The sequence below is a fragment of the Anarhichas minor genome, unplaced genomic scaffold (genome assembly GCF_050575085.1).
Source record: "Anarhichas minor isolate MPS153535 unplaced genomic scaffold, ASM5057508v1 ptg000010l, whole genome shotgun sequence".
Lineage (NCBI taxonomy): Eukaryota > Metazoa > Chordata > Actinopteri > Perciformes > Anarhichadidae > Anarhichas > Anarhichas minor.
In genome coordinates, this window is record NW_027466456.1 from 19,099,000 (window position 1) to 19,208,785 (window position 109,786).

At 41.9% G+C, this 109,786-nt stretch overlaps 4 protein-coding genes across 5 annotated transcripts; 2 read left to right on the forward strand and 2 right to left on the reverse strand.

Annotated features, from left to right (window-relative positions):
* The first annotated feature begins 28,660 nt into the window (after nucleotides 1–28,660).
* On the forward strand, nucleotides 28,661–38,280 carry adcyap1r1b (adenylate cyclase activating polypeptide 1b (pituitary) receptor type I). Of its 2 annotated transcripts, none has more exons than XM_076088705.1 (13): nucleotides 28,661–28,720; nucleotides 32,322–32,424; nucleotides 33,909–34,019; nucleotides 34,168–34,271; nucleotides 34,356–34,453; nucleotides 35,259–35,391; nucleotides 35,520–35,673; nucleotides 35,762–35,822; nucleotides 35,914–35,983; nucleotides 36,077–36,168; nucleotides 37,006–37,135; nucleotides 37,496–37,537; nucleotides 38,092–38,280. In XM_076088705.1, the coding sequence occupies exons 1-13, from the start codon at nucleotides 28,661–28,663 to the stop codon at nucleotides 38,278–38,280; spliced, it is 1,347 nt and encodes a 448-aa protein (XP_075944820.1). The 2 variants fall into 2 exon arrangements, with proteins under 2 accessions (XP_075944820.1, XP_075944821.1); XM_076088706.1 differs by having other exon boundaries at nucleotides 32,337–32,424.
* Nucleotides 38,281–45,329: 7,049 nt separating this feature from the next.
* Nucleotides 45,330–77,164, reverse strand: ghrhrb (growth hormone releasing hormone receptor b). The gene is made up of 13 exons (XM_076088707.1): nucleotides 76,734–77,164; nucleotides 69,501–69,609; nucleotides 60,932–61,039; nucleotides 54,023–54,123; nucleotides 52,874–52,971; nucleotides 52,236–52,368; nucleotides 51,172–51,325; nucleotides 50,980–51,040; nucleotides 50,394–50,463; nucleotides 49,263–49,354; nucleotides 49,037–49,166; nucleotides 48,337–48,378; nucleotides 45,330–45,908 (listed from the first exon to the last, which is right to left on the reverse strand). Exons 1-13 carry the CDS (start codon nucleotides 76,833–76,835, stop codon nucleotides 45,714–45,716), a joined length of 1,395 nt encoding a protein of 464 aa, XP_075944822.1. The 5' UTR covers nucleotides 76,836–77,164; the 3' UTR covers nucleotides 45,330–45,713.
* Nucleotides 77,165–89,050: 11,886 nt separating this feature from the next.
* On the reverse strand, nucleotides 89,051–96,193 carry cyldl (cylindromatosis (turban tumor syndrome), like). The gene is made up of 15 exons (XM_076088513.1): nucleotides 95,882–96,193; nucleotides 95,165–95,618; nucleotides 94,703–94,972; nucleotides 94,275–94,353; nucleotides 94,023–94,189; nucleotides 93,756–93,921; nucleotides 93,219–93,360; nucleotides 92,775–92,885; nucleotides 92,589–92,680; nucleotides 92,438–92,501; nucleotides 92,183–92,315; nucleotides 91,847–91,955; nucleotides 91,488–91,606; nucleotides 90,812–91,025; nucleotides 89,051–90,728 (listed from the first exon to the last, which is right to left on the reverse strand). Exons 2-15 carry the CDS (start codon nucleotides 95,600–95,602, stop codon nucleotides 90,544–90,546), a joined length of 2,289 nt encoding a protein of 762 aa, XP_075944628.1. The 5' UTR covers nucleotides 95,603–95,618; nucleotides 95,882–96,193; the 3' UTR covers nucleotides 89,051–90,543.
* A 1,211-nt stretch (nucleotides 96,194–97,404) lies between these two features.
* Nucleotides 97,405–100,427, forward strand: LOC142947060 (uncharacterized). The gene is made up of 3 exons (XM_076088708.1): nucleotides 97,405–97,541; nucleotides 98,034–99,489; nucleotides 99,628–100,427. Exons 1-3 carry the CDS (start codon nucleotides 97,496–97,498, stop codon nucleotides 99,875–99,877), a joined length of 1,752 nt encoding a protein of 583 aa, XP_075944823.1. The 5' UTR covers nucleotides 97,405–97,495; the 3' UTR covers nucleotides 99,878–100,427.
* The last annotated feature ends 9,359 nt before the right edge of the window (nucleotides 100,428–109,786 follow it).

The window sequence follows — 109,786 nt, forward strand, 5'->3', positions numbered from 1 at the left end:
CAGACTCCTGGGATGTTGCAGCCCAGAATTCTTGTTTTACCTTCCTTCGACTCCCACCCTGTTGATTATTTTTCCCTCTGCAGCTCTAAGCTGGCAGTGCAATCACATCAAGAATCAGAATTACATTCACTTAATCGCCTTGATAATTTGTAGGGGCTGTAGCTGACGAATAAATGGCTGATTCGACTCCCGTGCGAGGAGCTAATTTTGTGAACAGGGAAGCACGACATTGGAAGTGATCTTCAAGAGCATCTAATGTCCTCTGTGGCACACGTGGTACATGGACAAAGTCCTCCTGCTGCTGTCATGGGAACAAAAGCTCAGTTTAAATTGCTGAGGGAGTCTAGTTGTTCATTTTGCTCTGTCCTTAAATGGGTTTAGCGACCACGGTTCCTCTCAGTTCAAGAGGTATTCGAATAAGAGGTGCAGCTCGGAGGTGTGTCATTCATGGGATTTCTTTTCGGCAGTACAAGTGATTTTATTCCTGGTGGGAAGTCTGAAAAGGACGCAGCTTAAAACTTGAAAAGAGGTCTAAGCTCATTTCCGTCCCTGTGGTACAGATAACAGCAGATTAGTTTAAATAGGTTCAAGCCTCCATATTTGTAAATGCTATATTTACTGTAGCAACGGGTAAAGATAAACTTTCACATAGAAAGTGTTCGTATTGTATTAAAAGTATTTATACATCTTTGATCTTAATTATTTTTCTTGTTTTGAGCTTTTTGTTTTTATTCTTCCGTACGTTTTTTGGATTGCTGCAACTTGCACGTGCAAATAGCCACATCATTCCCAATTTCACATATATTCGAAGCATATGTGCCTCACACAGGCACATATTACGTTGGTTCAGGCCTAAAACTGCTTTATGTGTAAGTTCAGCCATGCAGAGCTACGTTGCTCACGGCAAGTTAGGACATTCCAACAGAAAACATTACAATCAAACAGATGTTGTCGCTGCCGCTCGCTCACATTTTATTCAGTTGGGGCGTGGTGTAATGTGTACACACAGCATGCCAAGTGCCAACACACTAGACCCCTGTGTTTTAATATATAGGCTATGCTATGATTAGAAACCACGGGGGAAGGTCTATCAACTTGCTTGCAAGGCTCATTGCTGGTGAAATATTAATAGCTGGGATTTGTATCCGGTTTACTGTTGGGGGGGGGGGGGTTCTGCGATTTGCACGAGTTTGGTTTCAATGGTTGGCCTAATACTTCCATCACTTCATTGGACATATTAGTCGCGATATGAAAATTCACCTGCTGGTATCTGGATTATTAATTAGTAAACAAAGGCTCTGTTGTACACATTACATTAATGTACACATTACATTTATGTGTACAACGGTGTTTAGAAGTCCTTAAAGTATCTGTCCATATAAAACCCATGTGAACTGACAACAGAACGAACAGTTCAAATTTTTTCTTAATTACAAAGGAGACTGAATGACATTCCCCTTGGCTTTCATGGATATCTTTATATGTTTGCAGACAGATCAGGGATACGTTGGATCATCACACTGGATTTAAACTCCTAACCTTAAACCTTGGACTGAGACTATACCACATGTTTAAGACATCACAAACATTACTAGAAAAAATATTATGGATAATAAATCCCCCCCCCCCCCCCACCCCAAATAGTGCAGGTAAAGTTTAATTAAATGATTACTACTCTCCAGTAGTAATAGTACTATATATATATATACAGTATATGTCCCTGTCATCGTGAGCTATGTTGATATTCATGACAAGCTGGGAGTCTTGCCTACATTTGTGTTTTTTCTGTCTGATGATGTTCAGTGTTGCAGGAAACATGCGTGGACAGCATTGAAGAGGTAATTATGTAGCTCTTGGTGTGAGTGCACTGCAAAAAAGAAGAAGAAACACCTCCTCCCCAATTGTGAGAGGAGCTCCTTTTTCTGCTGCTGTTATAGTTGCCCCTGCAGGTTGAACAAGCCCCACAGAGACACATAATATAGCAGCAGCAGCAGCAGCAGTAGCAGTCGACTGCACTGTAGCCCGAGGCTGGACAGTCACATCATCTTCTGGAATGGGATCATGGAGCATCGGTTACACGTCTCCACTGGGGTGTGAAATGGAAGAGAGGTGATTTTATTCTGCGAAACAACTTCCCAACGCTGCTCGTTATATTCAAGGAGGATGTCTTTGAGAGGTGAGTGTGTGTGTGTGTGTGTGTGTGTGTGTGTGTGTGTGTGTTTGTGTGTGTGTGTGTGTGTGTGTGTGTGTGTGTATAAGGTGTTTAGTAATTGACTTGAGTTTTTAAGGACATATTTCTTGGATCGAAGATGCCTGTGCCATTATATTTTACAAATGAACCAGCACTAATTTGACTACTTTATTTAGAAACATAACCATTCTATTCAGAATTAGCTTTTGCCATGCTGATGGATCCAGATTTGCAAAATACTCATACAGTATACGATCAAATTGATAGTTTTGGGGATTCAAACCATTTTGCCTATCAAGTATGATGACTGTTGGAACTTGAAAGTCCCCATGCATACAGATCAGTGTGTCCTCTTGCTTTGGTTCCTCTCCTAATCATTATGCTCATTATGCTCGCATCATGTGATCAACCTCTTTAGACTCATGCCACACGGATTTCTGTCTTTCATAGCAGAAGCCCACTTGGACTTCCTGTTAACTGTTGATCTCTTTCTTTTATTCTCACTCTTTATTCAGATGGAACAGAGTATAATCATCTATTCCATCTGCGAGGGCCACTTTTAATATTGCATACTCATACAACGGTTCGTTTGACATCTCACACGAAAGGTTACTCCTCCTTTTTCATGCCTTTTCCTACAAAGTAGTCCAGCAAAATGTGTCAAGTTTTGATCAGTACCTGCATACGGTCTTTTCAAAATCTTCACAAGAAAACAACTTAGTTAGGTTTAGGCAACAAAACTACTTGGTTAGGGCTAGGAGAAGATTGTGGTTTGGGTCAAAGTAACTACAGGAGTGACGTTACTTAAGTACGTCAGTTACGTTACAAATAAATCATCGTTGACTTCTCGTATTACACAGCTGTCTCCTTTGTTTGACCCCTCCCCAACTGCCCACCCTGTGTTTTTTGTTTACGATCTTTATTCTTCCTGGGTTGTGATTATGTGGACCTTCGAATAGATTTCGTGGGATATGTACGAACTACGGCGCATTCATTGTCATACGAACGCTGGATGAGAACAGATTGAATATTGTCACCTTTGTTTTTTTCTTATGATTGTTTGACTTCTTCGCCCCTCTGTTGTTGGGAGATGTGTTATCAAATGTCTCCTAGCCACCTTACTTTATATCAACAAAATGCCTCGTCAATGCAGCATCTTCTTGATTTAATTTCCGCTTGTCCCCGCCGTCTCAGCTTTCGTTCACCTCTCAATACCTTCAACAAAGTCAGTTTACGTTGGAGCTTCATGTCTGCACTCCATGTTCTGAGCCTCGAGGCTTTGATCTTTGTCTGTCACTGCCGACAGACAGTGCGGCCAATTTAATTAGTCAAACAATGTGACAGAAAATGACACCGGCCGAGAAGGTGCCTGGTTGAGAGGAGATATCTCAGTTCCACAGAGGAATTCAGCATAAAACGATTTAACCACCTGACTAGACGTAATGCCGGCCTCCTCTTATGTAACAATGCTAATTAGAATCATCCAATTCTCTAATCATTATTAGTCCATGCTACATGCTCTCTCATCTACAAATTACACCCTTTGCTTCAATGCATGCTCACACACATTATCATCATTACGAATGTCATTATAAGTGGTTTCACAGTGCATATGAGTGGTGTTTTGGAGGACCCCCCTAGACGCTGCAATTATGATTATCATTTCACTACATACTGCGTGGTGCACGTTTTAAGGACGTAGAACATGATGAGCCACGGTCATCCTCCGACCTGTTGGCAAGTTAACATGCATCACCTGACATTTCCACCAGCCAGGTCATCAGTTCAACAGAGTGTGCGGGGGAGGAGGCGACAGTGGTGTTGTCTTTCACATGAAGCGGCTTCGGTGACACCGGAATAAAAGATCCCGGATTTACAGCCTCGGTGCTCAGAGCTGAGAGAGTTCACCCTCCATCTGCGTCCGGGCGCGACTCTCGAGAATGTCGACCGATGTTAGAGCCCAAATTAAACTCTGTCTTTAGTCTCCTCATGAACAGCATTCAGTGTCTTGTTCAATCAGTTCATCCTGTTTACACCTTTTTGCACGTTTAATCCCATTGATAGTGATCCATAACCATGATGTAAAACAAATCTCTTTCTTACCGAGTTATGGGGTTGAGAATAGACTGAAAGTATTCTGCACAGTCCATTATCCCAATGAGATTATAGAATGAACAAAGTCAATATATGACAGTACAGGCAGCAACCATGCAGAGTCCGTAATGTACTTCCTTTGATTTAAAAGGAAGCGGTACAACACTGCAGCAGTACCAGAAAGTGGTATGTTGCTTGGAATTCTGACCAAGCGTCTATGACAAGTTGGGAATGATAACTGGTTGTTTATGCCTCATTATCCATCCAAAAAATGAGATGGTAGGCCACACGAAGCTATGAAACCATGACATGTTTTACTTGACAGTACTTAATGTGCCAAAAGTGGTCAAAAACTCCACAGGGGACCAAGCATCAAAGACTAACATGTGATAGAAGTAGTCCAAGTGACTAACTGTTGCCAAAGACGGGCAGTTTACATGTATTTGCTATGTTTTGAATTGTTGATTAGTTAGGAAAACTCAAATGAATCTTGGACGTTTAACCTTGAGAGCAGCGTGTCTGTACGAGAGCGTCGGGTCTAGTCGACAAGCAAACATCTTTTCACAGATTTGTACCGCTGTAGCAGGATGTTGTGCTTCTATTTTCTTTCCGCTTACCATTTCCATTTCTTCAATGTCTAGTGGCCAGGCTGTGGCTATTTCCTGGAAGCAGTATACAAATCCAGACTACAGCTCACTCCCTCTCAAGTCTCAGGAGAAAAGATTTCATCGTCCATTTTTTCCTGGCACCACACGGCAGCACAGTCCAGATCCTCGGTGCTGATACTGAGGGATGAAGACTACATGTATCTGACTGTGAAGATGGTAAAGACAGCTGTGTCTATATTGTGAAGGAAGAAGGAGGCATAAATCGAACAGTGGACTGAACTGGCCATTAATCTTTGAGGGGGCCAAGGGCAATGCTCACTTTAGCCTTGGACCAATGGTTCCCATGGCAACCATGACTGGAATATATAGGGATTCCCTGTAATACACTTAACAGTATAAACACCCTGCTCTTGAACCTGAACACACACACACACACACACACACACACACACACACACACATACAGAACTGTACAGGTGTGCCATTGGTATGCAGTGCGTTTGGTGAGATGCGTTCACTTTAGCCCATTACAGAGGGAAATGAGACCGCCCTCAACCATCATTACTGTAATTGGTTAAATTGCAGCTACATGTATCTTTCTCGCCTGCTGCCAATTTAGCAATGACAGCATCCAGTGGAAGATTAAAAAAAAAACACAAATAAATATGGTGCTGAAATAAAGATGACAGGTGAGTTTTCTCCTGGGAGGAGAAGATAAGCAGTTATATTTTTATTTTCCTCCTACGCTGACACACTGTGACAGTTTTTGCACGAGCAACACACTTAAGGAACAATATTGCAAGTTTTGGATGTTATTTGTCGACGTTTTCCATAGAAAACGACACAGAAAGAGTAGAAACTACAAAATATCATTATTGCTGTATGGTAACGACCCAGTCAGCAGAGAGAATGGTGGCCTATCTATACTTTCAATAACGGTTGCTCAATATACGGCGTCCCTTGCTCTGCACGTCATGCACACGGGATAACTTTGCACTTTCTGCCAGAAATCTCCTACGGTTCAGGTCAAACCTACTTGGTTAGATTAAGGAAAATGTCATGATTTGGGTTAAGATGAAGCCTCTGTGGCAGAAAGCCCTGAAGGCAAAGTACTCCTATGTTCGCGCATCGCTCGTTGTACTACAACACTTGCTACGACCGAATGAAAAAACATAGATATACCCATGGTTTGCAGAAACGTACAAAGCCAAATTTTCCTGCCTGGTATTACTGATGCTGCAAAGTGTACGTCCATTTGTCAGGCATTCTTTGACTTTGTGAACTGCTAAAAAGCGTTGCCTTGATGAGCTACAGTGCCAGAAACCAGAAAACAGCAGCATTTTCCTCACAAGCAACTACTTACTGTCACAAGAGTCTCTATGAAACATCATGAAACATCATGAAACATCGGGTGATTGGCAGGAAATCGAGGGGAATGATTGGATCAAGGAAGCGTACGACTTTTACATTGGAGAGGTTGGACCATGATCCTCCTCTGAGGCTAGTGGCGGTAGTTTGTCTCTTCTGGCTATAAACAATGTAGGCAGTTGAAAGAATAATTTCATGGTTAAAAAGTTACAAAACATTGCATACTCCAAAGGAACAAATGAAACCATTTGCCCCTTTGGGATTGTTGTGACATCGCGCAACATCTTCGTCTTTGCTCTCTGGGTCTCCCCCAGATGTGGTGTATGAAGCTAATAGCAGGTCAGGACCATGATGTCAGCTCTTAACCTCCAATCTCTTTTTGCAAATGCATTAATTTAAATGATTTAGCATAACACTTAACCATGAACACAATCCTACCCTAAAGTAAAAAGTTTAGTAAATTGTTCACTGTTATCAGTGGTGGAAATTGACTTAGTATTATTATAATATTTCCATTTTATGTTACGTTAGACTTGTACTAAACTTCACGTCTGAGGTTAATATTTTACTTTTTAGTCCACTACATTTATTTGATCAATTTAGTGACTGGTTACTTTGCAGATTGAGATGATTAATACTAAATAGTATTCAGAATTATCTCCACCTTTACCAGCTGCAACATTAAAGTGATACATGCATCGATCTATCAATCATTATAATCCAATTATATATTATTCTGATGTGAACCATCCCACATAATGAGAACTTCTAGTTGTGGTACTTTAAGTATATTTATTTTTAATGCTAACACTTGTGTACTTTTACTTAAATAATATTTTGAATTCAGAATACTCGTCAAAGAGGCTGCCTGATTAAATGAAGAATTCAGGTAGACATTACTCCACTATATCTTTACATGGCAAATATATGTTTGCTTATAAACAGCTGCCTGCAAGATAGAAAATCATGCAGTTAATGCGTTAAATGAAAACCACCAGAGTAGTGCTTCATATGCACACACACACACACACACACACACACACACACACACACACACACACACACACACACACACTATCCTCTGCACCTCTCCTCCCACTTGTAGGGCCTCTTCTCACCCATTGTGAAGAGAGAAGAAGAATCTGTAGTGTTCTCACCCCTCCCCTGCCCCGGATTGATTTTATGTAGCGCTCCACAAGGAGAGCAGGATAATGAGATCACAGCATGCATTTTTCATGCACAGGATGAAAGCGCTACAGACACGGCACAGAATCTACGTTTCAAATAAACCGCAGCCCACGTCCATCCCAAAAGGAGCTTTGCCTCCAGTGTTCTGTCTCTGAAGTGAATACAATAACCTTGAGCAATGGCAGGACCAACGGGGACAGAAACCGTACAGAGAAACCCAAACGCAGTTTGCGGTTCCTTATTTTACAGGTCTGATTTGCAAATGAATGACAGCGAGGAACACAGCTCAGGATGAAAAGCTGGAGGGCCACTGCTTGCATTAAACGTGCAGATCTGACAATGTTATTTATTCACACCACACTGATTGCAAGGGTCTGAATCCATTCCAAGCAAGAGACTGTGTGGCAGTGCAAGGTCCTCGATTGCTTTCCTGTGAGGGTTCTACACTTTTTTGTTGAAGATGGTTTCTGCTAAGTGCATCTTAGTCAACCCATTAACTCCAGATCACTAACCAATACCACAGCTAATCAGCTTCAACTGTAGAGTTCATGAACCTTCGAGGCTCTGGAAATCTTTTTTCTTAGTCAGAATCTTATTATAAGTGATGAGGTTTTAAATGAGCTCACTGTTATCTACCAAACTCAGAACAAACACTGGTTAGTTCACTTGAAAGATTTGCAACAAGACCTCCAAACTAAATGACAAATTAAACAGTTTTGTGATCTAGCGCTCATATTAGCACCGTGAAATCTTTCGTCACTGCCTTCCAAAATGTATTTGGCTGTTACAAAAATGACTCACGTGAGTGCTGCTGACATATTTGCCACCGCAATGGCTGAGGTTTGGTTAGGTTTAACTGCAAAAAACAGGTTGTTGGGGTTGGTAAAAGAGTGTGGCCCCATGTTGACTGTCAGTAGGGAATGGAATGCCACTGTAACAGGGCCAAGAATGACACGAAGCTCACTCTGGTGCAACACATTTCATTTCTGTTGGAAAATTAAAATGGAGGTTAGGTCAGAAGCGGTCAGAGCGGACTCACTCATCACGTACTGAATTAAAAAAAAGAAATAGGGGGGGGGGGGAGTTGCGTCTGAGAGGCAGCAGTCATAATTCACACAACAATAGGTTTATCATCATCAAAGCGTATACAGGTCATTCATATTTCAACAAACGACCAATGCTGTCTTTATTTCATGAGATCTCTGTATTTGTCTGTGCTCATTTGTCTGAAGTGAATCGAACTGGGCTGAAAAAAAGGCACCAATTTCATTATTGGTTATTGCTTATTTTGTATTAATTTCTATTTTTCTGATTAAAGGTACAGCAAAGTATAAGATATATGAAGGTCAATACAGTCAGATAATGTAGGCATACACACACACACACACACTTACATCTACATACACGCAAACTCAACGTGGCTTGCTAATGTTCAGCAGGTATAATGTTCACCATGCCAGTCTAGCCTGTTAGCATGCTAACAGCACTAAACACAAGGTACACCTGATGATGCCGCTGGAGGGGAAAGTCAGAGGATCTCCAAAGTCACTAGAATTCCTCCTCTCAGGACTATGAATGTCTGGAACAAAATTGAATCCATCCAATAGTTGTAGGAGTATTTTTAGTCTGGACCTAAGCAGTGGACCAACTTGTGAACAGATCAACATTGCCATCCCTAGAGCCATACTACTAGTGTGGGTTAAAAAGCTCAAAGAAATGACATTACTTATGAGTAATAAAAGTTGGATATAACAAAAAGAAGAAATGGGGTAAAGACCCATGGAATGGGTAGAAACAGGAGGTGATTCCATTCACTGGACTGTGGGAATGTTGTTGCTCTACTGTAACTTGTGAAAAGTTGAGGAGGAGAATACATTCCACATCACTAAAAGTAATTGGTTTTTAAGAGACTGTGGTCTGAGCTCTGGGAATCCTCTGAGGTTTATTTACCCCCACAGCTCGATGGGCTGGCATAATCTCTGCAGTTTCTCATTTGCTTAGGTTATTTCTGGGGGTCTATTTCTACTGAGGCCTGGATTTTCCTGACTGAGAGACAGTTGACGCATATTTCATGCAGTGCGACGCAATGGCATACTGACAGGAAAAAAACAAACTTTTAAGAGCTAGGGGTTTGTGACAGCTCTAACCTCCAGCCTCCATCCTCAGAGAATTAGCAAATTACTCTGTCGTCGGAAGAAAAAGCAGGCACACACACACACACACACACACACACACACACACACACACACACACACACACACACACACACACACACACACACACAGTGCATGCAGACAATGAGAAATGTATTCGTCATTTCCTGGCTCGTCGAGCCCTCTGTAGATCAGCATTAATGGAAAAGCGGAATGTTTTATTTATCAAGAGAGAGCTGTTCCTCGTATTGTTTGGACTGCTAATGTTTAACTCTGTGATCAGCTCGTCTCTGAAGATGGATGTCAATGTATTTTTTCTTGCCTTTTTCCCCCTCTTTCTCCAGTAAAGACGGAGCTTTCACCGTTCACTGCATCGCGTCGCAGCAAAACGTTGGGGGGAATGTTCATGCTGTAGATTCACCAGTTAACGCTGGGTAGATGCTCTCTTCTGTCTGCTGGATGCCTGGGTCACAGAGCTCTGAGTAACTAGCTGTCACAACAAATTTGTGCGCCACACACACCACGCTGTCATGTTGGGGGCTTGGTGTGTCTTACAAGAGATAATTGGTCACCAAGGCAAGGGCAAAAGAGGCACAGATTGCAGCACGCCTATAATGAAGGGGCACACAGTGTCTGCTAACGAGCAGTTTTGCTGATTGATTCCTCAACCAATGTCTGAACTATATTTTGTTACAATAGATCTGATAGTTGTCGAGAAGTCAGGGGAAAACCAAAGTCAGTAAGATTCATCTTCTGGGGGTCATGAATATCTGTACAAAATGTTACGGTAAAAAATCCAATAGCTGTTGAGTTTCAACATCCTCAAAGCCAAGCATCTTATTTACTATGCACCACAGAGCTGTGACAAAGACAAACAGAAGTTACACAGTGGGACTTTGACTGCCTTTAAACCCAGGTTAAAAACTATTAGCTAATCTCTTAACTTAAAGTTTTGATTTAAGGTTTGGTTAAACCTTAAATCAACACTTTCTCTTGAGAGAAAAACAGACGCAGACAAGCTAACCAATCCCAGTTTTTGAAGTCTCCACATGGTTTACTACAAAGCATGTGTCACCTGCAGCTATTAACTATAGAGACCATCTTGCAATGGGATCCCACCAGCCGCAACGTCAAATCCCGCCTACTTCTGAACACACCCATCTTCAAACTCGGCCTTCATTTTGTTCTCAGTTGTTCTCACCTGTGAAGTTTTGTGACTGCATCTGTAATGCTCTCACAGCAACAAAATCTGTCCACAGAAATATAAACACCTGGCAAAATACTCAAAATGGGGGCATTGTGATGTTGAAAGAGGAACTGGCCAACGCAAACGGTTGCCTCTAAAGTGTAAATCTATGCTTTAGAATCAAGATTTCCCTTCATTGAAACTGACCAAGCCATGAAGACAGCCCCAGACCAAATGTACACTGCTTTGTCCACAAACTTTTGGCCATGTAAAGTTTGTCGGTAGTTCCAGCTGGTTGATCATGAGACCTGTTTGACCTCGCATGCTTTTTTGTTGCGTTTACTGACTTGCCGTCTGCTGAAATTCGTTGTATTCACTTCCCCTCAATGATAATTGTCTCCATTCTGTTCAATTTTGTTACCCTTCATAATTGAATTTCAAGAGGCTACAATAGTTGCAATAGAGCGCCTTCACAACAGAGCAATAATTATTACTGCCCGACCTTTGAATTACTCAGTTTGCTTGTGTTATTTCCCCAGTGCCTCGTCGCATTTACTTATTATTGTGGTCGGCTTGTTCTATGTGTGCAACCATCCCGGTCCTCTATTCCCCTCTAGACTTCACTGTCACTGTGCAAACTTGTCTAAAACCTGTTACCCAGCAGACACTGGGGAAATCTAAAGCCGTCTGTAACGCGGGGGCCTCTCAGAAAGCCGAGAAAATAAATGTTGGACCGCAAAAGGGTGAGCAACTGGGTGAAAGGAGCGGTGGCAAAGAGCTGTACAGTCGAGGAGTAGCATAATCTATTTCTTTCATCTCCTTGAAGAACTGTCAGTGTATGTATCCATGTGTGCCTGCGGGACCACTAGGAAGCGTTGCGTGTCTCCGACAAGTCCCGCCGCGCAGCGAGGCCGCTGCCGCTGGAGTCTCCATGGCAATGGCAGAGCGAGGAGGAAGAGCGGGGAGGTTTTCGAGGACCCATGTGGAGAACTCCATTGATCTGGATGAGACTCTAGCTGAAGAGGATGATTCGCTCACTCAACAAAGACAACAAGAGGTGCAGGCTGGTGAGAGAACATGAGGACAGTTCAGAGCGAGGAGCTGTTTAAAAGACAGCCATGACTTGTTGAATTCACCCTATTTGTCAGCGGGGGCCTGAATAAGATATAGCCTGATAATCAGACTGAAGGGCCATTTTGTTAACACTCAGCAATCACTCAACCGAGAGCAATCGCTCACTTGTGAGCCATTTTCTGTGCAGTGCGGATTTCATTGTCTAAATCCACTGACATAACATCAGTTGACTCCAGGCCTGTGTTGCAGTCAAGTTAGCGTGAGTAATAATTTAGAATGGCAATTGATGTTGACAAATAGAAAAACAATTGCCAAAGATACCAGTTATGCCCTGAATAAAACAGTGGCCTTTACATTCCTCCAGGCTGTGATCAGATTCAACCCTCTTTAGCTTTTTAAACAAGTCCGGTTTCATTGCTTGTGAGCTGCTGGTCCTGTGGGAAGGAAACGTATGGTTGGCGTAAGGAACTGGGATTAGGGTGAGGCATGGTCATTTATTGACATTATCAGATAAAAAAAGGAATAAATTCCTATTGAATAAGGCCAATATATAACATGTCTTTTGTCACAGGGACCAGTTTGTTTGCAGCAGGGCAACCGAGAAGAGGAAACGTTTTATACATTTTTACAATAAGGGGGAAAAAAAGAAATTGGGTTAAAGAGAAGAAGAAAGAGGGGGCGAAGAGAGAGTATGAATCCTGCTGAATGGCTTCCTGGCCTTTAATGCCTCAGATCCTTTTCTTTCAGTGTGTGAAGTGGACGTGTTGTAAATGTTCCCTCCCAGACCTTCATAAATCACGCTCTGTTATGAGGGGCCCCGGCCCTCTTTCTAATTCTCTTTCCCTCTGACTCTCCAACCCTCCTCCTCCTCCTCCAGCTTCTCCGCAGCCTTGCTTGCAGGTAGAAATTCTGTTGCCATGGTGATTCCAATCGCTGTTATTGCTACAGCGTGATGAGGAGGACCTGCTGGCGAGAGAGGGAGAGATGCTTTGTGTTTACATTCCGAACATTCACAGTGGCCATCCAGCATTCATCTCCCTGATAGCACGACTAGCCCTAACCTCATTCAATCCTGCCCTAATGTGCAGCATTACAGATCAGATATGAACAGCGTGGGATAAGCTGAATTCATGCTCCTAATTGATCAACAGTGTGGCTGTTGGACAATTAAATGGATGTCTAATGTCGAAATAAAATAGAGTCAAAGCATTGTCTTGTTGTCTTGTCAACATGTCTTGCAGTTTGAGCAGTTTCATGATCTAATTTTTCCAATAGCTGCTGTCCAAAGATCTGTTACGAATTATAGTGTGCTTGTTCGAGATGAATCCAAGGAACCCATTCTCATTCCTAACTTGTCAAATGCTAGCGGCCTGTCCCGTGCAAAACTAAATGTAAACCTTTGACATTTTGTCACCTGAGTTGGTAGTCACGTGAGTCGATACGTGACTCCTTTGTCACTGGGTAGTGACTTGAGTCAACATCAACCGCTCTCTTTGCCTAAACCTAATAGTTTTTGTCGCCGAAATCTAACTCTCCATGAAGATGGAAGTTTAATTTGAAAAGACACTATACATGTTAAAAGCGTATGTTGAAACGCCGTCCTGACTAACTAACGCTAACTAACACTAAAGGGGTGCCTATTGCGTTGATCTCCGATGCCAAGGGGCACTGACCAAGAGTTGGTGTTTGTCGGGTTGGGAGTGAGAACGTGTTGCTCCAGGAATGGAAATAGTTTTTTAAAATGTATTGAACATTGACAGATTGCCATGCAATTTGGGACAGCTATCCATAATACCCATGAGGATAAATCCTTTTGACATTGGTGATCCATCATTGGTCACATTTGACTTTGTCCGATTATTTGTTTTTCGATCAAATATCTGCAAAACTTATGACATTACCATCAGCCTTAGGCAAGCTAATTAGCAAGTGTTAGCATGCTAAGATGACCAACATGGTAAACACTATACCCGCTTTAATAGTTAGTTATATTTTTCACGTGGTGGCTAATCTTGATCGAGAAGGTGCTGTGATTTGAATGAAACTGAATCTCACTACAAAACAGACAGGACATATTGTGTACTATATATTGTCTGCATCTTGCAGCCATCTTTGTGGTTCATGATCTTTTTTTTCCTTTCTATTTACCCTTCATAGTTGAATTACGCAAAGCACCACTGCCTTTGTCTTTTTTTTGTCAACATTGTTGTGGCGTCCCCATGTTTTGGCCGTGTAGAAAGGTTGATCAGAAGGCAAAGAAAAAGCTTTAAAAAACCATGAGCGTCTGTCCAGCTTAAAGAAGATGAATTAAATTGAGCTGAGAAGAACTGAGCTGCAGACAAAGCGTGGAAGTGGAATTGAGATCTATGAATAGCACTTGTATGCATCTTCGCTCTAGGACATTGAATTATTTAGCATTTTTGAGCCTTTGGGTAGCCGTGTTTTAATATGATAAGCTACTAAATACCTCCCTAATGATACGTAGTTTGTAAATCTGCCAGAGTGTCTAACGGCGGGGTTACAGGCTTCAGGACACGGAGACGGTGTTGATTTATGCTTCTCTGTTGGTATAACAGTGAGTGTTGATTTAGAGGGTTGGGTCTGCAGCTCACAAGAACTAGACGTCAATCAATCAGGTACTCAAGGTGTTTCTTCTTCTCTGCTGGAGAAGTATCTGTGAACTATGGATCTGAGCAGAGGTACCGGTGTCAATAGCTTGCAGTTGAGGTGAGATTGATCCAAGTCTTAATAGCTCAGTCCCTTTAATTCCAGCGTCAGCATGATTATGAGTTGAAAATAGATTTGTTTTCTTGTGCAAATCCGAGCTCCAACCCTCGGCTCTTCATGTTTTGATGGATTGAGGGTTTTTTTTGTCGCCGCCAGTGTGCTTGACGGGTGTTTTTTTGTCTGAATGCTCTGAATGCATTGAGACCATTTTCTTTCTCTTAACTCTTTCTTTCCTTTCAGGCAGCTCACAACCCCCCTTCTCCACACACATCCTTACCAACCAACCCCCCATTGCCACCAAAACATCCCCAATTACCCCCCCCCCTTTCTTCAAGCAGCACTCCACATCGCCCTGCATTGAAATGGGCCAGTTGCTATGGCAACGCCATACAGCAGCATATTATTCCACTGTCAGAATTAAAAAAGAGGATCAATTAGTGATGATGCTCAATTCCCCATCACGATTTCTTCAGATTGGCCAGCCTGTGTGTGTGTGTGTGTTGTACTATTTATGAGACATATAGTGATCTCGGGGTGGAAGATGAAGGCAGACTTGAGGTGCCTGAGTCACCACTACACACTGTGTGGGAGGGCTGAACGACGGCAGGATGGGCAATACAAGTAGAATGAAATCCACTGACTTTTAGCATGAGGGTGAGATAAAAACGAGAAATCAGCTCAGATGTTTGGTGGTGGTGAGGATCTTCTTAAAAAAATTGGAAGTCGACAAAAACAAGTTAAATCCGGTGCACTTTGTGGAAAAAAATGTGCCGCACATCAAATACAGAGCCCATTTCTCCGACAGTGCAAATATATATGACGGCACACCTCCGACTTTTGTAACCCTGCGGCAACTTCCTTCCATCTTCTAGCAGAAGAACACGGAGCTCCCTTGGTTTCTGACTGGAAGGACATAGTTCATCAAATAGATACAGAATGGAAATGTTTACATATTCCCACAGAATACACCAAGCTAATTTATCAATACATGGTCAAGGTGGATTGACTTTTTTTTGTCCTCCCAGCTATCTTGTGGTGTTCATAGTTCTGTTTGGTACTAGTAATTGATGCCTGCAAAATATGCCATATAGGGAATGAACCTATTGTTTTTCATGTCTGCAGACACTGTAAAGGTGAGAATTGTTGGATAAATCAAGTAAAGTAACATTACAACTATAATTTGTCATACTTCCAGTGTTATATTCTTTAATTGTTAAATTTGATCTTTAACAGTTGTATTGTATTATAGAGTAGTATTAGTATTAGTATTACCCTTTATCGTTTGTATGAGATGCAACAGGCTTTCAAGTAGCTACAGGGTAAACCCATAGGTGTCATCATGAGATGATCAGAGAATATCATCCGGGAGTGTGATGTAGTATAAAGAAAAAAAAACACACACACACAGGGTGGGAGGGTCCAACAAACACAGGACTTTCAACCAGGACACCGGTGTTCGTGTTCGTTTTCCATACTTTTGTTACGTTGTTTACATTTTACTTTATAGCGTACGTTCAGTCAGGAAGACTACGCTCTTGTATGCTTAGTTTATCTCTCATACATCTGCCATTCACTCCTCAAGCATGCTCACTCATTATTTCCTTGCTGTCATTGTTTGGGGCTGTCAATCATGATATCAGCTGTTTAGATCAGCTGGTCTCCTCTATCCAATAGCACAGCAAAAATAATGACATCGTTGAGCCTATCATGTTGCTGCTGTCTCATTTAAATATGATTGTCTCTGTACCTTCAGTATGTTCATGCTGCTGTCACTCGCCCCTCTACCTCTCCATCTCCGGCCCGTCTTCTCAGATTCATCATAGTCATCATATTCATCAACTCATCATTCAGCCTCATCAGCCACCACCACCAGTGTGTAGACTCCACAATGGGATTTCTGTTGCTGCTGCTCAGAGCAGACGCCCCTCGATGACAAATGTCCCTGTAGAGTCCAAGTGCCAAAGACTCTGTCAAGACATATCATCTGTTAATAATAAACTATTATCTTTTCTTCTTCTGACTTGTCTCTCCTGATTAAAGTGGTTTTGTTGCTCAAGTGCTGTTGTTTGAATTCACAACGTTAACTGCGTGTTTTCTGTGACCGTAGTGGAGCGTCATAGTTTGTTGTGCTGGGCTAACCTGCACGTTAGGAAAGTGACGCCCAGCAGGTTGGGATGAAAAAGTGTTTAACATGATTAATCTAATGGGAATTTATTTGAACTTGTTTTTCTTTCATTGTTTTGTAGTTTCTTGTTTTTTATTACTTTTTTGGTGTATAATTGTCCAAACAGGTGTGACATCAAATATTTGTAATTATCTCTTGTAAATGATCTGGCAGCTAATAAAAAACAACAATGATAAATTTAAAAAAGGACATAGAGCACCGAGAATAAGCAGGTTTACAAAGACGAAAACAGACAATTTTACCAGAGTATTAGTAATATTCGCTGACCACTGCTTGAGTTGATTATAATAGTGTTTTTTATTTACGGTGGGGAATGCTAGATGTGTGTTTAGTCTCTATTCCCAAAGGAGTTACATCTCTGTTTGCTTTTTATTTTCAAATGTAGATGAGAAGAGTCATACATCAATCACAAAGAGCAAGCGAGTAAGATAGAGAGAATATATTTTTAGAGCCACTCTTCTAAAGGCCTATTCTTCCTCCTCCTCCTCCTCCTCCTCCTCCTCCTCCTCCTCCTCCTCCTCCTACCACCTCTGTTCATGCATCATCATAACTGTTAGTAGTATAAAGATTTAGATTCCCAAAAAGCGTTCACAAGCATTGTGAATCACATCGATTGTGATTTATAAATATGTGACAAATTACAGTAGAAAGCAACATTAGGTGTTGTCAATAGATTCTCCACAGAACTCTACTGATGGGATGAACACCATCTTCCAACATTCCATCTTTGGGTGTATTGATGATGGCGGTGGAGAGCGCTGTCTAAAGGGTGCCGGAAGCTTTGCATGTTGCACTACATGTTGCTTGATCATGCCTCAAGACATAATGCTTGTTCAGAAATGACCAAAGTCGAAGTGAAAAGCATGCCATCGTGGCCTCGGCCTGGCTGCATCCCACTGCCTCCCCGATCCCTCTCCAAGAGCAGCGTTTGCAGTACAGTGGTTATTGTTGCAACACCAGAAAGCATACAAATGGAGATAACGGCGCACACTTTTGGACAGCCTCTCTTCAAAGGAATTCGTGGCGTTTGCTGTTGCAGAAACTGTCCCCATTTCCCCTTCTCACCGGCCGAAAAGAGGGTTCAGCCGCTGTCACATGATTCAATGAGCATTTGGTTTAAGGATACAGGAGGCTTTGAAGGTAAATTCACCCATTCATACCGTGGTGGCAGAGGCTTCCACACAAGAGGCCGCCTGCTCATCAGGAGCGCTAAACATTCACACACACTGATAGCAGAGACACGTAGACCGCAGGGGTCAAACTTCTGATTAATGGACGCCCGCTCTAACCCCTGAGCCAGCCTCTGCAAACAATGTCAGAGAGAAACATTACAGAGATCTTGCAGGTTCATATCACGCCACACTGTGCGCGAGGGGGTCAAATAAGATCTTGTTCTTAATCCGTGTCAGACAGCAGACATCCCATTATGAATTTTGAGGCATTCACACTGTGCGATGGATGGTCCTGTGAATCGCAGAGCAATGAGTCAAGGCGCATCCTCCATCTGCTGCTCTCGACATCTTTCACAACCGACAAACACGCTCGCTTCACGCTGCAATTGGCTGAGCTGTGCGATGTCGACCCTCCCTATGACAGAAGACTCTTCACCCGATACAAACTTTCTCCTTCAGACACCTTGTGACAACGCTCAGTACAAACTCGCTTGTTTGAAGCAAAGTGAAGCCTTCGACACATCAGTCCAGAATCTCACATAGGTGGTAACATGTGGTTCACATCATGTCCATGCTCCACTCCCTTTGATAAGCCTCCTGCATTGCAGATGCTGGAGGCACTCCCATCAGGGTGTGTATCTTATTCCTTCTTAGAACTTAACAATAGGAAAGATGAATTTCCCAGGTCGCTTGAAGCCTCATTCCAGTTTTGCTGAATCCTTCACAGATGCCAGTGAGGACCCAATACAGAATGTCTTGATTTAAGATGATTTTATATATATATATATATATATATATATATATATATATATAGTATACATATTTTATTTTTTCATTTCTGGTAGTGAATACAATTATGATGGTCGCTGTCCTTGGTCCTGATCTGTGGTTGAATCTGGTGACCCATTACACCTCACACACTAACACATACACTTACACATACACATACACACACGCACGCACGCACACCGTGCATGATGTTGCACCACAGCACATCCATATCATTTTCTGCATTGTATCTGGTGTGACCGGATTATTTAGGCTAACATAAACTGTTTGTGTCTCACATCTATCGTACAAAATTGGATTTGGGCTTCCTCACGCGCATGTGTCAGTGTGTTTGTGTGTAGCAGAGAGAGAGAGAGAGAGAGAGAGAGAGAGAGAGAGTGAGAGAGAGTGAGGGAGAGGGAGTGTGTGTGTGAGAGAGAGAGAGAGAGAGAGAGAGAGAGAGAGAGAGAGAGAGAGAGAGAGAGAGTGAGAGAGAGTGAGGGAGAGGGAGTGTGTGTGTGTGAGAGAGAGAGAGAGAGAGAGAGAGAGTTAGTTGTAATGCGCGGTGCATTCTTCTGTGGAGGGCGAAGCGAGCAGCCATCCGCAGGGCAGCAAGAATTGCTCGAAATATCTACAATCTCTTAACCCACATCGCACACTGATAGGGAAATCGGAATTTTCATGCAAAAAGAAACTCGTGGCGTTTTTGACCCGGTTGGAAGTCCCCAACCTTTCGTCCAAACTGCCTTTCGGGTGGAAGTTGCGCTGCCTGGAGCCACCGGGGATTCTGGTCCCTCCGCAGCCCTGTGAGGGTTGATTTGTCCCCTGCTGAGAGCGCAGCCTTTCATCGGCCCGGAGGTATCCACAGAGCAGGAGTTGCATTTTGGAGGAATATCGATACAATGGTAAGATTCTGCAAAAATGCATGAATTAGAATTGTACCGTGTCGAATTCAACGTCACGATTTTGCGCGGACGTGGATGTGTTGACGGGTGTCTGGGAGGAGGATGGAAATAAAGCGTGCCGGGATCTTGCGGCATGTATCGCCCGTGGGCTCAGTGAGGAGGTGCCTTCTTCCCTTCAGCGGCTCCTCGCAGCGCGCAGTTTGCGCAATTACTGCAACCGCACAATGTGCATCCAATGTGAGATAACAGAAACACATTGTATGGGGCTAATAGAGGAAAGGAGCCCGTTCACATCCACAACATGCTCTCCAACAAATTGACAAATAGCCCATGTGTCCATATGCAGGAGGAGGCTCAGCCTTTCTTAAGCCTGTTTGGGTGGTTACTGAATAATAATGAACTGCAAGCCTGGACACTAATAATGTTAGACTCAGTGTTACATTGCGCTTTAACGGTGATAGGCTGCCAATATCCTTTTGTGTCTAGTCTATGTCATTCATAATAATGCATGCATTGAAACAGGCTTGGATCAACACACAGCAGGCCTGTAACACAGGGTTCCAATTACCCGACAATAACGTAGATGTGACCCTTTTCTTCATGCATTTAAGGATGTAGTATTTGGGCTCTTGCATTCACGAAGATCTATGAAATCCAGGCCTTAAGGTGAAAACTGTGAGTGACCTTGTGACGCATCCTGCTGTTACTGAATCACAACCTCTGCTTTCTCTTCTCTGCTGCTTGTGTTTGGACAGTTTGGAGGGTTAAAACAGCCGGCCAATCACAGCCGTTCTTATTCAGTTATCTGCTCTTGTTTGACAGAGGTGAGTTTTCCCTTAGCTCCCTCACTACGTAATGCTTACTGTTCATGTCTGGCCCAAGAAGTGTCTACTTATTCCTGACGTTTTTTTTTTTCGGGTAACCCATATCTCAGGATCGACTGCTGCAGATTGGTGGACAAAAAGGCTCATGTTGAGCTATTTGTTTACATTTCTGAATGCTCAGCTGCAGCCTCATTCATAAAGAGCGATGAATGAGCAACACATCCGCCCTGAATCCATATTTGAGGCTAAACAAGTGCTGGTTTAAAAAATGGCTTTGTAAAAGAACAACACTGAGATCCATGCTTGCACTGAGCATCTGTGAGAGCTGTTTGAATGATTGAGCTGATTAAGCGAAAAAGACAACACCGTGTTTGTAATTCTTCTTTGTTTAAATTTGCAGTTCACATCTGGGTCGGTATGAGGCAAACCACAGAATCCTGTTTAGATGTGCTTGACTTATGGAGGACGAACATGTCATTAACAAGCTGCTGCTAAAATCTTGGTAAAAACATTCGCAGCTTACGTATGAGGGAAGAGCTCCCCTTTAGATGTCTGTGATGCTGACATTTAAATGTCCCTATTAGCCTTGTTGTGTTGGCTGGCCTGAGCAGCCGAGGAGGGAGAGAGTGAGGGAGGAGAGGACATTAGGCGTCGGGCCCAGTCTCAGCACGGCAACCTTGTAACACAACCAGTATCACGCATGGGCCGAGTGTCATTTAGTCACATCAAGTTATGGATGCTGATGCAAAAGGCGGCACGTTATTAGACTAACAATATATTTTTCTACTTACATTGCCTTCATCAGACTTTAAAATTAACTAATGAATCAAAATGTAATTTAAACTAAAATATGAACAATGTTCAACAAAATGGATAAAGGTGGACCGAGCAGCAGAGTGTGTTTCCTCAAATTCTCACGGCTAATGAAAACGCCTTTTTTTGTTTGTTTTCAACATTCAGCTTGAGTCTTATTTGCATTTCAGAGCATGATATAACATCATTAATAGCTGAGCTCTGGGAACATGGTGACATTGCTACAAAGAAGTCTATCATGACGGGAAACAAGAGCAGCTAGAGGATCCGGAAATCAAAATCTATTTCCTCTTGAGAATTAAAATGTTCTTTTTTTCTGTTTATATGTGTTGCTTACATGCATTCACGTCTCACATTCGCAGCAGTGGCATTGTGTGCATGAGAACATACACACACTCTCCTTTGTTGCTTAATAAGAAAACTAAAACTCTCTCATCGCCTATTGTTATGCATGAAATGTGCCTGCCACATAAATTCAGGTTGCAAAAGGACATTGACTGCATATTTGGAGCAATATATATATATATATATATATATATATATTAATATTTGGCCTGATGTAAAAATGTGTTGAGGGACGTGGCGGTGCAAAGTATCAGCAGTGTTTAAATAATTAATGAACAATTACACCTGTGGTTTCCTTGCTTTTATAAGTCAAAATGTGTGCTTTAAAAAGGTCTGATGGCCATTATTAAAGCTCAGATTCAGTGATCTAATAATGCATTCATCATCTCTTTTACTTTGAACCTCACTGTGCCAAGATACTGCCATAATAACCACATCAAATAATAAATCAAAACTCTAACCCTTTAACTCGTATGTTACTAAGGAGCTTTAGTTTTCAATAAAGAACTTACCTTTAAAAAATGGTTCTCTCTCTCTCTCTCTCTCTCTCTCTCTCTCTCTTGTTGCCTGCCCAACCAGTAATGTTGATGGGAGGTCACAGTTTTACCAACAGTCAGAGCAACAATATTGCTGGTCAGCGCGGTTGCTAAATGGAAAGTGTGCTGTACAGAGGAAAAGGGCTTACATTGTTTACCTAATGTCTGTGGCCAAACTGACCTACAAACAAAGAAAAAAAAGACGTGTATTCTGCATAAATTTACATTGAAATCCAGTTACCAGAAAAATAAAAACCTGCTGCGGTTGATCTTTGACTTGTACAGCAGTCTGAATGCTCAGCAGGCAGTCGGCTCTAAAGAGATCATTCGGTCAGTTGGTGCTGATGTTAAGCAGCGCGGTGCAGCCATGCAGGAGACAGCGCTGTCTGACTGGCTCAAGTTGGGAACCAGAGCAGTCCTGCGTACTGACTCAGAGGCATCTTCAGCTGCGCATTGGAAGACGTGTTTAAATATTTTTTTAAATGCACAAATAACACACTAACAGCATTCCTACATCAACATTCAAAACGTGTACTTCACATGTCAATATTTGGCCATTATGAGCGGGAAAAAAAACATCAAACAAAAGATACCACATTATTTGCTGACATGTCTAACATGTTACTAAGTTGCCTTCTTCCACACCCAGCAGACACAGAGCAACATTATCACCGCATTGGAGCATTTGTGACCACTTGAATATAAGTCCAACATGGATGCCAGATGTTTGACCTTCTCCAACTTTGTCAGTCTGCCACCTGCCATGTGGTAGGTGATAGACAGTGTTTTGTCAAAACATAGCTGTGGCAGATGAGAGTGTCTAAAACTCAAGCGTACACTGAATAGTAAAATAAATGATGGAATGAGCCGCAGATAACATATTAAATGTTAATACATATAATTATACGCAGGTAGAAAGAAACAAGTATTAGCTGTAAAATGTACCCAAAGTAAGTAAGTAAGTGCGAACACTTTCTGTCTCCATTTTCTTGGATTTCCAACCAGTTGAGGAAGTAAAGGAAGGGCAGAAAGAAGAACATTAGGACGCCACACTAAGGAAGAAGGAAATAATAGGAAAGACAGGAGGAGAGGAAGTGGAGGAAGGAAAGGAGTACAGGAAAAGGACAGAATTCAGCTTCATGGCTGTGCGGACTGAGTCGAGCAGCGGGCCTCTACAGGACACAGCTGCAGTTCACTTTTGCTGCTGGATGCTGGACATACTGACGTTGATTAGCAGCGTTTCCTCATTAAGTTGTTAGAGAACATAATCCACCCAGGATTATATTTATAGTAAAACATTATTACTGGATCAAAACTTCTTCTATGACACAGGGCTGCCCCACTAAAACTTAATTTACATCAGTACCACTGGATATCAATAGATGATTATTGCAGTATAGCATAAACCTAAAATAATTTTAGGAAAATTGACTGATTATTATATCAAGGATACGTTAAACCATTTTATGAGCTTCAATCAGGTTACCGGTATGTAACGGTATGTATCTTGATCAAGTTCATCAAGCGTTACCATATTGACTGTTTCCCAGGCTCTTACACAAGTTCCCTAGTAAAACATTAATTCTGTACTTACTTGAGTAAACACTTGGTTAGTTAATTCCCGGTTTGTTGTGGAGGGAATCCGGCAGGATCTGGTATGTAAGTCTCTGAGGATGATGTGTGACGTTATTTATACCTTTGTTTTTGTTTCAAATTGGCTTTGCCTCAGTCTCGTGATTATGTAGCCCCCCCCCCCCCCCCCGTGAATTGTGGGAAAAATGGGACATGAGAGGAAGAAACCAGGCTAGTTTTAATATTCTCTCCATCTCTCTCGTCCTTCTCTCCCTCTCTCTCTTTCTCTCTCTCTCTCTCTGCAATAAGTGCACCTCTCTCTCCCACCCCAAAATAATGAAGACTAAGTCATGTCGGTGTATATTAATTCCTCCCATAATTCCTTGGGCTAAATATAGAGTCGGAGACATGAGTGACTCTTCCCTACACGATTCTCTGGGAATTAGACAGTCCAGTAACACGTTCGATGATGATTCTTGGAGCAGCAGAGAGAAGAATTCCTTCTGCTTTCTGCATTTCTTCTGAAGAAACAAAGCAGGTGGTGTTGATGTGAAGATGAGCGGTAGAAAGAGAAGAAGAGTTTGGGGTTAAGGGTCTGCTAGTGAGTCGAGGGGGATAAGCCAGAGCATGCCTTCATGCTCCAGGCCACAACAGCTGTCAAAGCCTGACCAGATCAAAACCGCTCCTAGTGTCCCACCAAAAGCAAACACGAAGACTTTTCTCTGGTCAGTGCTGCAGCATTGTAGGTGAGCGGTCATTAAAAAAGGCCCCCGCTCCTCTTTTCCCACTTATTCCTGAGAGAAATAATTCCTCTTCTCCCAAGGGGGATTGTTTCTCTCAACACAAACACTCCACACCTTCCCGAGGAACCCCTCTTCTTCTCTCAGCCTCCGCTTTTTTTTCTTTTTCATATCCTTCATCGTTTATCTTCCGCCCTCTCTTGGGTGCAACTTTGCAATGCGCATCTATTAGTGCTATCATGAAGCTAGAATGTTTAGTTTGGAGAGTGAACATGCTCGTGTGTGCATGTGTGCTCTTTAGACGGAGCATCAAACATTACACACACTCGAGCTGACAGTGTTGAACATGAAAGCCGCTGAGAATCATTAAGCCACTGATTACAGCTCGGGGAGGAGAGTCCTGAGCAGCTGCTGTGCACACACACACACACACACGCACATACTCACAAAGACACACTCACACAGACCAACACATTCCTGTATTTCTGTCTTTGTGAGGACCCTCCCTAACATAATGCTTTCCCGAGCCCCTTACCCAAACCTTAACTTAATGCCTGACCCCAGCCCTTACCCTAACCTAAACCAAAACCTAATTTTAACCTGAATCATCTTAAGACCAAATCTTAACCCTCAAACAGGCCTTTGAAGAAGTGAGGATTGGCCAAAATGTCCTCACTTAGTCAAAGCTTCGGTCCTCACTATGTAACAAGTAACACACACACACACTTCCTGAAGTATTTTAAACTTCAACTTGTGGTTTACTATAAACATATTTATATATTAACATAACCTACATATATGTGTACATTCTAAACAGAGCAGATATTGCGAATCCTGTGGGCGATAGTTTTCACAGCTTTTTTGGACAACATGTGTGTGTGTGTATGTGTCCGTGTATATTTTCATGATGATTATTTAAACAGAAAATCTCAAAACGTATTGATGTTTCGATATCAAAAATGCTATTTTCAGTGGAACCATCACTTTATGTTACCAGAAGTTGTCTGTATTGCAATTAATTTACTGTGAATTTGACTAAACACGACTTTAGGAATATTTACCATGTGAGCACAATATCAATGAGTATATAGATTATGAAACTAGATTTCAAGATTTGTGTTGATATACTTAAGTTGTGCTCATTCACTTTGATTAAATGACCCAAAAAAACTGATATGCAGCAAGACTTTTGAGCCTATTAGGGTCTTGGGCCCTTGGGCCTTGGCCTTGGATAAAGGCAGAATTAGAAGGACTTGTCGGTTACGGTCTGTGAACACAATGGCTTGGCGTTTCGCCTTGCTATATTTGCATATTTCCGACATTGTGTCCATTATTTTCTTAGCTTCCGCTTGGATCTGGGCTTACAATCTGGTACCATGCTCTTTACATTTTCATAGAGGTTGATGCCCAGAAATGTCCTGAACACAGCAAAATAAGAAAATACAGGCAGAGGAGAGGGTCCCTAGAATATTTGTTTGAGTCTATACATTATTTCTTAAGGAAATCCTTCTCATTCTGCCTTTAGACACTCAAATCAGATGCATCTCTTTCATTAATTTGTTGTGAGCCTGTAAACCTACAACATGTTGAAGCAGCAGTAAACTGCATTCGATGGATTCCCACAGGTGCTGGAGTGTGGGAGGTGTTAGAGCTTCGTCACTCGAGCACCGATCTCTGTGAATATACGCTCCATCTCCCATTCCCTTCAATTGAAGCCTGTGTCACTGACGAGTACCACACATTAATCCTGTGTAATCTTGTTTACTTATTCTTTGATCAGCTAGTTTGCCATTTATTTCAAAAAATTCTTCTTTTATTGAAAGAAAAATGTCACTGTAGAAAAAAAAGTTTAAATTCCCAGCGTCAACTTTACTCTTTTTAACTTTGTCCGATCGCTGTACTGTTCACACTACACAACTTGTTGTTTTTAAATGGGAATTCTTGAAGGTTTTCACACTACATGACTGACTGGCAACAGTCCACTACAAGTTCTTTCACCAGAGGAACCCCGGACGAGCCCTCCACACTACGCTTTGTCACGGAAAAAACAAACACGCGAGACACTTTGGACACTAACGTCACATCCCTTATTGCTGCACAATGTGGGGCAGATGTACATAAAGGGTGCATGTACTTAAAGGGTGCAATTGTAAGTGTAAGCAGCGGGCTTTAAGTTCTGGAGAGAAAGACAATGTTAAATCACTGGGATTATTTATAAAATGAGCAATGATTTTATCGTTTGGACGTTTTATAGTGCAGTGGGAGGTTAACAAATAATGCAATCTTTCCACTTTGAGTTCCAAAAGTGCTTCACTTATAGTTTAGCTTTCTCCTTGCTTTTCTTCTTGTTTTTTAAACACGCGCACACACATACACACACACACACACACACACACACACACACACACACACACACACACACACACTGAGACAATTCCATTTGTAGCAGGGTGAGACACCATCAGTGTCTTGGTGGTTTGTAACATGCGAGCGTCTTTTCTTTTCCTTGGAAGTGAATTAACGGAAGTTTGTGCTCGAGCACTCCCTATGAAAGCTTTTCTATTGAAGAGCATCAGCAGCCATTATGGTGGCCTTGGCAAAGCTGCAGACTCCCATTCATGTTGTGTCTTGTTATTTTTATGTTGTTTTGTGTATGTGTGTGTCTGTGTGTCCTTCTGTGACTCACTCTAGCAAAAATATGAATGAAGGTTCTGTCTGTGTGGGGCTGTAAGGCATTAATATTCAGCGTGCAGGACTCAAAGCAAATGTGGAATACTGAAAGGTTGAGTTTATTTCCCATGAAGGTTCAATGTCTGCCATCATTTAAAAACCGAAGTACATCATGAAATGGGATGGAACCTATTTACAGCAGAGCAGAAGACGGAGCAGAAGGAAGTTCCAGGTCCACGTGGTTCAGTTCAGATCCAAACTCAGCAGCTCTCTCAGCTGTTGCTCCTGACAACGGCAGGAGGAGGGGCTTGCTGCTGGCAGGGTTTTGGTAAAGTAGGAATGCTAAGCTGCCAAGCTCTCCCTGTGGGACGCGGCCCGACTGCTCAGTCCTGCTACTTGGCTTTGCTCATGCGAGCCCCCCCGGGCCTGCAGAGTCAGGCTGCATCGATGAGATACATGCACACGGGCTCATCGAAGAGACGCGACTTGACATGCTTTGCGTTGAACATGTACCATTTGAAAAGCCAATCGTTTGATAGGCTGACAACATCTTTGCAATAGAATGCTTGCAGTTGTAAGTGAATATTTAGCAAAAGGGAATCACAACATTAGTCGTATTATTTGTTGGGTTTTCAAGCTGCATTTCAGTGTAAACTCAATGGAAAAGTCAGAGTGACAAATGTATGGCTGCAACTAATTATTTCCATAATCTGCTGTTTTAGTCTCTAAGATGTCAAACATGTCTCCTAAAAAACCCAACCAAGTGTCCAAAATGCAAAGATATTTAGTTTAGATATTTAACAGCAAATCCTCATGTTTGACAAGCTGGAATTAGGAAATGTTTATATATATATATATTTTTTAAAGACTTTGAGTATGAAACTAAACTAACAACTAAACGAACTTAGTTGAGATCACACACAGTGTTTTTCTGGTGCCGAGTAACAAGGGATTCATTTTTTGATGTTGATCCAGGAATTTTGAAAGGAATTCCAAACGCTGAGAGATAGGGCATGCTTTGTTATCATGTTCAACTCTTCTTCTCACAAACTATAAGTATCTAATATTTCTACACTTTTTCTGAGATTAAGGTAAAACTGCATTTCCTATCACCTCTTCAACAGTGTTCTGTTTGCATCAGAAGCAATTTAAAACAGTTCAGATACAACTGAATGCGATCAGTAAAGAGTAAAATAAGGCTGATATCTCTAAGGAGACGTGCAGGAGTTAAACTAAAGAGCTGAACACAGACGGATCCAGGTATAAATGGAGATTTTAAAGAACATTTTCTCCTGTTCAAATCTTCTCCGAGTGCTCTCAAGTTTGGTGAGATGTACACAAACACTTAAAGAGAGCTTTTATGAAAGATACTCTGTGATGTTATGTCCTGGTCCAATATAATGTGGACGAAATGTGGACAAAGTGTCTTGATGTCCCACACTCTTGTGTTTTTCAGGTGGGAAGGTGAGCTGACCTGTCCTGTTGTGTCCGTCTGTCCGGCTTTCAGAGCTCCATGTTGAGAGGAAACTGGGAAACACAACATGTCTGCTGCTAACGTCAGCCCGCTGATCCTCACCCTCCTCCTCCTCCTCTTACCCTCGGTGAGCTTCTTTGAATTGTCTTTTTTCTACCGTTAAAAGATACAATGTATGATCTGCCTGCAGTTTCTGTGTGTGAGTCAGCGTGCAAACCGACTCGGCAACAGGTGGAGCTTTACATGAATAAATTCAGCAAACAGGTGTCAAGGCCTGATGTTCGTGCACTTGTGAAGTCGTTCAAATATAGTTGAAGTAAGCATATGGAGTGTCTGCATCAATAATTCAATGATCAGTGTGTGGCAGGAACGATGGATAAGGATGCGCTCTCATTATTTATTCATTGTTTATTCAGCATTATTCCTGTCTGTTAAATCTTTGACGAAGGAGAAGGTCCTCCATGCTCCCCTTCCCTCCCCTTCCCTCCCCTCTCCTCTCCTCTCCTCCCCTCTCCTCTCCTCTCCTCTCCTCTCCTCTCCTCTCCTCTCCTCCCCTCCCCTCCCCTCTCCTCTCCTCTCCTCTCCTCTCCTCTCCTCAAAAAGCTGTGAGGAAAGCGATCTTTTATTACTGTTGTTAAATGTGAGTCATCACTCTTGAGCTGAAGGGTTGTCTGAGAAACTGAGGGATGAGATCAAGGGAAGATGGTGGACGACAGCTGCAAGTTGTACGAAAACTATCAGAGAGCTGTTCGGATGGACAAAGTGTTGAAATGAAAAAGGACATACACTAACTACTAATATACTGGATGAGTTATGCTTTGTGCTCCCAGTCAAACTGAGCATATTTTCATATAATACAGATGTTTGGGTTAACCATAGCAGTACGAATATGAATGTGGAAGTCTTAAAACCCTAGTGGGAAATTAGTCCTTACAGAGAATTGCGGGGGCGACAAACATTAATATACTGCTTTTGACCATTTAAAAAAAACACATGAAAACTGTAACAAACTGCCAAAACACATGTGCAGAGTTAAGCCAGATATCAAGAGATCTGCAGGCTGATGATTCACCCCCCCTTGAGTCCTCTGTCAGCATAACACAAAGCTCATAACACCAGCTAAGTTTTGAACAGAACATTTCTGATTTAATGGAGATGAGCTTAAGTTCAATTTATTGTCATAGATTTAGCTTTCTTTGCTTTCAAATGTCTTTCCCCCATATTTGATGTTTTCTGTCGGAGCAGTTGATGACGGCACAGCCGAGACAGGAGGTCTAACCTTCATGAATATGAATTTCAAAGCAGAAAGTGAAAGATTCATGGTCCGGTTGAATATAAGTAACCACGTCTTTTTTCATGTCGCCTCTTTTTGATATATTTAACCAAGTCCTCACTAGAAAGCTGTTCGATGAAAGCTACAAACAGCAGCAGCAATCAATTTATTCTAGCTTCAAGTAGACAAAACATTTCCTCAGTCAGGGTTGGATATGCCACAGACATTTTCATTAGATTTCCACGAGTGTGTATATAGGATTTGATAATATCTAGTGTTACAGTTGCAGATTGCATCCAAATGAACATCTCTCACATCCCTCCATTTCCAAGCCTGTAAGTGCACTACGGTGGCCTTCAGGTATTGCGTACAAACGTGACAGGCTCTCTCTAGGGCCAGTGTTTGTCCGTTCTGGGCTACTGTAGAAACATGGCGGTGCAACATGGTGGACTCTGTGAAGAGGACCCGCTCCCTTTGTAGATATGGACACATTCTATGCAAACAAAGACACCACAATTCTTCATTTCAGGTGATTATACACTAATGAAAAGATATATATTATTTCATTTCTGCTAATAGAGCCCCTTAAATGCTACACACTGCAACTTTAACACCCAAAACTAATGAATCGCATTGATGACAATTTGTATAATATTGATTGTGTCAGTGAACACTATCGCATAATATAATGTAGTTAAGCATCCGGACAGGTTTTAAATATTATGTGAAACAGACACACACACACACACACACACACTCATGTACATGTAGTGTGAAGCTGAGCATCCTGGCTGTACACAGTTTGACCTAATTAGATATTGTGAAGTGATATAGGGCAGAAAGATACAAAATAACAAGTCGCAGGAGATTAAACATTAGAGGAATAAACACATAAACTGCTCTTTATACTTTCCAAGATGCACACAGTGCGTTAGGCTTTCCTGCTGCTGCTCCCACCCATCAATCAGTAACCCTTACAAATTAAGTTTGATGTTCGCTAGCAGCATTCAGTGCCAAAGAATGAAGGAGAGGCTTTAACATAAAGCCATGAAAAGGGAGGATAATGACCCTTTAACATTGGAGGGCTCATGATCTCGTGCTGCTGGTCACTGTTAATATTTTTTATTACCTAAATTATGAGTAATGAATGCGGCTCAACTCTTTTTAGTTAAAATCTCAAAAACTCAAACATTTATCAGCACAATACCACTTTACAATTCTGATCTATCAACACATTGATGTTTGCAAATGTATAACCATGACCCAACTGTTTCACTCCATGACACGTCTACAGGTGTTTAAACCTATCTCACCTGATTAGGCCTAATCACGTAATACAGAATGCAGTTCAGTTTTATGGGAATTTAATTTTGTTCAGGACACAGGGTTGTTTTATTGCACATCCAGAAGTAATTTCAACTATTGATATTGATTATTTATTTGTATTTTTTCTTCCCAACACAATAATATGAGTGACTAGTGTCTCCAATGTCTTACTAATTGACGAATGATTTAAGATAGAATATCATCCACATTCAGATCCAGAGAATGTCATCACCTGTGCTTTTACTGCCAGCGTACTCGATTCAAACTGTACCACTGCCGACGTGCTGCTGTTGCTACAGAGTGCAGCACATACATCTTCGGGCAGACTCGTGGATACAGAGAGTGTGTCGACACTTGTTCCACACGGTGCCCCCGAAACGACTGCGTCTCTATTACTCTGCTAAATCCTCAGTGTGTGAATCCCAAGCGGGTGCTGTTGACGTCAGCGGATGAATGCTCGACTGCTCCTCGGCTCTACCTCGTAAAGCCGTGACGTGGCCTCTCCCGGACCGACGCCAACACAGAGACACAAGATCATCTTCTTACCAGACACAGCCCACCATCAGCCCCCCGACGTCAGACCTGCATTGTGCAGCTGCCAGGGGGGGGGGCTGTGAAGGAAGCGGCTCTGGACGTGACCTCCATGTCTTGAGTCGCAGCTCTGGGACTCTGGCTAAATCTCTGGCCTCGAATTGTGTTGAAGCCACTGGAGCGGTACAAGTTTGAACAGTCACCTCTGTGTGTCTGCTTCAAAAACAGATGAGTGTAAAGCCTGGCACGGTCCAGTGTGAAAAGTGCCCGTCTAAAAAGCCTTCCCGGCCTTGTTTTCATGACAATGATGCCCCTACTCTGGGCCAGTTAGCATGGGGAGATTGCCAACAGCTCTGAAATGGTTTGTTTAATTGGTTGAGTGTTTAAACAGATCCCAGAGCTCAGACCTCTCCCACACTGTGGCGTGAACTGCATGGTGAAGCTAATGAAGCAGCCTCGTCCATTTTACCTTTGGGTCCTTCCTCTGTGCTCTGATGTAATCTCCAGCCACTTGACTCTCTCTTTCTCTCTCTCTCTCTCTTTCTCTCTCTCTCTCTCTCTCTCTCTGTGTGTGCGTGTGTGTTAATGTTGTTTTCAGGGTTCGAATCAACAGGTGCCCTCTAACTGTGTGATCAAGAGGGAGCAGGAGAAATGCATGGAAATGATCGCCTCGGACGATCCTGGGAATGATCCAGAATTTGGTAGGCTTTTTGGCAGTGTTTGTATAGCCTTTAATCCCTTCCCCTCATGCTAACAACTACTTTGTTGATGCTGTAACAACTTTCAACATGGCCCAATTAAAATTCAAAAAAATGATAAACACAGAGATAAATAACAAGAACATCTTCAGGGCTGGCATACTGATGAGTGGGAGATAGTTCTACATATTGTGGCTTGACTCTGACCTGCTTGTCTGCAAAGAGAGATCATTTGAAAGACTTGATGATTGAGCATAACTAACTAATGCAGGGCCAACAGAGACATTCGGCAAAGCAAATACATTCATGTATTTCAATCCACAGCGAGGGAGGAGCCAAAGCTTTAATTGGCAGCATCTCATGATGATGATCCTTCAAATGAGAGTTGATTAGAGAGACAGTAAGTGACAGGCGTCTCTCTGTATGACGGATGAAGGGAAGATCAAACTGAGGGAGAGGCTTCGTGCCAATTCTCCTACCTAAACTTGTTTAGAAGTCTCTTTTGGTTTGGAGTGGTCCTCCAAAAAGAGACCTACAAGGTTTAAAAGGATTCATCCACTGCTGTATGCAATTTGAAGCAGAAACTATATATAAAAACTGTTGCATTTTCAGTTTAAAGATCTCAGGAAGCTTGACTTTTCCAGTCCCAAAGAGGGCATGGAAGGATGGCTGATTACACGATGAAACTGTCCCAAGAGTACCAGACATTGTTAGTGTGTTAAACTGGGGGCTGGTTGTGTTATTATACAAGCACAGCAAACTAGCGCTGTCTTTTTTAAGATGTGATTTTTGTTGCAGTTACACACACTACTGAAGTTAGTGGAGTATTGGCTACAAAGCAGAGCTGGTTAACCAAGTCACATACTACATTTGGGAATCAGACCGTATTCTTTTAGCTTCTGCATTGCAGGCACAGTCATTACTGCAAAACCCACATGATTGTCTCAGCCATGATTTAAGCCGACACCGTATGCAGCCATTTTGACCAGCGAACCTCCATGAGTGTGTCCCATCTAAATGGATTTCTAAAATTTAGGATTTAGCTCCAAAACACTATATTGTATGTTACAATAACCAATCATCGCACATAAAAGGCATACAATCTCTTATAGTGTCTTTCCTTTGCTGGCTTGAGCGTTCTCTCTCTCAGATGCTTTTTCTAAAATTTAATTTGAAATGAAAAGCTGCAGCAACAAATAGAAAAGATGCACAGGCTGTACCGGCAGGGAGTAACCAATAGAATTATGGAATGTGTTTACATCCAAAAGGAGATGTCAATAAATAAAAAAAAGAAAGATATTTGTTCATAGTGGGAGCTGACATTTCAGCCACCGTATGTATGCGAGTTTCAAGGATCTGTGATTTTGAAGTAATGATAAATGAGCTGCAGGTGGGCCTTTTTCCCCCCACCAAAGTGAACTTATGGCTTTTAAGCATCAAACACTCACTGCTGCGCAACTGTGTTTGTCCACCTGTTGTGTTCTCAGGCTGTCCGTGGATGTGGGACAACTTGACGTGCTGGCAGCCTGCCAGGATTGGTGAGGTGGTCGAAGTCAACTGTCCCGAACTCTTCTCTCAGTTCATGAATGAAGAAGACGGTCAGTTACTAAGGACTTCCCATTTACCTTTAGCATCTTCTTTAGGCTCCCTGTTTTTGTGTGATTTTACCCTATTATTTCAAATATGCTTCACTGTAGAAATAAGTCTGTGTATGCCATAATCCAATAAAGTGTCCTGTGTCCACAGAGCTGGGGAAGGTGAGTCGTAACTGCACCGAGTTCGGCTGGACAGAGACCTTTCCTTATTACATCGAAGCCTGCATGTATGAGGAAAGGAACAGCAGCCATCTGGTTAGTACATCACTGTCTGCAGCTGTGTCAACGAGAAAACACTCAGCTCAGTTTTGTTCAGTCTCTGCTGTGCTTGTGTTTTAGGACATGTACTATGTGTCAGTGAAGGCTCTGTACACCGTGGGCTACAGCACCTCTTTGGTCTCCCTCACCATGGCCATGGTCATCCTGTGCAGGTTCAGGTGAGGCGTTTGGCGGTTGAGGATCGTACTGCAGCTGGGAGGGGTGGTGCTGGGGAAACACCAGGTTCATCAGACACACATGACAAAGTAGTAGAGAAGAAGTGGTGGAAGTTTTTCCTTCCTTCTAGATATCCACGTCCCTTTTTTACGGGGTGGCAATCAAAGTATTTTAGATGTTTTAAAGTTAATAACATAAAATGACTGGTATTATACAGAACATTGTTTTGCTCTAGTTTTAGTTAACACATTGATTCATATGATAAAGTCCTGCTCAAATGTATAGAGATGCTCTGGTAGGCCTGTCATTTGATATCATACAGAAGCTTTTAGTACTAGTAATACTACTATTGGTACTACCAGTACTGTTGCAATTATTTTACTACTACTCTCATCCCTCTACGTGTTAGTACTACACTACTACTGACGTATGAATGCAGCTGGAATCACTACATCAATTATTATCACTATCACTAATACTGCTGCTGCTACCAGCACTACAGTACTAATACTACTACTGCAATTATTATGACTCCAGCTACTACTATTACTGCCAGTGCTGCTGCTAGAATTGTCATTGCAGCTGCTGCTACAACTACAACTACAGTACTACCACTACTGCTATTACTACAATTATTACCACTTTCTGCCACGACCACCGCTGCCACTACTATTGCTGTGTGACTGTAATGAACAACAGCATGTGTATCGATGAATTACAACAGTACAAAAGTCAGTGCATTGTTCTTCTGCATGTGGTGCTTTTCTTTAACAAAAACGCTCAGAGTGTTCCTGTCTGTCTTCACAGGAAGCTGCACTGCACCAGGAACTTCATCCACATGAACCTATTTGTGTCGTTCATGTTGAGAGCTATTTCCGTCTTCATCAAAGACGGCGTGCTGTACGCCAAAGAGGACAGCGAGCACTGCTTCATATACACCGTGAGTAACACCGACACGCCTGCACACACGCCCCCCAACGCCGTCTGATCTCATGTTAACAGGCAGCAGAGGATTTGTTCATTAATATGGATTTCTTTTCTTTTTTCTTGTCTTTTACCTCTTTGAAGCTGGAGTGTCGAGCAGTGATGATATTCTTCCACTACTGCGTCCTCTCTAACTACTTCTGGCTCTTCATCGAGGGTCTATATCTCTTCACTTTGCTGGTGGAGACCTTCTTCCCTGAAAAGAGATACTTCTACTGGTACATCATCATTGGTTGGGGTGAGACAACAACCACGTCACGCACACCCGAGTTCTCATCTGATAAGTGGACGCATCGTAATTTATGTTTGTGTCACGTTTACAACAGGAACCCCCACAGTGTGTGTGACCATCTGGGCGGTGCTGAAGCTGCACTTCGATGATAGCGGGTAGGTTACGAACACCAGACATCAGTATCTGCTTGTTGGAGTTGGTCTGTTCCTGCGCTGAATGTGTTGTCGTATCACCCCGCTCTCTCAGGTGTTGGGACGTGAATGACAACGCCGCCATCTGGTGGGTGATCAAGGGACCTGTGCTCGCGTCCATTATGGTACGTCATCGCTCTGCTCCAGGTGTGACGACATCAAATCAATCCATCCATTACCAAAGATATATTCATTATTGACATTTTTTTCCTCTACAGATCAACTTTGTGCTCTTCATCGGCATCATCGTCATCCTTATCCAGAAGTTACAGTCCCCAGATATCGGTGGAAACGAATCCAGTATTTACCTGTAAGTCTGTTTTACATTCACTTTTTATTTGATCATTTTCTGCCTGACATTAACGTGATATGTTGTGATAGCTAGACTTACACTAAATATTTCAAGCTGACTTCATGAGCACATAAACAAAATGTCTGTATTTATTTAAGGCAGATGCCATTAGCACACAGCTGTGTCCTTAGCCAACAATTCTATTTGCACTCAACCTGGACACACATTAGATACTGTATGTGTATATGTAGCCTACTGTAGGCTATTGTTTTTATATTTTTATGGATAGTTTTGTAAAATTTTAAAAACTGTAAATAATAAGTCAACTAAGTGTAAAAAAAAGGCTTTTCATGGATCTTGAAACCTGGTCTAAGTTCTAAGTTTGACCCATCCATCCACCACAACCTACTCCTTACACATACTTTGCCACCTTTTCTATACTAATGCTACTATTATTACTTCTGCTAAATCTTTCTGCCATTTCAGTTTTGAGTCACTTGCAGTTTTCTACTGCTTGTATGCACTATTTAAATGGACTGCCATACATGTCATAAACTGTTTGGTATGTTATGGTCAGCGGTAGAGAGACTTAATGATTACTCTTGTAAAAGATGCAGTTGAAAACAAACATAAATGTGTGAACTACCAGACAGATGTTATGGGACCGGGTTTGCTTTCCTGCAACATGTCAATGCCATCCCCTGATACATCTTTAGACCTCTATGACTGAACGATTAAGCTAAAAAGTGCTGTTGAATTCATTGGGACCGACTGTTGTCAGTCCTGTGTGAGCGAATTATAATGAGGACACACATACTGCAGTCTCATCATAACGGTGAGTGTGTTATTTTGCAGGAGGCTGGCCCGCTCCACTCTGCTACTGATTCCTCTGTTTGGGATCCACTACACTGTGTTTGCCTTCTCCCCTGAGAACGTCAGCAAGAGAGAGCGTCTGGTGTTTGAGCTCGGCCTCGGATCCTTCCAGGTGACTGTTTCTCCGCCAATGGCCTGGATTTAGAAAATACAAATACAAACTGTGGGAAAGCTGGCTTACTGTCACAGCTAGTGAAGGAAGGATGGAGGATATGAACAGAACTGTAAACTTGAGATTTGGACAAAAGTTCTGGCCTTCAATCACAAAAATGAAGGCTGCGAAACTAGACTTGACTTGAAACTTGAAAGCAAAAATAATAAGAAAAGAGTAAAGAAACACTATTAACAGCTTTAACAATGGATCGTACTGCTTTTATTCACAGGAGTGTTTCATTTCACTCACACATACACACAGGTGTTTTCACAGTGTCAGTGTTTTTATCTCATGCTTGGACCCTCTGTGTCTCCTCAGGGCTTTGTCGTGGCCGTCCTCTACTGCTTCCTGAATGGAGAGGTAAACATCCTTTAAAACAATTACTGACACCATTACACCAGTTTTCTGATGCACAATTTAATTAAACATACATAACAATTCAATTAAACATACATAACAATTCAATTAAACATACATAACAACATTACTGACCTACAGCGTATCCGCATGGAATACATGCGGTTTGAAATGCATGGAATGGATAAGGCTCATCATTTTCAGTTTATATTTTCAAACAAAATATTGCTAATTTGCTAGTCAAGCAATTTGTAGTTGAACTGTTCTGAGCAATCTGGCACATAATCATTTCTTCACTTTCTATTATATGGGCTGTTTTCAAAGTTCAGATAATTTTTGCAAAATGAACTACAAAAGTTTTGGGTGTGTGGGGGCATAAAACCAAAATTGGTTTAAACCAACGCTTCCCTTTAAGAAAAATACATTTTTCAGTGAGAATCAAAATCTGAGCCTTAGCTACAGCACAGACGGAGCCTAGAGTGAGACTGAAGGACAGTGAGCTTGTCTCTTTCCAGCGAGGTCCATTAATAATGACCTTGTGAAGTATATCCCTCAAGGTGCAATCGGAGATCAAGAGGAAATGGCGCAGCTGGACGGTGAACAGGTACTTTGCTGTGGATCTGAAGCACCGGCATCCTTCGCTGGCGAGCAGTGGTGTGAACGGGGGCACGCAGCTGTCCATCCTCAGCAAGAGCAGCTCGCAGATCCGCATGTCCAGCCTGCAGGCCGAGACCCCGGCCACCTGAGCGACACCGGCGCCTCTTCCGGACCTGACGCCACCAGACCTACCACACCCACCGTCGTCCCGATGACCAGCCTCGCCAACCCGTTCCTCAACCCGTACCCCAACCCATACCCGGACGAAACCATGATGGAAACCCAACTTAACTCCAGTGACCCAGAACAGCCTCCAGTCTGACCCGCCCGACCCCCTGAAACATGACCGAACCCGAATGTCAGGTGCCAAATGATGAATCTCGTCATGTCCCGACCTCTGACCCAGTTCAGGGGTGGAACACATACTCGGTCCACCTGTTCCTGAGCAGCCTCTCAGCTTCAAAGGGCACGGTTAGGAACTCTAGTGTATATCTGGTGTCTTGTCAGGCCGCAGAAGAAGCATGGTTATCTCTCTGTATATACTGTATATACTGTTTGTCTGGTGCTGCAGTTATCTGCTGCTGTACAGCACAGGGGACCAGTTAATTACTGCAACCCTCTCACGGTGATCATTCCAGTCTGTCTGAGGAAGCTTTTACATTTGTCCTCAAGTGTCAGAATTTCCTCAAAATGTGTTTTAGACTGTAACTACGCACTGGATTCCTCTTTAGATACAGACATGGAATGAAGAGGCCTAGCTTCAGACACTGGGCAATGTAAATACCTTAAATGGGCACTCCAACTGATTTTGCACATGGAGATCAGTTTGCTTGTCACGGTGAGTATTTATTAGGCTGTGATGTAAAAATAACCCCAGTGATGTCACAGTGATGTCATCAAGGTGATTTTAGCTTGGGCTTGGAAACCACACATTCTAAACTAAAAAACTGTGTTACAAACTGAGGGCATTGTGTTTGAAAGACGTGGGTATTTACCAGGCAAGCAGGGTCTTTGGAAAAGATACAGTTTGCTGCATTATGGGAAATGTAGTGTCCAGTGTCGGTGGAGCTCGCCCCAAACCCAGGACTAAAACTCATAATATCTCAGCCTCTGCTGCTTTGAATCTGATCGCCCTGATGTACAGTAAATACCTTAGATGAGTAGTTTTGTTAAATACGTTGACGACAATTTAAAGAATGATAGTTCACACTTACATCGGTGTTGGAAATTGAACTTTTCACCATCAAATCATTGTTATTGATAGTGCTACGGGTCAGCTGACGCATTATGGACCCCCAAGTCAGACCCAAACTCATTCAGAAAGCTCAGTATTATTTCCCACTACTGGCACAAACAAATGTTTCCTGTGTGAACTGTGACTGATATATAAAACAATGGGTGTTGAAGACAACTAGACAGTGGAATGTCGAGAAGAAATTTCTAGATCTTGAGATCTAACAGGTGGAACTTGGAAAAGCAGTGTTTAGGAGATGGACATACTTTCTACATTTATGTGAAATGCCAAAAAAAAAGAAAGGAAAAAAACAACAACATACCAGGGTTAGATGATGACTCGGAGGGTCTTCGGATGTGTGCACAGTGCTGCAGTTTGCTGACTACGACCACAAACACAAACCTCTCTTCTGAGAAGAAGACGCCTTTGGAGATCAGTGCGCTTCAATCAGCCGTTAATACAAAAAGTGTCAATGAAAATGAACTCACGACTAAAGCGTCACGAGTTCAGTTGTTTGCATGAAGTTGCATTTATTGCCCATGTGGTTTTGTTTACATCTTTTGGTGAGAATTCAGTGTTTAATCGGTTGTTTATTTCCTTTTTCTTCATGAACTTTCAGTGTCTATCGGGCTGTTGTGGAGGCCACGCGCTGCAATACTGATTCTCTTTGTCACTTTGTAAAGCGGAGTCTCTTCAACAGCCTCCTGCAGGAAGTTTCAACGTCGTACTGGTTGAAGTTAAGGTGTAGACCATCGGAAACATCGCAGCACTTCACTGTTTTTGGAAAGAAATTATCCTTTGAAAACAAAGGTTGGCATTTTGATTAATGAGGGCCCAGACAAATCTCTCAGACCACCTCGCAGTATTTCTCTCTTTCTGCAGTTATTGTCTCTGGTGGCATGTGCTCTCTTTATGCTTGAAAGCAAGCACATTGAGATGAATATTATACTTTCAGAGTGGGACTTTTACCGAGTAATCGAATCCTTCCTGGGATTTTGCACGGCCGTATCTGTTTGCAAAGGCTGAGTTAGCTTTGCAACCGATGTCACTGCAGATGTTTCTTTTGGTCTGACTCAACTATCCTCTGAATCCTTACGTTCAACTCGACTTCGTGTCTCCAAAAGTGCCTTTAAGCACACATTTCGACTTCTGTTGATGATTTAAAATAAGAAAAAAAAGAGATTTGTCTTTTTAATTTCAAAACGAAACTGCAAAGTCAACAAAATGATTGAACAAAGTGCTTTTATGATGTTTAAGACTAAATCAGTATTTTAAACCTGGAGGCCTTCAAAACTTTAACTTGTCTTTGCTAAAGATGAGCAAAACATAATATGACCGATTAGTGTTTCAAATAAAGCAGTGCTACAGTATATTAACTCAGTCACTGTACAGTACGGTATATCACATGCGCAAAAGAATAAATATGTTTTCTTATTTTACTGACACAACCTTAATTGTTATCAACAGCAGAACAGTGGAACATTACTGGACTGTAAAAAGTATCATGTACCTGAACCACAAAATAATTTTTCTTTATGATATTCTTCAAAATATTTTTGACCATTTCATACTCATGTTTGTAAAAGCGCTGTATTCTTAATTTCCACTAAATATGACTGCATTTTAAATTATTGTAAGAAGAGAGATTATTTGCAAAACAAAATTTCTGAAATGTCTTTAAAAACAAAGTGGAACTGAAGAACTCCAAAACAAACAATTAGTAGATTATTTGATTAACGCATATTTGCTCTTTCTTTTCTGGATACACATCATTTATGACTGATAATACTAGAAAGTTAGTCTATCTGCTAAGTTCAATATAATACTGTGGTTACATGTTCAGGTTTTCTCATCAGATGTTTGAAGTCATGCAATAAATACATTTTTGGTAATTTGCAGGTAAAAAGACGTCAATTACGGAGTCCCGAAACTGTCAAAATGTTGGATAATAATTCGTTTTTAAAGAGCACAATTACGCTACTACTCAAGTATTAATTTATTTTAGCAACTGATTGGTGGTGTAGGAAATAAAAAGCCTTTTTTTTATTTTGTCAAAGTAAAAGCATGAATCTTAATATTTCACTTTTACTTAGTATTTTGATTTGTTTTTTTATGTATTCAGTTTCACTTGTTTTTCCATTGTTTTCAACAAACACTTCAATCAGATTACCCAAATTTGTCAGATAATTAGCATTATTTACATTTATATTTCTAAATTATTCATTCAACTGTTTTCTTATATTTTTATTACAATATGGTCTAAATGTTGTTTCAAAACCTTTGCCACATAGCCAGAAAGTGGTTCTCTCTGTTTTCAGCTTAATTCTAAATATCAAATATCAAAATAAACAATAATTTACTGACTTGTGTTCTCAATAGACATTGAAATACGGTAACTGAATACAATATAATTGATTAACAGCGGAGTTGAAAAATAACGAGTTTAAGGTCCAAATTCGCACAAACATGTCAGGACATTACTACACACAGAAGGTTAAGACAGGGTTGAATTTGGTTTAAACAGTTGTTTGATATCACTTCAGTCACTATTTTGCAATGTCCAAAAGATTCTTACTAGACACTGAAATAGACTGCAGACACCTAATTAAATCAGGACTAATACATCAATAAAAACTTTCACTTTTTAACTAAATTCTGTCACATCTATGTTTTACTCTAAAAGCACATCTCTTGACCTGCAAACTACCACATTGACTCATTTCTGGAAGTCCAGACCACGCGAAGGCAAAGAAAGAAAAGAAGGGCTGACCGGAAACTGTATTGTTCTTCTGCTGTGTGTGTATTCAGTGCGACCTGCACTGAACAGATGCAGGTCTAACAGCAGCCATAGGAGGGGTCCGGTTTCATCTTGTGATGTTTGGGGAAAGGGCTGGACAATCACCACCTCTACTCTGGTTCAGTTCAATGTTCAGTTGAGCTCATTACAGACATTTTGACAATCTCACCGGGTCGTGAGCCTAATTTTGTTAGTATATATACTGTATATATACATATAAATCTATTAATTATTTTCCTTTCGTGTTAATATGGGAGTTTGGAGCCTTATATTGCCAGTACTATGTTGATGTCAGACAAAGATGTTGCTATTATTATAAGGTAAATATTAATTACAGTCTCTGAACTATGAAGTAGTTAGATGAAGTCTTCTAAAGGTCTGTAGTCAGCCTTTGTGACTAAATATACTGCAGTTTAAAACAGAAACAAGCTGCTAACGTTGTACCTTGTCAATGGAGTTTTCTGTGGTTCAAAGTGAATAACGTTGTGATTGTTTTCATTTTTCCTTTTTAAATGATTTTTCTCAATGGTGACCGTGTTTGTTAAAAGTATAAAGCCTCCTGTAATGCCTCTGTACTCTCTAATAGGCTGACGCATGCGTGTTAAATCGTTTTGATCTCATTTGACCAGCAGATGTAATCACAAGGTATCGGGTGGAGCTTTCAGCCCATTAAGCGAATCTGAGCTGCGTGCTTGTTTACGAAATGGATGAGGCAATGAATAAGCTAGAACATGAATATTGGGTTTCAACTGTGAACGATTTATCGAATTGTAGCTCTAGTCCCGTCAGGACACATTGAATACTTTTCCTTTGAATGTTAATCGTTGCAAACATGAGGAAAAGTAAAGTGCCATAAAACATTGCTGTACCCTTTTTGTTCTTACTGATTTTTACTGCATAGCATGACAAGAAAATTGATTTCAAATGTGACTCTTTTTTTTAGCTTTTTGATGGTGTTTCTTTTTATTGTATTGCTTCATTGTACCAATTGCCTCTTTAAATCAGCTAGAGGTAAAAAAAAAAAAAAAAGAAGCAGTTTGTGTACTGATGGCTGAATGTAAAAGTAACTTGAAGCACTCTACTGCGAGCCTACTGTCTGCTCATGAGCTCTTCTTTTTTCAATTTGATCTCTTTCACTGCACAGTGCACCATTTGATCTCGTTTTGTCGTGCACATTAGAAGGGTTTTTTTGTACATTATGGAAATATCGAGAATAAATGTTTTTAACTTGTTGGCTCAATGTTGCTGTGTGCGGTAAATATTCCCAAGTCTTTTGGCTTAAAGGAAAAGGCTGATGTCATTCTTTATTTTTTTTTTTATTGTAAACAGATCCTCTGAAGAGACCAAAGCCAAAACATGTGTTCAATCTTCTAATACTGTCCAGTTAGCCTTGTTAGCCTGCCTTGTGGCAGGAGGACGGTGTGTATTTGGGATTGAGTCAAAATAAACCGCTCATGGTAATGAAGAAACATGTCACCCTGTGCAACAGTGTTAACCTCTTTTCAGAAGAGTTGTTGGACAAAAAGTAATAAAATGTGTATTAAACCGCCGCTGAAAATAGTCCCCAACAATTGGAGTATTTGTTCATGTTTGAGTAACGTTTGTTACAGTGTGTTTTTAGAAATTAAAGAGCAGTGTTTAAAATGTTTCTGAGTCGTTTTTAAAAGATGTGCTTCTTCTAGGAACCAATGGGCTTGTAGATGAGAGCCACAGACTGGAGGGAAGCTCGAGAGCATTGGAGAATACAGATGGACACATTGTTGGTTTTGGTCTTTTCATGGGATGTTGACAATAAGAACTAGAATTGGTGCCTGTTGTACTGTCATGATGCAGTTTGCATTTTGGAAAATCATGTAATTTCTCCAAAATATCGTCACTTCATCATTTTATCCTATAGTAACCAACAGTAATCTTTTAACACCAAAATATAATTAATTCATCCTTGAGTCCAGGCGGACGTTTGTGCCACGTTTGAAGAAATTCCTTCAAGGTGTTCCTGAGATATTGCATTCACGAGAATGGACCGGACGGACGGACAACCCGAAAAAAAAGCAGCTTTGTCCCCTCCAAATATGAAAATGCCAAATGAGAAACTTGCATTCATGTAGTAAACCGGAACCTGTAACAGAAACATACACGTCACTTTCTCGAGTAAGGAAATAGAAAGAACACTTCAAACGGATGTAATCTAAAAAGCGAAGTCCAGACACGACATGGAGAGCTTTTCTTTAAGAGACATCACATCGAAACATGCTCATCATCCTTCATGTCCTCGCTGCACAATTCAAAATTTGATGAAAGCTTTGTGTTTTTCATATCAGCACAATTCTCATCATCTTGAATCTGACACAACACGGAAGCACATATTTTATGCTGCACAGCAAAGATTCAAGTACATGGTATAGTATCACAATCTTAAATACATGATTTTGTTACATCGATTTTGACTGCAAACCTACTATAGGTTTAATCCACCTGAACTGCAGAGAAACATTGAGTCATGCTGCATGATAAAGGCACTGTAGCAGTCTGTAGCTGAGTAATGTAATATATCCTTCCATGAATAATACTATATATCTACATGTCCATATGTTTGTGTACTGTAAACTGTCTCCCAAGTCACAACGCAGAAGAAAGATATGAATTAGATAGATACACAAGATAGATACACAAACATCACGAGCCGTCAACTAGTCTCCTAAAACGATTTCTCAGAGAAAACAGGTTCTGGATTAGCGTTAGCATTAGAATCTGCACAGCAATCAGCAACTGCATCACGTAACCTATGCTAACAAAAAAGGGAAATACACGGTATAATTTTCTCCACATTTTGCAATATTACAGTATATAAGAATAACACTGACTTACACATACGACAGAAAAAAACATGTTAAATATATATACCATTTAATCTATTTAAAAGTAAGTCTTTGAATCCCTTTTTATCTATCATTTATGATTTTTTAAAACTTTACACAAACATTCACACTAAGACATAAAAACAATAATCAGACAAATAAATAGATTTTACAGTCTAGTGCTCCAGACGTGCGCTAGTGCACTGTGCAACATGTTGCATGCAGAGCCACTGATGGTAATATGGGCACGTTCCATCAAACAGAGGAAGATTCATTTCCTAAGAATTGTTATTTTGTACTGCCCAACGCTTAAGAGACCGGCGGCACTGAATGAGTAAGAGCAATGACAGCATGGACCTCAAAACACTTATGAAATGGAACTAAACGTTAGGGTGAACGTATACATTTCTTTACACAGGTCTGCAAAATCGAGAAGTAGTGATTAGTTGTTGTCTTTTTTGTGACAATGTCCTCTTTGGGGTCTCATATGCAAACTGGTCAACTTGGTATTTTGTTGACTCATATGATGAGGGAAAGTTAAATGTGAAAGGTGTGTCGGATGTTAGACTTAAGTCAACAAATCAACAATTCTGCAAATGATTTGTTCCGTACAAAGTGAAGAGGTACCGCAACATTCAACGATCAGGCTCTGTGGTGTTGTAACGCAGGACATGAATACCAGCGACTGTCTACTCAGACACCAGACACGTTGTTGGGTGCAAGGGTGTGTGTCTCTGACGCCGGCTGATCTTTGGGGCTGGATTTGTCTAGGACGGAGATCTGAGTCACCGTGCTGCTCTCAGTGAACAACGTACGCCGTCGTTTACTGTAGCTCAGGTAACTCTGGGTCTGCCACTTCCAAAACCTCTTCTTCATTTCTGCCTGCACCTGAACACACACATGCACACACACACAAAACAAATGCCCCCTCAAATACTTTTCTTGTCTGAAATGGTACACTGGGCTTTTCCCCTCGACGTCTGAAAAGGAACCACACTACTAGATTTGCAGATTTCAGCCCATTAATACTTTTTGACTTTCCAAAACATACCATAGATTTTTAGCTTGATTTCATACCTGACATATGAAAATCATCATTTATTTAATTTTTTCCTAAGAAAAGGAATATTTTCCCTACACACACACACACACACACACACACACACACACACACACACACACACACACACACACACACACACACACACACACACACACACACACACATGTTTTCACTTGCTTTGCTTGATTAGACCTCTTGTCTTCAGAGATCTAATTAAGCAGACAAAGTGAACACCTGTGTGGGTGTGCAGGTCTTTTATTAAGGTTGCTTTTAGGCAGCCCATCCTGAAACCTCAGAGCATCCTTAACTAGGGATATTTTAGGTGGTGAGTTATTTTTTTATTTTACATAATTATCATTCATTTTCATAAACTGGCATTTGGAGGGTTTAAATTGTAAAAATACATAAATATTTGGTAGTTATGATCAGGACTGATGTTGGTTAAAATATTTACCTCAGTGAAAGTGGAAAATTCTATAAATATATAATACTTTTATGGCAGTTTATTGAGGTGAGGACAAAACGACCGCTGGCCTGTCAAGTGGCATCTCTTGAGCCCCTGAACCTGACCAGGGTTCAGGGCCCCGGCAAACATTTGACGGGGCTGCAGGTAATGAGTGGAAGCATACGTGGAGTTCAGACTCGTGTCAAGGAGCACTATCCATGCATGCACTTTTTGCCATGTTACCTGCATCAATTGAACCTAACACTTCAGCAAATCTGCTTAGCAAGCTTCCAGCTACATGGAGGAATTTCAAAAGCAGAACAGTTAATGCTGTGTGGGAAAACTGCGAGGAGATCAAGAAGTGTTTGGACAACACAAGAGGGATGGGATGGGGTGACCATCAGCGAGGCCTATGGTCTGTCCATGCACCTACGGGGATCAAAGTTCTTACAGCTACTGCAGTTTTTTACTGAGCTCATGCCAGAAGGGGAAATTCTGTACAATGTACCGCAAAAAACGGAAAATGTATGCGGCTGGGCATCAACCAGGTGATGGACACCTTCAAGAAGAGCTGATGTGATTGTGCAACACAGCGGAGCAGAAGGGAATAAAGAGGAGGAAAATCAACACGGCTGCAATCATGAAAGAGGCCGGTGACACCCTGTCAAGAGGAGAGGTTCACTAAAAGTGACCATTTGATTGCGGCAAAACTCATTGATTGCACATTTTTCCCCAAGTTTGTGAATTCATTTCCAGAGACTGAACCAGAATGTGCTGTGAAACTACGGCCATTAACAAATAAGGCGAAACTGAAACCCGAGTTGAGCTCCCTCTACCACCTCAGTGAACTGAGCAAAGGCAACACCTGACTTTCTCTATTGAAGTCCATTCATGCGATCAGCCTCCAGGAGGCCTCGTCTGAAACCTTGACACTTTTTAAAATCATCGTCACAACACAAATGACCAGCGCTGAATCCGAGAGAAACTTCTCCACTCTGGAAAGAATAAAGACATTTACACGGAATAAAAAGGGACAGCAGAGGTTACGCTATCTATTGAAAGTAACTCCTCCATGGACGGTTTGATTTTAACAGCAAGGTCATAGAGAGGTTTGCACACATGAAGGACAGCCTCATTCCTCTTCAAGAAGTGAACTCCATCGGTGACTCAAAAGTTGTAAAAAGATTCTTCAAGTATTGACTAAAATGTATTTCCAGTGCGCCGTTCACTGCATGCGTTTTGCTTTGCGTTTCTATTGTCTTCATGTTGGTGTTGTTTGTGTCACGAGTAGGCTATTTGATGTCCAGAGATCAGAGATCAGAGGTCCTACATTTCGGTATGGTCAAATATGTCGTCAGATCTTCATTGTGTGATTCTAGATGGCATTATTTGGCTGGAATTTCATCATCACTGCTGTTGGTCACAGCGGTCGCAGCGTCACCCCTCTCTCACTCGCGCACAGTTTATCGGTTGTTAGAGTATGTTTCAATGTGATATATCTATGGTACGTTTGGATTGCATCATTGCATTTTCTTGTATGAATATTGTGTGGCCCCACCAGACTTTTCATACCAAAATCGCCACTGAAAGTCAGGCACAATGTCTCTAGAAATAGTTGTCCAGAGCTTGTAAATTAATCTAGAAACTACAATATGCTTTGGGTAATAATTAACAAAATGTAAAATAGGGACAACTTGTGGTTGATTAAGACATGTAAATCCACTTGTATGGTCCTTTAACTGTCAACAAATATGAACTAGAATTCAAGTAGCAAATTAACCAACAAATATAGAATAATATTAACTTACCTCGCCATTTAGAAAACAGTAGAGCAGAGCCACAACGAATCCCTTCAGAGCAGAAATATATTATGCAAAACTGTCAGATATTAAATATTGAAAATGTAGTATACATCCTGAGCAAGCCTGTCTGACACTGGGTTGGGAAAAAAAATGGGAATGTTATGTATTTAATGTACCAATTTTGGATTACAAGAGTTGTTTAAAGGGGAACTTTTGGTATTTTTTAACCTGGACCCTATTTTACCAGGTTTTATGTGGGTGAGTAATGAGGATAAAATTTTTTGAAAGTGGTCCAGTATTGAACAATGGGTTGCAATGTGTTAGTTCGGGGCAGTTCCTCACCGTCAATTCACATCCACCCAAAGTGCCTGTTTTTGCCATTGAAATGCTCAGGTTGTTATTATAGGTGTCTGACAACATTATGGAAAGGACCCTACAGAGAAATGCAACTTTTTTGTTACCTTTTGCCCGATCAACAATCTGAGGCTGTCAATTGCCCGATGATGATATCATTGCAGCCCGTTTAGCGTCTGCCACCTGCAGTGTACACCATCAATACTCGACCAATGTGAAAATGTGTTGTCCTCATTAGTTACTTGGACACAAAAACATGGGTGAATAGGGTCCAGGTTGGAAAATAATACTAAGTAACGCTTGAATCTACATATTCTACTAACTTTAATTGTATCGGTCTTGTGTGTTTTACCTGAAAGGATCCCAGGCCGAGCTCGATGAATATTCGGGCCTCTGCTCCTGTGTTTTCTGGCAGAAATGCAAACACCATGTAGTGCATCCCAAACAGAGGGATGAGGAGCAGAGTGGATTTGGCCAGCCGCCTGCACACATTGTAAAAAAAAAAAGGACCATTGATGCCATTGATACAGAATGTTTGAGCATGTCATCATGTGGAGGAATAAGTGTTCTCTTCTCACTTGAAGTGACTGGTGTCATTGCCACCGACACCAGGCGATCTCAGCTTCTGGACCAGAATGCGGATCACATTGATGAAGATGATGAAGTTCACCTACGTGAAACAAACGTCAAAGAGCTGTCAAGAATAACATAAAGAGTTAAAGTTTTATGGAAGAAAACTTGTGGCAATAAACTTCTCGCTCCAAAATTGCATGTGATCCACCTACGTGTTAATAGCGTAGAACCTCAGGTCCCAGAGGCCATTAGTTCTGATGATCAATGCCTGCGTCCCCTTTCCAATTAGTGGAACTAATGAAGCCGCTTAATGGAGAATGTAAAACTACAGATCTTAACACAATAGCTCCACTTACTTTTGACTTTGTACTTCAAATAAGTTCCAAATAAGATCAAGCTCTTTGATAGTTGAAGTTTGCCACAGAACTCATGACCGTTATTAAAATTTACCAAAAACTGCCGGGGCAATTGTAACTATACTTCTCGAGGATCATAATTGAAAAGAGTATTTAAAATTATGATTTTAAATACTGTTTTGATGGCACAGAGGCAAAACACTCCCTTCAATCCCCTGCAGTTTGGTCTTACGCGTTCATGGGTGGGAAGCCGGTGAGGGATGACGATGTTCTAAGTAATGATTCTGCCCACCTGCATAGAGGGGGGGGAGCAGTGTGGGGGTAATAGCAGGAGTCTCTGAGCACTATGCCCTTCCACTGAAGCTTGTCCCTGATGGGTGACAATATGTGAATTGGGGGAAGCATGCAGCCCTCAAGTCTTTCCCCAGACTGACAGAGGGGTCAGCAATCACTAGGGCTGCGATGCAAGAGCATTAGCCATTTCAGAAAGACATGAAAATAATGTAAAAAATGAAAGTAAACAAGGGAGTGCACTGATTACATTGCTGTTGGTGTTAGCTGCTAAAGATAAGAAACTTTTCTTTCTGCTGGTCAACTTTCCCTGCTTCCATGGAGGAAATGCATGAACTTTCTTTGACTTGGTATTGTTGCATCTAATGTGGACTCACAATAACAAGCTACAGTAGCCGGTGCAGAGTCAAAGAGTCATACAGGTCTGATCCAAGATTGAGCACTCTAATAAATCCTCAATAGCTCCCACTCTAACTGCTCTGTACTTACCAGTAGTGATGCAGTTATTGGAGCTTTTATGATCCACCAGATGAAGGCCACATCTGTGTCATCCCAGCACCTGAGACACACACCGGCAGAAATCCGATAAACAAGACAGTCACAGAAGTGCAATTTTGCTCATCCAATCACGGAAAAACACGACAACCCGCTGACAGCAGCCAGAAGGCTGTGTTAGAAACAGCAGAAGCTTTTACTTTTCAGCGTTCATCCCTTCTGAGTATTGTGTTAAAGCAACTGTGCCTCATGCACTTCACAATCATCCACAGATTGTGGCGTAGTAGACATAAAAAGCTATGCTAATGAGCTAATTAAAGGTGTTAAGAAAATGTTTTCTACTGCTGAATTTGGGGATTTTGTGTCTGATGTGAAACCTAGTAAACATTGACATATTTTACCTTATCTCTGCTACGTAACTTACGTATTTAAGTAACGCCAAATCCATACTAGGTACTGTGGTTGTTGGATACATAACTTAATGTCAGTGGGTCTTATTGGGAGGTTACTTGAGTATACCCGTTGAACTTTCTTCATTTCTATGTGGCATATTCTCTGATATTCTACTGCAGCAGCTCACCCCTTGTTATCATAGAAGTTTCTAGTGAGGATCCACGCCATTATGATTGTTGTTGGGAGACCTGGGAGGCACAAACAGAGTGACCTGGTCATTAGGAAAGAGTCAAGGCAGAGCTCTAACAAGAGACAGAGAGAGGAGCGAGGGAAGAAAATGAAGGTAAACAGAGACAGGCGAAAGGGAAGGATCGCCCACCCCAGCCGATGAGTATGTACCACCAGAAGTATTTCTTCTGGAAGACAAAGGTGAGAGCCAGCAGCGTCTGCAGGTACATGCCCTCCACCAGCAGCCAGAAGTAGTTGGCCAGGATACTGAACTGGAAGAAGGCCACGGCTGATTTACAGGACGTCTGTGGGGGGACAAAAACAACAAAAGCCAGAAGCATCAGATGAGTCTGTAGATTTATTTATCTGGAGTGGTCGTGATGGTAATGGCCTCTAACCCAGTCGCCAGGAAATAATGTAGGCATTGTGTGTTTCGCCAAACCACAGAATGTGGTCGGAGCGAGTGACGTAGTACAGCGAGCGACACGCAAAATGAACATGTTTGGTTTCCCTCATCTTCTTCTCTCTCTCTCGGCCCTTTCCACCCAAACGAGTGACGGTGATGTGCGAATGCTGGTCCCTCGCAGCCACACAAGAGGGACCTTCACTCTAGGCCGCCTAATCAGCAGTAAAATAGGAAGAGAAACACTTGTCATTAATGCTCTCAGAGGCTCCGCTTAGTCACATCCAGCATGTTAATCCCACTCCTACCTGCTCTCTATGATAATAAGCTCTTCTGAGTTCGGGAGATTCATGTCCATAAAAAACAAACAAAAATGTAGCGTTACAGAGGTAATTTACTTTCAAAATCATATTCGTAATTTTGCTTTACGTGATATATTGAGATCTTAAAATAGTCATCTTATACTTGAGCCTTTCTTTCCATCACATGTCTGTCCTTATCTCCTTCTTCACAATCTGTTTTCTTTCCTAGTTTCCATCCTTCTCTGTCAGTTCTTCTGTCCTTCCGACCAGTTTTTCAACTGATCTGAAAACACGACACTCACTAAAGTTTTCAGTTCTCATCTTCACTCTCAGTACTTCTTCTTTTGTTACTCAAGTGCATTTTAGTGCTTCAACATGTTTCTAGGATGGACGGGACTTGTCACCTCCATTACAAGCAAAACCTTTAGTGGTTTTTCTTTTGTAAAGGATGAGTTCTTCACTAGTAAATATAGACACACTAATGGAGCTGTAGTGGGGTTTTACACTCACAGTAGACATGAAGCAGTGGTCCAGGTTTTCATCAGAAAAAAGAACACCATCTTTAATGAAGACAGCGCTCGCTCTCAGGATGAAGGAGAAAAACAGGTTGATGTGGATGTAGTTCCTGGTGCAGTGAAACTTCCTGTAGAGTAGAGAAAGACTTTCCTGAGCGATGCGAGATGCAGTCAGGAAACTTTACAGGTGTGTAGTTGAGATCAAAATGAGGCACCGAGTTCGTAGAAATGGGTGTGGTCTGAGCAATCAGGCAGGAAGTACGGGGGTAGGAAGTGGAGGAAGTTCCCTCCACTTTACACCCCGGTGAGATCCCATCGCAAGATGGTTTCTAGTTTAGCTGTGCTTTTCTGAACCATTACAAATTACTGTTGAAAAAAACCCTCTGTTTTGTGATGTGACAATGCTGTGCTTAAGGTTTGGTTAGGTTTCTGCAAAAAAAACAACGGTTTGGTTCAGGGAAAGATCATGGGTATGGTTGAAATAGTAGTTTGTTCGGATAAAGGGCTAATCATGTTGTTTCATAATTACAACAACCGCTAGAGGGCACTGTCACTTGAGCACATGTCATATAAACGCCTTTCGTTTTGGGGCACTTGCTGAAATGAGTGCTGCTGTGGTAGCTCCAATGTTACCTGAACACGGTGAAGACAAAAATAGCCGATATAAGAGAGATGAGGGATGTAGCGTAGCCAGCAGTGTACACCTGTTTGAAGTTGGAGAAGTATGTTGTCTGAAATGCAAGAGAAGACAAAAAAAAGAAAGTATTTACCGTTAACTGCCCACTCACACTCTTCCCACTCATCCATACAAGTCTTAATTAATGTGTCAACAAGTGTCGACTAATGACAGTCGGGAGCTTCCACTGCTTTTTAAAATGTCTGTCTGGTGGAAAACGTTGGCATTTACATGAAAGCTAGCCTGTCTTAAGCGGCTGATCTGTGTTTTCTATGAACAATGCTGCAGGATCGGTGAGGCTGACTTGACTTAAATGTATTTTTCCAGTTAATTGGATGCAAAACTGAAGAAAGGTGGCTACATCCTGCAAGTTCTTCTCATGCCGAGTCTTTAAAACAACCACAATCAGCTGAGTCTGACATATGTCGTGTGCTGTTTCGATGTTGACATCGGTTCTTACATTTGGAAAGTCCTTGTGCTTGTGAACAACTGTCAAATTAGCTGTCTACACTGCCAATTTGTCTGTATACTGTTGTCTGTACTGTATGCCTCATTCTTCACATGCGCTTTTGCAATACATCTTTTAAGGCTTCCAGTCAATTTTCATTCGACGTACATGGTTGGACAGGTGATCTGCACACTCTCTGAGTGTCTAATACTGACGCGGGTGGGTTTACTTTGCAGTCACTTGAAAGGGTCGGTGTTGGTATTTGATGTCCTGGACGACTGGAGATTTTGTTCTCATTTTTCCAGTGATGACAATCTCAGAGGTTTCATATTGATGCCTCAGTGAAGGAGAGACATGTCAATCATCTATTAATTTGCCTACTTGAAATAGCATCTGTCATTTAGCCTTGCTATTTAGTCATAATGAGCAAAATTATGGGTTACCGTTGCAAGGCTAGTAATTAAAGTCCCTTGTGAGAATAGAGGGTATGGAAAAGCGTGTGCTAGACGGTCTACAGTCCTCAAATATCCACCAGCAGATGCTGGAATTGATGTAAAATATGCTCCAGCATCTTCAACTTATTCATGGTCATCAGACAGACAAAAAAATCCCAATGAGAATGAACGTTTCCCTGCACAAATAATCGGCTGAAACATACCTCTGGTTCTGTCTCTTCGTATTCTGTGAACTCGCAGGCCTCCTCGTAGGAGGGGTAGAGGTCGGACCATCCGTCCTCGGTGCAGTTCCTGTAGATGTAACCTGAAGAGACACATAAACCTCTCAGTGGCAAGGACAGAGGAAAAACCAGGGAGAGAAATCTAATACGCAGATATGAATCTTAAAAACGATGAACAGTGAGAGTTTTGGCACTTATCAGTCACCTTAGGCAGGTAGGGTAGTGGAGGAGAAAAGACTGACAAATATTTCAATGTGAGGGGAAAGTCTAGACTTCAGACAATTGGCACAGAAATGTGAACGGAGAGACAGAGATTGAATATTGATTGTTCCCGTCTTCCCTGGTTTTTATTAAGCCAGTGTTGACAATGTCATGGTCTGGCTGTGACTCTCCTTCATTGATAGTGTTTTCTGTTCACGCCATCTTTGTGTTTCTTGTCTGGTCCCCTGTTTGTTCTCTCTGTCTGCGTGTGTTTTTTTCTGGGCGTGGCTCTCAATCTGCTGCCAATCCACCTGCACACCTGTGACCCATCCACTCATCAAGCTCCTGTAGTTCACGTACCCCAGCTCTACACTCCAGTCTGTCTTTGCCGGATCAGATTCAGATTCAGTTTGTCAACGTGTTGCAGACGCTGCGGCCAGTTAGTTTCAGTCAGTCTAATCCTCGCGTTTGCCTGAACTCTGTTTAATCTTGTACATGCCTCAGGTCCATTCTCCTCTCTCTATCATGCCTGCCCTCTCCACCGCATCAACTATCACCACACGTTTCTCAGAATAAAGCTGCTTGTGAACATTTGCAAACCCCTGGACGAGTCCTGCTTTTGGGTGCTAAAATCCACTCAACACAACAGACCATTTATGTAACCAAGATCTGGAAATGAAAAAAACAACACTTAAGACGAGTTCCAGTCAATATAAATGTTCTCTACAGCACAAAAACATACTTTAGACAATAGTGTGCCGTCCAAATTTGTGTCAACAGTTTTATTAACAGTACAATAAAAGAAATGATTTGGAAACAAAGAACTTAAACGAGCCACAGACAGACCACAGAAGAGAAAATTAATGAAGTTTTTAGAGATTTAATGTCACTAATAAAGCAAGATGGATTTCAACAGGAAAGCTGTTCTGGGGGCACTGACATTAAATGCACAATGTCCTTTCGTTTTAAGTCTAGACTGGAGGATTGCTAACAGACTTTAGTCGCAGGACCTACGGTTATGTGCAGGTTACTATGGGCACACAATATATCAAAAATGCATTCAATTTAATCCTACATGCTGCAGAGTCGGGTTTAATGTGTTATCAACAAGAGACAGCAGACACATTGTTTGCTCCACAGTGTCACAAACAACATGCAAATAGGGTAATATGATGGCTGATAAATGTTCCATTTGTTGTTTGGATTCATGAATATGCAGCTTTCCTGATGAAGTCTATTAGTTTTGCTGGGACACTGATGAATAATAATACTACTGATGAATAATAAGAACAAAAACACCCTTCAGTCTTGTACTTCCTCTCTCTCTTCATACGCAGCTATAATCACATGTATACACATGAGCAGAGATGCTCTAGTATTTGGTAGGCACTGCTCTTCATTAGGATTCAATGGGCCGCACCATAACTCCATCTGCCTGTTAATGATGGGAGCGGCGGGAGACGCACCTCCTATGAAGAGGACACACGACAAACACTTGAACACTAAAAACACATTAAAACGCTATTCTGCCATTCAGCAGACAGAGGGGAGGTCTTGGGAGCCGGTAAAGTAAAAGCCCGGAAAGTAAGAAAAGGGTCAACTACCGTCACCATCTGGTTGGATAAATCAGGATGCAATCGCTGCATTGATGTAAATCGTAACCTAGAGTCTATAATTTATTCTCAGTGTATAAATAATACAAACCATTGGAGATCCAAGATTGAAAAACTAAGATAAACTATTCTCTGACTCTCTCTGTATCGTGCGTTGCAGTATTGCTGACTGCACAATAAACTGTATGTGCTTTAACTGTCAGATTACCAAGTAGGGTCTGTTGCACTCAGAGGCTTTAATCAAATTATTATTACAATCTCATGCAGAAAGACAAGAGAGTGGACAAAAGTGTGAGTCAAATACAGAATCTTTTTTTGAGGTCCTCGTATGTTGACATACTGTACAATTTAAGCAACCAAAAGTCAGAAATTCAGATACAACAGAGAGGTGGCTTATTTTGATTTTAAAATAAAAATTCATCCAAACAGATTTTCATCCTGATTTTATGTCCCCAAAACGTGTTATTTCTGCTGCAATATAACACTGATCACTGTAGCTTAGACAAACGATGGCAAGCAATGTCGGCAGCTTCATGTAATAGAAAGCTAATTTTCCACCCTGATTAACTGGGAGAACCACAACCAGGACTGCGGGGGGCAACTGTCAGACCCTTGCTGCAGTATAACAAAATGTTTGTTAGTGGTAATCTGGTGCTCTGAAACCCTACTGCTTTTGTCCTCGAGGACCGCAAGAAACAGCACAAGATTACGTTTCTGGGTCGTACAGAATGAAACAATGAAGTTTTGTTAAAGCTCTGTGCTAAGGCTCAGGCCCCGTCAATAACGCCAATTCATAAATGGAAGATAATAACCGATCCAACCCAGCGGAACGTGTGGAGACCATGGCCAGCCATTTGTCTATATTTTGGAAATTCCCATCGTTGGATAACTTTTGGATATAAATGTTTACCATTGTAAACAAAGTGTTCGAGGTTGAATTGTTGATGGACCCTCTGATAGCAATTCTTGGGATGAAACCGGATGTACTCCTTAAAAAGGACCCCCCCCCCCCCCCATGCTAAAGAAGATAGATAATAAATAATTGATTGATGATTAAATTGAGATAAAATAAAAATAAACAGAACATTTTTTGATGACTAATGTGGACAACTTCCTTTGTTTGTGTGCATATGTAAGGTCAACTTATATGTAACTCATGTTTAGCTTTTTTTTATATGCTTGTGTTATTTACTTTGGTTATTTTCAGTGTTCTTCATATTATTTCACTTTGTTTTGATTCATCGTATTGTTTGGGTATACCTTAGAAGTATTGTAATACCTTAAGGAAACTGTCAAAGTAAGACCTTAGTTGAAATACTTTTTGATGTAAAAGGCAATGTGAGAAAAGAACAAATAAAGAACAAGTTTAAAATGGTTGTAAATGGGCTGTGTATGTGGCCTTGGGAACCACCAGGCCAACATGCTGGTCCATGGAGCTGTGTTGCAGCATGTCCTGCACGCTCACAGTCTCACAGACGCTTATAGTTCTTGTCTTGGTGCTGCTACTGCTGAGCTGAGGAATGCTGTGCAACCACAGTAAACAACAACCTTTTCTAAAGAACAGTTTCAGTCCTTCGGGGTGCTCCAATTCAGCCAATGTGCATGTACAAACGTGTTTCAGTTTGGACAGTATCTGATTCCGCTTTAACAAATCCATTATTTTATTTGGCCAACAGACACCTTCCCTCAGGAGGTAAAGGCCACTGTTTGCTGTCGAACTGCTCCTCCAACATTGCCAAGGCAGGTGAAATTGGAAAATATATCTTACTGTTTGTTTAAAATGGAAATTTGGATTTTGTGTATTTTATATTCTTATAAGATAGAACTGTTTTATAACTTGTTCTATAGGGCTTTAATTTTGAAATGCTACATCAGAATGTGCTGGTTCTCTCTGAGTGACACTTTGAGGTGGTCCGCTTTTAACCTGTTGTCAAATGATTTTGTAACTATGCACCATTTCCTCTAAAATCTAATCTGACATTAGACAGACTATCATAAACTTGCATCGTGTAACTTGTGATCCATGCAGCTGACTGCCTGCACACATGTCCTCTTCTTCTTTGTGTTGGATAACAAGTACTTATTGTATGTTCACATGTTCTATGGATAAAACGTATGTATCTGTGTTTCTGTTGTTACACAGATAAAGCACTTCTTATACTTCTTTAACTGCACGGGATGAAACAGGATGTTCCAGTACACAGGCCCCCCACCCTTGATCCCTCTCTTTATAACTCTGTACATATTTTAATCCGTAGTGCACACTTCTGCTGACTCTTTGTGACTCTGTACATCTGTGCCTCTTCTTGCAAGAATACAATATGATATTTTAAAGACAAGTTCTGTTTGACGATATTCTTCATTTCAGTTCAAAAAGACTCAACAGCGGGTAAAATACATTTTTCCACCACACAGGTTTTTGCAATAAATACTCTAAATCTTCTATAGACAGTAAATCCTCTGTATGGACATATTGGCAATCGGATTTAGTTGGAATGCACTTTATAAGTGTAACAGTCAGGTTTAATTTTCTTCATCCTTCACAGAACTTATCTCAATGCTGAGTCAATGAGGCGATTACCTTCCCTGTGTATCTAGAAGTATATAACAGAAATATGAAACTTGAGATATTTACTTTGTTCACCTTCCAAAAAGCTCCAGGTAACACTGACAAAATGTTGAATTTAAATGAGGCACATTTGCAGCCATGTTCTCCCACCATGGCCTGAAGTTAGAATGACGGAGCTCACTCCGCTCACCGGGCTCCACGGCGGTCATGACGCACACAAGGTCATCATCAGGTTTTCCACTTCAATCCGTGTTCGCAAGACGGAGGATGAAAAGTTGACAGTGAAATAACAGATTTCAGCTTCACGATGTGAATTATGCCTGTCCGGCTGCTCAGCACAGCCGAGCAGAGTGTGGGGGTTTGAGTCGTGGGTGGTGTTACCGATATCCAGCTGCATTAGTCTCAGTATATCGTGGCGCGTAGAGCCTGCAGGCCTGCAGCCGCAGCCTCAGTGGGTGAATGGTTGGATGTGAATGGAGGTCGAGGCTCGGGGGAGGGGCGCTGGTGCTCCTACCGCCTTGCTTAACAAGCAGCGCCAATTCCTTCCTCATGCTCTTGGCTCTTACAGTGAACTATTTGATTTTCCAATTCACTATTTTCTCCGCATGCAGCCTCCCCTTGGATAGGCTGCATCCAACCGCACCGCTAGAGCGCTTGACTTATCCGGGCGTCTGTGGAGGAGGAAATCCAGTGGGGTCCAGGAACCCACTCAAACTGAGTTATGAGGTCATCAACAGCAACCTCCGCCTCCCGATCCTCCTGAAGTATACGCTTAACTTTCACTGCTGTGAGTGTTTTCTTCTTCGCTACTTTGCGCTGTCTTTCATTCTCACTGCTGCTGGAAATCTGTCATTTCTACATCCAGCATCCCACATACTGTCAATGCTGCCCATACTCTCCGCCGCTGCTGACTCTTCTGTAAAAAGTAATTTACCAACACTGACTCACATGTTGGAAGAGTCTGGACTTCAACCACTGTGTTTCAACGCAGGGACTTTATCAGGGTGCTTTACCGCAAGAGTAAAAGTACATATAATATATGTATGGGAGTACAGAAAGTTGAAACTAGCGATTGAGACCATATAAACTCATGTTTACAATCTTTACTGAGGTAATAAATCAAGAGAAGAATCAGACTTCTATTTGCAACCAGAGAATTGGCCCCTAATGGCCATTAGAAAAAAATCCAAGTTTGAGGCACTTGTGTATTGGTTTCACTAGGTTGCCACCTGATTAAACTCATTCATTCACCTTAAACACTTAGTGCGAGAGCCTAAACACAAGCATAAAAAGCTGAATAATAATGATCAACTATTAAATACAATGCCATTGAACATTTTACTGATACGTATATCAACATTTTAGTGACTTGCCAGATCGAGTCTGCAGTTCTGCAGGTGGTCAGGCTATCTATAAATGTACTCTTGACTTGATGAATTAAGTTTTACTCCACTCCTATATATTGTCACTGGGTCGGACCTTTCAGTCATCGTTCGTCTCCCAAATGTCCAGAATGTTTCTACTATCTCAGTTGCATCTGTATCTCTCTGTTAACTGTTTGATAGTACATGAGAGATTCTGAGCGTATCTTGTTTTCTTTAGACCAGCCAGCTGGATGAGACCGGGGTCTGGGGACGGTGGGGGGGGGTTGTGTAAACAGTGAGGAGAGCAGCATACTCTGCAGCCATGAGTTTAGACACAGAAGATGAGACCATGTGATCCGTGTAGAAAAATGTCCAGCCTCAATAAATCACTCAGTGAGAGCGTAAAACCGGTCCTAAGAGATATCTAAATATAACCTGCTCGCTTTGCTGAGCTGTAAACTGAAAGATGGATGAACTGACCTCAAGGTCATTATACTGGAAAAGTTAAATCTGCCTTTGGCTTTTAAAAAAAAATATAAATCAACTGAGCAAATACAAACCCCAAAGTCAACATGGCCTTAAGACAGATTATTGACTGACAACATCATTGGAATAAAAACACAGCTGAGACACAACCAGGAGGATAAAAAATGATTTGACTATTGGCAGTATTATCAATCATTTCTCTACAGCACCTCAAACAGGGTTAATATGAACATTTCCCCCCCCCCCCCCCCTCACAAAAAAATAAACATACAATCACAAGTTGCAATGGTCGATGGCAAAAAATATTTCAATGTAGTAAGAATTCCTCGAAGCATAAAATAACCAGCAATATACAGGCAAAAAAATCACAAAATTTGATATAAAACCAAATATATATTTTTTATGATGTCAAAATGTTTGTCTGTTGTTTTTGGAATGCTATAATACAATAAAAGATGTATTGTCAAAGACAAAAAGGATTTTAATTTCTTTGGAGGGCCCCATGGAGACTTGTAATGCTTAGTTCACACCACACGACTGCGTACTCTGATTCTCCACTCGCACACCGCTTCAGAGGAAAAACGCTCCCACATCAGCGCTCGAGTCTAGGTGGCTGAATGTCTCCCAGATATGTAAAAGGTGAGTTGAAGATATTTACCTTGGTTGTTAGCAAACAGCTGGGAGATATTGGCGCAGGAGACACTGACCAGCTGTCCCACCTCAGCACGATACCAGCAACGGATCTCATCCCACGCTGCCGGACAACCTGAGACGAGAGGACAACATTCATCACATATTCATCACTTCACCAGTTAGTTTGAGTGATGAGCTCACAGTTCAGGAGGACAACGTCAAAGAGACTGTGCTGTATTAAATATGGTCAGACGCATTTAGGCTCTATAGATGGCAGATTGATCGATTTTTTTTGGAAAGAGGAGAGGTAACTTAATTATTTCTTGTGTATAAATTGATGAAGTTAAATTATTACGTGACATTTTGTGTTGGAACTGCAACAAATCTCTGTCGACTAAAACTTTGTTTTCTTAACACAGGTGAAAGGAATGTCCTATTGCAGTAGGACTTTTTCAAATAGTCTCCAAAAGAGACATTTTTAAGTACCGTCGTCTATCCATAAGAATACGGAAGGAGGCTGTACCAGAATCAAGACAAAATAAACTGGATTGTAAGGAACTCTATAAAGCAAGTTGATTCAGGAAAAAGGTGGAAATGATCTCCCTGCACGGGCCAAATCTTTACCTGTTTCAATTTATAGAAAAAAAATGATTTGATAAGCGGGAGAATTTTGCAGCATAATGTCTTATATCTGATTTAATCCTGACTGTGGAGAGGGATCGATCTTTCTTCTCCTCTCTCTTTATGCAGCTCACTTCAAATGTAGTCAGTGGGTGACTTGTTTGACCTCGATCACCTCGTAATGCTACAGTACATGCTAAGGTTAGCTACTGATTCACATACCTAATTAGGAACACTTTTATTTGTATAGAAACTCAGTCGTCTGGTGTAATCTTTCAAGGGGTTTTCCCCCAGTCTGGGAAAATGAGGGACTTTGGTGACGTCCTCCGCCCTCCTCTCTGCCCACGCTTCCTCTCTGCTGTTCCCCTCACATGGCTGCAGCCTCCGAACGAGGGAGATAGATGGAGCGGTAATGAGGAGCCCGTCTCTCTCTCTGCCGCCACAACGCCTCGCACATCAAAGCTGCTTGGCCCTGTGTCAATTAAAACGGCAGCGCGCAGAGACACACCACCCCTCATTCATAATAAAACACAGCTTTTGGCTATGCTGGAGGTTCTCCGATGGGACAAACATCTCGCTGGATAAATGTGGCTTTGAACTGAAATTTTTGCCACGCATAGTAGCTATTTAGCTATGGCTGTTTGTACAGTCCTGTTAACTGTAAGCATCTTGAGCACAACGCCCTTCCTTTCATTAAATCCCATCTCCGGGGTGGGGGTGTCAGTCATCCTGTTTGGATCAGTGGTCTGTGTGACAGGCTTATGTTAAGTTCTTCAACAGCGGCATTATACTCACTCGCACCTTGACGCGTTAGAACCCCACCAAACAAAAGAAAAAACAACCTTATTTTACTTCCTCTGTTGATTTTGTGTTTATTATTTACACAGCTACATCATTCTAATACAATTACCCACACTGCTAGCCTTGGAGTAACACTATAACAATGAACATGTAGACTAAGTAACTAACCAAGGTATTGACAAACTTTACAGGCTATATAGATCATTTTCAAATAGATGCATTGATTGCATTGGTATACATATTGGATTACTGCAGAGGTCCCAAACATTTATGGCGGTCCCTACGTCTTTAGTGAGACGAACACATGCAGCCTCGTCAGAGCTGCTTAGAATGTGAATCACACTAATGGCTGTCGCTGGTATACGAGACAGCATTAGAAAGAGGTACATATTATCGTCTGTTTATTACCTGAAGCACGGCTTCCATCACATGTGACTCATTGGATCATCTTTCTGTCGCAGGTAAAATCCAGCCTGAGTGATATGTCTTTAAACTTTGCCGTGTTTGCTTCGTGGCAGTTATACAAGGATTTCCCCCTCTGACACTTATGTGATCTACAGTATAATAAAACTCGGAACAAGTTATGAGCTTTTTTTTCATTTCCAAGGGTCAGACGAGATTCGGGAAGGAGAATAGATTGACCGTCAATCCAAGCGGATGTCCTGTTCTTCCTCTTCACCTGTACGGTCATCATATCTCAATATTTGATTCCTCCTCTGGCTACAGCTCTCCCTATCACACTGCGCTTTGTAGCGTTTTCATGGTTCAATAAACCATTTGTCATGTGCATCGCTGCTCTTGTAATATTGTTACTAATATTACAGGAGCAAAGGTTCCACTGGGATGTATGTACGACGATATCTACCCTTTAATAAACAATATTACGTGATAAGGGAGAAGCGGGAGTAGACGGCGAACCAGAAGAAGACGAGGAGGAAGGAGTGGAATTCAGGAGGGTGCTTGTTTAGTTTACCTGACAGATTATGGAAACATAATTCTGTTTAGACAGCAGTCCTCTAATCCGCCTCCCGCTTTGCAAACCCAAACTGTACAGTCTTCCACTACCACCTGACACTGACTATCCAAGCAGAGCTGAATGTTGAATCTTGATTTAATAAGATGAGACAACTATAGACAATGTCTATATTGCGTAGAATATTTATCAAGCAAATTGTCTGTAACTGGTTGCTGCTGTTGAGAGACAGAGTGGAGTAATATTGACATTTAAGCAGTGTGCACATTGCTCTCTCCTAGAGCCTTTTAGTCTCCCAGAGACTGGTCTTTTAAAGTTTAAAGTTAAAAAGAATCATGTTTGATGCGTGGAAAGGCTTCTCTTTAGAGAACAGCGACTTCTTCCTTGTAAATGAGACAGGGTAAGAGATGAATTGAACTTCACATGCTTTTGTGCACCAATCAGGTCAGCTTGAAACAATGCAACTCATTGTTTCTCTCCCAACACATTTAACATACATTAAAAACCTCAGAGTCCTGCCTTTTTCATCACGGTTATGGAGGGGCGAGAGAATTTGGCTGAACCAAACTTTCAAATCTAACCAGACGCACACTGACTTATATTGAGTGGAACAAACTGCTCAAAATTTGCAAAAAAAGAAAAGGGAAAAAAAGAGTCATTACTCTGAAATTAAGATAAAGGAAAAACAAAATTGGAAAAAAACAAATTAAAAACTTGTAGCAACAAATGTGTATTGGATGTATTGCTCAGGACCCAAGGAAGTGCAGTGTGAAGCTTGAAGTTACCGGAGGTCAAGCAATCGGTCAGTTCAGAACCAGCGTGTTTTGACCAGGCACTGCGTTAGTCACATGAAACAGAAAAGCAACAACTCTTCACATTTGAGAAGCTCGAACCTTCAAACATGTAGCATTTCGACTTGATAAACGATGAATCCATCATCAATATCACTGCGGATTAACGATGTGTTTGAAGCCCTATCATTTCTGCAATCAAATGTACTTTGTTACTTCCCACCTCTGGTATTTGGTCCGTGTAATTAGTTATGAAAATGACAATTGCGAGTGATCGCAAAGAGACAGAGAGGGCAGGACCGCCACGGTGTGTAATGATCTGTGGAAATGTCAACACTGGAAAGTGAAAGCTATGTGGAAAAAGACCCGTGCACACACACACACACACACACACACACACACACACACACACACACACTTAAATTCATGAGGCTGGCTCTTGCTTACTGTGGGTCTAATTGCAAGTATCCTTTGAAAATGGACAAGACTGTTAATCCCCTCTCACTGTTCACTCCTGCGTTACTTCCTTATTTCTTCTCTGTCACTGACTTCCCTTGTTTCTGCCCTGATAGAGTCTCCTGTGGGACTGGAGGCGTGAAGGTAATTAACCCAAAGTAAGACAAGACATCTGCCCTCTCTCTGTCTCTAGTGGACAGTTGTTGACTGCTCAAGAAAGAGAAAAAGGGAACAAGGTGAATTTGAGAGTGTGATTTCACCTGTTTTGGTGTTTGTACTTTTTTATCCATTACTGGCAAATATAACGAACCACACTAACACCCGCAAAATGTGCAGCTTCTTGTAACACTGGCCTCACAGAGTCTCGTCATTTTCCAATCACTCTTTCATGAGCCGTATCGTCCTTTGCACTCTTCTCTTTTCATTCCACCATCTGTTCGTTCCACATTTAGTCACATCTGATGGGTTCGTTCAGTCTTGATGAATCCTGATGAATTAGTCTGAATGGATTTGCAGGTGAATCCTGTACCCTAAACACACTTGTTTGGCTTCATATTCAAACCAACAACTTCTCACTTTTTTTCGTGCTTTGAGGTACTAGCAGCATCAGTTATGCCTATGGAAAGAAAACTCAATTATTTGGGATTTTCATGCTTACAGGTGAAATGGCTTGGTAGATTTTGACCAGTTAATCAACATCCACATCTCAAATTTGGTCCCCCGTTGTAGAAACTAACTGAGATAATTTGTATGCATAAATTACATTCATGCTCTCAAATTGATATTTTGTGTGAACAAACAGGGTTGGGGCCCAAAAAATGTCAGGGAGTGGCAACCAGAATCTCTGTATGAAGTCGCTGTTATTATTAGGCTTTATATGTGCACATAACTGATAACAGCTCGAGCTAGCTTGACCTGCTTAAACACAGAGCATCACAAAAATAAAGTGGAGGGAACAAATGTATTTAATGTGATCATTTCTGTCCACAACACATGCTAGGCTCAGCAGGTTCCCTTTTCTAGAAGAGATGAGTTTATCGTGTCTTATGCAAAATAATAAAGGTAGCCTTAGCTAGCTAGCTATGTTAACCAAAATGCTAGCCACCATTAAAACTATGCACCCATCCCAGTTTTTTTTTTTATTCCTATTATCAATATGAGCCTTTAGTTTAATAGTTACTTGTAAGTTATCACAAGCAAATAGGAAAATTGCTGCGTCAGAGACATAGCTAACTGCTCGTTAGCCATCGTTTGTTAGCTGACCCAATTAGACAACAAGCAAACATAGCCAGCCAGTCTTGCCGACCTTTCACCCCCTGACTACTGAAAATGATAACACACTCGCCAGCACAGTCTTAATAAATCTTCTTGATTCATTTACATATTTACTTTACTAAAGTTGATTAAATGCAATTAATTAAACCACTGCAAGGCAACTGTAACACTGAGGTCCTTAATTTCTTAACAGTAAAAGTTATAACGTTTTTTGAGATGTGCAGGAAAACAATGACTCTCGGAGTCCTGATAATCTTATTCTCTCCCTTAGCTATCAATTTACAATATCCACCACCTTGCTTCTGCCCATTTAAACAGTGATTTGTTCTTGAGTGAACATTTCTCAATAATCTGCTTCCTTAAGACCTTGAAATTTCCGGGGGCAGATGCTCTTTTATGAGCTGAGTAAATTCTCTAAAACCATCAGATAGCATCTAAAATATATTAAAATGAGTTTCTCACATTTGGTAGAGATCAGGCAACTCTCATGGTGGTCCTGTTGATTGCCAAACACAGGTGGAAAGAATTACATTATCCATGGCTTCGTTACATTCAGGTGTGCATGCTGGCCATAATAAATGTTGTTTACACCCGTGTTGTTCAGTCAAAATGTGTATGTATGTACCTATGCAAAATAAAAAAATGTCCAAAAAAAGAAGCAAAAACTGTGTTCCTTCAAATGTTCATTTAAAATTCAAAAGTCAACATTATGAATGAAGCTTCAAACTATTCGTTTCCTATTCTGCGTACTGGTTAGGAGGGCACTCGGTTTATTATTGGTCGCTGTCCATTGACATGTGGTGCTGAATTAATGTTGCCGAGGCATGTTGTGTTCACATAGCTTTGTCCTGACTTATTGTTGGAATATTGTCTTGTATTGATGAGTTTCATATTGGGTTTGATGATTAGGAGGGCACTTCGTTTAATATTTGTCGCAGTTCATTGCCGGACAGTTGCTGAATAAATATTGCTGTGGCATGTTTGACCTAAAGACCTTTAGCTAAAGGTCTACAAGCAGACGGGCGGCTTCAAAATAAAATCCTGTTGGCACTTTTGCCGACTTCGCTCATGCTTTGCTATCAGTGGCTCCTTCTTCATGTGCTTGGCTGCTGATGTCCAATTGAAATGGAATTCAACCATTCAGTCCGATTATATGATATTTTAGTTGTTTTTATTAAGTTTTCCTACTGATTTATTATACCTTTACTGTGTGATTACCTATTTCTTAAACTTGTTTTGATCTTGTTTTTCTACTTTTGTCTCTTGTTTATTCGTTCGCGCTATCCACTCTGATGCTGTAATCCTGCAAATTGTGCCTTATTCTTTCCTTTTGATGCAGTTGTACAGCGCCGACCATAGAAATAGAGTTGCTGCAGCTCCATCCATCACCACATCCTTGTCAAGATGAGCAAAATGTGTGTCACTGTTGATTTAATAAAGGTTCAATGTTCTTGTATGTGTTTAATAATAGTGATTATATCTCCCAGCAGAACTTTTTGGCTGCTCAGATTTTGTCTGAGCTCCCTCAAAAGAGCCAAGCCTTTTCGGGGGCAGCTTGACTGTTTCCACCTCCTGACCGGATCTTTGTACAAGCCGACTTGAGAAGTGAAGCGGTGCTTCAGTTAAGTCAGTGTTCATTCCGGACTTGAAGCAGCTTATACCTGCCGCTTCAAATGCTAATTGTCACATCTTTGCTGTGAATGATCACAGGAAAGGGTGAGAAATAATGCAATTAATTCTTAGCGACACCAGGTGTGTCATGCACAGTAAGTCCCACTGGGCGAGCAGACGACTGCCTCACCGAGCGTGTAGCTTTCACAACAACCTTTTCAAAGTGGGGAGACGGAGCGAGGCGAGAGCGAAGCTTGCCTGCCTAGAATGACCGTCTCATCACTCGAAAACACTTTAGAACAAAGATAATTCATATTTCAGGTGTAATCGACGTGCTTTCAGACGGCAGCTCGGATTGAAAATTAAACACGGTCCCTCGTGAAGGACAAGCTGTTCCTGTGGCTGAGTTTTTTGTTTGTCTTTTTCTGAGGCATTGAAGAGAGAATAATGGATGAATCTCCTCTGACTCAGTTGGCTCACCTCCTACTTGAGCTGCACAGATGAAAGAGGGCCAGGCCAAGTTGACCAATCAGTGCCTTTAATCCAGGCATCTCCACACCTGATTAGATCCCTTGATTGTTTTGGCTGCTCTGCCAAGTCAAGGTCGGTTAAACTGGAAGCAAATGCCCTCACTATGCTCTTGATTAAAGAGACGCAATCATCAGCTAAAAGAAAGGCATCCAGCAGCCAGCTGTGTTTACTCCTAAGAGCCTTACATGATGCACTGTACTACGCAGACTGCACAAATCTGTCCTCCCTCAACATCTTTATTACCTCCATTTGTTTTTGTGTCACTGTCATGGCTATTTCTTATTGCATAAATAGTTTGTAAAAACGCAAGGCTCCTCATGTTCTCACCAAAGAATTCCAAGTTTGAGTTGATTTGCAACACAATGTAATTTCTCCACACATCCAAAAGGCAGTTACCTTTCCCGCAGCAAGAAGGGACTGTTGACCATATACTGTTGAATGGGAAGCAAAGCCCTAACATTACAGCAACAACCCAAAAAAGGCCTCTGGTAACAGAAAGTGAAGATATAAGTGCATCAATCTCTTCTACACCATACTTAATTCCACTCAAATGTTCAATTAGAGTCAAATGATGTATTATCAAGGTGAAAGAAAAGGTGAAGAAAATGGTATGCATCCGTTATTAAAAACCTGCACATGGTGCCTATTTAAAAATGTGATTCAGGTTTTTATGTTGGTGATTCAAAATTTCTCCTGTTTTTTAATATAAAAAATGAACGTCCTTTGCTTTAATGAGGAGCCTCCAAGGGTGTGAATACAGACCTGAGCAGAAAGGAAAGAGTGGGCGCTGGAATGTGTTCTGTTGAAAAGGCAAACTCATCTCCACCATGGTTTTAATATTTGGGGGTAAAATCGTCAGTAGCAATCTATTTATAGTTTATGTAGAATAAGCTTATCATTTTGTTAAAAAAAACATTTAATTACATTTTCTTGGGCATTTTTGTCATATCCAGATATGCAATAATGAACGCTGGGTAATATGTAAGTTGATCAATGTCAAGTCTCTATTTGATCATATGATAAGACGATAAATATAAGGTAGCTAGTTTATGCACAAAATCTGACAAGACTGAGAGCAGAGCACATCTGCAAACCAAAAATGTGTGCAAAAAGGACGGCAGGAGACTGTAGCTTGGATTCCTTTAGAACTAAATGGTGTGTGTGTGTGTGTGTGCATGTGTGAGTGTGAACAAGTTACTAGTTCATAACTAGTACTTAGCGTGCACTAGGGCTTATAATAAGAGTGTGTACTGGGGACGGTCTTAACTACCTCACGTCAGTGTTGTAGTTGAAACCACCTTAACTGAGACCAAGTCATGACAAAGACCACGGCAAAGCGAGATCGAATCAAGACCAAGACCAGACCAGAGTCCCACACTGCATGACCATACCCTAACCTTAGCCAAAGCGTCTAATCTTACCTCTAAAGCCAAGTCTGAGGGATAGAAACCTTGTGGGGACCTGATGGGACAAGAGTCCCCACTATGTAAGTGTGTGCGTGTGTGCGTAAAACACCGTGATGAAAACACACGGACCTGTCCTGGTGGAGTGGTTGCTCTCCTCCTGTTTGAGGATCTGGTTACAGTCCTCCTGAGCCTTCATGTGCTGAACCACCAGGGCGCAGTCTGGGTGGATGGCCTCCGTCTAAGAAGAGAGAGCACACAGAGTTACACATGAAAGCACTCGTCAGTCACTATTTAGGATGACATGAATGTCTTCAGATAGCAATGACAGTAATTCCTTTGGAAAAGGTCAGTCTTTAACAGAAGTCTGTTAGACAACGTTGCTACAATTAAACCAAAATACCCAATATAGAAACTTAACGATGGAAACTTAAAGACCAAAACCAAACCATAAAAGCTTTTTAGTCTTTATAATACAGGTGTAAAACAGGAGTGTAAAGCTGACATTTATAAATTCATTAATTTGTTGTCATCTTTGTGTTGAAGTGTAAGATGTTCAATACACTCACCCTCTAAACCTAATCCATTCGTCATTTTAGTAGCTTTACACATTAAAATCAACACACTAATGTAGAAAAACAATCTAATAAAGCGGTGTACACTGGTACTGTAGCTGGCACATAATTCAACTTATACTAAAGCTGATTCACACATTCAGCTACTGAAGAAGGATCTAATTGAATCAACATCATATTGGTTTGTAAACCTTCACACTGTTGAAAGAACCAAGTAAAGAAAAGGGATTCAAACATAATACGAGCACGGTAAGTTACATATATCAGCTTTATATTGATCCCTTAAACACTGATTCAATGGCACAAACATGGAGTCATTTAAATGCCTTTTATGTCTGCAGTGACAAATAAGCAGAGTTTGAAAGTCGAGGCTCTCAATCTATAAATCTTTGCGCTTTACGCTGATATGAGTTTAATCTAATCCTTGTTTAATACATATCGTTGCTCTACATCTTTCCCCACTTGAAAACCCAGTGGAAGTTGGTGGTTCGCTTGCAGTGATGAACCTCTGTACAGTCATCAGCCCCCTGACAGCTGTAACGTGGGAGTTCAACAACTTCCTCTTAAAGTCTTGACATCTACTGTCAAGGCTCCTCTGCCTTTCACGCCTTCTGAACATGAACAGGCGGAAGGACAGAAACCTGCAGACCCATATCGGCCTATAATAATCTTAGAAGATTACAAAAGATGCCAAGAAAATAAAGATTCCCGCAGCATCTCCAAATCAATCATTCGCAATCATGTCACAAAATGTATCTATTATGCTGCCAAATAAGAAATAATCCCTTTAATTGCTTTAAATGTGTCTGATTGATTTCCCTGATTCATGTTTTTTGTTTGAAATGTGTGAACCATTGCTGGTAGACCGCCTGCCAGTTGGACAGATGGAGACAACGCAGGTGAGCGTGACCTTTGACCTCATTCCTCTTACAGCACTGCAGTGTCCAGGATTAACACGAGAGGAGACGCTCACTGCTATCGGACAGACAACACCTCCTGGGATGTTGGAGGAGATCTTACCCTACAGCTGTCATGTTGTTGTTTCCTTTATGTCAATCTGTGTGTGGGTGTGTGTGTGTGTGTGTGTGTGTGTGTGTGTGTGTGTGTGTGTGTGTGTGTGTGTGTGTGTGTGTGTGTGTGTGTGTGTTTGTGTGTCCAGTGTGTATGTGTTTTTCTTTCATGAATCAGTTGTTGAGAAACAAAAAATAAATCTTTGTTTGTTTTGGGAGTCTCTACTCTGAGTTAGTGACCGAATTAAGTTGAGAATTTTTTTAATTTTTTTTATAATAATGCTAAACAGTAGCTAAATCGTTATAAAGTCAAATTAGAGCGGATTAAAATAAAAATGTATAAATACTAAACCCGTAGCATAAAAACAGACCCTGAATATAATCAGATTTAATAATAACCAATAATAATAAAAAACATAAAATTATGAAACACAACATAAAATCCAGACTGAAGAGATGGATTTCTTGTTTCTGTTTGAATATCTGTATTTGCAGCTGCTCTCAGATTCTCTGGAAGGATGTTACGACGGCTTGGAGCATAACAGCTAAAAGCAGCGTCAACAAATGTTTTTGTTCTTCTTTGTAGAAGAGAAGAGCCAGAGGATCTGAGTGGCCTTACTGGCTCATAAACTAAAAGCATCTGTGAGATGTACTCTCGTGCAAGGCCATGTAAAAATAAACTAATAAAAGAACTTTAAAATCAACACAAAAAAACAAACAGGTTGCCAGTGTAAAGATTGAATGTGCTCTCCTTTTGGTCTTAGTTAATACTCTGGCAGCAGAATGTGGAGTTTATTGTAGCTGGATCATTGTATTCTTTGGTAGACCAGAAAGAACAGCGTTGCAATAGTCCAGCATGCTCCTTATAGAAGTGTGCGTCAGTCTCTCTGTGTTGCTGAGAGAGAGAAATGGCCTACATTTGAAGATGTCATTTCTGTCTCGTAAAAACCACCCTGTCCCCACCTCATTTTCAGGAGACCTGGCTCCGTAAAAAGGTTCTGAGGGAAAGATAATTACTGCCTGGATTATTTTTACGTTTGTTTGAAATAGTTTTGCACAGAAGTTATAAAAAGCGCAGGACATTGACACAAAAGAATGAGGGGTTTGTCCTGCAACCCAGAGAATTTTTGCCTTCTTGCGAGCTCTTTTATAGGTTCCGAGTCTCAGGTTGGGATGTACTTCCTTATACAGTAAATCCAGACTGTTTGACAAATAACCCCATCAGTTCCTTACATAACACAGACCTAATATGCTTGGATGAAGCTGTAAGAGCAACGTGAATGATGGTAGAGGCTCCTCTTGTCAAATATCCTCCTTATTTTCCAACAGCTCTAAGTTAAGTTCTGTTATTTCCTATTTTAAGGATTATCTGATAAACCCACAGTGTACCCTAAACACGCAACTGTACATGAGCAGAATTGACTATAAAAAAGGTTAAATATTTCAATGATTTATTCAAACTGGGTGGCCCATAAACTCCTACATCATTAATAGCTTTTACTGACAGCTGGAACAAATGATTCTGTGTAGCTGAGAAGCTCAATCTGGCAGCGCAGCGTCACGGTGACACAAGACAGCGCAGTCATATCTGGCCCGCGGGTTTACGGAAGAAACCTCCTTCATACAAGCAAGATAGTAACATGATAGCGAAACATTGTGTCTTTATACAATTTAGTGACGTGCAGAGAATCTGGTGAAACTCATTATGAGGTGCTGAGCCTGGAGCGTTTCCCACTTTCATAGACGCAGAATTATTAAATCAGAAAAAAGCGTGTACGAGTGAAAATCTGGAGTCCCATTTGTGCATGCACTTTAACTATTGTAAATGTAGATCCTGAATGGCAACAGTTTATGTGGCTGCAATGTCATTTAAATTCAATCACTGTGTTAACCGGGTCATTATCGCAGGGCGCCGATAGCCTCCGGCAACCTTTACCGAGCTGCCATCATTTAAATTCAGAATTTCACAGTGATACAAAGAACAGGTAATCACCGGGTCTCTTATGTCATTAGAGAGTGTTTGTGTGCCTATTATTGGAACTTTAATGTTTTCAATTTACGTCTTTTTCATTTTTACGCTGATGATACACCGGTATATTGAACCCATCAAACCTCTCCTCTAGCCTCAATCAAAAAAAGGCCCCAAGCTGTAAATATTTTAGCAACATAACAAAGTCAGCCATCTGTCAGTTTACAGGCATCTCTAAAATAGCATCACTTCATTTCCGGACACACAAATCCTTCCTGCCTTTGATTACAGCAGCTGGATTACTGTCACTTGTTATTCGCCCCAAAAATAAAATAACATTCTTTAACTGGAGCACATTTCCTGCATGTTGACCTCTCTGCGCTGGTTACCTTTGGCCTTTAGAAATTACTTTAAGGTTTTACGACGTGTGTTTTAAGGTAGAGGCATGACTTGCCTCAGGCTGGAGACAGGATGGGGAGACATTTGTCGTCAGGGCAAGTTTAACATACAAAACATATGCTGAGTTTATGAATGATGATGCATTGTTATATATTAAACTACCCAATAGTATATATAAAAAGTAGCTCAACCTCTGCTGCTGACACATATTAAAACTATATTGTTTGACGCTAGTAAAGACAATTGTTTTGAATGTTCATTGCATACTTTTACTTGAAGGTTAAGTTTTCTTGTAAAAGAACAAAACATTCAGTGTTACTCACCATTAATGCATTGTGTGTGTCCTTTAGCTCAAATAAACATGGTAAATAAATGCCTTCCATTCCTTATGCAACAATTGCAAATCCAATATTAATTGGATTTGCAATTGTTGAATTAGCACCCGACTCTCAGCTCTATTGAACATTTTAGTGTCTTTAAATTAATTGTTTGGGTTTTTACGACCCACAATGTTACGTTTTGGTTCAGTCTTGGCGCTCTCATCAACCCTAACGTCAGCCACAGTAAGCAACTGTTTCCTGCGAAATAGCGTCAAAAACTCACTGTGCACTACCTGCCGAGCAACAAACAACAGACAAAGTAAGCTACAGCCGCTAGAGACCAACACGGTGCTGAAATGAGAGTGAATATTGGACTTACATTCATCTGGCAGAAACACAGCTTCAATTGAGGGCTAATGTTGCCCTCTGTCACTGGATGTGTAAAATGGCAACTGTTGCTATTACATGCGTACATAGTAAGCTCATATATGTTTGTCAACATAATTTTTCTTTATCTGTTTTTGAAATTGTATCACCTGTGGTGGACCGCATTGGACAAGAAAATCATGTTATGTAAGGTAATAAATTTGCAATTGGCAAACCTGTTTTTGAGAATGTATCACTTTAGATGTAATTACAGTGATCCAGAAGTTCAATAAGTGACATTAGACGTCCATTTTGCTGTCACCAGTATAACAATGATCTAACCGCAGGTTTCCGTGGATCGTGGTTATATCTGGACCATGTTCTTGCCTCCTGCCGTGGTCCTGCCTGACGCCCACTGCTTACTCTTTATTACCAGTAATCACATTGCTTGCTATTGCCGATACCATTACTGCTTCTGTTTTCATTGCCATTCTACTATATCCATTTCTGCTGTTATTAGTAATCATAATGTTTCCATCATTATAATACTTACTACTCTCATTATACGAATAATTTCTGTCATATGCATTGAATGTGTCGTAACTCTGTCATGTTGTTCATTCTGTACGCATGACATCTATCCTGGGAGAGGGATCCCTCCTCTGTTGCTCTCCCTAAGGTCTCTTCCTTTTTTTCTCCCCGTTAAAGGGTTTTCTTTGGGGGAGTTTTTCCTGTTCCGATGTGAGGGTCCCGGGACAGAGGATGTTGCATGTGTACAGATTGTAAAGCCCTCTGAGGCAAATTTGTGATTTGTGATTTTGGGCTATACAAAATAAATTAAATTGAATTGAATTGAATTGAATAATGGAAAGGCAGAGAGGATCATGTGATCACCTTCACAGTCTGTGGAGGACGGAGCTACTAGAATGCTGCAGGAATGAGTCCTAAAACCCAGAAATTAGTCACATTTTTGCCCCTCGTCTCGAAGTCAATATAGGTCTTTTGAATAGGTCATTGTTGCCTGAAATAAGGTCTGTGGTTAACACAGGCTGAAGAGATTGTAATGGTTTGTTCTACAATAGAAAATATGTAAGTAATACCCCTAGTGTACATTTTGTTGCTTTTTTCGTGTCTTAAAAAGGCATTTGCTTACAAGTGGCTAAATGAGACAACCAAACGTCATCATGCCAATCCCCCTTCACATCCTCGTTGTGCTCTTGCGACCGTTGTGTTGTTCGTTTGTAGTCTAACGTTTGCTTTTTACTCCGATTACATTCATGCTTCAAAAGTGATAAAACTGTGGTTCATTTGTACAGATTGTCTTGCTTAATAATCGTGTAAGTATCATAACATATTCTGCAATGATCTAGCATCCAAGGGAAAAACCAATGCGACGTTTACTTCATTGGTTGGCCTACAAAAACATGCAGCACTCTTTAAAGGGTCACTGACAGCATTAAAGGTCAGGAAAGACACGTCCCTAAACCAAATCCTCCATCTCGGTTTGGACTCTGGTGAAGCCTCAGGTGAGCACACAGTAGATGGAGAAGAAAAGCCTCCTTGGTGGCTTTAAATCAAGGTTCAAATAAGGATCAAATGCAATTCTTTACCTTGAATTTGCTGCACTGTGCGCATGCAGACAAAAATATTAATGCTTTCTCTTTGCTGATGTTTGTCTGGAGCCAAAGGCAGCAGAGTCAAGTGAGTGTCCAGTGTTAATAGAGTCACCAGACATCACTGGATCTTTTCTTTTCATTTATTGAATATTTGTTTGAAGTAGGCCTACACTGGTTGCTCCTGTTGATAGACGGAAGTCTCTTAGAGATATATGTTTGATTCATCAAACGCTATGACTTTCCTTATTAGGACACCAAAATGAAGCAAAAAGCAAAAGTCAAGTTGATAAGGCTAGTTGATAATATCTAGAATTTCAAACCACAGAATAGCCAATAATGGGGTGGAAATGGAAAATTGATCATTAAATCACCACCAGAGACAAATAAATCAAATAATATTGATCGTAATTATATTCAGACACATCAGACATCAGGAGCAGGTTGATATCTGCAGAAAACAGCTTCTCAACTGCACTATTTGTGTTTGGGAGAAAATATGCATTTTTTTTTTTCTTGGCATAAATGTGCAACAACGTATATATAACTTTCATTTTCCACTAAAATTTGTGCTGTCAACAACACAATAAAATATTGAAATCTAAACGTAAACATAAATGGTTTAAAAACAGCCCATGACACTAAAACAGTCATAAAATGTTGTGCCTCCCTTCTATGGCCCTCGGTATTCAATGAAACATGACTAAAACTGACTGAGGAGCGACACTTGTTTCTTAGTAGTAAAAATACAACACAAGAAAGAAGAAAATGACAAGTGAATAAACAAATACAGAAATTAACTTACAAGCACACTACACTAAAAGTAGCCATTATTATTCAAACTTACTCACCAATGCTTAATATCTTTTAACTTGTATGGATGTTAAGGAGGACAAAAGGAAATGTCGGTCTTATAGAACCTTGATGTCATTTCAGACCTTTGTGATTGGCAGCAAAATGTAATGATTTGTTCTGTGCACGTGCAGAAAAGGAAGAAAATATGTATATATACTTTTCAAAAATGAAATCAAACCTCCACCTGAACACGACACCACATCACGCCAACCCTATAAAGACCCAAAAGGTTAACCTGAGTGTTGCGCGTGGACTCACCGTCTCCCACACCACCAGCTGCAGGAACAGAACCACGTGAAGCAATGTGGCCATCCACCTCAACCACGAACATCCAGAGATGAACATACTCTGCAATAACATTCTCCAGGCTTGTTCACTTTGAAAACTACACGCAAAAAAAAAAAAGTGGAAATATGTCCGAGGACGATATCAGTCTTTGAAAATAAGAATTTATTTCCTTTTTAAAATTTCCAACAATCCATGAAGTGAGACGCTTGGTGGCCGTTTCCCGATATGAGTGTTGGCGGTTGTCTCTCCGGTGTCCGCAGGAGAAGGTCCGCCTTGCGCGCGGAGGAGACTGAGCCAAACAAGGTGCGCTCCTCCCTGAAAAAGACACAGGCGGAGCGGAGCGCACAGACGCTGCAGCGGCGCAGAGCTGCGCGCAGACACATGCGAGAGGACAGGACGTCCTCTCGCATCTTTACCTGCTCGACCTGCTCGATCTTTACCTGCGCACACAGTCTGCTGGAATCACTCATACACCTTATACACAGACCCACTTAACAGTATTTTATATCACAGATAGGCTGTCTCTATGATATATAACAACATGTATATTATCCTACATCTTTTTAAAAGCATTGATATCAAAATACCAGAGGCTAAAATAGACATAAGAACAACTGTTATATGTAGAAGAATTGTAGAAGATGGAACTTGAGTCAAACTTCTGATTCTAACGTTAATAATGAAAGACCAAACTATATGGTTTCATGTAAATATATGTGTTGCTCCCTGGGAGAAATGTCTCTCACAAAATGTTCATCGGTGCCCCTCTGAGTCTCCTACCGCTGCACCACGCTTTCAGCTAACTTTGATGTAAACCCACCTGCGTCATGTAAAAGCTCAGAGCAAAGGACGTAGGCTACCGCACTCTTTTCCTGAAGTGGTTTTGCTAAATCAAACCTCCCGTGAAGAGGGAAGTTTATTTTGAAAAGACGCCATGCATGTAACCAGTAAAAACCGACACGCTGTACCAACGTGTCCAAAAGCTGATACCAGAGGGGAACCTCGAGCATCAAAGTTTGAAGCTTCGGGCCACTGGCCAAGCGTCGGTATTCGACAAGTTGGGAGTGAGAATGCTGGATGTTGACCAACTGATGGATGATATTCACTGTGGCTTTGTTTTCTCTTGTGCAGTGTACATATGGCTGGGACTGAGTCCATTCTGGCCGTTTGCAGGCCACATATCAAACAAATACGATGATATTTACTGTAGCGTGCGTGTGTTTGTGTGTGTGTGTGTGTGTGTTTTGTCCTCTGGTACAGTAGCCTTGTCCTTGCAGTTAGGACACTTCATATAAACAATTAGAATAAACATAAACAGTGCAGGTTGACAGCAGCCAACGGAGCGGCAATGTGTGTGTGTATGTGTGTGTGTGTGTGTGCGGATATGTGTGTGTAGGTGTATGTGTGTGTGTGCTGGAGACACCTTGCACCCTGCAGAGGTCGGTCGATGACAGACGGGGCCTTTGGCTTTTCCACCAGACCACCAACAAAGAATTCCCTGCAGCGAGCAGCACCTGTGAGAGAAGAGTGGGGGTGGCTCTAATGCAGGGATTAGGCTGCATTTATTGTTAGCTTATGATTGTGCTTCATGAATATTTAATTGCATACATTCTGGAGCCTGAAAAAGACTCAGAATAGTGCTTGGATGTGTGTGTTTATGTGTGTGCTGTGTATTTATCATGTCGTTGAAACAATCACCCACGTGCCCAATAAATATGAATAAGATTTCTCTGTATTCCATATGGAGGACCTTTGAGCTAAAATCAGAATCAGATCAGAAACCGTTTATTGCCAATGTATGTTGCACATACAAGGAATTTGTCATGGCTATGATTCTGGTTATGATTCTGTCAAGGTTAGGATAAACCTCCAGGGAATCAATGTGAAACGTCTTCAGGAGTATAGTAGTATCAGTGTGTGTTTGTGTACATAGACGTAAGGATGTATCTGAGTCCTTGACTTGGGGACAAACTGTCCTCCTTTCTGTTATTTTCCACATCTGATGTCCCAGTTCATTTCTCTTTAAACCACAACAATTTATTTTTCCTTTATTTTGTTTTGTTCGCATGTAAGAGGGGATTTAATCAAGTTCTACATGACATCACAATGCAGTATCATTAGAAGCCACCTGAGGTAGAACATTTTATAAAATATATAATTCACTCTCTCTAAAGTACAGATTTTTTTTATCTAATTTTTTCTTGTACATATTGTACTATGAATGAAACTGTTTCACACTAAAAAAAAGTTTCTTCTCCAAATCAGGGGTTTAGATAATCTGGACAAAAACACATATCTTTATTTATTTTTAAATCATTTAACAGTACCCTGTGTAGTCTTGACCTCTGGTGCTATATCGCTTTTTTTTGCAGCGTGTCCTAGTTTTTCTTTGTTCCGTGTAGTGCATGCGAGACACATTCCTGCCAAACACTATCCCACTGATCTACAGGTGAAGGTAATGTGCCAAGAAATGAGAAATGCACCAGCGAAGGCTGGGAGGAAGAAGACTGCAAGCTTGTAAACATGGGTGTAAACTACAAAAAAAAAATCCACTTCGCAAATTTTGTATGAAGAAGAAAATGCACTGACACGTTTGTTGCACCTTTCACTCACTATCATAACTAATTCAAACATAACTTTTAACGTTGGTTTATAAGAAAACTCCACAGCGCACCTTTAATATGTAAATATAAAAATATGAGAGGTTAAAGAAGACTCAGCATGTCAGATTTAACAGGATGAATAGGAATAAATCAAAAGTGTGATGCTGACAGTTAAGATTAAAGAGTAAGGCAAAATTATCAGATGTGCCGTCAACAGACATCTCTGACCTTTGACCTGGACCCCTGCTGCTGACTGCTCTGTTTGTCCAAATCGGCTTCTTTGTGGATTGGTGCTGGCTTTCAAACATGATTTCCTCCGTACAGTGTGTGTATGTCTGTCTGTGTGTGTGTGTGTGTGCGTGTGCGTGTGTGTGTGTGTGTGTGGTCATTGCTGGTCACCTGCTGTTTGCAGCTGCGTGTCCCCAGACATCCCACAGAGACGCTGTGAGGCTCTGGACTCTAAACAGAAATTGATGGAACAGATGTGTCACGTATCAACTGCTCACCTCTGGGATTTCATCGCTACCCTTATCTGATCGAGAGCAGTGAAGAGGAAAAGTTGTTCTGTGTCACTTTCAGTCATCAGGTATAGATTTGGCCAGCTAGCTGCTCTCAGTCTTGTCCTTACCTGCAGCACTGTCCATCACTAATAACCGAAAATATTACCTCGGCAGCGATTTCTTTATTGGACGACATAATTGGTTAATGACATTTTATCAGCACATCTTACAAAGACAAAGCAAGATCAGTGCATATGGTGCTTGACAAGATTGTGCATCTTTAATGAGAAAAGATAAAATCACATGATCCTAAAATAGGAAATAAGACTGTCTTGTATTTCTCTCTTTGCAGTGCAAACAGATAATGTTTGGCGATTTTTGAGTTGATGTATCCAAATTAAAGGACAAAACCTGTCGTTTTGGGGATGATGGTAAAGAAAAAGCGAGCTGCATTCTGTCACGACAAAGCAGTTTTGTTGACCCATCAATCCACCTCGACCTACTCCTCATATGCAGACTTTGTCACTCTATTACAACGTCACCTTTGCTCCTATTAAAAATTCCACGGCCACAACGGGGCTTTGCCACTTGAACGTAAACACATGTCGTTCCGGGGCGCTGACTGAAAACACTGATGCTGCCGTTCTTCTAGAAAGGGCAGTCTCTCACAAAAACGTATGCTGTTACTCAAGATGCGTTAATCCCATAAATCTTCTGCACATGGACTGCAGTCTTCTGGAGGACTCATGCTATGCTGCTCAGCAGAGACAAAAGGCCACAAAAGGCCACAAATGTCAGCGCGCAACCAGCTGTGGCCACGTGATGACCTCAGAAAGAGTCAATACTGAAGCAGGCTTACAGCTTGGGTATCCGAAAGAAGAAAATATAGCCTATAGAAACTTGTGGTCATGTGACGAGTACAAAATAAAATGGTAATTGATGTTTGTCGTAATGGTGACCACACAGTGCGGTTGCTGCTCGCCGATAAGACAGCGGATGAAGCGCGGCTCAGCTTGGTAGCTTGTCCTTCTTCAGTGGGCGTGGCCACCCGCCCGCTGTTCAGCTCATTTGCTGTAACAAGTGTTTTATGACAGCGTTACACTCCCTGTACGCTCGTTATCCAGCTAGCTAGCTTGCTAATTCCATCAGGCTGTAATGCTACACTGGTTGCAGCCAATGGGCCGAACAAAGTTGCCACTCATCTGTCGATAGCAATGTGCTTTCCTATGCTGTGAGAAAGCTGTGTGGAGGAAGCATTAAATTGTTACATTTTGCTCATTCACTGGTTCTTTATGCTTCGCAATGTTATTCCACTGCTCGTTGTATTCACTTATGCAAGTCGCGAACTCACCGAGGTGAGGTTTTTGCATTAAGTCGGTTTAGTTTGTACGGAAGTTAGCACGCTCAGAGCCTGCCGCTCTGTGCATCCTGCTACGTTGATTTAAATGGGAGTGTCCATTCTACTCTATTCTTTGGGTAATTTTCTCCCCTTCTTTCACAAAAAAAGCCCATCAAATGACTTGTACCCGCATGTGTCTATCCACTATATGTGTCCCTGTTGTCCTTTTGTCCTTTTCTGTGCAGTGGAGGTATGTCCCCGTCCTCCTGATGTCTGACTGACAGGCCGCTGCCCTTTGGCGCACGTTTCATTGACACACAGAACGCGATGACCTTCAAACTCCCCGCTGGAATTTATGAGGAGACACTGTGTAAAGATGATTTGAATGGTAATACACCAGGAGTCATCATTATGTAACATTTCATATTATTGCTTTTAGGCCAGATTGACTTTTAAATGATCTTCTAAAATGACTTTACTGGAAGGCAATTCACCAATCTTCACCTTTTTCCAGTTTACTCCTTGTCGTCTCTTATTTATTTGCCGTTTGTTTTTATGTTTCCGGCTATAATTTACTGTTTTATTTCATGGATGTATAGATAAGGTAACAAAAATAACCACGTAAATGCAGCTCTGTATATATACAGTATATATATATATATATATATATATATATATTTATATATAGGTTGAACAGAGGGGATACAGTCAATGTAAATGGGAGTCAGTTCATGTTTGACATGCATTAAACTGCTGTGTGATTTTGATGTTTAGTTGACATGTGAGCAGCGTTTTTTACCAATGATCTCACAGAGCCATTTGAAGGTCAGATTTAATTGATTCCCAGGGAGAAGTGTCCAGCCTGAAAGAGCTTTTGTATTTGCACATCTGACCCAGACAGTCAAAGATGTTGCGGACACGAGGCTAATTGAAATAAGTAAGCAGCTTATTGAGGAGTATTTCACCCCTACATCTTGCAGACAGGATGGTCAGTTTTGTGAGTTAGATGAAAGAGGAAATTATATGCACTTGGTTTGAGCGATTAAAGAAAGATGTTGTTCAGTAGAATAAAAAATATGATTTATTTTTGATGAAAGAGTCTACAGCCGGGATAGCTGTCTTTGTGTAAAAGGGCAGAAGTTGCTCTTTAAGATGAATTTGGATTCCTCGCTGAATCCCTCCTGTTTTGGAATGAACACACACAACTTGAATGTGATCAGAATCACTTTGCTCAGCAGGACTGAGAAGCTTCATTTTGTTTTTATTGTGTGTATGGTTGAGTCCAAACAGTATGCTCTGCAGATTTCCCCAATATTTGTTCTCAAAGCCCTAACGCAGTGGAGCTGCTCTCACAACAGCAGCATCATTAAAAAAGAAACATGATCAGAATCATCTTTCCCCGCTGACTGAGAGGAACCAGTCAGAATAAAAAGTCTGTTCTCTCCTCCCCTCGTAGTCTCGACCGAGGTCAGAAGTCAGGACGAACAAAGAAAACTGACGAGCAGGTACACAGACTCCAATTAAAGATGTCCGCTGTCCGCATCAATTTTCACCACAAAAAAATAGATGTTTTTTTTTTTAATAGCAGAAGATTTTAACACTGATCGTCTGCCCCGATGACCCCGACAAATGATTATGACTTTTATGAGGTTTATTTTAGATTAGCATATTTAGAGATATTTTGGTGTATACAACAGTAGTTTATATAACAGAGACTTAAGTTGTTGTTCCGGTTAGTTTGGGGACAGGAAGTTAGTCTACATGCGGGAGTCGAAGCAAGAGGTTAGTTCACAGAGCTGACTGCAAAGTTAAAAGGTTTACATGCACACTGACATAAGAAGAAGAGCTGTTAAAAAATATTTATTTCTAAACAGATGTTTAGAAATATACCAACCTTGAAAATATGGTATTTTATTGAAAGTACGAAAACATTGGTTTATTTCAGGGACTTTCTTTTTTATATGATTTTTAGAAAAAAATGTATTTGTTCATATTCCAAATAAACTGATAAATTGTCTTTATGTTTTAATACACGTATAATAAATATAAAAAAAGATATAAAAATATCTGTTTTGGGTGCAAACAAAATGAAAGTGCAAACAAACTACCGATTCTTTCAGTCAGTAGAACAAATGTTACAGAAGACTCCTGTCGCTGTGAAACCTGCAGCTTCGCCACTGCTCCCGTGTTAAACAGTAAGCCCACAGCCTCTCTTCGGTCTGACTTGTAAGTAGCTGATTTAATGAGCATATCAGCCTGGAGACAGACAGCTGGCTCCTAATTATAGCCTCATCCAAAGCTTGACTCTTGTGCCTTTCAGAGAGGCTCGTTGATCTCCTCGTGTGTCTCTAAAGAATCGAGCTCTGGTTGCTATAGAGTTTCAGAGGTCTCGCTTTAATCAGATGAGCGAGTCGAAGCATGTGCGCATTTCCTCCCTTTCTGATGATGTCCCGTAATTGAACATGCAAAGCCCCCAATTAGTCATCGTTATCTCCGAAGTACGTAAACACTTTTCACATTCTTTCCATTAGGGTGGCTGCCAATCACTAAGGTGATTTGTTCATTAATGTGCAGCATCAGATTCAAGAGCATGTCACCATATGTTAATGTGCATGGAAACTCACCTTACACCAGCACTGAATGCAGCTGTAATTTCACGTTTACAGGTAGTAACACCCCCACTCTCATTTATGCTCCACATTTTTGAGCTCATGGTGGTTCATCTGTTAGTTAATGAGCCTGATAATCCGACTGAATTGCCATTTTGTTCATTCATTCATTGGATCACTGAACACATCTGAGACGTGGGCAGTGATTCAAAAGTCAGGCTAAACAATAGTTGAGTTGATACCTCAAACTCAACTATTGTACAGCTTTCTGCAATACAAGGGAGGGAAGTTGGGCCACGAAATAAGAAAACAATGTATTTGTGTTTTGGAGGGTTTTCCCTCAACTCCTGTTTCTTACAATGAAATGATGAAACATAATAAGAATGTATCACACATTGCATCCTAAATTGTTTCCTCATCGATGTTGTTTGATGGAGGATTCGTCCTCTGGGGACCACGAATGTACGTGCAGAATTCCGTCCGATCCATCTTGTAATTGAGATATTTCAGTCTGAAACAAACATCTAAACACGTTGTTATACAATAACAACACATTTAGATTATTCTGCCGTCAGACGTTTGTGCTCTCTGAATGCTTTCTACATGTGAAGTTAACACAATTTTTGATTTCACTCGTCACTGCGTGGTAGATTTGAAGAGATGTTTGTGGCAGCTTTGGTTCTGCCGTAGAGACATGAATCGAGCTTTGGGGAAGTGAATGCATGTTTCTCAAAGTGCCAATATTAAGGTTGCAAATCAGTGACTGCAGAATCCGCGATACATAAAGTGGGAGATTAACAGAAGACGTGCAGCCTGTGGGGGAATCGATCAGTGGTTTCTCACTAAAAGCCATGTCTCATGGAGCCATTATGAGTAAACTCATCTCTGTTTATTGTGATGGGTCAGCTGCTGTCCCTCAGGCAGCCTTCTCTCTGAGCACGACAACAGGCAGACATGCTTTATTATCCATCATTATCAGGCTTTGTGGAGCCAACTTCTTCTTCTTTAACATTTTCAATCACACACTTCCTCATTCATGTGTCACTTTCACTCCCGTCACACGTCTCAGCTGTCCGGGGTTCTTGGCTGCAGTATAAAGAAACTATAAACCACTCTGGGAGACATTTTTGAAGCTGCAAATGAGACAGAGTTAACCTTTACGGTGCTAAATTATGCAGATTTAACATTGGCCAGCGTCCCCCTTTTGTAAATACTTCCCATGACAGTCAGGAAGTAAAATGCTCATCACGATGGATGTAGATCACAGTCCCACAGGAGCTGATGACATACAAATCCCAACTAATATCCAAATATCACCACATCCTGCTGCCAATTTCAGACTCGAGAGAAATAAGCCACAGAGAGACCTGTAAAGACAACTGTATTAGGCCAGCTTGTGTGCTTTAATGACATTTATGAGCACCAATGCTGATAAGTTATTGAAAGAGCATATGGCTATATGAAAGTCATAATTCTCACAGGGGGGAGAGGGGGGCAATAAAAACCTTTCCTCTCATGGGAAAAGGGGAACTTTTTAATGCATCTGAATTGATTAAAAGTGGACTCCGAGCAGAATGGAGAAGACCATAACGGCTTTAATAATAATAAATTGACCCATTCAGAAAAAAAAAAAAGAAGGAAAATCCGAATTACGGTCAGAAATAATACATTCTTAATAAAACAAATGATGAAAAGCGTTGCCTACTCGGTAGAGTGGAGATCTCCGCCAGACATATCTCCTTCTCCCGATTCAAAGAAAGAAAGGATGAATCTCATTCAACAGAGTGCTGCAGCAATGAGTCCTAAAACCAAACCAAGGAATGAGTCAGAGCTGTTTTGCCCTTCCGGTTCCCTCGTTTCAAAGTCAATGTGTTGTCTGAATAGATGCCTGAAATAAGGTATATGGTTAACATAAGCTTAAGATATGTTTATGTTTTGTTCTATGATATAAAATATGTCAGTAAATACCCCTCTTGTGACTTTTCCACCTTTAGCTTAGTGACGTGACGTCATGCGACCGTACAGCGTAGTTCATTTATATTATTATAAATTATTAAATTAAATTATTATGAGTTAGCTTTTTACTTCTGGCGGTTGTATCCGGAAGTCATAAAAGTGGTGTTCATTTTGTGAAGATAATCTGCACGACCAAAACGTGTAAATTCATAAGTCATGAATGTGTGTTTGCCACAGTTTATTTTCTGCAATAATCTTGAATTGATTTGAAAAATCGAAATGGCTTTTTGTCGAGGGATTGGTGCGACGCTAACTCCAGTGTTAGCCTTGTCTCTCAAGGCTCCATTACAGTCAGAATGGTGGCGAACATCCAAAAACGGGGATTTATTCATCTCATATCGTGCCTTACTTTACTGGATCATAACATATCGGTTATGAAATGAATCTGCAGATGCAGAAGTTCAAAATGAGACCAAACCTTTCTATGGATGTCAGTGTTTGAGCCACGACAACGGACACATTGTGGCCTGCGTCACACTTTGTAAGACTTTCTTTTTTTGGCCTATAGCCGATTGCTGGAAATGCTTTTTGCTCCTGAAGTAGTTGTTAATCACTTGGTTAAGAGGCGTGAGGAGTCAGCGGTCAATGACAGTACAAAACAGTCAAAAAAAATGAATCACCGCAACCACAAGAGGTCCTTGATCAATCAGTCCTAAATGAGCCCAAGAAATATTAGGCCTGATGGAGACCATGAACCACAATGACATAGACCCCTTCACTCCATAAAATGGATAAGACAGGATGAGACAGTTGTTCTGCAGCTTAGCGAGCGAAGCAAATCAACCACTAAACCTTTTACTGCTCACAGAAACAGATAACTGAAAAGCTCAAAGTTTCCTTTTTGAAATCCAGCTCAGATCTGGACTGATTTGTCAGAGTCTGCGTCGACGACAGCAGGAAGACATCACCGTGACTTCCAGTCCATCAAGACTGATACATTTGTTCCCCTTTATCGGAAGCTTCCTGACTGCACACAGTGAGGATGAATGTGTTCAGATCTGAAATGGATAACAAGGACACACGATGTATTACGGAGCAGTATTTCTAATTTGTAGGGAGCAGCAGAGGAGTGAATGTATTATTAGTGTTGTATGAGTGCAGCTTTTCAATGTGTGCCAGGGGACGTTTGTCTAGTCTCCTTTGCATGACTCAACCTTTTATGTATCTTTATATGTGCATAGTCTTTTCTTTTTGTTTTACTCATTTTAATATTGTTTTTTTCTTGTTTGTAATTACTGGTTAATATGAGTGGGACAGCCAAACTTTTAGCATGTAAATATTCAATCTACAACAAGATATGTGTGTTACTGTGTCAATGCCAGCATAACTCCAGACTCTCTGCACATTTAGAGAAAATCATAGCGACATGTCATGTTGACTCTGACGTGGAAAAGCAACACTGCTTCGGAGCTGTGTGTGTTTTATTATGCAGACACTATCTTCTTTCAAAAAAATCCATAAGTTCAACTATGCGGCTCAGACAAGCACAACTCTCCCCTCTATGTAAACACACACATGTATCTGTACTTGATGAATATGCTTGAAAATGCTGAGCCGGTTGGATTACAGCGAAGATGCTCTGAGGAGTTGCAGGGCCGTATATTAAGACAAGGCTGCTCCGCTTGCTGTATCCAGCCGGGCCCTCGGGTATATAAAAGAACCCACCTCATCACTGCGCACAGCATTCCTAACTAGAGGTCGTCCACAGATCTGACCACAGCGAGGCGAAGGGGGAACGCGGTGGACAGCAGGATCAAAAGCATCCGGAACGAAGACAAATATCCACCGAGGCAACGTTTGAAAAAAAAAAAAAAGATGAGTTAGACGGAGTGAGGGGCCGAGGAGATGTACACTTTATAATGTAAAAAAACCCTTGCTGTGTATTCACATCACGTCAAGCTGCGGTGCGAGAAATGCTGGACTGATCAAGATGAGGCTGGTGTGACACCAAAGCGCACACTTGAAAGCAGCGGTTCGTTGTACCTTAAGTGTAACAGACGTTTCACACCCCGGCAAGGTTGTGGCATCTGACTGTGTGCCTCTGAAGTGTGCAAAACAGTTCATTCCCGTCTCCTCTTATGTTCCATCGCTTTGCTTTCAAAAGGAAACACTAAAGTCAGCGGTGAGATGTAGGCCTACGTGTGTTTGTGGGAAGTCAGAATCAATGAAGGCAAACCCATAAAGACTGAACAGAGGTAGTGCAATTGCATGCCAAGGTGCATGGATTTTGCATGCAAATGTGCCTGCATGGGGCAAATACTGTATTTCAAGTAGAGATCACTGTAACGGGTGTGGTAAGGACCCAGAATGCTGGAAGGTCAGGCAGGTAAATGCGGAGAACGATCTGGCAGTGAGTGAGTGAGTGTGAGAGTGGGGTCTAAATAGTGAGTGCAGCAGAGTGAGCAGGTGAGAGTGATTGAGCTGATGAGGTGGGTGTGACTAGCAGGTGCACTGAATGAGCTGATTAGGTGAGTGAGAGATAGATAAACAGGATAGCAGTGGCAATAATAGGTGGAAATAATAACTTCATAAGTCACTGAAAAAACAAACTATTTTGTCATTTGGGTGAATGAATTTGACACTCCTGGGAGAAAAAAATGCTTTGGACATGAGCTTTGGTGACACAAGAAACTACTTGGAAGAGTTTGAGCTTCATCTGAAATTTATTTCCCCAGTTTTGAGTTGCCAGTTACACTATAGGGCATTAGTATGTGAATAGATTCATGCTTTTCATCCCGGATTTGTGCAGCTACCTATGCTAGTGCAGCAACATGATCCCTCACTGGCTTCCCACGCACAAATACTTGGGATTAGCATTAATGACCCTACTCCTTCACAAGAGGAAACAAGGCTTGAAGAACGGGACTTTAAATTGAATACTCTGGCTAATAATTGCTAATGCGTTGACGCGGCATGCAAATCTTGTTCTGCAGAATTGTCCCAACATGCGTAAAATTTATCAGGAGAATCGGCTAACACTTTTGGCCACATTTGTAAACCCAAGCAGAGAATTTATTTTTGATCTAACCTCATGAAATATTATGTTTTTCATATTTTTCTTTTATACTGTATATGATATCTATAATGTATATGATTGGTTGGATAGGACCGTTAAAAACAAAAGCATACACTTCTTATTTAACCAATTGAACAACCAGAAGGCTTGCGTAAGATGACACGGTCCGGCTCATATCTGACAAGCCAGATATACACAAAGAGAGAGAAGTAACATTTTATTATCCCCCTTACAACTGATATAAAACCAAAGCAGAGATCTGAGGATTGGTGGAATGATATTAGATTTTCACGTTTAAATTAAAAAAATGTAATCAAAGAAAGTCCCAGTTTTTTCAAGGACTGGGAGATGGATTTGCAAACAAGCTTGTTCTGAAGAAACCTTGTATCAAACATGTCTGTATTTTTCAACCTGGACCCTATTCTCCCATGTTTTTGTGTCTAAATCTAGTTTTGTTTTGAAACATTACATTGTATCCACATTGTCAAAATTAACTTGAAATTAATTTAGAGAACACTAATCTATGCTTTCTGTACTCTGTACACAACAAACCCTGACAACACCGGCACTCCTCTCTCCAACTCTGAGTCACGCCAACAAGTCACATGACACAATAAGAAAAAGGAAAGGTAAGAAAGGTCAGTGAAAGTAATGCTGCTGCTTGCAAAGCTCTAGATATCGAAGTCACAGATCATAATTAAGCCAAAGGTTTGGGAACTGTGAGGTACTTTCCAGAGACAGAAATAAATGACAACATATTTCCTGCTGCTGAGGCACCAATAAAAAAATAATGTCCGTTTTGTCATCATCATATTGCAGGAAACTGTAAGACATCCCAGTTCATTTATGTCTTTAATACACTCAACCACTGACTTGGTTGGCCTCCCTTTTCAGGGGAGAGAATACAAGTAGAAAGGGGAGTGTCATCAGCATATTCGATGGTAATATTGTAGTGAAGCGTGTCCAAACTGAACAGGGGACCAATAAGTGATCCCTGGGGGACACCTCATACAGTCAGCCTTCATAAAATTGGGCCTGCATCAATACAAACTCAGCAATTTTAAAGTTCCCCTCCAGACAGTTCAGTTTTACTGAACTGTATAAAGTAACTCGTCCAGCCAACTAAACCCTGATTAGAAAGAAAGCATTAAGGCACAATGGTGAGCTGACTGAGCAAAATAACATCATTGTGTTAAGTTGAATTTATTAAAACACGCCACTCTAAAATCATTACTATGCTGTCATCTTTGGTGGATTTTTTCATCTGCAACACTTATTCCATCTCGGTATAAAAATTGTAAATATAACTTTTAAAGAAGATTATCAAACACCAAGAGGAAACAATAAACTACAAAATCTTAATATTACAGTGCAACCTTTGTCTTTTCTCTCACATTCCAATGTCAGTGATTGTCAATTTCTATAATGCAAAATGACTTCAGTTCGTACTCTTTCTTCATACAGTATAACAGACATGAAACAATATTGTTTTAAATTAGTCAAGCTTGGAAATCCGCTCCCTGCCCCAGTGCAGAAAATGATATATACATCCACAAGTATTAAATGTTCATGTGTGTACTTCTTTAAGAATAACAAAGCACTCCACCAAAGGAAATGACATGAACAGCAAAGGCAACAATATATTTTTTTCCCAATTTACATTTTGTGCAATGAACAAGCTGTGGGGCGGTGTCCCCTCAGCGATAGAGACACATGCTGGTGCTCTGATACAGGTACATGTAGGCGTCGCAAAAGAGGCGTTTGGCCACACCTTTCATGTCTCGAGGCACCTGATTGGCCAGCTCCGCGGGAGACATTTCCAGGTACATGCCGACCTCGGGGCAGGCTTTAACCTCTGGGATGTTGAATCCGTCTCTCTCTCCTGAACACAACGCACAGATGAGCCACTGAATGCATGCAATGAACAGTGCATGTGATGAGACGCTGCATTAAAAACAGACTCACCTTCTCTGTCCGCCATGCTGTCAAAGAAGATCCAGTCTTGGCTGTCGGGTCCGTACTTGATGAAGGACACGTAGTGGCTCGTCTCGATGCAGAGCACAGCGAACAGCTCCAGCTTGTCTCTGATGAGAGTGTGAGGCGTGCTGCGACTCAGGTAACCCTTGGGGATGTCCAGAGCAACCGGTTGATGGGACCGGCGTTGAGGATGAGAGTGAACCTGAAGAAGAAAAAAAAAAGCTGTCAGGGCTGCATCTAATGGTTATTTTCATAATAAATTAAAGACGCGTTTGGTATTTTTACTTAATAAATTCCTTAGACAGCTAACTGATTGTCAAAATCGTTGTTGATACATTTTTCTGTCAATTGCCAGAGTTTCAGTCCTACATACTTAACCCAGCAATATATCTATAGAGGACATGTGATGCAAAGTCTCCACTATTCCCACTCCCCCCCCTCAGTGGCAAACATGAAACAGTCAGCATCTGCTCTGGTGCTTTCACATAGGACCAAAAAACAACCTGTAAGAAGCACGTTCTGCTCGGTGGGAAACACTTTCTGCACAAACACATTGAGCCATACAAACAAATTCACAAAGAATTCAGCCATGTTTTCTGTTTTCTGTTTCACACAGCTGGTGAAGTGGTGTCACACGGCACACGGACAATGATACAAACCGCACCTGAGATGAACACGTCTTGCAGAAGATTTTGAATCCCGTCTGGCTGAATATGGGATCTTTAAAACAGTCGGTGCACTCGGTCTGGGCCAAGTCTCCACACAGCATGCACTGCTGAGGACCTGAAACGCACACACACACACACACACACACACACACACACACACACACACACACACACACACACACACACACACACACACACACACACACACACACACACACACACACACACACACACACACACACACACACACACACACACACACACACACACATGTTGTGTTCACTATGTGAACATTTGCTTTTAGACCATGTAAGTCCAAGTGTGTTGCATGTGTGCGTACGTGTTTTAACGGTACCTTCAGAGAGGAGGTCGGTGATGTCCAGCTCCAGAGAGGGAATGATCTTGTCGAACATCTTGAATTTCTTCCCAAAGCGAGGCATCTGGAGGATGAGGCACGGTGGCACCTTATGACACAATGAAATAAAAGAAGATCACACACCGTGGAGACAGAAAACACCAGAACAACGGAGACATCTACTGGAGAATCAAAGGAAAGCATCAGATAAATACATTTCCTCAGGATCAGCCGTTAGATCTAGGAATACGTTGCTACTAAAACAAATAGTTCATTAATTGGTTATTTCACTATTACTTGTTATGTAAATGTAATAGAGTGACAGCGTGATCTCACCTCTGCCAGCTTGAGTCCTGCGGTGTGGAAGGAGTGCTCCAGCAGCTGCTGGACCGTCGGCAGCACCAGGCTGTGGTTCTGCTCTAAGAAGATCTGGTAGCAGTAGCTCTCCTGCACTTTACCAGCCGCTGAGCTAAAAACGGGAGAGAGGGAGAGGAATGTGAGGCGTGAATGCAAGAAAGTCCTTCGCAAGATTTGTTGTATTCAAGCAGTGTGGGGGGGGGGGGTAGTATTTTAGCTGTGGTGGAACTGTACAGTTGGAGTAGAGGATCCAGTGAAAGTATGTGGTGCATGATGACGGTAAGAAACTCCTCCGGATCTGAGAGACAAAAAGCCACATCAACGGTCACTTCAAACCGAACAACAAATCAGCCGTTTCGTAATAAAGCTTGCGGATGTAACGGACCCTTCTCATCTGTGGTGAAGGATTTACTGTAGCCGTGTTCCTGTATCTGCTGCCGGAGCTTCATGATGTGCCGCCCTTCCACAAAGCCCTTGCTGCAAAGAACACGCACGCGGAGAGTATTTATGCATTATTTAAGTACCACAAAAAATAAGAAAAAGGTTCCACAAAATGCTTAACGGCACCCACTTGCGGAGGGGATTAACAATGTTGTGGAGCAGTGTGCGCTGAATCGGGGCATCTTGAGGTTCTGTTGATTTAAACAGCATGCCGTCCAGCGCAGAGGAGCAGGAAAACAAGCTGAAAGCACAGAGAAAAACAAAAAAGAGTTAAGAAAGCAGAAAAATAAGTCTTTAATTTAGTTTCCTTTTAAGTTTCTATTCCTTTTTAGAATGCTATAAAAAGTACACTAAAATAACCCCTGCTTGCAACTGCGTTACCACCGACTATGATACAACTTTCCCCAAAAATATTGTCAGCAACTCAAAACATACTGATGTGACTTGGACAATGGTCTATAATAATGTAAAGTACATGTGATTTGTAGAATAAATGGGATACAACCAGCTGAACTTCTTATGAAGTGCAATAAAAAATGCACACTATTTGCCGTCTCATGTCCACCGTCCTGACCTGAAGAGGGTAGCGTCCATGTAGCAGGAGTTGTAGTTGCCTTGGATCCCCTTCATCCGTCCAAGCAGAATCTGGCTGACCTGCTCCGTGCTGACGGGAGGAACAGTGCCCGGCGTCCCTGCACTGTGCTCTGCATCTCTGTCTACAGTAACACACATTTAAATCATTATGTATGTGAACACATACAACATTACACAAAACGCACACGCAGCTGGCGATGATTGCGGATGCAGCGTTGCCTCTTGGTTTTTCATGCTGGGGCCCCTCACTGTGTTTGAAGCTTTATTGGTAATGTTTCTTCTTCTTTTACATTCTAAAATGTATCTGAGCGGACATATTGTTCCAGAAGATTTTTAATATATTAAAATCCATTAACCGTAACTTTAAAAACAATTCAGAGCACCACCGTGTCCACAAGGGGTCACTGGCTGACTTCAAATTGTCCCCGATAAGAACACATGGATTATCAGCACACAACAACACAACAAAACTGTGAAAAAGGAGTTGCTGAAGTGAGTTCATCAGTGCTGTTCTGACCTGCGTCGTTCGGTTTCAGCGTCGTCTCACTGCAATCGGCCGACACGCTCTGAAATCGCGAGTCAGGGCGACATGTTCTAAGCTTCACGAACAGAGCTTTCTTTGGGGGACATTGAAAGAGACGCAGACTTTTGAACGTGCCGTCACTCACTCCGTAGTCTTCGTCCTAGAGGCGGATACACACAGAAGATGAATGTCATCCACGATGAAATGAAAGGAACAAAACAATGAAGAGAAAAGCAATAATTTGCCATGGTTTAGATTTACCAGCTCTAGGCCAGCCATGGTTTCCGGACAACCAGGCAGAGTGCCGGTCCAGCGGATGATCCCATATGAAGTGCCCTTAGCCAAGTCCACCTCCACCATGGAGCTCACGCTCAGACCACCGCTGTACTTTTCCACGGGCGTCGTATCAACGTCCATGCTCTCTGGCTCTGCAGTAAACAATACATTTGAGTCAGATTTCTTACAAATGTGGGAAACAGCTTCACACGTCATCGTGTATCGAGTTGCTCAGACCTGCGGGCACCTCCCCCTTTGCAACCACAAGAAGTGGAACATCAACTTCGCCCCCTCGCTTTCCATTCTCATCGGTGTCCTGAAAACACCAACAAAGACAAGTTATCAATGCACCGCTAACTAGGTACTGAAGGAAGTGACTAATCTAATTAGGAGTGTATAAAGTGTGACAGCATGGGGATCGATGGCTAAAAGGAAACAGTTGTGTAGATGTGAGTAAAGCAACAAACAGGATAGTTCCAAGTTTCATTGACTTACATGTTATGATGTTTAAAACCTCAATTTAGAATTGCAAGAATAAATATAAAAAAGCAAACAAAATTGGTTACATTTCAGGAATAAGGCCACATGTGTGTGTTATTTACCAGAATGGCTGCATTCAAAAACACAATTTAAATTTGAAACCAATAAACTGATATATTACTTACCGTGGAGATCCGAACACTAGGTTCTCCGTCCTTTTCCTGCACATGCAACACCATTCCATGCCGACATTCATCACCGATGAAGTAAGTGACTCTATCTCCTGGAGCCAGCTCGTCTGTCTGAGAGAGCTCGGGGTTGGAGGGCGACAAGGAGCTGGGAACCACGGGCCTGACTCTGGAGAAGGGGGCGAAAATGCCACAATCTTTCTGACAGGAAAAGAGGGTTTTATACTGGTAGATCCCATCGGTATTCCCTTTCCCCCTGTCTTCTCCCTAGGGGGGGGGGGGAAAGAAGCACAGCAGCAGCACACATTTAACCATACGTTTTCATTTCTGTGAACACCAATTCCATCGTGTTGGGGTCCAGGCAGGGTTTTCAGAGATGTGTGCAGGGAAATATGCCAGTAAGGGAAAGCAGGAAAGAAAAAGGGTGATTTTGTTGCGTGACCACTGTTAGAGTCCCACCTGTAGTTCAATGCCAAAGAACGTGCCTGGTATAGGAGAGGAATACGATGTCCCTGTAAGTCTTCCGATGTAGCGTAAGACGCCTCTGAGCCTCTCTCCTCCTTCCTCCACTGTCACCGCAGTGCCCACAGTGAGTCCTAGTGCTGCTTGAAGAGCATCTCCCTCTCCGAACCACTTCAGCCTGTCTGCGTCCTCGGACAGGCCCTGCAGCAGCTCGGCTTTCTCTGCACTCAGCGGTTCAATGCAACTCAACTCTATTTCATAATCTAAAAGTGAACGTGTGCCCGCGAGGAAGAGGGGCAACTTTGTGGAAGAAGATCTTCTCATAAATGATTTGTGATTGTGTTCAGATATGTAGCATATGCGGCCAGCATTGAAGAGTCCTTGGTATTCAGGTTTCCTTGTTACGATGAAGTACAGGTCGGTTGTTGACGCCATGTTGCTGAGCAGGGTGCTGCACCGGAAACACACAGAGACACGGTGCACACGCAGTTTACACTGGTGTTACGATAGCAATACGAATGTTGTCTATTTTGATGAAAACTTTCATGCTAGCTCGCTAACTAGCTACAAGACTGAACTAAGCTAGCTGTCGTGAACAGAGGGAATCAGAGCAAACGTTCACCTGACGCTACATGTAACGTCTCAACTTCTATCTAGAATCGCTCCGACTGTTTCCCTTTCCCTCCCACACATCTGGGACAAAGTTAGCCTTACCTTTAAGAGTTGAACAACTTTTTAATGATGTTTCTGCGTTATCTCCGAGCTTCTCGGCTTGTGTCCAAACCAGTTGCCTTAAGTTTCACTTCCCCTTTCGTTTCATTTCACAGCGGCGTCATCGGCATCTCGTCCCGATACAAATGACAGTATGTTGTTGTTGTTGTTGTTGTTGTAAACCACCGAAACAACTTCTTGGCAATACTTTGAAGTACTTCTGCGAAAGAGGTTAATGTTAAGAACAAATTTCCCAAGTGACGTTGCTGTTTTGAAATCAGTTGACAGCCAGCGGCAGGATGGCTCGATTGTATTTGGTGTTATTAAGCCCCTCAGTACGGTCTTACAGACGTGGTGCTGCGTTCACATCCGGTTTTATGAGGTGTGCTGTTTATACAATCGATCATCTTCCTGTTTGCTACCTGCAAACTTCATTCTGTAGTTAATTATAGCTGAAAATAGGTGCATTGCTATACTTTTGTCATCTTGATCGACCATACTGTAATTTCCCTATCTTGGATATTCTGTAGGCTAACATATAGCATTAGGTTACATAGTTTGTGATCTGTCCTTGCAGGGAGAGAGGTCCATCCTCAGTTGTTCCAACTGATGTTTCTTCCATTTCCCCTCACGTTTTTTGGGGAAGTTTTCCTTATCAAAGTCGAGGGTCTAAGGTCAGGGAGTATTTGTGGTATTGGGAATTAAAATTGACTTGACTTAACATTGTCTACCAGCATCATTGTGTTATGTTTGTAATGGTATTTTCATAATAATTACTGCCTTGACTGGTTATCAGAACAGCTCTTTCAAACGTAAGCAAAAGTTTCAGCTTTCTAGTATCCATCCATACAGATAGTTTTGGTTTGGTTCAGATATCTTTCACTGTGATTTCTGCAGGACCCCAATAGAGTGGAGGAGAATTATTTTCTTCGTTGCACGTACACTATTACACAACAGCAATTGTCTTCTCAGAAACAATCGCCCCATTGACAATCCACAGACTGAAATTAATACAGTTTTGAGGCAAAGAGGAGCTGAAACTAAGTTCTGTAGATTATCTTGATGAAGGACATTAAACACTTTAAATTCCAGCATAGGCTAGTGACGGAGCAAAACTCTCTGTAAAACTGAAGAGACTTGAGTGTAAATGCTAAAAAAACAAAAAAATCCAAACATATATACTTTTTTTTATGGGTGTTTTGATTGACAAACTTTGGAAATCAGTTGTGTCAATAAACATGAGCTCAACAAAAAATACGTAATTTTACAATTAAAAAAAATATTATTTTGATTACAAGATACTCTCTTTTTTGTTGCTAATCATTGACGATTATTTATTTCATAATTTCTTGTCTTTGTTACTAATATCTTACACCTAATTATTGATGATTGTTTACTTAATATTGTCTTGTTGCTGTAACTAATATGAATTGTCAATTAACATTAACATATTATACGACATTTTTCCGCCAATAAAATGCCCACCTGCAAGGCAAAACTGAGGAGTGTAAGATCCCTTTCACATGAACCGCGTTCTGTGATTGGACGGTGAAATATACATCATCCGCAAAGGCCTATTCCGTCGCAGTCCGATGACGACACGTTTCGGTTGTAAACATGGAGGAGAGAGAAGCGCTGAAGAGGCAAATTGAACTTCTGCAAAGTAAATCTCCATATACACTCTCTTTTGGATTGTTTTGTAGGAAGCGGGTGTTTTTTGATTTGTTGCGCCTTTTAAATTCATGGTGGTCGTGTCGCTGTGGTGCGTTTTGAAGTAACGTTAACGTATTTAAAAAAAATAACTTAGCTTTGCCTTCAGCTTAAACTCGCACATGTCTGAGAAGAGGCGTTGGCGCCTTTATCTAGCTAACGTCACCCTTAACGTACTGCATTTAGAGATACGTAGTGTTAGTTAGGTAATATATTCTATTTAATTTTCATTGTAAGTGAATAACTAAGTCGCTGTTTATGCCAAACTTTGGCAGCATGTGCGGAATTCCTTTCATCTTTAAACTCATCCACATCCGTCTACATGAAACTGAGGAATAGGTTGTGTTGGCTAAATTTACTCTTACATGGATTATATTCCCTTATTCTTGTTCATCACTCTTGGTGCGATGGTGCAACTAAATAACTCCTATTTTCAAATCACCAGATCTCATCAATACGCACAAGAGTGTCCATGGCGACACCCCGTTTGCAAGAGACGAGTGGAGTCATCCGGAAGCTCCAACGTCAGCCAGAGGCAGAGGCCACAGCACATCTGTGGTCCATCCTCACAGCTCCAGAGGGGGACTGTACGCTCCTCAGAGCAGTGGAAGTTGGAGGAAAACGTACTCGCTGAGCAACAAGAACCCACATCCCTCGGCTTCAGCTTCCTCTACTGTACATCAGTCCGGTTCCCACCGTGCACCTCACATCACCTCACTGCCCAGCCACAGCAGAGGAGAGGAGGGGCAAAGAATCGTGACTGCCACCTTATCATCAGGGATCCCTCAACAAAAGGGAGAGCGACCTATGAACAGTATCACAGGGGGAGTCGCACCTGAGAAAAGAAACACGGATACTCTCAGAAAAACCGGAGCAGCTGTGTCTCTGCATGAAGACGGAACAGGATGTTCAAGATCAACGGGCACTAGTGAGCAATGCGAAACGATGCACAGACAGACTCCAGGTCTGCAGGAGAGGACTGAAAGCAGGCATGTGGTGCTGCCAGAAAAGAAAGTCGGTAGTTCTTCAGAAGTGGCATCCTCGGTTAAGGACAACGCCTCGACCAGTTTGCAGAGCATCCCTCAAGCGCGGATCAAACCTACCAAGACATGCGTGACCAGCACCGAGACCAAACCAACTGTTACGAAGACAACTCCAGCAGTTTCCAATGCTAACACCGTCCCACCTCTCGCTGCTCTGCCTAATGTATCAAAACATTCCATCGACCCCGCATCTCCCGCCAGCCAGGGCCAAGTCGATGCTTCTTTTTTGAAGAAATCGAAGTTCACTTGGGTAAAGAGCCAGAAACAAGCCAGCTCCAGTTCCTCACCCACAGGCAAAGCTGTGGCTGTTGCCCTGACTTCAGTCTCCAAAGCTGGAGTTGCCAGTGGAAGCTCCCCTTTATTCACAGGGAAGAGAACGCCCAGCAAGAAGTTCCCTCGGAAGCTAAGCCCACTCAATGCAGCCCCCAAGACCTCCAAGTACAGATGGGTCTCCATCTGCGCTGGAGCCCAAGCTAAAATACCTCGAAAGTCCATATCGCCCAAAGCCCTGACCCTTTCCCAAAGAGCTCTGGAGAAGGGAGAGGTTCCCAAGAAACTCCGAGCAGAAGACAAGATGAAAAATGGAGCCGCGGGTTCCTCGACCAGCTCCTCACCGGTTAGCCGGTACCGCTGGAAGGCTGGAGGTCAGAGTACCTCTGGGGCAGCGATAGGAGGGGCCACGGTTGCCCGTCGTAGGTCTGCCTTCCACTGGACGTCAGAGAGAAGCAACAAAGGAGTGAAAGGAGTTTCCCCATCCGTAAACCAACGTTCCCCACGTACCTACCTGATGCCGCCCTCCTCCCCCGCTGGGTTCAAGCTCCGCAGCAGGATGAAAATCATCAGGAAGTCTCCTACTGGGTACGTATTGGAAACCTGGACATGACCTGCAGAATACTTTCATTGAATAGATTTTTCTCAATGTCATTTGTTAAATAGCAGTTTCTGGTGTGTTACTCATTGCACTGTTCTCCTCTGCCGTCTGTCCTGTGACCACAGTGGAAGCGGGTCAGAGATGAAGTACTCCCCGCGGGGCCGCATGCACAGCTCGAGCAGGAGTCCCGCCGGAGCGAGGAGGACACCCTCCAGGGAGCTGGTGTCTTTTGGCCGACACAAGCTGAGGCGTCTTTCTCCCACCTCATCGAGGACAAGTAAGAAGCTCACACTTCAGACAGCACTTCATGAAGAGCATGTATTCTGTACACAGTTCTTCTCTCTCGAGTTTACCACGACTGAGGGCTCTGAATGAGCTGTCAACCTAATGCTCATCCGGGGAAAATACCGTTACGCGGTTAAGAGAGAACATATCTAACCCGCCTAGTCTAACTGGCTTATAGTAGAAATGATGGAACCTTGTAGTTATTTCTGACGAATCACATTTTTTTATACTCTTCCTCACTTACAAGCACGTGGATCTGAGCAACCACACAGCTGAACCCCACTGCTCTGTCCATAAGAACTACACCGTATGACCATCTGGTGGTGCTATGACAACTTGTTTTAACTGTCCATCAGGCACTCAAGTTCTCAAGTCACAACCAAATGAGTCGCAAATAATATATCTATATCTATATAGATATAGATGTTTATCTGTTTGTGTGTGATTTTGCATTAGGCTCTGACAACCTAAAGAAAACACAGACTCACTGATCGGCCTTGGCATCCTCACACATTGAACCCTCAGAGGGCACCGTTTTCTGTCTCTCACCGTCCATACAGACGTTAAATATCTTTGCTGCAACTCTCTCTGTCAACCTCTTTACGTCTGCCACCGTCAAAACATCATCGCGTCTCACGCTAACAGCGTGAGACGCGTGAGACGCGTGAGACGCGTGAGACGTGTTGACTTAATTGTCTCCCTTCAGTTCTTGTGTCAGTTTCTGCACAACTTGTGCCCCAGTGTTATCGCACTACATACTAGAGTATCGTTTGTACCACTGCTTATTGTCGTAGTACATTGTTTTAGTCAGTTCACGAGAAATCACTATTTTACAATGTTGTTCTAATAGGAAACAATGTAGTGCACGTGCTGACCATTCAATCAACCTGAGATTTTGATTCCTGCATACCGAATTTTTTTTCATTAGAATACTTTATTTTTGTTTCCAGTGTGAGCGCACCACATAACTGGTATGTAGTATGGAATTGGGAGAAAGCGTCTCTTGACATCTGCTGTTGCAGCTGTCTCCAGTAGAGGGCAGAAGCTAACATCCATGTGCTCCTTGAGTGGGCTTTGTGTTGCTGGCTGTCAGTAGGGAGGCTCTAAGTGGGGGAGGAGGGAGGAGGTTAATTGATTGCCCAATTCAGCCTTGATGGCGAACAAGTGCCGATAGCGGGTAATTTGCGGAGGTGGAGGCAGGCAGCGCCGCTGCTATCAAGCCCCGGCACCGCTCGCCCTCCAGTAGATAAAAAGAGGAGCTAATGCATAATTATCCTTTTGCAAATTGGATTGTTTTAACGAACTGTAGAATATAGGCCTAACCTGATGGAAAGCAATCATTGTTTTTTTTACAGCCCCCCCTCCCCCTCCTCCCTCCCTCTTGCCCCTCCAACCCTCCGGTCATTCTGCGTGTACCCTACACGCCTCGTGCCCATCTTGGGGTAATCTCCCACACTCAATGAAGTCAGAAGACATTAGAAAAGCCATCAGTATTAACATTAGGCTTTATTCGTCCCAATGGCTCTGCGTCCATCAGTCCGCCTCTCTTTTTCTGCTTCTTTAAGTTTTTTTCCATGTGTCCTCTCTCACACCACCTACGTCCTCTTCCCCCTCCCCCGTCATCATTTCTCCTCATGCTTTTAACATTTTTTGGGGGGGGACCCTGAATGGCCCGCAGCAGGAACACAAGCGTCTCTAACTAAAGACGGGGGGGACTCCGAATCAGAGGCGCGGGAAAGGTGGAGCAGGGGTGAGTGCAGAGGAAAATGGAGTGATGAAAGCTGCTCGTGGCCGTCTGTGCCTCCGATAAGAGCTGCTAATAAAGAGCAAATTGAATTACTAATGACGGGAAGCAGAGTCCCTATAGAAAACCAACCTTATGACCACTCACACATGCATGATAATATGCTCGCAAACAGTGTTTCTTAATTTCCTCCTCAATGGCCGGCTTGAGCCTCTCCTCTCCGCGTTAGGGGCGCAGGAGTTTTCAGAGTCGCTCGGTTATCTGTGGTTTAATTTAAAGAGGGCATAAACCTAAGTAAGCAGTTAGCGCTGTAATGAATCTAGAGGTGTGTGTGTGTGTGTGTGTGTGTGTGTGTGTGTGTGTGTGTGTGTGTGTGTGTGTGTGTGTGTGTGTGTGTGTGTGTGTGTGTGTGTGTGTGTGTGTGTGTGTGTGTGTGTGTGTGTGTGTGTGTGTGTGTGTGTGTGTGTGTGTGTAGACAGCCATGTAGCCCAGATAATCTAATAAAGCAGATAAATGTCAGCAGCGGACAGAACACAGAGAGGAAGAGTGCTGAGCCGTGTGGCTTCGGGCCCCATGCGACGGGCTCCTGGAGCGTTTTAGGTCTCTATCTCGCTCCGGTTTCTTTCCTCCCTCACCATCTCTCATCCAGTCTTTTTTTTTTTTTTTCTCTCTCTCTCTCTCTCTCTCTCTCTCTCTCTCTCTCTCTCCGTGGCTGTCTTCACCGTTCTGCTAATATGCCTTGTGACTTTTTAAGCCCGGCAGTGCGAATCCCTTTGCAGACTGCAGGCATTTTCTGTATAATCTTGTTCTTGGTCTGAACCGAAATGTCATGCGAGTTCATCTGAATGTAAAAAGTACTTTCAGTAAGAAAAAAAAAAAATGTAAAGAGTTAATGTAGCAAAAAATAAACCCATCATACAATAACTCTGCAGGGATTAGCAGCACCTACAGGTGGATCTACACCTTTTCTTTCTTCAAAAGACACTTAAATATGAAACTGACATCACATGACTTTGGAAATAAAACTCAAACAACGCCGGTAACCAGTAACATGACGGCCCGGTGGAATCTTTGCAAGTGCCATTAGGATCTCTAGGGGGAGGCAGAGGAACCGGTCTCCCGTACTACTGTCAGGATACAGTGACATTTTGAGCACATATGACGACAAGTTGCGTTCACTAAAGTTCCCAACTGTAGCTGTAAAACAGGACTTCTCTCAGGTACCTGCAGCGGCACGCCGTCACCAATTCAGGCCCCTAAACTCTCGGTTCCTCCTCTGGAGTTCCTACTTAGACGTGCATGTATCCATTGGCTACTCTAGTTTTATTGCTCAGTTTGTGTAAGTCATAAAACACGCACGCGCACACACACACTTGTCAGATTGTTTGTGTGTTGTAGTAGGAGTGGCTCTCTTACAGTGGCAGCTTACCAACATGCTGACCCCCCCCCCCCCCCCAACAGAATACCATGGAGCGCATTACCACCGCAGACTAATCCTCCCTCCTCCTTCAGGGATCCTGTTACCGTGCCTACAGTGATCCCATTTATTTACCCCATAAATCACATGAGCTGCTCTGCATCGGGGTCCGGCTCTCTCTGACCTTTTCCACTTTCTCCGGTTGATATGCATATACGCACTGCTGTATGCACGACACACGCAAACACAGATCAAACCCTCCATTTGGATGTAATTTCGCTGATTGCAGGTTCTCTAAATGAAGCATCAAAACACATGCATCCATGCCTTTCAGTGTCGTTGTGCTAGTTGTTGCGCACGCACTCATCAGGATAAACCACTGCTCTATTTCCCAGCATTGGTGCACTTAAACGCTTCAGACAGAGCAGCGCTATTTTTATTATTGTTATTAATTTTTTTTTTTTTTAACATTCGCTCCCAAAGGTTGAAATCAAAAATACGTCAGCGATCTAATTGGGATACAGCAGGAGTTTACTGTTCATGTTCAAAATATTCCTAAAATTGAATACCCATCTGGCCATTTTCTACATGCACCGCTGACTTAAGTGTAGTTTAGGTCCGCCCATGACGATTTTGATTGGTTCAAGGAATTCAAAAATTCAGACGAGTGCATTTTATTTTAAGACTTTCAGATAAAATAAACAAACGTGTCTTGTGTCGGTCCTCTCTTAGTGGGTACACAGTGTATCACAATGTTAATGTCCAGGAAGTAAGAGAATAGCAAACGTTTATGCCGTTACTTTTTGTGAATATGATTCCCATTTCAGTTTATGAATCACCAAATGGCACTGCACCAGTCTGTCCTTTTTTGACTTGAGCTTGGCACGACGTACGCTTATTTATTTTTGTTTGTTTCTTTGCATCACTCTCTGGTTCACACTTGCTCCAGTTTCTCCCACTTTTCCTTCACACCACGCTCTCGTCTCACACACACACACACACACACAGACACACACACACACAGACACAGAGAGAGAAGCAGCTTATAGGGGACCTTTGGACATTAACTCACTGTTTGTTTGGACATCACAGCACACAGTTGGTGTTGCCATACTGGAAGTGTCACTCTATATCTAACGTGTGTGTGTATGATCATCTTTCTCAGAACTTTTTATTGGCCAAATGATTTTAAAAGTCTGTGTGTGTGCGTGACATGTATGATTCTCCCATCAGCTGCTTTTCTGCATACCGTTCTCTGAATGCCATTCTCCAGTGCTCTCATAGTATTATCAGTTGGATGACACACACACACATTTGCACTGTGTGGACCTTAACCTAATGGACACACGCACACACTGGCATTCTGCTCATTCCTCTGCACTTTCTCAGGCTCTCTGTGTCAAACAGGTGGACCCCCGTCCTCCCTTTCTGTCTGTGTCTCTGTCTGTGGCGTTCATTCTCTTCCTCTCTCTTTATATCTGTCACCATTTGTCTCTCTCTCTCACTCACACTCACACACACACACGCTCTGCAGGACACATGCGCCCACACACATTCAACGAACACCGCATCCAGAATTAGGCCGTTACCATAATGATTAAGGCAGAAACTGCTGTTGCCACTGCACACACAGAGTAGAAGAGTTTTTTAAATTGTTTTATGTGTACGTTTTGTCCCTTTTTAAGTCGGAAAAAGTAGCTCCAACCTTTGCATGCGTTCATGTCTCCGTGCCTGCTATAAACGGTACGGCTATTCGGTTGCGTGAATGATTCAGTTTCTCATGTCGGATGGTGTCTTGTGCAGGACGCTCTCAGTATAGCTCTCCGCCGCGGTGCAAAGTAACATTTGGCATTTTGATTAACCTCTCAGGACCCTGGGAGGCCAGTGATCAGAGCCCTGTACCTACAGTATGTCCACATAGACCCCCCCCCCCCCAACCTCCATCCACGCGCTCTCATCAAACTGTCAACTGGCCATAATTAAAGACCAGACTCATTTGAAAGCTCGCTGGCCTCGACGACACACAAAGACTCCCGAACACACCAAACACTCGGTCAAATGACGAGCTAACTTCTGCTGAAAAAGTAGAAAACGTCACGTTTCCTTTAAGAAGCCAGACTTATGGTTAAAGATGTTGCTACAGTCCTCCGTGTTGTTTTGATGGAAGTCCAAGATTAGCTCAGATTGACATTTACCATCTTTGGGGGGGGGGGGCGGCGGCATGTGTTGAAATCTGTTATCAATACTATTGAGTCCATAACCTTCAGCCTGAGATAACTGTGACTCGTACCCAGTTAAGGAGGTAAATGTTTTCTTGGTCTCCAGAGGAGTGGCCCATGTGCCAGCGCTGTCTGAATAAATTAGAAAGCTAACAGGACGCAGGCCGAGCCTGACTCATGATTTGAGAACACATGACGGGCAACGCTAGTGTCATTTATTGGTAAATGGCTTGGGGGGGGGGGGGGTGTTAGCTATAGGGATGTGAATAAAAACATTCCAGTATTTAAAGAGACCGTGCACAATTCCTCATGATGGTGCCTTCTGCCTACAGACTGAAGAGTTCAGTGTTTTGTAGACTTTAATGATTGTTGAATAAATAACACACAACAGTCATGGAGCAAAATCGAATCAAATTCTATTTATGAATGTGTATCTGTCCCTTTGGACTCGTCGTGTTGCATAAAGCCTGTGTGTTCTAACGGGGGGGGGGGGGGGGGGGGGGTGGGGTAGGAGGCCATTAGGAGCAACTAATCCATAAATCTTCACCTTTTGTCAGCTGGTATCGCCGCCCACCCTGCTGTACTCCCGACCCTATGACAATAACCCGATCTGCCCCCTACCCCCCCCCCCCCCCCCAGCTCCCCCCATATGTCTGTGCACACTGGCGTGTTACCATAATGATCATTGGGTGTTTGCCGTTTACGTGGGAAGACGAGCAGAGTCTGAGGAGCGCTTGGCATGTTAATTATGCCCCCCCCCCCCACACACACACACACGCACACAGGCACATGCACACACACACACACACACGCACACAGGCACATGGACACATGATAGTGCAGGGACTGTATGACTGGTGAGGGGGTTTGCTCATTATGACCAGGGCAGGGTTATCTGGGCACCGGGCACTGCTGTTGACATGAGGGGTTTATGACTTCAGGGTCTTGTTGGGGATTTCTAGGAGGTTTATAAATTGTTTTAGTTTAATAGCGTAACACAATCTCTTTTAAGGGTTGGACTTAAGGACAGCTATATTATAGCTTTACGGAGCCAGAGTGGAACTGTGGATTCATCTAAATGAGTCGACAGAACTATCTTTTTGGATGGTGCTTTCATTCCAGCTGTCTAATGGGACACTTGTAGACATTTTAAAGGCTGTGAAAAGCTCAATTAAGTTAGTATATTTTCTCACTGATATTGTTACATCTTTGTTATATCTTACATCAACACACGTTTCTGACAGTTTGGTTTTTATCCCATAGGGGAGGTTTGTGGATAACATAGTTTTCTTGCCATTCTCGCTGGTTTGAAGTGTGGGGGGGGGGGCTCAGTTGGGGGAAAAACAGGTGATGTCATCTGTTTCATTATACCACTGTCAATCAAGTCTTACCAGACCACACCCACACAGCCCTCATAAAGCAGAACAAGGATGTTTTTCTCCATAACTTTAGAATATTTTGTCATGGATAGTTGATGTTATAGAGACATTGAGAGCATGCTTTGAACAGAAAAGCCATGTAGCCAAAATCTGTTTTAATGTTCCATGCCTGATACCTTCTGTTGGCCCAGCAGAAACATTTTACTTGCCTCCAACAATTCTGGTTCCGCCTGTTTTCATCTGATTGGTCGAAGGGAAAAAAAAGTTTTTTTTAAATATTCTTCAACATTGAGAACTCAAACTGTTTCTCCTAAGAGCGGCAGACATGTCGGGTGATAAAATAGCCCTTCTCACACAAGCCGAATGCAAAATGCTTCAAATCTTTAAGTCTCTATTTATAGTATATATATATATATATATATATATATATATATATATATATATATATATATATATATATATATATATATATATATATATATATATATATATATATATATATATATATATATGCAGAGGAAGCTCCTCTTCCTCTGCCAAAACTGCCCCTGCTGTGATCCTCTCTTCCAAATTTTAGGGTGTGTGCTTGACAAGGGGTCATTGATGTCCAGGTAAACACACACACACGCATACAAGCTATTCTCAATACTTTCCACCCTTTTCTCCCTTCACTCGTCCTCTTTGTGGTCTTCTATCTGCAGCCACATTCTTCTGATTGCTCGCACGCACCATCGCTCTACTTCTCCACTTCCTCCCTGTCCACTGGGATTAAAAGTATTCCCTTAATTAATGTCTTGGCTGCAAGTCTCAGTGTGCCGGTGGAGCCAAGTATCGGGGCCAAGAGCCATATTCCTGTAATGCTGGTGAATTTTTGTGTGGCCATGTGAACTGATCATCCCTTCTAGCTCAGTACTCTGGTTTTATGAGCGTAAGCTCTTATCTTTTTTTTATCTCCGTCTTGCTGTCCGTCTCCATCTTTCAGTCCCACTTTCAATCTTATATACCCCCCCCCCCCCCCCCTCCCCCCCTTTCCCTTACGTCCCTGACCTCACTACTTGCAGACAGAGGGTAAGCTTCTTAAGCCCACCATAACCTCCCTACAGGTGTGTGTCCCCCCCCCCCCCCCCAGATTTAACCATTGGGAATAATGTTGTCGGCGTTTGGAGCAAATGTGGATCCGATTCTTGGGCAGAGACGTGATGGACAGGTGTAAACTGAATGACAGATTGGTCCTGTCAGCCGCTCTATTCTCTCCCTCTCTTAAACGGGTAATCCCAGTTCATTACAACTTGTTTTTTTTTACAGTTTGAAGCCAGCAAGCCGTGAATTGTGTTTTGTTGCAACAAGCACGACAATAAATCCTAAAGATAATGCAGTTGATATTGAAATTCATGTAAACTGCAACTTGCCGGGGGCATATTTAGTTGTAATATAGCGCTGCTCTTCTGGATATGGTGTTAGTCATTGAGCCTTTTTATGAAATGTTTATCCATAATATTGTAGTGCCGCAGCTTGCAATTATTGTCATTAATCTAGCAGTTATTTTTTCAATTCATTGGTTATTTGTTTAGTCTGTTGTATTAGACAGCAGGAAAAATGCAGATCATAATTCCTAAAAACGTTATTGCATTCAATTTGTCAGACTAAAAGTCCAAAACCTAAATGTCTTCAGTTTATTATCACAGAAGACATTTAAAAGCAGCAAATTCTCACAACTACTACAACCCTACTCAGACATTTTAACAATCAGACAAGCAAGCAAATCCTCAGGACGGCCAAACCTCTCTGAACAATAAAACAGGAAACTCAACAGTAAAATGGAAAAAAAAAAAGGATTCAAAGTTCTGCATACAGTTTTCCTGTGCACGGAGGGGTTATTACCCACATGTTGGGTTTGTTAACTTTTGAGTTTCTACTCAAAATACAGTGATGTAGATAATGTGGATAAACTGAATGCGTCTGCCCTTCACCAACCGGCCAAAACTATGGAAACACCATCCAAGTTGCAATTAAGTGGAATTTCTCCATTTAATTCATCCGGTTCTCCTTGTTCCTCAATCACACCCAACTCCCTCCTCCACTCATACCAACAGTGTTTTCATGTGTCCCTCCTCCTCCTCCACAGGGCCTCGGTTGTGTTTTGGTATTTAATAATGGATGATTGTTTGTGTTTGTCAGTCAGCACGCTCTTGTTAAAGGGCTTTAAGATAACTGCTAATTCCAGCAGGGCTGTATTGATTATCCGCGCTGGGTGTGGATTGTTTTATAGCCGGAGAAGAGCTCTGCATCCCCGTCCATCACCCTTCCCATGCTCCTCCAGTACCCTCTCCTTCGCCACCCCCCATCTTCAAGGGTCTCTCTCTCTCTCTCTCTCTCTCTCTCTCTTTGGTTGAATAATTAATGCTTAACCTATTTAATTAGTGAGATTTGCTCTGAACAGAAGCAGAGTAATTGAGTCCTAGACTCTCTGTGCGTGTGCGTGTGCGTGTGTGTGTGTGTGTGTGGTTGGGCGAAGTGTGTTTTTGTCTGTCTGTGTGTTTCCGTCGCACATACCGCGATCACCGCGGCTCTGTTCCTCGTGCACTCTCGTGTGATTTACAGCGGTGGCTTCGGCGGGACTGTCAGTGAGTCGACATTAGCGCCATCGGCATCCGTGGTAGCGGAGGTGTGACCGCTTCGGTATGGCAACTCAGCCGCTGGAAGCCGTTGTACCTTCCAGCAGTCGTCATGCTATTTGGAGGGGGGGGGGGGGGGGGGGGGGTATGCAGTAATAGGTGGAGAGCTCAAACTATGAGCTCTAGTTGTCATATTATTAACCGTTGCCAAAGGCCAGAATAATGAGGGAGGATTTGTTGATCATCTTTGGTGTTGTAATTGAGGCTCAACACTTTGACCCTGCATTCTGATCCAATGGAGTCACAGTGCTCTATGGGGACCATGGCTACCGGGGACCTTTTTATTCTCTGATACACTGATATTTTCAATTGAGTACAGCAAGACGGTAATTACATTTTTGCCTCTGTAACCCCTTAAATGATCCATTTCCAGGCACCAAAATGCTATGAATTATGGTTCAGAGAACATAATTCACTAGTAAATGTGGAAATTCAAGGCTTTTTCAGTGTTTTCGTAGCTGTAGGGCTTGTGATCAAGTAATGGACATTTTTATTGTATGTATTTAAACGTTGAGTCAATAAAATGTGAGAAAATTGTAAAAAAATGTCATTGACAGTTCTCCAG

Excerpts from the sequence above, each read along its gene's own strand:
- adcyap1r1b (XM_076088705.1), top strand. The coding sequence starts at position 28,661 with ATGTCTGCTGCTAACGTCAGCCCGCTGATCCTCACCCTCCTCCTCCTC. Across the intron at positions 28,721-32,321 it reads TCCTCCTCCTCTTACCCTCG|GGTTCGAATCAACAGGTGCC; the intron begins GTGAGCTTCTTT and ends TGTTGTTTTCAG. Across the intron at positions 36,169-37,005 it reads AACGAATCCAGTATTTACCT|GAGGCTGGCCCGCTCCACTC; the intron begins GTAAGTCTGTTT and ends GTTATTTTGCAG.
- ghrhrb (XM_076088707.1), bottom strand. The coding sequence starts at position 76,835 with ATGTTATTGCAGAGTATGTTCATCTCTGGATGTTCGTGGTTGAGGTGG. Across the intron at positions 52,972-54,022 it reads ACGAAGAGACAGAACCAGAG|ACAACATACTTCTCCAACTT; the intron begins GTATGTTTCAGC and ends CTTGCATTTCAG. Across the intron at positions 51,041-51,171 it reads GTACATACTCATCGGCTGGG|GTCTCCCAACAACAATCATA; the intron begins GTGGGCGATCCT and ends TGTGCCTCCCAG.
- LOC142947060 (XM_076088708.1), top strand. The coding sequence starts at position 97,496 with ATGGAGGAGAGAGAAGCGCTGAAGAGGCAAATTGAACTTCTGCAAA. Across the intron at positions 97,542-98,033 it reads GCAAATTGAACTTCTGCAAA|ATCTCATCAATACGCACAAG; the intron begins GTAAATCTCCAT and ends TCAAATCACCAG. Across the intron at positions 99,490-99,627 it reads ATCAGGAAGTCTCCTACTGG|TGGAAGCGGGTCAGAGATGA; the intron begins GTACGTATTGGA and ends CTGTGACCACAG.
- cyldl (XM_076088513.1), bottom strand. The coding sequence starts at position 95,602 with ATGGCGTCAACAACCGACCTGTACTTCATCGTAACAAGGAAACCTGAA. Across the intron at positions 94,190-94,274 it reads AAAGGGGGAGGTGCCCGCAG|AGCCAGAGAGCATGGACGTT; the intron begins GTCTGAGCAACT and ends TGTTTACTGCAG. Across the intron at positions 90,729-90,811 it reads CAGCATGGCGGACAGAGAAG|GAGAGAGAGACGGATTCAAC; the intron begins GTGAGTCTGTTT and ends CGTTGTGTTCAG.